Source organism: Myotis myotis, unplaced genomic scaffold (assembly GCF_014108235.1).
Source record: "Myotis myotis isolate mMyoMyo1 unplaced genomic scaffold, mMyoMyo1.p scaffold_m19_p_60, whole genome shotgun sequence".
NCBI classification, from domain to species: Eukaryota; Metazoa; Chordata; class Mammalia; order Chiroptera; family Vespertilionidae; genus Myotis; species Myotis myotis.
Genome location: NW_023416369.1, coordinates 59,660 through 203,838, shown reverse-complemented (window position 1 = coordinate 203,838; position 144,179 = coordinate 59,660). Strand labels below are relative to the sequence as shown.

The 144,179-nt window shown below is 43.8% G+C and overlaps 3 protein-coding genes across 10 annotated transcripts; 2 read left to right on the top strand and 1 right to left on the bottom strand.

Annotated features, from left to right (window-relative positions):
• Positions 1–20,913: 20,913 nt before the first annotated feature.
• On the top strand, positions 20,914–29,557 carry SERPINA6 (serpin family A member 6). Its single transcript, XM_036315760.1, has 5 exons — positions 20,914–21,017; positions 22,753–23,379; positions 25,170–25,440; positions 28,798–28,945; positions 29,076–29,557. The coding sequence occupies exons 2-5, from the start codon at positions 22,770–22,772 to the stop codon at positions 29,259–29,261; spliced, it is 1,215 nt and encodes a 404-aa protein (XP_036171653.1). The 5' UTR covers positions 20,914–21,017; positions 22,753–22,769; the 3' UTR covers positions 29,262–29,557.
• A 5,101-nt stretch (positions 29,558–34,658) lies between these two features.
• On the top strand, positions 34,659–48,660 carry SERPINA10 (serpin family A member 10). 4 transcript variants are annotated; one of them, XM_036315772.1, is made up of 6 exons: positions 34,659–34,806; positions 36,998–37,702; positions 38,680–38,953; positions 40,258–40,408; positions 42,134–42,376; positions 48,178–48,289. In XM_036315772.1, exons 1-5 carry the CDS (start codon positions 34,674–34,676, stop codon positions 42,323–42,325), a joined length of 1,455 nt encoding a protein of 484 aa, XP_036171665.1. In that variant the 5' UTR covers positions 34,659–34,673; the 3' UTR covers positions 42,326–42,376; positions 48,178–48,289. The 4 variants fall into 4 exon arrangements, with proteins under 4 accessions (XP_036171665.1, XP_036171663.1, XP_036171666.1 ...); XM_036315770.1 differs by having other exon boundaries at positions 48,175–48,286; XM_036315774.1 differs by having other exon boundaries at positions 34,737–34,868; positions 48,175–48,286.
• On the bottom strand, positions 44,884–132,616 carry PPP4R4 (protein phosphatase 4 regulatory subunit 4). Of its 5 annotated transcripts, XM_036315765.1 has the most exons (25): positions 132,332–132,616; positions 130,989–131,062; positions 105,967–106,069; positions 90,400–90,547; positions 89,321–89,394; positions 87,098–87,204; positions 85,964–86,071; positions 82,332–82,453; positions 78,762–78,884; positions 77,324–77,493; positions 76,506–76,625; positions 75,663–75,740; positions 74,603–74,686; positions 73,847–74,029; positions 65,756–65,861; positions 63,682–63,829; positions 59,721–59,865; positions 55,715–55,756; positions 55,553–55,627; positions 52,542–52,608; positions 51,804–51,887; positions 51,422–51,515; positions 50,864–50,934; positions 49,503–49,650; positions 44,884–47,065 (listed from the first exon to the last, which is right to left on the bottom strand). In XM_036315765.1, the coding sequence occupies exons 1-25, from the start codon at positions 132,446–132,448 to the stop codon at positions 47,041–47,043; spliced, it is 2,616 nt and encodes an 871-aa protein (XP_036171658.1). In that variant the 5' UTR covers positions 132,449–132,616; the 3' UTR covers positions 44,884–47,040. The 5 variants fall into 5 exon arrangements, with proteins under 5 accessions (XP_036171658.1, XP_036171660.1, XP_036171659.1 ...); XM_036315767.1 differs by lacking the exon at positions 51,804–51,887; XM_036315766.1 differs by lacking the exon at positions 55,553–55,627.
• Between the last annotated feature and the right edge of the window lie 11,563 nt (positions 132,617–144,179).

Here is a 144,179-nt window from a genome sequence, read left to right as displayed (position 1 = left end):
CAAAAGATGGAAACAACCCATATGGCCATCAACAGGTGAATGAATAAACAAGATTTGGTATATGCATAAAATAAAATATTATTCAGCCTTAAATAGGAAATATATTCTGAGGCATGCTACAGCATGGATGAATTTTGAGGACATTATACTAAATGAAATAAGCCAGTCACAGAAGGAAATGAGATACTGAGAGTACTCAGAATGATAGCAAGCGCAAGAAAACAGAATGGTGAGTATCAAAGGCTTGGGGAGAAACGGGAGGTGATGTTTAATGGGCCTATATAGGGGTTCTGTTTTGCAAGATGAAAATTGTTCTGGGGGTTGGTTACACAACAATGTGAATGTACACTTAAAAATGGTTAAGATAGGAGTCACATCAAGCATCATGGCGGTATGAGAAGGCCCCCTTTTTAAAATATATTTTTATTCATTTCAGAGAGGAAGGAAGAGGGAGAGAGATAGAAACATCAATGATGAGAGGGAATCATTGATCAGCTGCCTCCTGCACACCTCCCAATGGGGATTGAGCCCACAACCCGGGCATGTGCCCTGACCAGGGATCGAACCTTGACCTCCTGATTCACAGGTCAATGCTCAACCACTGAGCCATGCTGGCCAGGCAAGAAGGCCCCTGTTTACCTCCCCTTAATATATAATTAGTCATCCATCTATAACCAAACAGGGGTTTCTCTGCTCAACACACTAGCATGTCTGAGATGCCCACACGTTGGTGCATCTGAATGTGTTGCCTATGGACCCATAGACATGTTTCCCCACAGACCCAGCTAACACAGCAAGAGCAGCGGGCAGTGTGCAGCCCCACACTACAGCGAGACAGAGGGTAAGAGGGGCAGGAGCAGTGCCCAAGGGTCCAGCTCCCTCCACCAAATGCTGTGGAGCCAGTAGCAGCAGCAGAGATGCTTCTACAAAGTCCCAGCTACAGCGCAGCAGTGCCAGCAGCCATGGGGAACCAGGTAGCAGTGCCGCAAGCTCACAGGCACACTTGGGAGGGAGTGAGCAAAAAAGAGAAAAATCATGAACTCACCACTGGTGTGGTGACTGCGGGGGGGGGGGGGGGTAAACAGTAATGGACAAGCCCTGACTTGGGTGGTGAACGCACAGCACAGTGTAGAGATGGCGTGCTGTGGAATTGTGCACCTGAAACCTGTATAATTTTGTTAACCAGTGTCACCGAATAAATTCAATAAAAAGGAAAAAAATAAACCAAAAAAAAAAAAAAGTTAATGAGAAAGAAAGAATTCTTAAGGCAGCCAGGGAAAAAAGACAATAACTTGCAAAGAAAATCCCATCAAATTATCATCAGATTTCTCAGCAGAAACCCTACAGGCTAGGAGGGCATGGAATGATATATTCAAAATATTGAAAGATAGAAATCACCAGCCAACAATGATATACTCAGCAGAGTTATCCTTCAGATATGAAGACAAAATAAAGGCTTTGCCAGACAAGGAAAGGCTGGGGGAATTGACCACAAGACCTGCATTAGAAGAAATGTCGAAAGGAGGTCTTCGAACTAACATAAAAAGACAAAAGCATATAAAAATCTGAGTGAGGTGACAGACAGACAGAAGCAGAAAATTGCAACTCTACTTCAGAATAGGGTGCTAAACACTTAATTATAACATAAAGATATAAAGAGGGAAAAGTATTAAAAACTAGCGCTACTGCAATGATGGGTCAACATTCACAAATCAATTGACATCATATACCACACTAACAAAATGAAGGATAAAGGTAATGTGATTATCATAATAGATACAGAAAAATATTCGACCAGATACAACATCCATTTATGACTTTTTAAATTTCAATAAAGCGCCTATAAAAGTTCCCAGAAGAAAAATGGGCAAAGGACTTAAGCAGAAAGACTACAAAAAAAAAAAAAAATAGGAATGGCCAATGGAAACATGCAAGAATTCTAAATGCTATCTATAATTTAAAAACACAAAGTAACAGAATGCCATTTTCCTCCCGTTAGACTGGCATAAATGCACAAGGTTGACAATGCTCACTGCTGATGAGCATGTGAGTAAACAGATGTTTTCATACAACATAGTAAAAATCAAAATACAAAAGTGTGTATGGTTTCTTCTGTGAACACACACATTTATTTAGCTAACAACTATTTACTGAGTATCTACTATGTGCCAAGCACAGGTTGTGCAACTGTGAACAAAAAGACACAAGCCTGCCCACAGGAGCTCAATGGGGGGTCAAGCAATTGACCAGGTTAAGTCAATACTATGCATAGAATAGGGGAAGGTGATGAGTCCTATTGCAAAAAATCCTATATAATAAAAGCATAATGTGCAAATTGACCTACTGGCGGAATGACCAGTCGGCAGGGGGCGGGCTGGTGAGCAGGTGGCGCCAGGCCAGCCAAGGCGCATGCCAGCGGGTGGAGGGAGGGAACAGCGATGGGGGGGCCAGCACTGTCCCCTGATGGGCCCATCCAGTTGCCTCCCACAGAGGGAGGCTGGGCAGCAATGGTGGAGTGATGAGGGCGGCACCGTCCCCTGACCCCCTGTCCTCGCCTCCTGTAGACAGGGGCTGGGTGGGGGCAGTGACAGAGTGATGGGGGTAACACCGTCCCCTGACCGCCCGTCTGGTCACCTCCCATAGAGGGAGGCTGGGCGGCAGCGGTGGAGTGATGGGGGCAGTGCTGTCCCCTGATCAGCCGGCCTGGTCGCCTCCCGCAGAGCAAGGCCAGACTGCAGCTTAGTCGTCAGTAGGACATCCCCTGAGGACTCTCGGACTGTGAGAGGGCGCAGGCCAGGCTGAGGGACACCCCCCCAGTGCATGAATTTTTGTGCACTGGGACTCTAGTAATAATAATAACAATACAGGGACAGGGGGTGGGGAGTGCTGGGGTCTGAGACACCCTTGGAGTGGTCAGGGGAGGCCTCACGGAGATCGCAGCACCGAACCTGAGGCAGGTGAGAGAGTGAGCTGTGTGGGAATCTGGGAGAAGAGCAGCCAGGCAGAGAATAGGCTGCGCAAAGACCCTGGGGTGGGAATGTGTCTGGCATGTTTCAGGGAAGCGAAGCGAGGGGGCAGTGTGCCAGGGCATGGAGAGTGTGAGTGAGAGAGGACCAATAGCAGGGGCCAGAGATGCGACTGCAGTGTCTGCTTCGGGAGGGTGGACTGCTACATTGAACACCTGTGGGAGTGGCTTTTGTCTGAGTGACCTGGAGCCCAAAGAGGGTTTTCAGCAGAGCATGGGGCAAATTACATTTTGACAAAATCCCATAAAGATATGGGTGGCACAACCATAAACCATTTTGCTTTCACTAGAGTTTTCTACATTTAATAAGTATTAACCATTTATGCCGTAAGCGACCATAGATGCAACCGGCAGACCTTTTTTAATTCAAAATATTGTGGCAGTTAACTGGTTACGTATTACTTTAAGGTTAAAATGGAAGGGGATGCTGGGAGGTCCGGAAAGGTAGGGAGGGCAAGTGGGTGCTCAGGGAGGCAGCTCTGTCGTGGCCAGAGAAGCAGGGGCCATCCTGAAGGCAGGTGTCCCCCTGGCATTTCCCTGGGGTGTTCATTTGTGTTGTGGGGGGAAGTCTCCTTAGTGAAATGAGTTTGGGAAACTCTGGGTAAATCTTTACTGCAGGACATCTCAGCCCCTAGCAAATATCACTATCCAAGTGGGAGCAACAATGCAGAGTTTCCCAAACTTATCTGAGCAGGGAGCTATTTTTTTTAATCACCTGTAGGGTCCCATGGAACACACTTTGCAAAATGCTGCTGTGGGTGAGAAGGCTCTGCCGTGTCGTGCCGAGAGCAGATGGCAGGTAGTTAGCCCTCTCGGCCATGGCCAGGGAACTGGTTGGTGAGGCATGATGAGGACGCCGAGAGCTTCCCCTCCCTCGCACACACCTGTCGCGCCTTCTGGGCTCACACGCCCAGGTGCTCAGAGACGGTGATTCAGATGCGGGTTGCCTTGCCCTCTGCAACTTGATGGCATCGCTGAAAGTCTGCTCATACAGCAGAGTGATGGACATTCCTGGTTCCGAGTGGCAGCACCGCCTGCTGCTGCCGGAGCCCCAGCCCACCAGCCTCCTCCCTGGGCATGACGTGGAGGGCAGCTGAGGTACAAGAGGCCGTGTGGACAGCCTGTCAGACAGCGGGGAGGTGGCGGCCGTGGTTACACAAGCCATCACCTTGGGCCTGTTAATATTAACTCAACCTCCAGCGCGGGGAACATCAGCAGCCTCCCAGTCGCCGCCCTGATACATATTATTGTGCTCCCGTTGCTGCCTAGATCTCCATGCCTCTCAGCTGGCCTTCAAGTGTGATCTCGCCTAGTCCCTCCTAACCACGCAGCTCTCATTCCCTGTGGCCACATGTGGGGGAACGTCTCTCCCATGGGACAGGATGACTGAGCAGGAGCCGGGGAATGGTCAGCCAGGGGACTGCAGAATCGCCACCTGGAGCCATTTCAATAGCTGTGCCACCAGGGCTGCTGCTCAGAAGATATTTCTTCCCAGTGGGCATTCCCTGGATTGCTGTCTACCTTTTTGATGCCTAGTCACTGCTCACATGAAATGAGCTTATGAAGAACTAGACTCAGTCAGCCAACCATTGTCTCATTCAACCCTCTTGTACTGAGTGACTCATTCATTCATTCAATCATCTCATGCTAAGTGCCAGCCATGTCCAGTCCTGGGCCACACACTGTGCACCGTGTAAGTTTCATGTAAGCTCTGCAAACAATTATGAATTATAAACAGCTTTGTAAAAGGTGGCAAGAGCTTGGCAGAAACTTTCTTTTCCTGCTGCCGCTTCAGAGCATTGTCTTTTGGGACAATGGGGACAGTGGTGCAGGCTGTGGCTGCACATGGATGCCTTGTAGAGGTCACATGGTCTGAAATCCAGCCCATGCTGAGCCTGCCCTCGGGTGCACCCTGGTATATGCCAACATCCATCTAGTAAAGGAGGTGCTCTTTTTATTTGGAACAAACATGCTACTACTCCAGAGGGTATGTGGGGAAACGAGCATAATGCAATGTTGGCACAATCTATATGGTCATTTAAGGCATTCACTTTTTAAAAAAATCCTTCTACTTTGCATTGATTATTTTAAATATATATTTTTATTGATTTCAGAGAAGGGAGAGGGAGAGAGATAGAAACATCAATGATGAGAGAGAATCACTGATCAGCAGCCTCCTGCATGCGCCCCACTGGGGATCGAACCCACAACGAACCATGGCCTCCAGGTTCATAGGTCAATGCTCAACCATTGAGCCACCCCAGCCAGGCTACTTCGCACTGTTTTAAACTGTCAGAATAAAACGTGTGGGGGGGGAGGGGGTGCCATTCCTCATGAAGTTATGCACGGGCCAGAGAGATGCTGCTTTGGGTTGAACTGGGCCTCACCCTTGCCAGATGTATGTTAAAGTTCTAACCCTCAGCACCTTACAGTAGGAGGTGGAGTCTTTATAGAGGTAATCAACTTAAATGAGGCCTTTAGGACTGGTCTTAACCCACTGGGACTGGTGTCCTAGTAAGAAGGGAAATTTGGGCACAGAGACATGAGCATCAAGGGAAGATGGCGTGAAGAGGCAGTGAGGATACCCTGTGAGCACGAAGATGAGCAAGGAGAGGGGCTGGAGCAGATCCTTCCTTCAGAGCGCTCAGGAGGGACTGACCTTGCCAGCAGCCGATTTCAGGTGGACAGCCTCTAGAACTGGGGGGAAATATCTCAGTGTGTGTGGCACTTAGCTACGGCACGCCTGGCAAACAAACACCAGTGCCTTGCCCTAGTCTGTGTAGAGGGAGGCACCCTGGCTAGCAGCACCTGATCGCCTCCTCGAGCTCCCAGGGTGGGCCCTAATGTAAGGAGAGCTTGGGGCAGTGGCTTAGTAGAGGGACGCCCTACTGCAGGGGTTGGAGAGCTGGGAATGGCCAGGGCTCATGTTTGCCGTGGGAAGAAGTGAGTGATAATGAGGGAAGTCATTGCCCATTGGGATGTAGACCAGCTACTGTCCAATAATGACCATATAGGCAAAGAGCTTAGCCACCATTGACTTGTGACACCCAGTGCTATTCCACAAATAAAGGCACAACGAAAGGTTTAAAAACCCACAGGAACCCAAGCAAACAGGCATGGCGGAGAGTGGTTGGAGACTGGGTTCTCCCTTGGCACTAACCACTCCTGAGCTGTATTGCCTTGGGGGAGCCACATAAACTCAACCTTCCCATTCACAGCGCCACAGGGTGCTGGGAGTATTAAATAAGGTATTACAAGCCATGCTCTAAGCCCATAGTAGGTGCTTAAGAAATAGGGGGAGAGGATCCAGAGACAGGATTGAGAGAACCTCACGAGGACTTACAAACAGGCTCAAAGGCTTGTTTATTCAATAAACAAACAGCTGCAGGTGAAGGCCAGCAGGACTGGGAGGTCAAAAATCAATCCTTGGCTGATATCAAGAGTTTATCCTCATTAGGCACGGTGAGAACTGGCTATGATTTCTTGTCGTTCAGAGAAAATACGCAGTGGAACAGAAAGAACACTTGCTCCTAAGGCAAGAGAGTCTCATTCTCACTTGGCCTCGGGCTGTGTGACCATTGGGAAGTAAGTCCCTGTGGCCTCTCGGAACCTCTGCTTTCTCATCTATAACGTGAGGGTGTGGTCTAGACTACAAGCAGGAAACATGCGGCAAGTGCAGCTCCTGCTCTCACACCCACAGACAGACATCACCCATCAACATGGCCCTATTTTCATCATCCTGTAGACACGGCCTCAGAATCCTCAAGGTGATCCTCCAGGAACCACCTGCACAGATCCAGGCACCGTGTGCTGTGCTGTCCAGATGGCCTCTAAAATGCCTTCCAGTTCCTGTTTTCTGAGCCTGGTTCCTTTCTTGGCCAGATAAGACTTCATTTTGCATCTTTCAAGACTGTCATTATTATTTGGGAGATTGTACCGCCCGGGGTCTTGCATCTGCCGTTGTCCTACTTCTCCCCATCTTCTTTCAGACCAGATGTCCCACATCCTCACCAGGTCCTGAATTTGGGTAATTCCAGTGTTTTAAGTAAGCTGGCTTCCACTGCTCAGCCCAAGAGAGTCATGGTTAGAAGTAAGGTACCCTCACACAGAGAGATGGGAGTCTCAGATGCCTTCTCAGTTTTCCAGGCAGTCCTATCAATTATTTACAATTGATGGGTCAGAAAAAAAATGGTCACTGGCCATTTTATCCCTAAAAAAGTATGTTCAAAGAAACTCCAGAGCAGTGGTTCTCAACCTGTGGGTCGCGACCCTTTCACAGGGGTCGCCTAAGACCATCGGAAAACACATATATAATTACATATTGTTTTTGTGATTAATCACTATGCTTTAATTATGTTCAATTTGTAACAATGAAATTGGGGGTCACCACAACATGAGGAACTGTATTAAAGGGTCGCAGCATTAGGAAGGTTGAGAACCACTGCTCTAGGGCAAATTGAGAAAAAACTAGGTGTGTGTGTGTGTGTGTGTGTGTGTATTTATAGATAATGGCTTCAAACCAGTGCCGTGTAAATAGCTTTAATACTCAAGACTAAACCTTCAAACCACCCTTCCACCTCTCCTTTCGCCTCTGCGGCAACCTGAGAATGTGCCCATTCTCTAGAAGTTACCTGTTATAGTAGGATGTACATATGGGTATCACAGCTCTTCATGCCAAGCCTGCCTCAATCTCTACAAACTGTTTGTTTTTCAACAAGTTACTCAATCTTTCCTGGAATTATCTGCAAAATAGGACCAACGCCTCCTCACAGGGGCATTTTAGCACATAGCACATATTATTACTCAGAAGACATTCAGCAAATAAATAAAATTGGCTTTTATTCTTGTATGTTTTGTGATCATTATTAGCACTATTTCTATATTGATCTTTCAGCCCTTGGGCTTTTGCACAGAGAAGTGCGATACTGCTCAGGCCCGGGAGAATGCCAACGGGTACAGCGCTAATGAACGAGCTGGAAGCACGGCGGGAGCCCAGGGACGCAGAGCCCGCCTGGAGCACTACTCAGAGGCTGCTTGGCCTGCACATCCTCTTCCCTCTAGTGGCTGCCCACATTCCGCCCATCCTTCAGGACCCAGCTCACGTCCACTGAGCATTCAAGCCTCTTACTCTGTCTGGGGGGGAAGCTTAACCTTACTTAATTCTAGATGATTTCTATTTGCTCAGCATAACCTTGTCACCTCAAGGGTCTTTCAGTCAATTCAGGTTTGCCCAGTCCAGAGTTTCATACAGAAGAAATAGGCGCCCATAGTCTCAGGTGAGACATGCCACTAATGGCAGCCATAGGATTACTCTAAATCAGCGGTCACCAGCGGGTGGTCCACAGACCACTGGTGGTCTCTGAGGTCCGAAAGGTTGGTGACCACTGCTCTAAACCCTCCCTCAATGCATACTCAGGGTTAAGTATATAGCAAGTACTTCAAAAATTGATAGATGGGAGGGAGGATAGATGCATGGATAGATGGATAGATGCTGAATGGATGGACAAATGGACAGACAGGTGGGAGGATGGGTGAGAAGATAGATGAATGGATGGATGGATAGATGAATGGATGGAGAGGTAGATGGGAAGATTGGTGGGTGGATGGATAGGTAGTGGCTACATGGATGGATGGAGAGAGAGAGAGAGAGAGAGAGAGAGAGAGAGAGAGAGAGAGATGGGAGGACTGGTGGGTGGGTGGATAGGTTGTGGTTGCATGGATTGGATGGATGGAATGATGGATGGGTGGATGGATAGGTGGGTGGAGAGGTGGATGGGAGGATTGGTAGATGGATAGATAGATGGATGGGGGGGGTGGATAAGTGGATGGATGGGTGGGTGGGAAAACACTTTTCCTACAGAGTGTGGCATCTGTCCTTCCTCCTCAGCCTTTCTGACAGTATAGTGAGGCCACGCTCTATGGCCAGGACCCTTCAGCAGTTCCTGTTCCTCTAGATCCCCATGCACTAGTAAGCACTGCACACCATGTACCCAAAAGATGTGGGTGCAGTGGGATGAGGGCTAGAACATTTGCCTGAGGAGGAGCCCTGATCTTCCCACGTGTTTCTGCATCTCTGGCCACCAGAGTCAGCTGTTGATGTTGGCTACCCTCTTTACTCCTCAGCCAGGACAGCTGACCTTGGGTAAGCCACATTACCTCCCTGGTTTGGTTGTGAGGATTACAGAGAGTGTGACTATGAGTCCTCTCAACGGTTCAAAGGATGGTGCTTTTATGAAGAGACGATGTGGAAAGTTGTGGGAATGCCGGAGTCCAACCCCAGCAGGTCCAGGGGTCCCCAAAGGTGTAGACGGAGTCGGCGAAGAAGGAAGGACACGGAGACAGTGTTCAGTTGATCAGCAGCCTAGCCAGGATCTCCAGCCAGGATCTCCAGCCAAGTTCTGGTCTGGATCTCCAGAGAGGTTCTGCTGTTTATTGTTTTGTTACATCCGTATTTATACCAGTTGATTTTAATCCTGTCAATTTCTATTACAAAGGTTAGGGCGTTTCTTATCTCCATTCCAGGGAGTAAAGATTATGTAGCTTAAGCATGATTGTTTGTAGTGATTAACTACCCGCCTGGCACTTAGTTAAGGAGTTTCATCCCCTCCCTGACTTCAGGGAAAAATTCCTACCTGGGGAAACAACCTTTCTAGGAGAGGCATCCCCTCCCTGACTTCAGGGAAAAATTCCTACCTGGGGAAACAACCTTTCTCAGAGAGGTGACCTTGGTTAAAACACACAGCGCTAAGGGGAGCAAACATATTAAGAACAGTATGCTATATACACCAGGTCCCTTGAAACATATGCTGTGCAGATGTTTCTATCCTGCAGCGACTGTGTCAAGCAGCAAGGATGGACCGGCTTCCGGCATGGGAAGGATTAGAGGAAAACCCAGGAGGGTGTCTGGTGAGACACCCAGTGGGTAGCAAAGCCAGGGGCTCTCACCTGCCCAAGAGAGTCCTTAATTCTAGGGAGCAGTTGCTCTGTACTTGGGCCCTTTCATGCTCCCACTGTCTTAAGTAAATACTTCATATCTTCACTTCTCATCACACCTCCAGCACCTCCTGCCCCAATCACTCTCAGCTGGTCACCTTATTTCCTTTTTCATCTGCCCACGGCCTGCCGCTGGGCTCATGTCCCACCTTCCCTGAGGTCACCCCTCCACCTAGGCATTGGTTGTGTTTTATCTTACCCACTCAAGGACCTCACACAGGCAATCCTGCCCTGTCTCATCCATCACAAATCTTCCCTACCTTCTAGGCTTTTCTACCAGGATGCAGACATGCTCTTATGTCTGCTATCTTACAATGGATGGATGGATGTTTGGGGGGCTTTTTCAGGCTGACAACTTGTGAATTCATAGGCCACACCGGGACCAAAGGGTGCAATCATATCACCCCTCTACACCTGGACCCAACACTGCCATGGACGCGCTGGGCCCCAGAATCAGCCCTGGGGGATTCCTCAGGATTGAGCCCATTACCTCTTCTCTGACACAGGACAAGGCAGGGAAGGAATGAATGAAGATGGAGGCAGGCGAGCTCTGTGTAAGGGCTTTAACTTAGGTATCTAGGCTCAAATTCTCATTCCTCTACTCAGCAGGGTGACTTAGGTGGGTCATCTAGCTGCTCTGTGCCACAAGTTCCCAGTCTGCCAGGTGGGAAAAGCAACAGTCATCAGCATTTTCAGCACCTACTAGGCCAGTGATGGCGAACCTTTTGAGCTCAGCGTGTCAGCATTTTGAAAAACCCTAACTTAACTCTGGTGCCATGTCACATATAGAAATTTTTTGATATTTGCAACCAGAGTAAAACAAAGATTTATATTTTTGAGATTTATTTTATATATTTAAATGCCATTTAACAAAGAAAAATCAACCAAAAAAATGAGTTCGTGTGTCACCTCTAACACGCGTGTCATAGGTTCGCCATCACTGTACTAGGCTCTGCTCTCTGCTCTCTCCACATATTTCCTCACTTAATCTTCACACAACCTAGAGATTCCCAGAACTAGGCCCTCCATTTCTCAGCTGAGGCACAGGGAGTTTGCCTAACGCTGCTCAATATGGCTCAGCTAAGGTCTGGATTCGAATCCAGAGTCCATGCTCTTGACGGCTACACTATCCTAGATGCTAATAATACCTCTAGCATATGGCTCTTGTGAGGATCAATTAGGTTAATACACTCAAAACGCCAGAGCTGGCACCCGGCGAGGGGTCGGGAAACACCAGCCACTGGCCTCTCTGGGGGCAGCCCAGGGCTCAGCACTGTGAACCAGAGCAGCAGGAACTGGCAAGTGGGAAGTGAGAGGAAGATAAATGGCGCGAGCCAGCCCAAGTGGAACAAACTGATGGTCTCTCTGGGCTGTGTTACTATCTGTGCAGGAGGAGGACAGCCCAGAGGCAGCACAGACCTGCTCCATCTAGGAATGTAGGAACGGCCAGAGGCTGAGTTTATAGGTAGAACCAGTGGTCCCAGCAATGCTGGCCTGCACAGTCACAAGGAAGGGACCCAGGTGTTTCTCCTGACCCCCGACAGCCAAAAGGCAGGCTGCAGGACCACCGACAGCCACCTCAGGCCCAGCCTCTGCAGCCCGAGATTTAGCCCAACCTACCCATGCCACCCACCCCTACGCTGGCCATGAGTACTGGTTGGCATCCTTCTTGGCCAACACGGTGCATGATTCCTCAGTTAAACACCTGGCCAAAGGTCAGCAAAGGCCAGCCAAGACTCCTCCCTTGGCAACTCTGATCACGGCAGGTTCTGGCTTGACGTGACCTGCCCATGCTAGACAAGACCCGCACCCTGTCTTCCCAGGGCCCAGATTTCAGAGGGTGCTGCCTTAGCCACACAAGCTGAGGAGGTGAGGGGACCCTGAGCCACACTCCCAGGCCCAGCTTCTGTGAGTGGCAGAGTTGGAATAAAGGAACCCAGAACAAGACCTCTGTAATAGATTTCAGACAAGGTGGTTGTCTTAGAGAGCTGGGGCCAGAAGCTCCTCCAGGATTTGAGGTGAACCCTGAAAGACTATAAGACATTCTCAAGTGAGGCCCAGATGCAGCAGTGACTGTCCCAGAGGGGACAACTGAACTGGCCTCCTACTAAGCAGGGAGCAGGTCCCACTCACCTGGAGGTTGCTAGGTTCTGGTGGACACAGACCAGTGGTTAAGGAAACACACAATAAAAGAATGAACATCTGACCCAAAAGGGCTTCTGAGCCCTGACCCATGTGGCTCAGTTGGCTGAGTATTGTTTCATGCACCAAAGGGTCATGGGTTCAAGTCCTCGTCAGGGCACATATCTAGGTTGTGGTTTGATCCTGGTATAGGGTGTGGTCAAGGCACATACGGGAGGCAACGGATCATGTTTCTCTCTCTCTCTCCCTCTCCCTCTGCTTTCCTCTCTCTCTAAATATTAATTTTTTAAAATTATCTTTTAAAATAGCTTTTGAAAAATGGTATTTTCTTTTTAAAAAATTACTTTTCTATCTTAAGAGGCTAAGAGGTTGATGATTAAAGAAAAGATATTTTTGGCCTGGCTGGTGTGGCTCAGTGGTTGAGCATTGACCTATGAAGCAGGAGGTCATGGTTTGATTCCCAGTCAGGGCACATACCAGGGTTGCAGGCTCAATCCCCAGTAGGGAACATGCAGGTGGCAGCTAATCCATGACTTTCTCTCATCATTGATGTTTCCATCTCTCCCTCTCTGTTGTCTCTGAAAAATACATACTAGTGTCCTGGTGCACGGATTCATGCACATTGAAAGGAAATTAATTAGAAGAAATATTTTAATATTGCTATTCACCCTTTCTCTATAATAGAAGTGTCAACCAAATTCATGATAGACAATGACAGATTGAAACACATGCATGCAATTGGCGCCAGCAACAGTTTTATATGTATCGCACATGCGTGAGTCAACTTAGCCTTTATATATATATAAATATATATATATATATATACACATATATACACACACACATATGTATATATATAAACTTGCTTAATTAGACCTGCTTTCTGATTTAGCTAAACTTTTTCCAGCCCAGTGAAACACCCCAACTTCTCTTTCAGGTAATTGTCAGCAACACAATAGTAAATATCAACATGAAGCAGATTATTACTGTAAATCATGTAGGGAGAACAAAGGGTAAAATATTTACCTGCAGCAGTGTTTGACTATATTCTGCACAGTGAGAAAACCTGGTCATTTTCAAGATCCACCACTTCTTACTTCTTTTCAGTCGGGTCAAGTTTCTAAGCCAATGGTTCTCAACCTTGGCTGCACATTAGAATCACCTGGGAATCTTTTTAAAATCCTGATTTCTGGGCCTCATCCTCTGGAAATTCTGTTTCTTTGTTATGGGGGTGAGGCCACAACATTAGTAACAAAGAAACAGAATTTCCGGAGGATGTGGCCCAGAAATCAGGATTTTAAAAAGATTCCCAGGTGATTCTAATGTGCAGCCAAGGTTGAGAACCACTGTTCTAAGCTTTCTAAATCTCCGTTTTCCGGCTAATGAAAAGAAAATAGGATTCCACCGAGTCTCCTATCTACCTACGCCAGGACTTCTGTGAGGTTCAAATGAGATGAGGCATGTGAAAACACTTCACAAACATTTGGTTAGAGTGTAAAATGTTTGCACCTGGCTATATAGCAAGTCGTGTTCCTGGGCTGAAGAAACTCCAAGGAGGCTAGTCGCTAGGGAGAGGAAGCCGGGTGTTGCTATGTGACGTCATTACCTGGCACCCACAGAGACCATTTCTGGGTTGGGCTGGGCTGTGGGCCGCATTTTGCACTATGGGGTCTTGGCAGTGTTGGCTGCAACTTGGTGGGGTGTCACTCCAGGATGGTGGCAGGACCTGTGTTCCACTTGGGGAAGCCGAGTGTTGGTTTGTCAGCACCAGTTCCACGGTACTATTTATTTTTAAACTAGAGGCCTGGTACATGAATTTGTGCATGGGTGGGGTCCCTCAGCCTGGACAATCAAGGCTATCTCGCCAGTCCCTATTGGGACTCATCAGGGAAGCTCGGCTTGGGGGAGGGACCATCCACAGGAGGTTGGCTGGCCACAGGAGTTGGCTGTGGGAGCACACCAACCACCAGGGGGCAGCTCCTGCATTGAGTGTCTGCCCCCTGATGGTCAGTGCACATCACAGCTGTCGTCCAGTCATCTGGTTGTAACAGTAGCTTAGGCTTTTATATATATAGATGGCCAGTGCACATCGTAGGTACCGGTCAGACGGACACTTAGCCTTTTATATATAGAGACTAGTGGCCCGGTGCACGAAATTCGTGCACGGGGGAGGGTGTGTTCCTCAGCCTGGCCTGCACCCTCTCCAATTTGGGACCCCTCGAAAAATGTCCTGCCAGTTTACAGGGATTGGGCCTAAACCAGTAGTCGGACATCCCTCTCGTAATCCGGGACTGCTCTGCCCACACTGCAGCCACCGCTACTGCCTCAGCCACTGCCTGCCCAAGATCCATGGCTGTGGGGAGAGGGCCCGCGCCCACGCCCCTCAGAGAATCAGCTGGGAGGGAGTGCTGTATGCTGGCAGTGGGGCCAAGGACCGGTCCCTGGACCCCGCCAAGTGGGCCCAGCTGCAGAGGAGCCTGGATAAGAAGCTGGGCAAGCTAAGCAGCCAGAGGAGGAGCAAAAGGAGGGAGAAGGAGATGTGAGCCGGCCCTCACACCCTCCGGCCTTGTCTTTGCAAATGCAAGTAGGGGAAAGCGGCTGTCCCTGGTGCTTTCTGTGCCTTATAGCTGCTCCGGTGATGTGACCAGGGCTGCATGAGCAAGCCAGGGGCCTCTGGGAGGGGATGGGTCCTCGGGCCCAGCATGCCATGCCTTGCGCTGGGGTGGGGTCGGGCTGCAGTGGCTGTTCTCTGGACCTTCTGGGGAGAGCCGCCGCAGGTCTCAGTTTTGCTGGCACCAGGGCCCCCTGGGGCTCTCCGAGGTCCCTCGCCAACTGCCTTAAGAGAACCTTTAAGAGAGGTTCCGGGAGTCCGGGGTTGCTGCCTGGCCTGCAACCCGGCCCTCCCGCCCTCCAATCGCCATGGCAATGAGGAACGCAGGCCCTCCCACCCTTCAATTGCCATGGTGGGGGTCCGGGGTTGATGCCTGGCCTGCGTTCTGGCCCTCCCGCCCTCCAATCGCCATGGCAGGTCCGGGGTTGCTGCCCGGCCTGCGCCCCGCCCTCCCGCCCTTTGATTGCCATGGTGGGGGTCTGGGGTTGCGGCCTGGCCTGCGCCCCGCCCTCCCGCCCTTCAATTGCCATGGTGGGGGTCCAGGGTTGCTGCCTGGACTGAGCCCCGCCCTCTTGCCCTTAGATTGCCATGGTAAGGGTCCGCGGCTGCTGCCTGGCCTGCACTCCGGCCCTCCTGCCCTCCGATCACCATGGCGGGGGTCCAGGGTTGCTGCCTGGCCTGCAACATGGCCCTCCAGCCCTCCGATCACCATGGCGATGGAGAAACGCAGGCCCTCCCGCCCTTCAATTGCCATGGTGGGGGTCGGGGGTTGCTGCCTGGCCTGCGCCCAGCCCTCCCGCCCTCTGATTGCCATGGCGGGGGTCCGCGGTTGCCGCCTGGCCTGCGCTCCGGCCCTCCTGCCCTCCAATTGCCATGGCGATCAGGGCCGCAGGCCAGCCGGCAACCCCAGCTTTCCCATAGCGATCACCCGCTGGGGGGTGGGGAAAGGCAGCCATTGCTCACCCCCCAACTCTTGCCTGCCGCCTGGGTTGCCGATCACCATTCTTCAGTCCTTCCCCTTTCACCTCTCCTCATTGCGATATGCAAATTAACCGCCATCTTTGTTGGCGGTTACCGCTATCTTGGCTGTCAGTTAATTTGCATATCTCGCTGATTAGCCAATGGGAAGGGTAGCGGTCGTACACCAATTACCATGTTTCTGTTTTATTAGATAGGATGTGTATATGCTATGTGTGTATGTTAAGTGTATGTATATTTTAAAGAAATATTTGAGAATAAATTTTTCTTTACCCTTAAATATGTGTATATTTCCTATGAATTTGAAATATTAGTTTTCAGTAGTGACCAACTTCAGGAAATTTAGCACTGTTACAATACTTTTATCTAACATGCCATCCATATTCCAATTTTGTCACTTTTCCCAATAAAGATCATCATAGCACATGTGTCTTCCAGTCCAGGATCTACACACTGCATTGAGTACGCATTCAAGGATGACTCACTGGTCTTTCAGGGGTCACCCCAAATCCTGAGAGGAGCTTCTTGTCACAGACACCCAAGAATCACCACCTCCTCCTCTTAAATAATACCTCTTTAGTCTCCTGAAAGAGGGAACATATTTTGTCTTTTATGATGCTGCCATTTTGAAAGAACACAATCCCTGTTATCACTAAAAGATGTCAACATACATATGAAAAAGGAGAAATCTGGCCCCTACTTCATACACAAAAATCAAATCCAGATGGTTTGCAGATCTAAATGTGAAAACTAAAGCAATAAAAGCTTCTAAAAAATAAGAAAGCATGTTTCACAACCTGGGAGTAGGTGGGTATCCTATCTAATAAAAGAGAAACATGGTAATTAGCATACAACCACTACCCTTCCCACTGGCTAATCAGGGTGATATGCAAATTAACTGCCAGCCAGGATGGCGGCTGGAAGCCAGGCAGCTGATGCGAACAGGGAGGCTTGCTTGCTTCAGTGACAGAGGAAGCCAAGCTTCCCCGCCTGCCTTGCCGGCCTCTCAGCTGCACTCTAAGCAACATTGTAACAAATATAGAAGCTAAACAAAACCCCAGGCTTCAGCCAGCAGGACCGCAACATTGTTTCAAATACATAAGGTAAACAAAGGCCAGAAACCTGCTTTCAGCAGCAGAGGTCTCATAGCTGGAGCCAAGCCTCAGAGCTAAAGCTGGCCCAGAATTTTAAAAAAAGGAAAAAAGGACAGGTTGGGAGCTTCAGTCACCCGCCAGCTTGAAAATGGCCCTTAGCCCCTCACCCAGGCTGGCCAGGCACCCCAGTGGGGACCGCCACCCTGAAGGGGGTGTGACCAGATGCAAACAGCCATCATCCCCTCACCCAGGCTGGCCAGGCACCCAAGCGGGACCCCCACCCTGATCCAGGACACCCTTCAGGGCAAACCAGCCGGCCCCCACCCGTGCACCAGGCTTCTATCCTATATAGTAAAAGGGTAATATGCCTCCCAGCACCAGGATCAGCGGAGCAGGGGGCAGCGCCCAAACCCCCTGATTGCCCTGCGGCTCTGTGTGTGCCAGTGGGCGGGGCCACAACCCCCTGATCAGCCCTGCTCTGTGCATGACAGGGGGTGGCGCCGCAACCTCCCTATCGACCCTGCCTTGAGTGTGACAGGGGGTGGCACCACAACCTCCCGATCCGCCCTGCTCTGTGCATAACAGGGGGCAGCGCCCCAACTCCCCAATCGGCCCTGCCTTGAGCCCGACCAGGGGCTGCACCTAGGGATTGGGCCTGCCCTCTGCCACCCAGGAGCAGGCCTAAGCCAGCAGATTGTTATCTCCCAAGGGGTCCCAGACTGCGAGAGGGCACAGGCCGGGCTGAGGGACCCTCCCTCCCCCCCAAGTGCACAAATTTTTGTGCACTGGGCCTCTAGTCTTAAAATAAACATAAGCAGCACTAACTGTAGAAGGGTAAATGAAAGAATTGGACTCCACTGAAATCATGAACTATATTTACCCAAAGATTCCATAAAGAAAGGAAAAGCCAAGTCACGAACTTAGAAAAACATATATATATGGCATTTCACCCAGCCCATAGGAAAAAGATAACTTGACAGGTTATCTTACATAAACAGGCACTTCTCAAAAGATAATATCCTTGGCTAAGGAGGAGAAACTATATTATTTTTTTACCCAGAAAGCCCTGTCTCTTAATATTCAAAAATGTAGTAGCTTAAAATAACCACTAATTATACTCTTGGGCTCTGTGAATAGGAATTTAGATACGACACAGTAGGAATGATTTGTCTCAGTTCTAGGATGTCTATGAACTCAACTGCAGGTTTTTACTGTTTGTAGTAAAAGGTTGCAACCACCATAATATCAAAAGGAGGATAAAGGTACTTTAAAAACAATTGGAGAAAATTCAGACTTTTCAACACAAAGAAATAAAAGGCACAAAAGGGAAAAGAAGATACAGAAAGGAAAATATGGAATAAGGTAGTACGACAATCCTAATACAACAATAATTAAAATAAATGTAACTAGGGTAAATTTATCAATAAAAGGACAGACCCTCTTTTCTTGGATAATAAAAATAAACCCACCAAAATGTTGTATACATAAGATACTCTTAAAACAAGAAGGCACAGGCAGTTCGGAAATAAAAGAATGGGCTATATCAGGCAAGAGTGAACCAAAATCAAGTTAAGAAAGCAATCTTATTGGGTTAAGTGTAATTTACGACCAAAATGTGTCAATGAAAGGAAGAGAAAAATAAACAATAGAGCAACAGGATATAATTATCAAAAGGACATATACTTTCCTTGTCTCAAAGTATGTCAATCAACAACTTACAGAGATAAATGAATGAACAACTGTGATTGAAGATTTTAATGTTCACTAGTAAGCAACTGAATAGCCCAAGTAAATACAGTCAACATAGATTTAAAGAGTTAAATAAAATAATAAGCTCAAGCTATTATACATATACATGTATTCACATATACCCATATCAAAAGATAGTACCTATTTTAAAAAAAATAAGGCATTTACAAAAATAGACCACATATGATTGAAAATAAAGCAACAAGTCCAAAATGTTCAATATCACATAGATGTTATTCTTTGGCCAAAATGAAATAAAAGTAACAAAAAGTAACCTAAAATTCTAAATAAACTAAATGACATATCACTAAATTACCCTTGGGTAGAATTAAAACAATAAAGGCAATTCAGAAATACTTTGAAAAAATTACAATGGGAATAGCATTAAAAAATTGTAGGACACAGCTAACTCAGTATTTAGGTTAAAAAATTTTTTTTTTTTTTAATCAATCCTCACCTGAAAACATGCTTAGAGAGGGAAGGGGAGAGGAAAAGAGAGAGAGAGAGAGAGAGAAAGAAACATCAATTGGTTGCCTACCATAAGTGTGCCCTGACCTGGAATCAAACAGGTAACCTTTCCATGCACAGGATGATGCTCAACCAACTAAGCCACTCAAGCTGAGCAAAAACTTTTAACTTGAAATACACTTATATAAAGACTGAAATGTTAAAAAGAAAGCAGAGCATTTACCTCAAGAAAATATGGGGGTTGGCGGGGGGGGGGGGGGGACAACAGAAGGAAACCCAGAGAATTTTAAAGTAAAAAAATAAACACAGAAATCAATGCAGATTAAAAAACAACAACAATAAGCATTAACAAAACTAAAAGCTGGTCCTTTGAAAAGATTAATTAGCTAGACAAATCTTCCTAAATAGATTCATCAAGGAAAAAAAGAGGAAATATGCAAATAAAATACAGAAACAAAAATTTTTAAAAATAATTATTGACATGAGATTTAAAAATAATAAATTCCTAGATATAAATTCCAAAAATGGCTTAAGGAGTAAAAAACTCGGAAAGACCAGTAAGTGTTAATAACACTGAACCCCGTCAGAGCTCTAGCGCCAGCTACAGGCCAACTTTCTTCTTTCCTCATGGAAACAGCTCCCCTGAGCCCTGGAGGGAACAGTAAATGACACTGTCAGCCTAGGAGAGGGCCCTGGACCCAGCCTGGACTTTCCCAATTTCCTACTTTGCACACTGGGATCAGTCTGGGGGGGGGGGGGGGCAAATAATGCTCAAAGTCCTTTTTGTGGACTGATGTGAACAATGAGGAAAAGTGAGTCTCTTTCCTTCTGGTATCAAATAAGTAGTTAGAACCCAGTAACCGGGAGCTGCAGTGGCCACCTTGGCCCCCACCATAAAGAAACTAAAGCAGGAAAGCACAGATAAGACAGAATTTCAAAAGAGAGACAGAGAGCCCTGGCCAGGTTGCTCAGTTGGTTGGGCATCATCCTGTGCACCAAAAGGTTGCTGGTTCATTTGATTCCAGGTCAGGGCACATGCCCCTGTTGCAGGCTTGATCCCCAGTGTGGGGTGTGCAGGAGGCAGCCGATCAATAATTCTCTCTCATCATTGATCTTTCTCTCTCCCTCTCCCTTCCTCTCTGAAATCAATAAAAATATTTTTTTTAAGTGAGAGAGACAGATCTGATGACAACTTGGGACTCCTGGATCCAGCCAGGCCTGAAGCCCTCTCCACCTTTTAGAACTCTCATTCAAAAGACTCAATAGTCTTTTCTTTTCTTTGACGAAGTTTGAGTTTGGTCTCTGTCACTATAATCAAAAAATAAATGATGAATTAAAAGGTGGGGAAGACGGAAGGTGCTAGATTTTTAGAGTCCTGAATTTGAATCTCAAGGACAGCTCACATAATCTCCAAGTGCCTCCGTTTTCTCATCTAAAAAAAAGTGATAATACTATCCACTCATAGGGTCTTGGTGGAGATTGGGATGGTCCAGGGAAGAAACTGGCTGCTTTTATTCCATCTGAGGTCCCCTTGAAGGCAGGACCACGCCAGACTCATCCCCAGCCTGAGCTCAGCAAGTCTTTCTTGACAGGTGTTAGTGCCATCATGCCAATGAAGGGCGCCTATGGCTTCTACGCCAGCTGCCACTGGGCAACCACAAACACTGACGCAACACCAGCCACATTTTGATATTTAAAAATAAAACATCAAAGAAGTGAACTTAAAGTTAATCTAGGGTGTTGCTGTGTTACTCAAAATTCCTGGAAAGGCTCCTATTGGTCAATGACTGAGGGGAGGGGACCACCAGTGATGAAGGCCACTGGCCCTCTAACCATTAACCAGCCAGGAAGCTGGCAAACAGGATTTAGCAGCAACTGTCCCTCTGGCTTACTGTACACACCTGAGGACCCAGGACGCAGGACACAGCCAGCAGCTGCAACCTGGACTCTGCAGACGGTGAGTAACAGCTGAGGACACTCCATCCTTTGCTCCTGCCAGACCTCAGAACATAGGACTGCAACTTGCTTATTTGATTTTTTAAATTAGGACATGAACAGCCAACAGGGATAGGAGGCAGCCCAGGAGAGGGCGTCCTGAATTCTGTGTCTGCCCATCGGAGGTTTGGTTTCCCCTAGCCTCCAGCTTTGTGGGGTTGACACTGAGCCAAGACCTATTCCCATCTGTCTCACAACTGATGCTCCTAAGCCAAACAGCATAAGAGCCCAGAGACCAGTCTGAGAGCTGGCATGGCAGCGTCTGGGGGGACACAGGGTCAGGAGGAGAGGGTGCCCGTCTGGCATAGCACAAACTGTGCATTCTACAGAGTTGCACACACCCCCTGGCTTGGTGACCTGGGGCAAGGATACTGCAGATAAAACAGCACTATCTGCTTTCACACCACGTGAGGAGGCCCCAGGGCTGTAGCTGGCCCCCAGGGGCGTTTGTGAAAGCCAAGGATGCCGTGGGTGCCCACTATGTGGGCCACTTCAGAAATGAGGAACAAGGACATACTTGAAATGAATCATGAATAACACTGACACTGCATTTTCAGAGCTTTTTCACTCATCATTCTGTTATCTATAGAGAAAAGCAGAATGGCTGATCACAGGCTCTGCAGTCAGAACACACAGCTTAGAATTTCAGCTCTAACTCCCTGGGCCTCAGTTTTCTTATCTGTACAATGGACCCAGGATGACCCCTCAAGTGAGGTCACATAAGAAAACACTAACAGCTGTGACTATATTCACAACCATCTTGTAGCATCTTAATCCCCATCTGGGAGGAGTAACACAAGAGACAGCAGGAAGAGAAGGAAGCAAGCCCACCTAACTCGAGGCTACACACTGCAGAGGGCCTTTGCCCAAGAGGGGCTCAAAGACAGGTTCAGAGTGGCCGGAGCTAAAGCAAAGATCTCATTGCAGTGTGATGAGGACAGTGACAGAGAGAAGCACAGGGGAAGGGTTTCCTGGAGGAGGTGACCTGGGACCTGAGGGAGTGAGCCAGACTAGGCAGGGTGAGGCTGCACCTACAGAGTGGAGCCATGTCGGGCAAGAATGGGACGGCGCCCAGGCCAAAGCCAGCTCCACAGACACTGGGAGCTGCAAGGACCTTCCCTGCCCTGGCCCCTGCAGAGCAGTGAGTCTGGTGCATGCTGGGGGAAAACCCCTGGGAGAGCCAGCCATCGGGCTGTGGCTGAGACTTCCAGGGGCCACATCTGAGGCTGGGAGCAGGGCTGGCTGTCACCAGTGACGAGGTCATGAGGCCCCCATGGGACACCTTGGTGAAGACCCACCCTGCCTGGAGCCCTGGAGAAGGCCATCAGCTTGTTAATTAAAGGACACTATCAAAAGAGCAAAAAGGCGCCCACAGAATGGGAGAAAGTACTTACAAGTCACATATCCAATGAAGAGTTAACATCCAGAATACATAAAGAACTCCTAAAACTCAGTACAAAATACAAAAAAAACAACCAACTCAATTCAGAAAATGGGCTAAGAACTTGATAAATCATAGGAGGTATAATTTATACTTTCAGCCGAGACAACTGAGGCCCAGAGTCCTCCTGACCGGCCCCCAGTCACACAAAGTAGAAGAACAAACTGGGGCTTGAATGGGTCTCCTGCCTACTGTCCCACCAGCCCCAGTGCCCGGGAGTCCCCACATCATCTAATGAGCATTTCTCACTTTGCAGGCCCAGCATCCTGAACAATGCTGCCCGCCCTGTACACCTGTCTCCTCTGGCTGTCTACCAGTGGCCTCTGGACTGCTCAGGCTAAGGACTCTGATGCTGACGTGAGCGTAAGGAGCCAGCACCGGGACCTGGCTCCAAACAATGTTGACTTTGCCTTTGGCCTGTACAAGCACCTGGTGGCCTCAACCCCCGGCAGGAATGTCTTCATCTCCCCGGTGGGCATCTCCACGGCCTTGGCTATGCTGTCCCTGGGGGCCCGTGGCCACACGAGGGCCCAGCTTCTCCAGGGCCTGGGCTTCAACCTCACCGACACGTCCGAGGCCAAGATCCATCAGGGTTTCCGGCACCTCCATCGCCTCCTCAGGGAGTCAGACACCACCTTGGAAATAACCATGGGCAATGCCTTGTTCCTCAATCAGAGCCTGGAGCTGCTAGAGTCCTTTTCCGCAGACACCAAGCATTACTATGAGTTGGACACCGTGGTGACAGACCTTCGGGACTGGGCCAGAGCCCACAAGCAAATCAATGAGCACATCAAGAACAAGACACAAGGGAAAATTGTGGACTTGTTCTCCGAGCTGGACAGCCCAGCCATGCTCATCCTGGTCAACTACATCTTCTTCAAAGGTACCCCACCCACCCCATTGATGGCACCTCACCTGCTATTGCCAAGGCCAGTAACAGCTATCAATATTCAGGTGCACTCGTGGGCAAGGCCTTTTGTTTTACAAAGCACATGCACGTCTGTGAGTCTCCATCTTCACCATAACCCTACTAGGAAGATGGAATTACATAACCTTACAAAAAGGTCAAAACGACAACCAGAAGAGTTGAGTGACTTGCCCAAGCTTTCATAGGCTGGTCTGAGGCCCAAACATGTAACCGTGAACAGTCTGGCTACCTCAGCCTATAAACATTGGCTAAGATCTGGCTGTGAATCAGGCCCTGGGCCAGGGACTGGAAACAGCAGCCTAGAACCAGACAGACCTCCGGAGCTCTCGGATTGCACCTGAGCTGTCGTGTATACATTTCCCAGGTGCTCATAGCCAGCCAAACTTCAGTTCCTCCTCACCCATTTGGAACAGCTTTTCCAACATCCCTTTTCATAAAAATCACCAGGGAGGCTTGTTAACATTATAGATTCCAAATCCCACACCTGACCTCCTAAAGCAAGACCTCCACAAGGAAGTCCTAGAATTTGTATTTTTAACCCTCCTCTAATCATTTTAATGATCAGAAAATTTGGGGACATATTGTCCTTGAGAATAAAATCTATTTATTTTATTTATTTATTTATTTATTTTTTGGTGCCCTTGACCAGAATCAAACCTGGGACCCTTCAGTCTGCAGGCCGATGCTCCATCCACTGAGCCAAACTAGTCAGGGCGAGAATAAAATCTAAACTCCTTAGTTCTCAACCCCCATCCGCCCTCAGGGAATTGAACAATGTCTGGAGATATTTGTGGTTGTCACAACTAGGGGTGGGGTAGGATGTACTCCTGGCATCTATTGGAAGGGCGTCTATTGGAAGAGCCCAGGGGTGCTGCTAAACACCCTAAAATGCACAAGACAGTCCCACAATGATATCTGCCCCAAATGGCTATAGTCCAGTGATGGCGAACCTATGACACGCGTGTTAGAGGTGACACTTCATTTTTTTGGTTGATTTTTCTTTGTTAAATGGCATTTAAATATATAAAATAAATATCATAAATATAAATCTTTTTCTACTATGGTTGCAAATATCAAAAAATTTCTATATGTGTCACAGCACCAGAGTTAAGTTAGGGTTTTTCAAAATGCTGACACGCCGAGCTCAGAAGGTTCGCCATCACTGCTATAGTCCCAAGGTTGAGGAACCCTGGCCTAACACCATCTGCTTCTTTGCCACTCCAGCCTCATGTCAACATTTTCCCTACACACACACACACACACACAATGTCTGACCATACTAAATTCCTTTCATATGCTGGAGTATGACTGTCCCTGTAGAAGCCTCTATGAGTTTTCTATTGCTGCTGCAACAAATTACTGCAAATATGGCTTAAAAGAATGCAATTTATTATATTACAATTCTGAAGGTCAGAAGTCCAAAATGAGTCATACTGGGATACAGTCAAGGTGTTAGTAAGGCATGTTCCTTCTGGAGGCCTTGTTCACACCTCTCTTCCATTTTTAGGGGCCAATCTCAGAAACGGAGCTAAGCCTCAATCCATTCAAGAGTGGAAGATGGAACAGGCCTTAAACCTCTGGGGATTTCCCATTTATCAGGAAACTCTAGGGGACTGGCGGGGACCTTCCAGGGTGAGGGAAGCTGCTGTGTAACTTGCGTAATGGTTACCCCTGGCGCTCAGCTGCCACCACGCTCCTGCTCTTACAGGCCTATCTCCTGACCTCCCTCTCCCTCTTTTTCCCAGGCACGTGGGCACACCCCTTCGACCTGGCAAGCACAAAAGAGGAGAACTTCTATGTGAATGAGACGACCCTGGTAAAGGTACCCATGATGTTCCAGTCGAACAAGATCAAGTACCTCAATGACCCACTGCTCCCCTGCCAGCTGGTGCAGCTGGAATACCTGGGCAACGGCACCGTCTTCCTCATCCTTCCAGACAAGGGGCAGATCGACGTGGTCATCAAGGCACTGAGCCGGGATACCATGCAGAGGTGGTCCGATTCCCTGACCAGTGGGTAAGCCCTCCAGCTGGCTGTGTGAACTTCTGAAGTGGATCTGTCCCCAGAAAGTGGGGTGGGTGGAAAAGGGGTGCACCTGGGTGCCCCTAGTGCCCCGGACGCACCCTCCAGGGCTCACTGTTTTCCTGTCTGCTGGGTTCCCAGAGGCCATGAGGTTCTCTGACCTCAGGTCACCTTCATACATCTGTCCATTGACACTGAGATACTTTGGGGCATTCCACAAAGGGAGGTGCCTGGGAGGTTAACAGCCACCCTCTGTGTTATCATATGTTTGCATCATTTTTTTAAACTGAGTGCACCAGCCTCCCACTTACCCATTTTATAACCTTGCTTCCCTAAAAACAAGTAAAGCTAGAGATGCCTGAGAGACTACAGTTAGACATGTAATGAAAATGGCCACAGTATCCACCACGGAAGCAACACAAAGCCCATGAATGATTCTTAAGTCACTCAGGGATCTAACTCTTCTTCAATCAATCAGTCAATAAGTAAAAATCAGGACATACAGTAGGTAATAATTGAATAAGGAGAAAGAGAGTGAGTGTCCATGCTGATGGGTTGGTGGTCAGGAGAACCAGCCAATGAATCTCAGGCCCAAGAAAGGGGTGGGCTCAGAGTGCATATTCAGGGAGGCTGGCTGAGCATGTGAGCAATGAATGAAGGAAGGAACGAACAAATGAATTAATTTTCCCCCAGGCACTTCTGAGCTAGAGGACAATCACAGTTATGGTCAAGCATGTGCCCAGCCCCAATCCTCACCTTGGAGGAGGCAGATGTTTTTGAACATGATCCTCACTCTTAGGAAATCTGAGTTCTGTCTGTACACAAGCAAACACCAACCAACAAGGGACCCGTAGTGGGTGGGGTGGTGCAGACTCCAAGGGCAGAGGGCATGCAGGGAAGGGAGCAGCACTTGGATCTGGAGTAGCTCAGGAAGGTTCATGGAGCAGGTATCATTCCTTTCATTCCCTCAGTCACTCACTTATTCACCTAACAGTCATAAATGGAAGCACTACTGTGTACCACGCACTAGGCTAAGCAGAAGGGATAGAACGGTGAGTAAGACACAGTGCAAACCTCAAAGACATGCACTCCAAAGCAGAAAACAGATTCTGGTGGGATTTACAGTGGACAGTGACGGAAGCTCTGCCCAAGGGAGAGAGGGAAGGTGATCTGTGCAATGCCGGGGGGTGGGAGAGGGAGGGGGAGGTCTCTGACTGGACCCAGGGCCCTGGGGAAGGAGATGCAGAGCAGACTGCTTTGGCTTTGAACTGTGTATTAAGGCTAGGTAAAAGTTCAACCAGCAGGAAGTGGCCCCTAGAGCATGAGTAGAAGAGGGAATGGCACCAAGTCAAGGAGGCTGTGCCCAGGGCCCCAGCCAAGCTGGGCAACAGCAGCAAAGAATAAGAACAGTTCAACTCAGATGAACTTAGCAATCCAAGACTTTGGAGGTACAGAATCTAGCAAGAAGCTCTTCTACTTTTTTACATACTAGAGGCCCGATGCACGAAATTTGTGCAAGGGACTCGGGCCCGCCACCATGGAAGGTCTTCCGGAAGTATGTCCGAAAGGCCATCCGGTCTAATTAACATATTATGCTTTTATTATTATAGATGTAGGTTTGGGGCTTTATGCTCCTAAGTTGTGTTTACTTTGAATGATCCCCTCCACTGTCCGCTGCTAGGGCTCCTGGAAAGGTTATCCAGTCCCAGGAATGGACATGGAGGTGCCTGGGAGTTTGACCTCACTCCTGAAGGGACTCGGGGTCTACTCAGGTCTGGGATTCAGAGAGGCCCCCTATGGCTACATGGGGGACACAGAAGGCATTCTTATAGAGTCCTGAAACCAAACATACCTGCCCGGAGTGTGTGAGGTTGTGTGTGAGGGGGCGGGGGGGGGGGTAGTATGTGGAGTTGGGGTATGTTCATGTGAGCCTGTGTTTGGGTGATGGTAGATAGGGACCCATTTGCCAGCTCTTCACCATTTCAACTGTCGCATCCCCACCTCCATTCATTTACAATGCCACCAGGTGCTAATGACACACCCTGATTCTAACGAATTCTGGACCCTAATGTGTTGCAAATGAGATCGATAATCTTTCTCTTTACACCAAAAGTAATCTCTTCACTAAACTACTTTAAATTACCATTAATCAATAACACATGCCACTTTCTTCTAAACCCTTATTAAAATAAAGATCAAGGTGAAGTTTTGCGCCTTTAGCCCTCATATGTGACTGGGCATGAACAATTCTCTACTCCATCCAAACGGAGCCTGCTCAGTCCCAGAAGACAGACCCTCCGGTTCCTCACACCCGTGCTTTTGTGACCCTTTCCCCACCTACCCTCCCAGCATCACCTCAACGCTCCCCAGTCTCCCCAGCGCACCGAGCCCCCACCTTCAGGTCCAGCTTGCACCCACCTCCCGTGGAAGCCTCCACCCCACTCAGAACTCGCACACTCTTTCCTCCCTGTCCCCTTGTCCTGCTGTCAAAGCAGATTGGTTTGGCTTTGAACTGTGTATTGAGTCTCACTTACCCCAGCTGCACTGTGTCACACGGGCAGCTCTCCAGTGGCGAGGAGATGGGGCCCGGAGGTGGCTGGTCCTGGTGCTTCCCTGGTGTCACTGGGGGAACCTCGGCCTCTCTGGACTCTCAGTCTCAGTCTGGACACTGACGGCAGCGTGAGCGCATGCGAACTGGTCGAGGTCCAGGAGGTAAAGAAGGTCCGCCAGCCTGGCATCGGTCCAGCCCCCTCACTTTCCGCTGCTATTTCCCAGTCCCGAGGAGAGCTTCCACATCCCTCACCGCGATGCCTCCTCATCGCCTGGAGGGATGCTCCAGTGCTCAGGGCTGCTGGCAGCCACGGTCCGGGACTCCCAGGGCTGCTGGCTCAGTGCACAGAGGTGCTGCCTCCCCGCCTGCAGTGGAGCCCATGTCGTTTCGCTGATGCCCCTCAGACTCAGGGTTTCAGGAACCTTCTCACTCTCTGGAGAACAGGACAAGGAAGAAATATTTAAAAGAAATTAATACCTTAGTAGGTGAAAATGTTTAGCATCCCATGCCCAACATGATTCCACCTAACTTTCTAGAAACCCCACTGGCTTTATCCAATGAGAAGTGCTGGCCAAATCTCGCAATTCTTACAGAATCAACCTCAGAGCAGAAGGGCCAGGGCACAGAGAGGGCTCTGTGCCTTAGTGGCACAGCTGTGGCCAGGACCCCATCCCTGTCCCTGCCCCTTTCCCCAAAGAACCTGTCCAGCTGAGAGGCAGGGTCTGGAGGGATCACAGGAAGTCTAGCTGGCCAAGCCCAGCCCTGGGAAAATTCAACCCCGTCTGCTTACCCCCGAGCAGCCCGGTGGACCTGTACATCCCGAAGGTCTCCATCTCGGGAGCCCAAGACCTTGGGGACCTCCTGGAGGACATGGGCATTGCAGACCTGCTCACCAACCAAGAAAATTTCTCAGGCATCACTCAAAAAGCCCAGCTGAAGGTGTCAAAGGTAAGTGTCTCTAGAGCCTTCCTCCCCCCTCAAAAAAAAAATGCACAAATAATAATCAGCAGCATGGAGCCCACTCCTGAATAGGCCCACAGCCCCAGGCTGAGAGCCCCAGCCTTGTCCATCCCCACAGGTGATCCACAAGGCCACGCTGCAACTCGATGAGAAGGGGGTGGAGGAAGCTGCCCCCACCGGAGTCACCGGAAACGAGGCGTCCGAGCCTCTCACCATTCACTTCAACCGGCCCTTCATCATCATGATCTTTGACCACTTCACGTGGAGCAGCCTCTTCCTGGTCAAGGTTGTGAATCCTACCTAAGCGTCCACCTTCCCCAGAGCCACCACAGAAAGGACATGTGAGGACGGAGGGGCCAGTCCTCTCCAGGTTCTCCTCTGTAAAACGGGCATTGTGACTGACAACAGGGTATTGAAGGAGAAAGGTGGGTCATTGATAGAACCTGAATCATAGCCGAATAGTGTGGTCATGTGATTTTGTTTTTTGATCCTTGAACTATGGTTCAGTAATCATATGCGGCAGCTGGGGGAAGGGTATATGGAAGCACTATTACTTTTGGAAATTGTGTAAGTTTGAAATTCTTTCTAAATAAAAACTTTAAAAAGAAATAGTGTAAGCCAAAACACAACAGGAAGACACTTTCAAAGTGCTAGGGGGGCAATGTCATTATCTTTCAAAAAGAAAAAACAAGTCTTCAAAAATGAAGGCAAAGTATTTTTTTAAGATAAACGAATGCTGAGAAAGTTTATCAGCTTCACTAAAGAAATATTTTAAGTAGTTTTTAGGCAGAAAAAAAGATGACTCAAGATGGAAACCTGGACCTATACGAAAGAATGAAGAACACTGGAAAGGGCAAATACTTATGTAGATAAAACAAAACATCTTAAAAACATCTTTAAAGTATAATTACTGCTTAACGCAGAGAAAGTTATCAATGAATGTGTTGCTTCTCACCTCCTAATCTTCCCTTCATTGCTGCTCTGCAAAAATGAATCTGGGCCTTTTAAATATTTTTGCATTGCCTACTGGGCATGATGCTAAACTTTGCCAGTAGAGGGCTGATAGAGTGACATTGAGGAAGAGAGACCTTATCAAAGGGTATTCAATGAGATAAAAGAACTGAACTGACTGAATGACGAACAGATGGACATATAAATAGATGTAATAGATATGATAGATAAATAGATAAAAGATAAATAGACAACAGCTAAACAGATGGATGGATAGGGCATATATCTTGAAAAATAAGAATTGAAGTGTATTTCCTTAAATATACTACTCATCCCATATATACCTGGACCTGAATCCTAAAGCCATTGTATTACTTAGTAAGAAAACATAAGAAGTATTCCCACTAAGGTCAAGAGTAAGACAAGGCCGCCAGTTACATCTACTACCATTTTGCATTGTCCTGGAGGTTAGACTGTGTAATTAGAAAGAGAAAGCAAAGCTGCAGATGGCTTTTAATATACTTGCTTAGCCCTAGCACAACAATGATTAAACAAACTCAAACAATGAAAAAATTCAGCTTAATATAAGGAAAAGGAATTCACATGCAAAAAGAGACCTTCATACACACAAGTAACAACCAGTTAAGACATGTACTGGAAGAGAAAACCCAACAGCAACCAAAAAGATAAACATCCTATATAATAAAATGCTAATTAGACCAAACAGCAGAACAGCCATCCAGACAACCTTCCGGACGAGCCGGGGCTGCAAGGACCGAGCCCCTTGCACAAATTTCGTGCATTGGGCCTCTAGTTAGAAATAAACAAGATGGGCACAATCTATGTTCAGAAAATGATAAAATACTTCTTAAAGACGCAATCAAATGAACAAAATAGATCCAGGGACACAGAAGCATGGAACAGATTATCGAACCTTAGAGGGAAGGTGGGGGGAGTGTGGGTGGGTTGGAAGAGATCAACCAAAGAACTTGTATACACATATGCATAAGCCATGGACCCAGACAAAGGGTGGTGAAGGCCTGGGGTGAGGGGTGGGGGTGGGCTAGAAGAGGTCAATGGGTGGGGAGGAGAATTGGACATATGTAATACTTTCAACAGTAAAGATTTTTTTAAAGATGCAAAAATATACTTGGACAAATGGAAAGAAGTTTCTTCTTGAATAAGATGCCTCAGCATCATCCAGGTGTCAGTTTTCCCCAAGTTAATTTGATCACTTAATGGTATTCCAATAAAAACACTAACAAATTTTTTCTGGAGAGAGACAAGATGATACCAAAGTTCATATAAAAAAAATAAACATGCAAGAATAGCCAGGAAAACACTGAAAAGGAAAAGATATGGAAGACAGGGAGCAGGTGAAATGGAAATTTAATATTTGACCCAGAGGACTTTTAAGTAAATGGCATTGGAACAACTGAATAGCCATTTGGGAGAGGGAAAGGATAACATTAGGCTCATTCCTCACTCCATATTCAAGAATAAACTAAGAATCAGAGATCTAAATAGAAGTAAAAAAAAAAACCCACAATACAAGTACTGAAAGAAAACACCACCATTTTCTCTATACATTAGGTGTAGGAAAAGGTTTTCTAACCATGCCTCAAAGTCCAGATGAAACTGAAGAAAGAACTGACCAACTGGACTAAGTAAAGAATATTTGTTAATTGCATGCCCAACAATTCATAAGCAAAGTCAGCGGAAATGGAAACTTGAAAGAAATATTTGCAATATATGTCACTGGTAGAGCGACAAACCCTAATCCATGGTGCTTAAACATATGAACATATGTCCAACTTCGCTTAAAATAAAAAATGCAAATTAAAACTATACTGAGATACCACTTCCTATCTACCAGCAGGCAAACATTTGAAAACTTCACAACACACCCTTCGGGTTGCGTGGGAGCGGTCATTCTCATACCTGACAGTGGAAATGCAAAAATGGCCGCGAGGAAAGGCATTGGCAACAGAGACTCTACTCGTTCCCTGAGACTGATGTTGCCGATTACCACTAACTAGGTGGTTTTAAATTATTTTTCTTTTTTTTATCTTAATACATTTTCTTTTTAATTTCAGAGAGGAAGGGAGAGAGAGAAACATCAATGATGAGAGAGAATCATGGACCAGCTGCCTCCTGGGTGCTCCCTACGGGGATCGAGCAGCAACCCAGGCACCTGCCCTGACTTCCTGGTTCACAGGTCGGCGCTCCGCCACGGAGCCACGCTGGCTGCCCACAAACTAGGAGAAATAAATTCTTGCACAGTTTGGGGGGGCTAAGGTCAGAGGTCAAGGTGTCTCAGGGCTCGCTCCTTCTGGAGGCTGGGAGTGAATCCATTCGAGTCTCCCAGCTGGGTGGCCGCCAGCAGTCCGTGGGGCGCAGGGCTTGGAATAACACACGCCCACCCCTGCGCGTCGGTCTTCAAGTGGCCTGGTCTTCTCGGTCTGCGCCCCCAATCTCCCTCTGCCTTTCTTTCCCAAGGAATGAGGCGCACCCCAAACCCAGAGCCATCCTCTCTCCAGATCCTCGCCTTACTTACATCTGAAAAGACCCCTTTTCTTTCTTTTTTTTTTTAATGTTTTTATTGATTTTTTGAGAGAGAGGAAGGGAGAGGGAGAGAGAGAAACATGGATGAGAGTCATCCATCTGCTGCCTCCTGCACGCCCCCTACTGGGCATTGGTTCCACACACACCCCCCACCCCCCACCCCCCACCCTCCCCCCGCCCGGCGGACCGAGAGGCCAACCCACGCCTTGTCTAAATAATGTCGCATTCACAGGACCAGGAGTTGGGACTTGGGCCTATCTTGGGGGGGAGGGGGGGTGTCTACTCTTGAACCAAACAAATATAACAAAATTACAGGTATATTATTTTTTGACCCAGAAATCCCACTGTTAGGAATGTGGCCTAAAGACACACCTCCAACTCCTTTGAAGAGTAATCTGCTCGGTGTCCTTGAACAAGCGAAGGGCCCTCTCTGAGCATCCGTTTCTCTACCCTCCAGGGAGCGCTTCTCAGTTCCCTCCCGAGGAACCTTCGGCCTGCGGCCTCCTGGGCGGGCAGACTGCAGGGAACCCCGCGCTCCCCCAGGCCACGGAGGGCGGCTTCTCAGGGCAGCCCGGGAAGTGATGGACTTGCTGGGCCATCAGCTGGGCGAGCGGCGCTGGCCACAGAGCAGGCCGGTCCGCAGCCCTGGCAGGCGTCACTGGAGCTTGGTGAGGCCAAGAGCCCGACATTTGGCCCAGGCGTGCATGTGTGCGTGCGTGCGTGCACTGCGTAAGCGTGCGTGCCTGCGTTACTGCGTGCGTGGGTGGGCGTGCGTGCACGTGGGCGGGGCGGGGTGTGCGTGCGTGCGTGCGTGCCTGCGTGTACTGTGTGCGTGGGCGTGCGTGTGGGCGGGCGCGGGGTGTGCGTGCGTGCGTGCGTGCGTGTCTGCGTTACTGCATGCGTGGGTGGGCGTGCGTGCACGTGGGCGGGCGCGGGGTGTGCGTGCATGTGTGGTCGGGCAGGCGTGGGACATGGTGCGTGCGTGAGTGTGCATGTACGCGCATGTGTGCGTGCGTTGCCAGGGTTTGAGAAGCCCGCTCCTTCCCACCTGCCGAGCTTCCGCCATCGGACCGACGTGGAGCCGACTGGCTGCGGTCCGCCCACTTTTTCCTGAGGCCGATCGTGCCAGCAACGCCTTGGCTGCTTTTCAGATTTGCTCTATTAGCCCCGCCCTCGCCGTGTGAGGTGTGAGGTGTGAGGTGTGAGGTGAGGTGGCAGGTGGCCCTCGCCTCCCCGAGGAGTCCCAGGGAGGACGGAGCTGTGTCCCAGGTCACCCCGGTCACCAGAGGCCTTCCTGCCAGCGCTTTCCTGGTCTCTCGACAGGTGCGTGTGATGCGCCGCAATCGGGAGCAACTGGACATCAGGGCGCCTGGGCCCGCAGTCCCCTCGGTGACAGTCCAAATCCGGGGCCTGGGCTGGCCCGGAGGTTCATTCTGGCACTAAAATTATACCACAAATGCCACCCAGGAGCCCTTCCGACCAGGTACCCGGCGGTGCGGGCAGGACTCGTTAAGCCTCCGCCTGGGGTGGGGATTCCGGCTGCAGCGCTGGATGGGTAACCGTGCGCGACACAGATGGCCCCGCCGGACGGCATCCCCACGCCTTCCAGGGGAGCGATGCCAGAGCATTTACCCGTTCAAAGAAACATTGTTTCCTTATACTTCACTCTTATTTCCCCTCCATATTATAGCAGTATTTCGCTTTTTTAAAAGATCTGTGGATACGCTCTAGTAACTATTAAATTTCACTTCAGGGTAGTGAAGGGCACATGAAGTATTTATATTGTACAAAGGAGGGTCGATGGGGCTTTTTGTCTTAAAAGGCCTCCCCCAGCCTTGACGTTGGACACTTGAGGACTCCGGGCCCTTGAGTCTGGCCAAGTAGTGAGTTGACCTTGAGTTGACCTTGCGTTGCTCATAGCAGGGCACCTGCCTGTCTCTCCCGCTGAACCCAAAGTTCCTTGGAGGTTGGGGGAGCAGGTCTTCATCGTCTCTGCCCCGCCCCCCACACGTGCCAGCCGGGTTGGGGACTCAGGAGGCGTGGGCGCCTGACAACACCATCCCCTGGGGTTGCGAAACAGAAGCTCCCCTGGAGGGATTTCCACACTCAGGGTGGGAGGGGCAGCGGGCGGATGTGGGAAGCCTCTCTCCGTGTTTCCAGAAACGCCAGCCTCTCCCGCAGGCCAGGCCGTTAATCAGTAATGGCCCCTCGGGGGCGCACTTTGGAACAGCAAATATTTGCTGCAGGCTCTCAGCTGCCCGCTGCCCGCTCCCCAACCTCTGCCTTCGCCCTGAACGAAGGACCTTCCCAGGCACCCGGGGGCACCCAGACTGGTAAGAGGCAGCAGATTAAAGGGAGACCTTCGCAGTCCAACCAGCGAGGCGTGGGCTCTAAGGTGAGGGGGGAGGCTGGGCAGCGCCGAGCCCTCACTCGTGGGCCGGAGAGGCAGCGGTGGGGTGAGAGGCTGCTGTGGACACAGGGGCTAGGGGATGAGGCTTTAAGTCCACAGTTTGTGTCAGCCGCACTCACTGTTCAAACCACACTCAGCATCCTGCTCTCTTCTCCCTGCCCCCCCCCCCCCCCCCCCCAGCGAACCCCCCACCTCAGGGCTGGGTGAGTGCTGCTCACCTGCTTCGGGGCTGGGAAGTGGTGAGTGAGCTGTTTCTTCCCACTCGGGTTCTCTAGGGTGATGCGTCCTCGGCGTGCTTGGGGGGCGCCCTGCGCACAGATTCTGACCTGTTCAGTAGGTGAGCGTGACCTTAGGGCAGGGGTCCTCAAACTTTTTAAACAGGGGGCCAGTTCACTGTCCCTCAGACCGTGGGAGGGCCGGACTATAGTTTAAAAAAAAACTATGAACAAAGTCCTATGCACACTGCACATATCTTATTTTGAAGTAAAAAAACAAAACGGGAACAAATACAATATTTGTATTTGCATGTGGCCCGCGGGCCGGAGTTTGAGGACCCCTGGTGTAGCTTATCAAGTATGCAATACTGCCCGGTGTAAAACCGTATACATCCTTAATTAAAAAATACTTTATTGCTAAAAAATGCTAACCGCCGGCTGAGCCTTCAGCGAGTCGAGCTCTTTTGGCTGTGGAGGGGGGCTGGCCCTAATGCTGAAAGCGCAGCAACATGAGGCAGGCCTCCTACCGAAGCATGGCCAGGTCCGTTTGGACGCTGCAGGAGGTGCTTACCCAGCATTTGCGACTGGGAGCTCCTGAACTCGGCCTTGATGTTTAGAATTGCAGAGTTGCCTAAACCCTGACATTTAGGAAACACGGCAGGTGTGTTCCACTGGGTGAGGTAGTGACTTCCGGCACATTCTGCTGGGCCGTTTAACATAAGAGCAGTGCACTGGGTCCTGGGCCAGTGTCACTTAGTGCCAGGCACAGACGAGGACACAGCACCTGCGTGAGGGAGAGGCGGCTGGGAAACTCCATCGTGTCACACGGGGCCTGTTCAGAGTGAGGGTCTCCACTGCTGGGACTCCTGTGAGGCCTGCAGCCTCCCCTGCCCGATGCCCACTGGGCTGACTGGCTGCCCTCCCAGCCCCTCCTGGGGCATCTCGGTGACCTGCCCAGCCAGCCTCTGGGTCACAGACCTGGACACCAGGAGCTGAGTGTGGAGACTGTCGGGCCCACAGCCCAGCCCTGGGGTGTTTACGCAGACGGGAAAAGTCGGGGTGCTCAGGAGCCAGGCTCTGCGCCCGGAGGCCAGGGAGCCTGGAGAGGTGCTCGGGCTGGCCGGCTCGTGGTGAGGAGCATGGGGTTTGGAGACCCACTGCCAGGGCCAGAGGACTGACTCCACGTGGGGCTGAGGGCGAGGACGCACTTCACAGTCTCTGTGAGGGTTAGAGGAGGTCAGCCCAGGCCTCACTCAGGACAAGCTGGCTCACGTCTGTCGGGGGCCTCCAGGTACAGTGGCGGAAGGGAGAGCTGGCAGGAGCTGGGAACTGGGCACCAGGGCTGTCAGAGGAGCGCGGGGGGCAGAATTCTCACCACCGAGTCAGGCAGACAGTACTTGCCCTTTCCTGGCCCTGATGGCTACTCCGACCCTCTGCATCCCCAGCCAAGCAGGCCCCAGACCCAGGGCGCCAAGACCCAGCTTGATGGGCTGCTGTTGGCCCAGCGATCAGGGGCAACGAGTGAAGCCGACCAATAAAGCTCTGTGTACCTCCTGACCCGCCCTGCTCTGACCCCGCCCAGGCAGGCCGTGGTCCAGACCACATCCTCTCCCATCCACTGCTTCATGAGAAGTGGGATGAGTGGGAAAGAGGGGAGGCCAGGAGCTGCGGCGGGCTAGGGCCCAGAGGGGGGTTGGTTCTGTAACAGAATCCCCTCCTCGGGTGGACCTCAGCCACCCTTCTTCCTCCGGGTCTCCCTGAGGGGACTCGGCTGCATGAGCCAGAGGTAAGCCCCTGCCCACCCCTCAGAGGGAGGAAGTGGGTCACTGGAGGATGGACCACAACACAGGGACGAGGGGCGGCATCAGGCATGATCACCAACCTGCTCCCTTCTCCCAGGAAGCCCCGCTGCTGAAGAGCAGCACTCGCTCGGCCTCCACGCTGACCGGATGGCGGCGGTACTGCGCCTCCTGCTCCCCTGCCTCCTGGCCCGGGTGTGGCTGGTGCCCGGCACGGCCCAGGCGAGGCCACAGACCCCTGCTGTCCAGAATGAGACTTCCCAGGAAGTGCAGGCCCCAGAGGAGGAGGAAGAGGAGCCCTGGCTGATGGCCAGTGGGCACCAGCTCTCTGAACAGACCTCCAACTTGGGGTTCAGCCTGCTACGCAAGATCTCCATGAGGCATGAAGGCAACGTGGTCTTCTCCCCGCTCGGCCTGTCCTTGGCCATGGCGGCCCTGATGCTGGGGGCCACGGGGCAGACCAGAGCCCAGCTGGAGGGCGTGCTCAGCCAGACGGGGCCCGGGGACCTGCCCGCCTTGTTTCGGCGGCTCAGACAGCACCTCTCCCGCAACCAGGAGCTGGGCCTCACCCAGGGGAGTCTGGCCTTCGTCCAGGAAGACTTTGACGTCAAAGGGCCCTTCCTCAATTTGTCCAAGAGGTATTTCGATACCGAGTGTGTGACTGTGAATTTCCACAATGCCTCGCAGGCCAGAAAGCTCATGAATCATTACATGAACCGGGAGACGCAGGGGAGAATCCCCACGCTCTTCGATGAGGTCAATCCCGACACCAAGGTCATCCTCGTGGACTACGTCTTGCTCAAAGGTATTTGGAGAATGTTCTGTGAGGCCGGGTCTCACAGGCAAACCGAAATAGGCGTGGGCCGTGTGATGTCCCGGCACAGGCCGGGCGTGCTCCCCCATGGCCCTGCCGGTGGCCCACGTGCTGCGGTCCCTAGTTCCCAAGCACCTCTACGCAGTTCTCCACGCCTCTAAGGTTCTGACGCTGACCCTTCCGGGCAAGTGATCTGTGAGATGTGGGTTACATCTTTGCTCCTTCACTCGCTCCTTTTGTGAACTGGGGCAAGTGACAATGTTTCCTGTCCTCAGACTCTTAATATAGAAAATGGGGACCCTCCCACCTACTGTGCAGATGAGAGTGAGGCTCAGAGAGGTGAGCCTGGGCAAGGTCACATGAGGCCAGACTCAGCGAGGGGGTCCTGACACTCACGCCAGACCCTGTCCGTCCTGCCCTCTAACGGGCAGGGGGCTGTGTGGCCGCCGCTGCAGCAGGAAGCTGACACTAGGGCCTCGCCAAGCCCAGGAGAATGTGCTTCCCGCCGCCAGGCACTGTGCCGGACAGTCTGTGTGTAGAGGGCCACGCTCTGCACGCTGCTGGCCTCTCTGGCTCGGGTGGCTGTGTCATCAAGGGTCCCCTTCTCGCAGGACCTGAGCAGCCATGCGTGGGGAGGTCCTCACTTCTGTCCCAGGGCCCCTGCCCGCACGTGGCTGCACAGACTAAGGGCCAGCAGAGGACAGGGCAGGACAGGTGCACTTCCTCACGCTGTGTGTCCCCAACGGGCCACAGGTGGATCCGGGTTCTGCCAGCCGGGAAAGAGGCTAGGACAGGCGGCCTCTGGGGAGTTCGTTTTGCTGCCTGAGCTGTGGTCAGAACACACCTCCCGGGCCCACCCTGCCCAGTTGGGGCAGAGAGGGCTGGGCAGCGCTGCCCTCTGTGACTTAAACAAGAATGCTACCCCGAAGGGGTGGTTTCCACACCGAGTTCTTTTCTTACTTGTCCAGGGAAGTGGTTGACCCCCTTTGACCCAGTCTTCACCAAGGCAGACACTTTCCACCTGAACAAGTACAAGACGGTTAAGGTGCCCATGATGTACAGTGCGGGCAACTTCGCCTCCACCTTTGACGAGAGACTCCGTTGCCACGTCCTCCAGCTGCCCTACCGAGGGAACGCCAGCATGCTGGTGGTGCTCATGGAGAAGATGAGCGACCACCTGGCCCTGGAGGACTACCTGAGCACAGACCTGGTGGACACGTGGCTGAGGAACATGAGGACCAGGTACGCCAGGCCCCTGCCCTAGACCAGCTCGGTCTCTGCGAGCACTCGCCACAATTCCGGGGCTCAGTGTCCGTCTCCCCCGTGGCCGATGGGCTCCCTGCTTCCCTCTGTCCTGGCATCTCTCACGGCGCCTGGCTCATTTATCCGCTCGGCCAGGCACTGCCACACATGCACAATGGAGCCCTCGTGGAGCTCACATCCCAGTGCAGGGAGATGAGGGAGTCGCAGTGCAGGGAGCGAGGGGGCACCAGGGTGCAGGCGCCCCCAGGAAGGCCTGGAGAAGGTGGTGGCGGAAGTGAAGCAGGACCCTGTGGGTGTCTTGGGGGAGGGAAGTGCTACAGGCAGAGACAGTCTGGGATGGGAGAGTGCCTGGTGGGTTTGAGGAACAGCAAGGCAGCAGGGAGGAGAGGAGGTCTGATAACCAGGGCCCAGGCCCCCAGGGCCATATATCACAGGCCCCAGAAAAGACGGGCTTTTCCTCAGGGACATGGGAAGCCCCAGGGGATCTGAGCAGAGGAGCACCAGGGTCTGACTCGTGTTTGAAAGAGCCACACAGCCATGTGGAGTAAAGACACTGGGGGGAGAGGGAAGGAGACCCGTCAGGAGGTCGCTGAAACCACCCCATCAGGATGCTGCCCTGGGCTGTGGGGCGAGTGCAGCAACGCTCTGAGTGACCTAGGAAACTGGTACTGCTGTTTGGGGCTACACCTCATAAATTAAGAAATTGAGACTTCTTTAAAAAGATGAATCTAGTGTCAATTATTTGTTTTCATGCTTCTTATTTTTGAGCCACAGAACTCATCTTTTTAAACACAAATTTCAGAGAAATCCAGTGCATACAAAACAGAATATCAGCATGTCTGCCTCGGGGGGTTGGGGGGGACCCCCTTCACTCCCTCCTGCTGTCCATCCCGACTCCTAAGACTCTGGAACACCTCCGGCTGCAGACTGTGGCTGCAGCGCCAGCCTGGGGCCTGCAGGATTGCTGCAAGCAAAGAACTGCTGCAAGGAGTTCCTTGCTTTGGGCTGTTTTTAAGACATAGGGAAAGGGATGCAAAATGCAGTGTCCTTTGCTAATGAGACCGTGAGTCACTGGCTGGGAGATAAACCCGTTGGGTGAAGCTGAAGTTACATATCTAATGAGCCAGAGCAGTTTCCCCCGAGCCAGAGCATCACAAAAGAATGGCACGAGCTCTGTCCAGTGAGCGCCCCATTAATGGGAATGATCCTGGAGAGAGTGACCTTTGTAGCCTGCAGCCTATGGCTCTGTCTCCGTTTCCCTGTTACATCTGCTTGTACCACAGACACATGGAAGTTTTCTTCCCGAAGTTCAAGTTGGATCAGAAGTATGAGATGCATGAGCTGCTTAAGCAGATGAGAGTCACGAGAATCTTCTCACCCTGGGCCAACCTGGGCGAGCTGTCGGCCATGGCGAGAAACCTGAAAGTGTCTCAGGTAAGCCAGTCTCTCGTGCGGACCCCAACCCCGAGGATGAAGTCGGACCAAAACCAACACGTTTTTGCAGATGATTTTAATGTTGATAAAATTCCAAGTTGTAGTAGAAGCTTAGATTTAAATTCCGAGGGCTTGAAATAGCACCCGAGTTGGATGTTTTAAGAATTTTGAGCTACTTTATTAAAACATTAATTTCTCTTATGGAGAGCTCTCCCCCTCCTCTCACAAGCACTCAAGAAGTGTACCCCTGACAAGGAACTCATTCATGGGTTCATTTAAAATGTCATGAAGTCACACCACTCTCAAGGTGAAAGAAACCCCCAGAAGCTACCTGCCCAACTTCCCACCCTTGTTGGAACCCCCTCTGTAATATCCCTACACATTATCCTCCAGTTTTCCTGCCCTCTTTCCTTCCTTCTTCCCTCCCTTTCTTCTCCTCCCTCCCTCTCTTCTTTGTAATGCTTCCAGTGACAGGGAAGCAACACTTTGAAAAGCAACTCAATCCACAAATGGTCAAAATTGTAATTGTTTTGTTTTCATATATATGGCTTTGGGGTGTTTTTTCCCTATACCCCCACTAACTCATACTCTTGGGCCCTTGTTCTGCCTCTAAAGATTAGTCACCTCCCACAAGGAATCCCATCAGCTCATCTGCTGTCTCAGTGGGAACCTGCTGGTTTCAAGGGGAGCCAGGCCTGTTACCTGTGGTCGGAGCAGCCCAGGACATTGCAGGGAGCTGCCTACCACTCCTGGCCGCTCACTGACGCCAACAGTAACCCCCTCATTATTACGACTGAGAAAATGTTCTGACATTTCCAAGCGGCAGCTATATCTTCCCCTGCTCCTCCTTAGCTGAGGGGTTTGACTACTATTTTCCCATTTTCTCCTTCCAAGGGAGATTTAAAATGGCAGCCCCCTGAGCAGGATTCAGCAGGGTGAGCAGGCCTACAGCCAGGCCTTCGTCTCGGGAGATGAGAGGAATAAACAGGACAGCCCCGCAGACCAGCACCTGTAAGGCTTTCTGCTGCAGACACGGCATGGTGACACCGTGTGCTCTTTATAGTTTAAGTGGCAAACCACTAACTGTCCTCCCTCTGTTTGCTCCTGGAGGAGAACTTCCACTCCAGGACATTAGGGAACCCCCAGGAGCTACTACACTGATGCTTCCTCTATCTCTTATAATAATTAGGTTCGTCCATCACCCGCTTAACATGAGGTGCCTGGACAAAAGGGCCTCCCAGCCAGGACAGGTGGCCTGAGTACAGGCAACCAGAGTCCAGGAAGTCCTCAGGGACCCCAGCACTTGCCCAGGACTCAGAGCCGCACCAGGTGCTGGGAAGCTGCCACAGACTAGCCACACCCCTCACCCGGCTGGCCCGCCAGAGGGAAGGCCAGAGTGTTCGGGGCTCCAGGCAGCGTGAGCACCTTCCCGAGGAGCACCAGCTGTGCCCAAGGATCAGCAGCACAGAGGCCGCGCTGATCTGACACATGCGTGCAGGGGTCGGCCAGTGTTTCCCATGTGGGGTCCTGGTGTCTCCTGGTATTTGAGCTTCTAAGGCAAGTCCCTGGGCAACCTCAGATGCCTCCCCTCAGCACAGAGGAGCCCCATCCCACTCATTCCCAGGAGCATGGCCCTGTAGGTAGGACCACAGCAAAAGCTGTCGAGGGGCTCAGTTCCCTCCTGACTGCCACCCACACGGTCTTCCACATGACTTCCTTTTCCAGGTTCTACAAAGAGCAGTGATTGAGGTGGATGAAAAAGGAACCGAGGCAGTGGCAGGAACCCTGTCGGAAATTGTAGCTTATTCCATGCCTCCCATCATCAAAGTGAACCGGCCGTTTCATTTCCTGATCTATGAAGAAACCTGGAGGGTGCCCCTATTTCTGGGCAGGGTGGTAAACCCCGCCCTCCTGTGATTGACGACAAGCACGAGGACGCGGTGCCCAGCGGATGCCGGCCTGCCTGAGGTACGGGCACCCGCGCAGGCACTGGTGCTGGGTGGCAGGAAGGATGGCTCCTGTCTGCTGCTGTTTGAGCCACTCTTAGAGAAATCCGAGTGTTCAAGTCAAACTTATTTTCAGGTGAGGTTTGCACAACCCGTTCGGTATGTGCAGCTGCGACTAAGAGCCTTTGCTGCTGACCAAAGCGAGCTTGGTGGAATGCCTTTGCCCTCCTGTTACTCACATACCTGGACACTCTCCAGATGAGCCTTTGGGAGGAAGACACAGACACATTCTCCATGAGTCACGTGCTTCACTCTCTACTTCCCTCTGGTGCAAAATAAGCATTTTCTTGTCATCTGCTGTAGAACCATTTCTTGCTGACTAAAATTAGAAAAACAGCCCAGCCCTGTGGCTCAATGGTTGAATATCAACCTATGAACCAGGAGGTCATGGTTTGATTCCCGGTCAGGGCACATGCCCGGGTTGCGGGCTCATCCCCAGTAAGGGTATGCAGGAGGCAGCCAGTCAGTGATTCTCTCTCATTGTTGATGTTTCTATCCCTCTCCCTTCCTCTCTGAAATCAATACAAATATATTAACCTGTCCTGACCCCAGCGTCTGATCAGTGCGGCCATTTCCTCCAGGCAGGTGAGAGATGCAGCACATCACTTGGCAGAGGCATTCGCTGAGCCGCAGACCACCCCGTTCAATACCTTCATTTTACAAAGGACGGGGATGGGGAACCAGACACAGGTCACATTATGACTTTCAAGGGCCCCAGGCACTCTTGGGTCTTTCTGACATAAAAAAATAGATATGCATATTAAAAATTTGATTTTATGACGGCATTGGTATAATAATGAATACATTATGCACTGTTTGTCTTTATACCAATGCAGGTAAAGTATGTAACTTGCTGATTGCAAAAAGTAAAACATTCATGAGCCCCAAAAGGTATCCTGGGCCTTAGGCACTGTGCTTACTGCACCTAATGGATGTGTCGCAGGACGTGGCAGAGAAAAGCAAATGCTTGCCACGGTTACCCAGTGGCCCCACGCCTATTTCTCTTTTCCTTCTTTCCACCTAAACCGCCCGGTGAGGTCCAGCGGGACAGGCCGCGTGGGCTCGCTGCTCAGTCAGCCGCTGCGCTTAAACGAAGAGAAGCCTGGCCCGCGCCGAGGCTAACAGGAAAACAGCAAATCCCCGACGCTCTTAAGCGGTCACTTTCTGTTACAGAGACAAGAAAGTATTTTAGGAGTAAATTCTGAGACTCGTGACGAGGGCTAACTCATCTTGGAGTGTCAACTGTGTTAATTAAATGCCTAATTGGATTTCTATCTGTTTGCTATCGATTTTATACCTAAAATTAATTTTTTGATTAGTCATCTTAACTATTAATTTAAATCAGAGTATTGTGTGTCATATTAATGTGAACACGTAGTAATATTAGGCTACAGTTTGAAGATTGACTTTTCATCATTCTAAAATCTGGACATGGATTCACTGTGTACTCCTTCCAAGGGCACCACGTGACAGTTGGTAAGGGCAGGGCAATTCCAGGGCCTAGAAAGAGAGACACAAAATAGAGGACCAACTCCACCTGGCCTTCCTCAGTGACCTGTTAGTATTCAGTTAACCAGGTTTATTTGTGGGAAGATACTAGAAAGAGACATAAAAGAGGGGTCAATCAAATTACCTGCTTTTAGAGATGAAGCTTGGGGGGGAGCCTATGAAAACATAATATTCTCTAACAGAAATAATGGCCAAAGCCAGTCATGGACAGGCTCGCTGCTACTGAAGGGCTCCTGTAACGCGCAGAGCAGACGCCCTCGCCTCCCCACGAGCACTGCAAACGAAGCGGCGTCACGACTGTCACTGCACGTGGCTCTCTGAGGCAGACCAGTGAGAAGTGCAGCCAATGACACAAAAAATTCAAGTTTTCAACTGAGGGGAGAACCTGAACATTACAACAATGTTAAGTGTCAGGTTTCTAACACTGCTCCTACAGACGCCAACATACCCACAGTCTCTCTCTCACACAGGCTACAATAATGAGAACAGAGTACTGAATTAATCTCATTCGTTTATCTTCGCTGTGAACTCCTCCTCAAGCTGAATTGCCTATTCATTTCAGTTCAAATATTTCATGTTTGCCTACTAACCACAAGGCAGAATTGAGCTGTCCCTTCCAGAGGAAGGGGTCTGAGCTCAGGAAGTCAAATAATGGAAATGATTTTCAGATGCGTATGAGGTTGTGGAAGAATATGTATATGCCCCTTATTCTACCGCTATGAAGTAAAATCCATTTAAGCCCTGTCTCCATTTCTGTCAGTAAAATTGAGCTCTCCAGGTCTGTTTTTGTTTGCAGTGCTGACCTGTGAAATTCCAGAACAGCGATTCTCAACCTGTGGGTCGTGACCCCTTTGGCGGTCGAACGACCCTTTCACAGGGGTCGCCTAAGACCATCCTGCATATCAGATATTTACATGACGATTCATAACAGTAACAACAGGACAGTGATGAAGTAGCCACGAAAATAATGTTATGGTTGGGTCACCACATGAGGAACTGTATTTAAAGGGCCAGAAGGTTGAGAACCACTGTGCTAGAACCTGTCCTTAAAATGCAAGTTTCGATAATTAACAAACAGCTGACGGTGATGTCCCTCCTTCTCTGCAGTTAGGTGGAGGAGATCTTTCTTTCCCACAGCTAGTTTGAAGGAACTGTCTGATAAGTTGCTACGCCAAGGACTTTTACAAGAGTATCAGTCTCGTTTCGGTGTGAATCTATGTGTGGATGGTCGTAACTGTCAGCAATTTGTGTTTTACTCTGATTTTATATATCTGGTTTTAGAAATATATATAATTTTAAAAAATATGTCAACACTTTTAGAAATGATCATGTTCTAAAAAAGGAAAGGAAACTTCTGACATAATTTTGATTGACTGTGTGACTTGATTGCTCAGTGCCTTGCAGTGAGACTGCACTGACCTCTATACACCCCTGGATTGTAGGAGCTGTAGTGACTTTTCTCTATAGAGTCGCTCTCTTCTTCTCTCACACGCGTAAAGGAAATAAAGGTTCCTAACTCTGCTAAATGTATTAGTGAACAAACAAACTGGAATTCTCCATTTTATTTAAAGTGACAGAGTCCATGCTGATTATGAATCACAGTGCTGGGGAACTGCTGTCACTCTGATGTCCCACTCACGCACCACAAACTCTCCCAGATCACAGTGTGTTAAAGTGCATGTCAGTGATGCTGGTCGGAGACATCATTAAAATAGTTCAATGAAATCCATAAGGGAAGTACTAAATTAGCCACATGGTCAAGCTTCTCGAACCTACTCAATTTTTAAATACTGACAAATGGGTTGAACAATTCCATTAACCTATCCTTAAATGAAAGACATTAAGGATCATAAAAATAGCCAACAAGAGCCAATTGTAAGGAAAGATGGAGAGAAACTGAGTGAAAGTTTCACACGAGTAGCTGTTCCTGAGTCACTTACAGTTGAGGTCAGCGTGCTTCTGTTACTCATCACTTAAAAGTGAACTGTCTTACTCTTTCATTAGAGAATAAAAATTGCAAAAAAGTATTTAAAACTTTTTTCACAAACACAGGCATCTCATTAACCTATGCTTTATTTTAAGTAAATTCACTATTCATTATTTCACATTATAAAAAGTAACCACACACGCATATGCATTCACAAATTAGATCATCTTTATCATACATCAATATATTTTAAAAAACAAAGATTTTCTAATATCAGTATAGTTATATGCTGATTGCATTTTGTAATAGAGAAGCTGACAATAGCTTCATACAGTATATCTCAAGATCTGACATTTTAAAGTTAATAATCATACATGTTCTACAGGCAAACTGTGATGGAAATATTAGCATTAGTATAAATAAAGGCTGTTGACATAGCATAAGCATGATAGCTCAGAGTAACAGCTGATTCAAACTAGATTCATCATTTTTAATTAAGGACAAATACAATCTAAAATGTAAACAAAGTATAAAATAAAATTTTCTAGGAAATAAAGGAAATCATGAATCTATTATTTTTAAGGTAATTGTGGCTAAAAGTTATGAGAAATCTTTGTGGAATTTCCATTGCCAAATTTAAGTTTCAGAATATCCGGGTACACCACATGGTCACCACAATCAGACTGATAACATAGTGGACTGCTGTTTGTACCCTTTTCAGTGTGGTTGTTGGGCTTGGAGATTCGTGAGAAACAATGTCTTCCTAATTGACTCCCAGGCCCCTCCAAAATGATTCTCTAGCAGGGCATTTGCAGTGGATGTGGGCTTTCATACAGGTTTAAATGCTAAAGCTCTAGAACAAGTAAACAGATGGTTTCCTGCACAAATAGATTCAGCCGTGTCTCTTCTGCAGCAGTTGTTAAAGCACATACTAAAGTTGTTTTTCATTACACTTCACTGTAACATTGGAATTCTGCAACCACATTATTATTTAAGAAATATATATATTATGCCTCCTACGGAATCTAATTTCAAATATGGGGCTTTTAGCAACATCAGCTGCCCTAATGTATCTCTTTCCATTAATTTAAAAAAAAAAAATAGGAGCCCCAGCCATTGCTTTAGCTTTTGTCCATCAATCACATTATCTCCAGGTGTCTTTGTTTTGCCTCCTTCATCAAGCAGATGATTTAAGGATTGGATTTTCTGGATTTTCTTTGTCAAAAAGGATGAGAAAAAGAGAGGGGGGAGGAAAAGAAAGAGGACGGGGAGAGAAGATAGAAGGAGGGAAAGGTGAGGGAGGAAGAAAGGAAAGGGAAAGAGAGAAGAAAGGAGAAAACAAAACATGAAAAATTGTATCCATATAATGCTTTAAAAGTAAATAAATATAGATAGAATCTACTATGAGAATTCTGAGTTAGTGAAAAATAAATTGCATATTAGCTATTACTTGGAATTACCTTTAATTACCAAATCCTGTATGCCCCTAAAATAGCATTCAATTCAGTTCATACAACTTTCCTTACATTTTTTTTCATATAACCATAACAGAAATTCAGCTTAAATACTAGTATATCAATTATCTGGCTTTAAAAGATTTAAGATACAATGCATTCCCATACATCCTTTAAGACATCTATATTCCTAACTACCAGACTGTGTCATCTGTGTGATACTAAAAAGTTGGAGAAGGTATTGTATAAAATTTTGTTGAGCAGGAAAAACAGATATTAATATATTGTGAAATTATTTCCTAGGCTTATTTTAAGTATAAAGGATATGTTCCATTGGGACATAACATGGTGCGGAACTATAGGTAATACTTCACAGAAGCATAAGGAAACATAACCACATGGACCCTGGTCCGGTTATGGGCAGTGTGCATTCGTGAGAAAGTCCAAATGAGCAGCGCATTAGCTGGAGGTACGGTTATGGACTCGTAGATCCAGTCACACGTTAAAAAAGCAGCTGTGATACCAATATTCCTCCTCCCTCAGAACATTCAGAGCAGGAGAAACAAACGATGTGATTTGTTAGCAGAGTGTTTGTTTCTAGATTCATTTTTTTAAACAATTACATATATAATTGATTATATAATTAATGTAATTATACTTTATATATTGAGCAGGAGAAAATTCAGTCTATGAATAGGAAAAACATGCTCAACAATGAAAGAACAGATAAAAAAAAAAGTAATCTGAAATAAAGGAGAGTTGATATAAAGTTTCAGTGGTCTTTACTTTTTTAAAAATGCCTGTGGCATTTAGAAAAATAAGTTGAGAAGAGAATGAATTATATGCTGATGTAATTGTGTTCTTCACTAGAAGAATTCTGGGCGATCTTTGAGAGGAAGAAGGTCAAGAGTGATCGAGCGGACGGATCACAGGAGGCCAGAAAAGGAAGGCACCGTGGCAGGTAAACCAGAGGCAACCCTGTCATTTTACCGACGAGACATGAGGCCCAGAGCACTGAGCGGAACGTCCACAGCTGCTTAGCGGCCCTGGAGCGGGCACAGGCTCCAGCTCCGTGCTCTCTGCAGACATGACCCTCTTCTGGCTCAGTCCTCATGACTTTTAAATGGATCAACCACAGTATAATCATTAGAGCAACTGTTCCAAAGAGCATTCTCTGTAAATAAAACTATCCTCTATATTAACGTTACTAATTTGTAATCTCAATATCATTTTTTTCTGTTTCCTATTACTTTTTTCTATGATACATGATCCTACTCTTTCCTTGAGCTCCTTTCCATAAATTTGAATGAATCTTACATACACCTATATTTATATATACCGGTGGGCAATTAGAAATTTAGAGTAAGTGACAATATAGTTCAGTTCCTAAAAGCATGGAGTTCCCAATAAAAGATGGATGTCAGAAACTTTATTAGAATATTCATGAATTCAGTGACATATGTCTAAAAGGACATCTGGATGCTATTTAAATTCTGATTTAATCAGAAGATTCGGGTGTCCTGTAGGAAAGAGTAAACCTGTGAGTAGAGTTGGGGCAGCCTGGACGAATCACATCCACGTGACATGACCTGTCTGTCATCAGGATGGTTCTTATGGGGCAACCCTCTTCCACGTTTAAACTAACAGAAACAAAGGCTTCAGTGATTCACACAGACATTAACAGCACATAAAAGTAACCCTGGGGGAAAGGAGGAGACAGGCCTTTATAACCTCAATGTTAAGGACAAGTACAGTGGACAGGACTCTCCTACATGCTGACCCACACTCTGGACTCCATGCTGCAGGCAGATTGCTTAAGTAGCAGCAGGGCCCATCTTTCTGAGCTCTGGGCCATGAAACACTGTCCGCTTACACTAGCCATTCAAAGGGATGCAATTACACCAGTGTCTTCTTGAATAAAGTCCCTGAAGGCAAACATTTCACAGAAAATTTTTAAAATCTCAGATATTAGTGGGAGCCATTTAAAGTCTCTTGTTGATTTCCTTACGTTGCCGTGTCTTTGCCATAGACAGATCATTTTATATAAAGTATCAACATAACAGAGGCACGTGTGCTAAGAATCCCTTTTAATTTAGAACATTTCCTTGTTACAGTTTCTGTTCTTTGGAAATTGGGAAGGAAAGTGCACTGAGAAAAAGGAGGATGACACACTTAGCAGTACATCGCTGATTACTTACAAGGTGGCCTTACGTGGTGGCAGATCTTTACCTCCACTGCTCTTTGGATCAACTGAGTTACCTGTCCCACGGGAGGTGCTGGGGAGGGGAGTGTTAGGAGAAAAGGACGGAGGAAGACTAGTGGCATTACGAGTCCGGAATGAGTCATCTGAAAGGAACACATGCATAGTCAGACATATTCCATTTACTAAGATGGGAACCTAGGAGAAGAAAGCTTACTGGTAGTGGACATTTTTTCTTTTAAAATCAATTTATTAGAGTACAGTTTATATATAATAAGCTGCATCACTACCAAATGTTTCTTCCTGCCCCCTGTAATCGCTCCCTCTGTTCCCCACTCCCTCTGCCTCCTGTCATTAGGGATTTGTTTGCAGTTTCTGAATTTTATATAAATGGAATCAGATGTGTGTCCTTTTTGTGTCTAGCCCCTCTCACTCAGCATAATTATGTTGGGGTTCATCCATGTTGTTACGTATATCGATTCTTCATTCCTTTTTATAGCTGACTGGTATTCCATTGTATGGATATGTCAAAGTTTGCTTATCCATTCTCCTATTGCTAGACATTTGGATTCCCCCCAGTTTTGACTATGATGAATAAAGCTGCTTTAAACCATCATGTACCATGTACAAATCTGTGTGGAGATGTAGGTGTTGATTTCTCTTCAGTCAAAGCCTAGGAGTGGAATTGCTGGGTCACACAGGAAGGTGTTGTCCGAAGGAACTGCACCCTCTGGCTGCCCCCAGCAGTGTCTGAGCGGCTGGAGCGCTGCCCACGTCCCCGCGCACTCGACACTGTGAGCTCTTCGCTGAGAGGAGCTCTCACTGTGCGCAGTCTTGGTGGGACACAGCCACCCATTCATGTGCCATCTATGGCTACTTTTACCCACAAGGGCACAGTTGAGTCCTCGTGACAGAAACCAGTTTGCCTCTTATGCCTAACTATTGACTCTCTGGCCTCCTAACAGAAAAAGTTTTCTGACCCCTGGTATAAAGTTTCAAAGATATACTATTGCAAATGTTTAGCTGTATATTATCTATAGGAAAGCCCTAGTGTTTTAACTAAGTTAATTACTACAAAAAATTTTACTCTCTGCCTCCAGCGGGTCCTCAGACCGTGGCAAAACCTATCCTATCATTTTGTCCTGTTTCTCTTTTAAAAGAACTCTTAAGTCTTGATACAGTGAGAACAAAATAGTATAGTCAAGTATTTTCTCAATTGCTAGAAAAAAAAATTCATAGGTATTTGATAAAGATACAAACTTAGAAAAAACACTGTATCTAGAAATAAAAAAATTATCTAAGGAAAATCATATTTCATTGAATTTAGCAATGCTTTGAGGAGCTCAGATTTCTGCTTACCAGTTAGTGAAATCATAGAAGTCTTTGCTAACCCTGAGGCAGAAGGTGTATATGCTGCTGTAGAAGTTTTACTGGAAAAGAACATAATTACGTTTCAAATGCAAGAACATGTTTATTTCAATCCCATTCATCCAGCGTTTGGTCTTTTTAAATCTTCTTTTTTTAAATGCTTTCCCCTATTTCCTATGAAGCATGCTTGTTACTTCTATTTCTCATTTATTCTTTCTATTTCATGCCTCACAATAATTATGTGCCCTTGACCGGGAATTGAACCCTCAACTCTTCAGTGCGTAGACTGATGCTAACCACTGAACTAACTGGCCAGGGCAAGGCATTATATATTGTCATGGCTGTAGTCTTCCCAGAATACCAGTACATATTTTTATGCAAATTGGTAGACTACTATTTTTTTTAACAGTCTTTACAGAAGAAAAAAAATTATTTACCTATAGAAAACTCAAAATTAGTGCTAATTTTTATAGTAATATAAATATTTCACATATAATAAGATGTGACTATAAAATAAAAATTCAAACATGAAGAACTGACAGATCATACCTAGCACACTTGTCTAAGTTGCCATATTTTGCATGAAAAGCTTGATTATTAATAGACTGGCTTCGAATCAATTTGGATTTCTTGATTTCCTTGCCTAGAGTAACAAGCAGAAGAAAAAAGTAATTGTTCACTTCACCTTTAGATGCTCCACGCCCGTTCCCTCTCCCACTCCCACCGTTCTCAGTAAACACAGATGGGCTAGCTTCCTTTCCTTCCTTTGAGCTATTGAGCTATCTTTATCCCAACTGTCCAATAAGAACTACCAACACAAACACTGAAAGGAAAACGGTGCTTTAGCACAATGTATCTCATCTAAGAGAGTGACTGGCCCTATAATTACTGTTTATAAAAGGAACAGGAGGCATAAGAGGCTGTCTCTTACTTGCTGATGGGGTGCTGGAAGAGGGCCCAGGAACAGCAATGGGGATGCTCTTGGGCAGAGCTGTTGGTGTCTTGATGTCTCTGCCTAAAATAAACTCTGCTTTGAGTGCTGTCATGCCCTCTGGGTTCTTATTAATCTCCACAAACATAAAGACAACACAGAAAAAATGAAACACTATCCCTTGCTAAGCAGCATTCTTTCCCACATAGTCTTACTCTGCATATTTACACATTTCGATCTTAGTTATTCAGTGATTAATTTCACATTCTTTTTTTTTTTTTAATATATTTTATTGATTTTTTACAGAGAGGAAGTGAGAGAGATAGAGAGTTAGAAACATCGATGAGAGAGGAACATCGATCAGCTGCCTCCTGCACATCTCCTACTGGGGATGTGCCCGCAACCCAGGTACATGCCCTTGACCGGAATCGAACCTGGGACCTTTCAGTCCGCAGGCCGACACTCTATCCACTGAGCCAAACCGGTTTCGGCTAATTTCACATTCTTATTGCTGCTATCACTTTCCTTTGAAGGATCTGAAGCTCCACACTGATCCCCATCACTTATTCATGTATTCTTAACATCCATACAACATTAAGCAGCCAGTTTTTTAAAACTACTTTTAAAATTAAAAGCAATTTTCCAAATAAAATTAGTAACTCAACATGGTCTTTCAGAATGCCAGGATGAAACATTAATCGTGTGATTTAGTGATGAAGACATAAGAAAACAACTTACGTTTCTTTTCAAAGGTTTTTTCATTCACGGGCCTCCCCTCTTGTTGCTTCTCTTTCTCTAATTGTTCCTATTATTAAAATAGTATGTGAGCATTAAAGGTAAGCACAGATCTAGAAAATGTTCTAATGAGAAATTACTCTAAGTTCCAGACATACAAATACTGTTTATAAAAATTCCTTTAAAAAGTAATTTTTTTCCCAAATTAGTGTCTCCAGTTTCTTTCAGATTTGTGTTTTGTGTGTTTTCTTACCTCTCCAGAATTGTGCTTTTGGGGACTTGTTAAGCTAAAACAAGGAGTTTAGTGACATTATGGGAATGAGCCTTTATTTTCTAAGATGTATTTACTGATTCTCATTAGCAAAATATTTGTTACTATTAGTCATTTCCATTTCTTATTGGTAGATAGCAAAATAGTGCTTTTTGGGTTTTTTTCAAATATGTTTTTATTTATTTTAGAGAGAGGAGAAGGGAGAGTGATAGAGAGATAGAAACATCAATTGGCTGGCTGCCTCCTGCACACCCCAAGCCCACAACTCAGGCATGTGCCCTGACTGGGAATCGAACCAGTGACTTCGTGGTTCATGGGCTGATGCTCAACCACTGAGCCACCGGGCAAAGCAAAATGTTTTTCTTTAAAAAGACTGAGAAGAAAGGAAATGGTCTTTGGGACATGTTAAAAGATGTCTTATTGAAGTATAATATACATAGAGAAAGTACACAAATTATAAGAGTACAGCTCAATAAATTTTCCCAAAATGAACATACCTATATAGCCATAGCAACTCACAGATCAAGATATAAAACATTACCAAAACTCGCGTCCCTTATCCCAATAGAATAAGTAGGCAAGAAAATCAACAAGCATGTCAAGTTCTGAACAAACTATATATATAGAACACCACACTCAACAACTGGAGAACACACATTCTTTTCCTGTGCACCTGTGAAATAATGAAAAAGGTAAGAAAAGAGACAAGATAAAAATGTCCACACAGCCCTGGCTGGTGTGGCTTCGTGTTTGGAAAGTCCAGCACACACCGAAGGGTTGTGGGTTCAATTCCTGGTCAAGGGCACATACCTGGGTTGCAGGTTCAATACCCGGCCTCATTCAGGGCATGTGAGGGAGGCAACCAAGCAATGTGTCTTTCTCACATCATATCTGTCTGTCTGTGTCTGTCTGTCTCTCTGTCTCTCTGTCTCTCTCTCCTCCATCCCTTTCTCGCCTCTCTCCCCTCTCTCCCTCCCTCCCTTCCACTGTTTAAAAATTAATGGAAAAAAAAATCCACGGTTGAGGATTAACAACAACAAAAAAATCTCCATATAGAATTGGACTGCATGAAAAGAACCAAATGAAAATTCTAAAACTGAAAATAAAAATATAAAACTGAAAAATAAAATATCATTGAGTTATCTGCCAACAGTAGTGTTATCTATGTTCTCTATCTTTTCCTCTATTATCTTGATCATAGTAATCATAGTTATCCTGAAGTCCTTGTCTGCTAACTCCAGTATCAGGATCATCTATGGGTCTTTTTCTATTGCCTGATTTTTCTCTTAGGCATAAATGATTCAGTCCTAAAAAATATTAGAGCTCTCTTAGTCTTAATCCTGAACTAGAAAGTGAAATTAAAAATTTTAATTCCATTTATAATGATACCAAAAACATAATATACTTAGAAATAAATCTAACAAAAGACTTCCTTGAATGCTACACTTAACACTATGAGACAGTCCTCAAACTTTTTAAACAGGGGGCCAGTTCACTGTCCCTCAGACCGTTGGAGGGCCGGACTATAGTTTAAAAAAAAACTATGAACAAATTCCTATGCACACTGCACATATCTTATTTTGAAGTAAAAAAACAAAACGGAACAAATACAATATTTGTATTTGCATGTGGCCCGCGGGCCGGGCCGTAGTTTGAGGACCCCTGCTATGAGAAAAAGTAAAGGAGGCTAGGGATTGGGGACGGTGGGGGGGGAGGGGCGGGGAGGTCAATGGGGGAAAAGGCGACATTTATAATACTATATGTAATACTTTAAACAATAAAATAAAACTTATAAAAAGTAAAGGAGGCTAAATAAATGGAGGGGTAGACATAGTACATGAATTAGGAAGACTCATGTTAAGATGGCCATTCTCCAAATTGATCTGTAGATCAATCCTAACATAATCCTCACAAAAATTCTAGCAGGCTTTTTATAGAAATGAACGAACTGATCCTAAACTTCATATAAAAATAAATTATGATGCTGGAAAAAGCATGACAAAAAATCACATACATATTATTAAATTTATATAAATTCTTGTTGCAAACTAATTTGTAGTGACAGAAACTAGAGTAATGCTTTCCGGAGTCTGGAGTAAAAGATATGAATCATAAAGGGCCATGCAGAAACCTTTAAGGGAATGAAAATGTTTGGTGCTTTGATTGTGGTGATGGTTTCATAGATATGCCCATGTTAAAATTCCTCAAATCGTACACCTAAAATATATGCAGTTAATTGTATGTCAATAATACTTAAATAAAATAGTTTTTAAAGCCTTTCAAATATCATTTTCCTTATAGTTCATAAAATAACAGATATCAAAAGATCAGGACTCTTGCCCTGGCTGGTTTTCTCAGTGGTTAGAGCATCAGCCCACAGACCAAAGGGCTGTGGGTTCAACTTCCAGTCAAGGGCACATACCTCAGTTGTGGTTGCAGGTTCCCTGGCCCCGGTAGGGGCAAATGCCAGAGGCAACTAATTAATGTGTCTCTCTCATGTTGATGTTTCTCTCTTTCTCCCCTCCTCCCTTACTTCCACTCTCTCTCTCTAGTAATCAATGGAAAAAATATCCTCCAGTGAGGATAAAAAAAAAAAAAAAAAAAAAGATCAGGACTTTTTAGTGATTTAGGAAGAAAAAGAGTAGTGTAAAATTGAAAGAAATTATTTAATAGGTTTAATAACAAAGCATATTTAATATTGGTCAGAAAAAAATACGTGTGTGTGCATGTGAAAATAACATACCATTTCCAAAAGAAGCAGTTCCTCTCTTTCTTTCTCTTGATCCAACAAATCTTTCTCATAAAACTTGTTCTGAAACTAAGTTTAAGTTTAAAATGAAACTGTGGAACATTAATGATGAGTGTATGTCAACTTTTAAGAATAAAAGCAAGAGAGTGTACTTACAGCATCCATAGACATTTCCATTCTGTCCAACTCTAACACAGTCTGTAAAGAAAGTTTTTAAAATATTCAACAGTAATAAAATCAACCATCATTTCACAAAAAGACTCTTTCCAGAGGGAGTTTCAAATAGGAGACTTCTACACGATGTATAAGGTTAAGTTAGAAACCTTTTGAAGTTCTTCCCAATTCTACATTGTATTTTTTATTTTCCATCAATCTCTATATTTGTAATGCCAGGCTCTATTTAAACTTTTAAAGTTTTTTACTTTAAGGAGAGCAAGTCTACGCCTGGCCGGTGTGGTTCAGTGGTTGAGTGCCGACCTATAAACCAGGAGGTCACAGTTCAATTCCTGGTCAGGGCAGATGCCGGGGTTTCAGGATCGATTCCCCAGTGTGGGGTGTGTAGGAGGCAGCCAATCAACGATTCTCTCTCATCATTGATGTTTCTATCTCTCCTTCTCCCTCTCCCTTCCTCTCTGAAATCAATAAAAATATTTTTTTGAAAAAATAAAAGAAGAGCAAGTCTAGAGGAATATTTTAAATACTAAACATATGCAATTTAACTAATTTCTAATAATTCTCAGTGCCACTCTTCTGAATTTTCAGAAATACAGTATAATTTCTGAACTTTATAAAAACCTTTTAGCTAAATATATATGAAGTAATCTATCCTTTGGCTTAAAATTCTTAATTCCTTTCCTTCCCACATAAACTTTTTGTCAATATGACACTCTAACCAATAGAAAAGACTTTATTTTGAAAGCATTCTCTCAATGTAATATTTGTCTTTCAGAATATATTAGTCTGACACCAACTATTTCAATCTAACAATGATCCATCTACCCCACGGCTCTGTCTCTGACAGAGTAGAGTACTTCTCTCTAGTGGCCAAAATAAAGTACATCTACACTTTCATAAGCCAATGCTATTCATTGCAAAGATATATTTAAAATTTTATTTTTATGCTGAAATTTATAAAACTTTGAAAATTTATCCCATGAAATATCTTTTAAATAAAGTTATTTCCCATTTTAAAAAACTGACAAGAGTCAGCTATTCCATGTTTATCCGGAAGCTTTGTGTAGCTTCTCTCAAAGGTTCCCATACCAACACCTCAGTATGATAACATTGTACTACAGAATTTTGATGGGAAAGATTGAGTTCATACTCAAAATAAGAGAAGTATTCCAGAATAATCCATTGATTTAATTATATCATTTCTGTACCTATTTATGGGGTTAATTTATATTATCTTAAGCTAACAGATTCTTTCAGAAAAGTAGCTAACCCTCTCATGTACTATTTTGGCATGTTAACTTCATTGCCTAAACTTCTGTAATTAAATAGCAAGGTCAGAAATATCTGATAGAAACAAGTGTAAGTGTGTGTGTGTTTAAATTTAGATGCATGTCCAGGTGCTGGCTATTTCTGGATATTTCAGTTGATGAAGAGGAATTCACATCTCAGTAAAATAAAATTATACTAATTAATACAAAGTTATCAAGTCACTTCATTAAAAAGTTCCTCATGTGACACTGGAAATTATTTCTAGGGAAAAAAAATCACAGACAAAGAATTCTTCTTTTTCTCAAATCAATGCCATTATTTAAGATATTAATAAATTAATTTCTCTCACTACAAATAAATTCTCAAAAACTATGTGTCCTGAAGTTCACATTCAGATTCATAAAAGCAACCACTGTTTTGTTGTTGTTAATCCTCACCCGAGGCTATTTTTCCATTGATTTTTTAGAGCAAGAGGAAGGAAAGGGAGAGACAGAGAAACATTGATTCGACAGACACATGGATTGACTGAGGTATGTGCCCTTGACCAGAATTGAACCCATGACCCTTCAGTCCTGGGCCGAAGCTCTATCCAGAACCAAACCAGCTAGGGCAAAAACTAATCACTTTAATTTGACTTAATCTTATAAAAACACTAGAGGCCTGGTACACGGATTCGTGCACTGGTGGGGTCCCTTGGCCTGGCCTGTGGGGACTGGACTGAAACCAGCTCTCTGACATCCCCCGAGAGGTCCCGGATTGTGATAGGGTGCAGGCCATGCCAAAGGACCCTACCGGTGCACGATTGGGACTGGGGAGGGACCACAGGAGGGCTCCAGGACATGGGGTCCCGAATGGCCGGACCCCAGCAGCAAGCTAACCTACCGGCTGGAGCATCTGCCCCCTGATGGTCAGTGTGTGTCATAGCGACTGGTCAAATGGTTGAGCAAAAGGTCAGACACTTAACATATTAGGCTTTTATTATATAGGATTAGCATTAGTTATATATCAAGCATGTAGAGTTCTTGAAGACTAAAGTATTTTAACCCCTAGAGTGACAGGGAGCACGATCGCGCTCCTCCTGCAGTGTCACTATTAGATGCTAGTAGTTCACTCTTTATTGACAGATGGCACCTAAGTGCAGATTACTTATGATGCCGAATGTTTGTAGTGATTTTTGAATATGTAACTTCATTTACTTGCAATTCATAATTTTTTTCCTAAACTGCTGTAAAATCAGCAAAATGCCTTGGCAATTTTAGCATAGTTCCTAGGATATTGGTTGGCATTCAAAGGGTTAAGGTTTGACTTCACAAATCAAAATTCTGTTTTAGTGTTCCAACATTCCCAAACAATCCCTATAATAAGATCACATACTAAAACAAAACAAAAACCATAAGACACAATGTTACTTTATTGAAAAAAGGATGCTCTTGGGAGTAAGAGATCTATACTCTAGTCCTATTTCTGTCCCTTACTAATATGATCTTAAGCAGACACTTAATATCTCTAGGTCTAGACCTTCTGTAAAGTCACACACACTGAATTACTGCACAGGGCCCCTTCATGGCTAAATGTCTATCAAATGTGCCTCTTCCATTTTACCAACAAAGCTTTCCCAGATTATAATTGCTTGTAAATAAAGGCTGGTGAATGAGGTATTCATTAAACAGCATTTATTGAGCACCAAAAATGTGCCAAGCTCTCTCCTGTGGAGCTTATATTACTAAAGGGTGTCCCAAAATTCATGCAAGAAGTAATTTTGATAGAAAACACAGGTTTATAATTAAAAATTGTAAATTTTTTATTAATTCATAAAGTATACAGTATAAGGTTATGTATGGAATAGCATACATAAAAACTGGATTATCATGTCGCGATAGCGAGCACCATTAACTGTTATTGACTGAGCAACCGCATTTTCGAAGAATGGTTCGATGATGCCTCCAGCCCAAAATCCGCACCAAACAGTGACACGTTGTGGATGCATTTGTTTCTCAACAATCACTCGTGGATTTTCTGAACCCCAAATGCGACAATTTTGTCGATTAACCAAGCCATCAAGATGAAAATGAGCCTCATCAAAATTCAGCCACAATTATGCAAAACGGTCATGGAAAATGTCACCAAAAGAGTGCGTATGTGCCAGCAAAGCCGTGGAGGCCATTTACCCGATATGCTATTCCATACATAATCTTATACTGTATACTTTATAAATCAATACAAAATTTACAATTTTTAATTATAAGCCTGTGTTTTCTATCAAAATTACTTCTTGCGTGAATTCTGGGACACCCTTTACTAATAATATCTAATGAGTGCCGACTTTCATATCCAATTGTAGCACACATCAACCAAATCAGTTTCTAATTCTTAGTACACTAGCAAGGATATAAAGATTTTAACATAGTGCCATCCCATCAAGCTAAAACAGTGAAGATATAATTAAGGTGATCCTTTTTTTTAATAGATTATTGATTTTAAAAGTGAGAGAAAGGGAGAGGGAGAAACAGTGATGTGAGATCACAACATCCATCAGTGCCCCCTACACACCCCCTACCAGGATTTGAGCCCACCCTGGGTACGTGCCCTGACCGGGAATCAAACTGACAACCTGTTGGTACACGGGACAATGCCCAGCTCACTGAGCCACACCAGCCAGGGCTAATAAAGACTGTCTTAATGCAAGAAATACAAATGTTGTGGCCAGCATGAGACTTACTCTTTTTACAATAGCCAGAACATCTTTATCTTTTTCTTGACATAGAAGTTTTCTCACGCACATTTCTAGCTGTTGAAGTAGATGTTTATCTTCAGGGATCTTCAGAGTAGATTTCACTTTGGGCAACAAGTAGCAAAGTTTCATTCTATAATAAATTAAATACTATTTACTTGTGTGTAAATTTATAACTTAAATTTAATAACTGTACAATAATAGTGACATAAAACTGAAAGAAAAACCCAAGTTGTAGGTAGCCTAAGCGTTTCTTTATTATGCAACAAATGCTCATGGAGTGCCTAGAATGAGTCGAGCGTTCATTATTCTAGGTGCTGCGACACAATGGTGAATAAGAGCAGCAAATCCTGTGGTGTCATGGAGCTTACATGCTAGCATGAGGGGAGGGAGGGAGGATGAACAAAGTGCGTTAGAGAGTGGTAGGTGCTGTAGAGAAAAATTACATGGGATAGAAGACAGGGGAGAACCAGAGGAGGGAAGTTACAATTTTAAAACAGGTGGTCAGAGAGGATTTCAGTAAAGGTTTCACTGAAAAGATGACATTTAAGCAAAGACCTAAAAAAATAAATCAATGAGGGCATTAGTCACATGAATACCTGAACATTACAGGCAGTAGCTGCAGTAAGAGAAAATGTCCTGTAGGGGGAGCTTGCCAAGGTGCTGTCTCAAATTAACAAATTGGCCCAAATTGGCAAATTGGATGAGAGGACAGAATGGGGCAAAGATGAGATTAGCAGATCTTTGAGCAGCAGTAGGAGGCCAGCTCATCCAGGGCCTTGCAGGCCACTGTTCTGAGACTGGCTTTTAAGTGCAATGAGAAGCCAGGGAAGGTTTGAGCAGAGGAGTTAAATTGTCTGACTTAGGGGTTTTGTTTGTTTGTTATATTTTTGATTTCAGAGAGGGAGAGGTAGAGAGAGACAGAAACATCAATGAAAGAGAATCATGGACTGGCTGTCTCCTGCACATCCCCCACTGGGGATCAAGCCCGCAACCCAGGCACACGCCCCCGACTGGAATCGAACCCAGGACCCCTCAGTCCACAGGTCGACACTCTATCCACTGAGCCAAACCAACCACGGCTGATTGAGGTTTTGAAAGTATCATCTGGCTATTGTGCTGAGTTAGACTGCAGATGGCCAAGGACAGGAGAAAGGAAACCACAGGGGAGGCCCTTTCAGCAATTCAAATAAGAACGACGTGCCTGAACCAGATGATGGCAGTCAGGTGGTGAGAAGTGTTGGGTTCTGAATACATTGCGCAAGCAGCAGGATGTGCTGAGGGCTTGGCAGTGGAATGACAGAAAGGAGTGAAGGTTTTGACCTGAGCTATTGAAAGATGACATGGTTATTTACTGGGATGGAGAAGACCTCAGGAGCAAGATGAGGGTTTACTTTGAGACACATTAAGTCAGAGGTGCCTATTAGATACTTAGTGGACATGTTAAGTGGCAGTTGATTCAGTAAGTCTTCTGTTCAGGGCAGGTGTCCATGTTGGAGAGACAGTCAGGAATCTTCAGCATATGGATGATTTGCAAGCCAGGGTGCAGCCTGAGTAGACGAGATAAAAGGGTAATGTCTAGGGCACAGTCGGTCTAGATCAGGCCGATAAGGAAGCCACGAGCAGACTGAAGAGCGCCAAGAGGTGAGAGGACATGCAGGAAAGTGCAGAAAAGCTGGGAGCAGGCAGCTCAGAGGAAGCTCTGCTTGGCTGGGCTCAAGCTCTGTGGCTGGACTTAGAGAGGGATGCTAGGCAGCTGTCTGTTCTATGGCTGCTGTTTTCATTTAGTCAGCTGAGTGCTCTCCAGACATTATTTTTATTTCTGTGCCGAGCCTGGTGACAGCTAAGTCCCATGCCTAGAGATTTTAGGGTGCTTTGTCAGCTGAACCCTCAGGTAAGGATTCTTCTCATACAACAAAATTTGTTCTTTATTCAACCAAAAAGAGTCACGCTCCTCCTCTAGAGTTTCCAGCTCTGTCGACAGCCATCTCATTCAGCGCTCACCAGGCATGCTGTTAGGTCTTGTGATGCATTCTCCAATAAGGGGTCTCAGTCCCCCAAAGAGATTTTTTCTCCCTTCTCATAGCTCAGGAGAAGGCTTCTTTGAATACCAATAATATTTTACCAGCCTTGATAATGACTCAGTGAATTTAAATTTTAAACACTCACTTAATGGTAAAAATAAAATACAGTATATACACACTTCATTCTTTATAACCCAAGTCAGGTCTAGAAAACATTTATTCAGCAGAAGTTATACAAACTACAGTAATGATTTATCTCTATGAGAATCCTGGGCCCATGATATTATGAAGACTTTGAGATTAGGGACAACACCTTTCTGGTAAACCAAACTCTTTATGTACATTATCTCTGCTGTATTCCTCAGAACACCCTATGAAGTAGGTACTAAGGAAATGGATGCACAGGGAGGTTTTGTAACTTGCCCAAAGACACACAGCCAGTACAGGGCTGGGTATCAGCTTAGGCAGTGGCTCCAGAAACTCTCCTCCTATCCTGCATGACCCTACCACCCTTGCCTGTGATGGCTCCTATTCTATCTGCAATCTCTATAGCACTGGGCAAAGGCTTTTGTACCCAAAGCCAGTTAGTACAAGGTGGTGCTGGACCCATTTGAGGGGCTGGCAGCCACCTAGGCAGGAAGTGGGAACCAAGACTTCCTGCTATTCAGTGAGCTCTTACCCACAAATATCATCACCATTCATAGAGCAATATTCAATTAATCTGCACTTGGCTTTTGCATTGGCAGGTTGCTTTCCCTTAGCGCCAATGCTATATGATTAGTCCCATTGCCCAGAGAGAGATGATTCCATTTCCCTTCAAATAATTTTTGTCAACTTCTTGGTGATAGTTCATCTCATTGAAAGCCACTTTTCTAGAATCACAACTTCAATTTTCAAAATGTTAATAATATGGTCAGATCCATTACTTCTTTAGCAAGAGCTAAATTCTAAAGAATTATCAACAGTTCTTTAAATTTACTCTAAGGAAACCGTGCCTCTCACATAGCAGAAAGGAGATGCACAAACTACTGAAGCCGATGCAACAGTGCTTTCTGTGAGTTCTCACACACAAATGCAAAACGAAGCCAATCTCTGGAGATGTTCCCCTAAACAATGATCTCAAAACTCTCAGGGTGAACTTTTCAACATCCTTGGCAATTCTTCTTGTATATTTTCTTTCAACAGCAACCCCATGTTTATTGCCTTGACAATTCTTCCTGTTAGTTTTATAATATTGCCTACAATTCACGCGAGTTCATTATAAAAGATGCACATGTCACACAGCACGTGGGTAGCATGTGAAAACCCAGCAGGGAGTTCAGGAGTCCTTCTATTCAGGGAAATCTTGGCCACCTGACTTTGTGTCTCTCCCCTCCAGACCTGAGGTCCTCAAGTTCAGAACAGAGACATGGCGCAGAAAACACAGATATCTAATGGCTGACGGGCTACAGTTCTCTTCAACTCATTATGCACTGTACAAATAACTGGAAGAGTATGCGTGTATGAAATGCCACTGGACTATTCACTTAAAAATGGTAAAAATGGTAAATTTTATGTTACGTATTTTACCACAATTAAAAGAAAGAAATAATATGCTTATTTTGGGAGGGGGAAAAGAGGCAAAATATATCTATTACTTTTTTCAATTTCCAAGCAAGCCATTTCCAGTCCTATTCCCTCTAATCAAACAGTTAACCAACTGCAAATAATATCTATTGGGTTTCAAAAATGCAAGACAGCTGAACATTGGAAAGGCAAGAAAAAGACTTCACAGCAGCCCTACCCCTGTTCACTAAGAATTCCAAAGCTAATACAAATTCTCTACTTGAATTTTTAATTGACTAAAACAACATTTTGCATATATTCATTATAGTAGATATATTAAAATACATTTTTCAAATATTTTCTTGGATTGATAACCATACCTCACATTTGCTACTGGATCATGTGTCAGTTCAATAGCAGGTAGAAAGAAATATTTACAGAAAAATGATTTGGAAAAGAGCTCTATAATAAATTCACAGGTATCCAAAAATCGAAGTCTATTCCAATAACTTTTTCCTTGGCCCAGTTCTAAAAACAAAACCAAAAAATTAACATAAGTTTAATCTTTCCTACATGAAAATACATGACAGAATCAGACACAAAATCCATGGCACGTTTCTTTAAACCCACAATTTATTTAGCAAATGCAAGAGATAAGAGAGAAAAAATCATATTATATACCCCAGGTTTGTAGACCCCCCCAAGTTAATAATACCTCAAAAAACAGAAAAAAATCTATTAAACATTGCATTCGATCCCATGAGCATTTAGTAAATATTGAATGACTACATCTACTATTTTTGATCACGCACTATGTGCTAAGTGCTTTAAACATATTATCTCCTTCAATCCTGGAAAACAATCCAATGGGATAAGCACATAATTATCCCTCCTAAAAGATAAAGATACTGAGGTTCAAAGACATTACAGTCGCAGAGCAGGTTAAGTGCAGAGCTAGAATTCAAACGCAGATATGTATAACTTCAAAACCTTCCAGCAACCAAATTAACTGTTTTCCTCCTTGTTTCCTTAAAAATGCTTTGAAGTGAATAGTCATATGTAATTACAATATTATTAAGTTACAGAATTAAAATAATTTGGATCAAATTAAAAGAATAATTTTCTCCCTTATTATATAAATGTTCAAAGGCAACATTTTTAATATTTAAAACCAAAATAGAATCTTCTTTTAAAATAAAAAATTTTAGCCCTGGCCAGGTAGCTCATGGGTGAGAGCATGGTGCCCATATACCAAGGCTGTGGGTTTGACCCCCTAGTCAGGGCACATATAAGAATCAACCAATAAATATGTAAATAAGTGGGATAACAAATTTATGTTTCTCTTTTCTCCTCTCTCGCTCTAAAGTCAATCAATAAAAATAAATCAATAAAACATTTTAAATGTAAGGTCCTACCCAATGAAAAATAAAAATGTAATTAAAATAGACTAAAAAATGAAACATTAAAGTGTACTAAGCATAACTTCATAAATGAAATTTTATGTACTCTAACGTTTTGAAAAGCGGCAATCTATATACTTAAAATGGTAAACTCCAATAACCAGAAAATCTCTTTACCTGCCTATACTGGACAACAGTTTAATAAAAGCTAAAAACATGATTATCAAAGCAAGTATACAATAATTAACAAATTCGCTAAGTAGATACAGATGTAGGCCACTATTTTTAGAATTAACACTTCCACTAAAGCAGTGGTTCTCAACCTTCCTAATGCCGCGACCCTTTAATACAGTTCCTCATGTTGTGGTGACCCCCAATTTCATTGTTACAAATTGAACATCATTAAAACATAGTGATTAATCACAAAAACAATATGTAATTATATATGTGTTTTCCGATGGTCTTAGGCGACCCCTGCGAAAGGGTCATTCGACCCCCAAAGGGGTCGCGACCCACAGGTTGAGAACCGCTGCACTAAAGGTTTTTGTCTTGATTTTGGCCCTTAGCAAATTAAAATAAATTTACATTTGTTAATTGACTTCATTTTTAACACATTATAAGCCACCTAGACTCACAGATTCACATTTATTCAACTCTATTCAAAAAAAACAAACCTCACTGTTAATATTGAAAACAGAAAGATAAATGCTTAGATACATGGATATTCTTTTTATATTTTAGTTTCAAATTATTTTTCATTAGGGGAGAAACTAGGCTTTCAACAAAAGTATACATATTTTAAGTTCTTGACTGCAGAAATTCACACACAAAAAAAGGCCCAGAATAATTATTACTTTCATTCATCACAGCTCTGATCCTGTCATATAAATTTCTAAAACAAACTAAAAATTACTTGTAAGACTCAAACACAAACACTCTAGGTATTACCAACATCAGCCTAACTACTCATGGCAAAATGATACATAAGTCAGAGATAATTAAGACCAACTACTTTGTTTACCTTTTTTCAAAATAATAGACAATGATTACTCACGTTCAATTAATTTTTGAATGACCTCAAGTCTCTGTTCTTGTTTACGATTATAACGTAGAAAAATGCATAAAGTTCTCGAAGCTGCCTTTTGGACAGGTAAGACTTTCTTAAAGAAAAAAGAAAGACAATTAAACTAGTCTATTAGTATATATTCTGAATAAGTTGGCCCCACAAATCAATTTTAAGTTATTGAGTAAAAGAGCAGTGTAATCTGCTTCTCAAATCACTGTACTCATATCCCTCTGATGTGTCTTCATAATTTAATGTTAATATCATTCAGGCAAATCAACTAATACATCACATTACAAAGTTAATTTAATTTGGCACGATCATTTCCATATCATCCAGATTTTATTCATATTTAACTGTCATTTTCTTGCCACTTCATCATAAGTGACAATCTCCCCAAATACATTCTCTTAGTCATTCCCTGAACCTGACACTCGTTTATTCAACAAACTTTAGCTAGAACATTCCCTGCCTCAGGTACATCACTAAAAATGTGCCACTTCTAAAATATAAATTTGGAGATTCCCATGATCAGGTATGTTCTTCAATCCTTCTGGCTCACTTCTGGCTCTTCAACCTCCATGCCATTGATTGAGATCCCTGGTCCATGACACAGATAAAACTTAGAATCCAAAGGTCACCATGTCACTCTTACAGGGTACTAAACGCTGTTGTCCTTTGAATTTGTCACACCACTGGGAACAACCTCAATTCTAAATGAATTCAACCATCCACCTATATCAGGTTCGGGTTCAAGATACTTGTTAGAGAAAAATTTCTCAACCAGATATAAAGGGTGGGGCAAAAGTAGTTTTACAGTTGTTCATATGGAAAAATAATACAATAATTAATACATAATAATACAAGAATAAACTCTGTTTTGCATACTCACAACTGTAAACCTACTTTTACCCCACCCTGTATTGTGTCCAGTATAAGTTCATGTTCACCATCTTGGCTTACATATCCTATATAATAGAAGGCTAATATGCACATTGTCCCCATCGATCAGGGGGCAAGGCAGCCAGCCAACCGCCTGTGGTCTCCCCCAGGCCGGCCCAGCCCAGTCGGCCCCAATCGTGGCAGGCCAGCTGGACCTCACCCTTGCACTTGCACGAATTCATGAACTAGGCCTCTAGTAAGCATTATAATATTCAATTTTTGAAGATTCAGATTATTATAATGGGGAGCTTTGAAATTCAAGTAGGATAAAGCTTTACATTGCTGAGAGAATATTGCCTGCTATCTCATCTCATCTATATATATAAAAGCCTAAGTGACCGGCCAGCCACTATGACATGCAATGACCATCAGGGGGCAGACGGTCAATGCACAGGCATGGAAACATGGAACAGACTGATGAATCTCAGAGGGAAGGGAGGAAGAGGGGTAGAGAGGGAAGAGATTAATAAAAGATCTTACATGCATCCTAGAGGCCTGGTGCACGGATTCATGCACCAATGGGGTCCCTCGACCTGGCCTGCAGGGACTGGGCTGAAACCAGCTCTCTGACATCCCCTGAGGGATCCCAGAATGCAAGAGGGCGCAGGCCAGGCTGAGGGAACCCAACGGGGTACCAATCTGTGCACCAGGCCTCTAGGATTTTATAAAACTCTTTCCATTATATGACAGTACTATTCTGTGTGGTGTTTTTAATATATTGAATGTAAAAAGGAAATGTTCACTACAAATTAGAACAGTAAATTTAAGAAGTACACATAAACAGAAATATCACAAAATTTGAAAACAAAATTTAGATACATGAACTAAGTAAAAGCATGTTATTCTTTTCTTTCATTTTGTGTATACAATAGAATTTCAAATGAATATTTACTACTTACATGAAAATACAGATATTTTGTACTTTACAGTATCCTATATAATGAGCTAATATGCAAACAGACATCACGCCCTCACGCCTTAATGGCTCAGACACTCAACACTGGGGAGAGGAATGGGGATCAGCCAGGGACAAATGAGCTCGCGAGAGAGGAATGGGGACCAGCCAGACACAAATGAGCTCACGAGAGAGGAATGGGGACCAGCCAGACACAAATGAGCTCATGAGAGGAATGGAGACCAGCCGGGCTGCGGGCCAGGAGAGGGACAAGCTGCCCGCCCTGCGGTCCCAGGCACCAGTGGCTGTGCCTGCAGCCCGGGAGAGGGACAATCTGCATGCTCCATGGTCCCTGTGGTCCTGGGCGCCAGCAGCTGCACCTGTGGCCCGGGAGAGAGAAAAGCCGCCCGCCCTGTGGTCCTGGGAACCAGCGCCTGCAGCTGCAGCCCGAGTGAGGGACAAGTGGCCTGGGAGAGGAAGCCGCCTACCCCACAGTCCCGGGCACCAGCACCTGCAGCCTGGGAGAGGGACAAGCTGCACACCCCATGGTCCTGGGTTCAGCGGCTGCACCTGTGCCTGCGGCCTGGGAGAGGGACAATCCATACACCCCACAGTCCCCATGGTCCCAGGTGCCAGTGGCTGCACCTGCGGCCCGGAGAGGGACAAGCCGCCCGCCCCATGGTCCTGGGCACCAGCAGCTGTGCTTGCAGCCTGGGAGAAGGACAAGCTGCCGCCCCACAGTCCCAGGAGCCAGCGCCTGTGGTTGTGGCCCAGGCAAAGCCGCCTGCCCACGGTCCCCTGTGGCTGCAGCCAGCCCAGGCGAAGCCGACCCGAGTCCCAGGTGCCTGCAACCGGCTGAAGGATGGAATCCTGGGTCCTGGGTGCGAGGTGAGGCAGAGGCAGTTAGGGGCATCAGACTGGTAGGGGAGCAGTTAGGAGAGATCAGACAGGCAGGCAGAGGGGTTAGGTTCGATCAGGCAGGCAGACAGGCAGGCGAGTGGTTAGGAGCCAACAGTCCCAAATTGCAAGAGGCAGTTGGACATCCCCCGAGGGGTCCCGATTGGAGAGGGTGCAGGCTGGGCTGAGGGACCTCCCTCCCCTGTGCATGAATTTCGTGCTCTGGGCCTCTAGTACATTATAAAAGGTTAAAAAAAAAAAAAGAGGCAAATTATCTTTGGAGCCAGAATTTAAAGGTAAATGCAATCATATCAAAAGCACATAAAAGGCAGCTTGAAGATGTTGGGACAATTTGAGCACACAAAGAATGGCTGTAGCTGATTAAAACATTATTTAATATAAAAATGAGTCTAAATAAGAGACAAAACCAAAAATAAAATTCCTTTGTCACCACTGCAAGTGGCTTCTGCCCCAAATGCTAGCTCTGCAAATCAATGGAGGGAAAGAATAAGAATGCATCCTGTCTTTACATTTCCACTAGGAAACGTATTTCAGGTGATCAGATAGCCCAAGTGGATAGAGAAGAGCATCTCTTCACAGAAGAATATCATTAAAAGTGTAGAAGAAATGATAGAATTTTTAAAAATCACTCTTTTGCAAGTTCTAATGAAATAATTGATTCAGGTTAAGAATTATCAATAGAGGAAAATAAAGATGGCACAACCACTTCAAAAATACAACTAAAAGACAAAACAGACATCATCCAGAACGACAGGAAGGCTGGCTGAGTGGAAATTCTACAACTAGAAGGAAAGAGAAAAGCACACTGAGACTCAGAGGAGGTGTGGAAGTAAAGTGCAGAGGTATGGAGGCGCACGTGGAAAGGGCTGGCAACTGAGGACATGGTTGTCTTTTTCAATCGGAAGGGAGTCTCAAGCTCCCAACTGCTCTGAACTCCAGTTCCGGGTGAGTCTCTGCGGACCCAGACTCATACGGGGAGAAACTGGACTGCCTGGCATCGGTCGGAACTCAAGGGCGGCTTTCTCTCAGAGGTGCTTATGGTGATTACTGGGACACTGAGACGAGGAGCCTCTTAGGGTAAGACTGAGGAGCAGCCACGCTGTTTGCTCCACCCTGTTGATTCCCTGAGACCCTGCCCCACCCAAGCTGTGTGCAGAGGCTTTTGTATATGAAAGGCCTGGCCCTCTGCAATCTGAAAATTACCTAACAAACTGCAGCTGGGCCAGAGAGACCCAGAACTTCCAAAAGAAGGCCCAAGGCCCCACAGCAGCTTGCATCGCTTCACAGCTGGGCCTCATCTGGGCATCTCCAAATCCCAAACAAAGAAGAGGAATCTGCAGATCTCTCCGTAGCTCCTGCCTGATAGCCTCAGGCAGAGGCTAAATTAGCACCTCCTTAGAGATCCAAGAGCCAGTGTACCCAGTGGTCAGAGTGGGACCATCCAGATTACAACTCCTCAGATCCATAAGGGACACACACAGGGGGCAGACTCAGTGAGCACCAAAGCCCCACTGAAGCAAGTCTTGCCCCAGAAGGGTGTCTCCAGCACAGAAGTTCTCCCACCACAGACACAGCTGATTCTCATAGCCAATTGGCCTGGAGGTCAATTCCCCCCAGTGATACCAACTACAATCAAGGCTTAACTACAACAAGACTGTGCACAAAGCCCACAAAGGGGTGCACCAAGAGTGTCCACCTCAGGTAATTGGGGAGGCTGAGCCACTGGGCCCTGTAGGACACCTAGCACAGAAAGCCACTCTATCAACACAGGAAAGCAGCCAAAATGCAGAGACAAAGAAACAGGTCACAAATGACAGAAATGGAGGAAAGCAAACTAATGGATATAGAGTTCAAAACCACACTTATAAGGTTTTTCAAGAATTTTCTAGAAACCACCGATAAATGTAGTGAGACCCTCAAGAAATCTAGTGAGACCCTCGAGGTTATGATAAAGGACCAACTAGAAATTAAGCATACACTGACTGAAATAAAGAATATTATACAGAGTTCCAACAGCAGACCAGAGGATAACAAGAATCAAGTCAAAGATTTGAAATACGAAGAAGCAAGAAACACCCAACCGGAAAAACAAAAAGAATCCAAAAATATGAAGATAGTGTAAGGAGCCTCTGGGACAACTTCAAGCATACCAACATCCGAATTATGGGGGTGCCAGAAGAAGAGAGAGAGCAAGATATTGAAACCTATTTGAAGAAATAATGACAGAAAACTTCCCCTACCTGGTGAAAGAAATAGACTTACAAGTCCAGGAAGCGCAGAGAACCACAAACAAAAGGAATCCAAAGAGAACCACACCAAGACACATCATAATTAAAATGCCAAGAGCAAAACACAAAGAGAGAATCTTAAAAGCAGCAAGAGAAAAACAGTCAGTTACCTACAAGGGAGTACCCATACGACTGTCAGCTGATTTCTCAACAGAAACTATGCAGGGCAGAAGGGAGTGGCAAGAAATACTCAAAGTGATGAATACCAAGAACCTAGAACCAAGATTACTTTACCCAGCAAAGCTATCATTCAGAATTGAAGGTCAGATAAAGAGCTTCACAGATAAGAAAAAGCTAAAGGAGTTCATCACCACTAAACCAGTATTATATGAAATGCTGAAAGGTATCCTTTAAGAAGAGGAAGAAGAAGAAAAAGGTAAAGGTACAAATTATGAACAACAAATACACATCTATCAACAAGTGAATCTAAAAATCAAGTGAATAAATAATCTGATGAACAGAATGAACTGGTGAATATAATAGAATCAGGGACATAGAAAGGGAGTGGACTGACTATTCTTGGGGGTGGGGGTGGGGCAGGAAGTGGTGTGGGAGGTGCGGGAAGTGACTGGGCAAAAATTGTATAGCTATGGATGAGGACAGTGGGGGTGGGGGTAAGGGCAGAGGGTGGGGTGGGAACCGGGTGGAGGGGAGCTATGGGGGGAAAAAAGAGGAACAACTGTAATAATCTGAACAATAAAGATTTAATTTTTAAAAAAATAATTATCAATGGATGCAAAAACTAATGGGTAAAAGGCTGATGGGAAATTGGGTGTCAGCTTCAGATTACAATGCCAATCACAGGGAGAAAGCATAATTTTGAAGTGGACTAACAGAACTGTTATCACCTGCACAGCCACCCTTAAGTCACGTATAGGGACAACCATCCAGATACAATGCAATATAAGTATACAGTAGCACTTATGAAATATTTAGGTTAAGCCAAAAATGCTTAACCTAAAACTCAGCAAGCCCTTACATCTACCTTCCAGTTTACAAGAAACATGAAAATAGATGAACAAATTAACCCTATGAAAAAGCAATCTAACAAACACAGAATTGAAATATTCCACAAGACAACTAAGTCTTCCCAAATTCAACATCATGAACAAATAGGGAATGGTGGGCGGGGGGGGGGGGGGGGGGTGGGGGGAGGATCTGCTCTGGATTAAGAGATGTAACAACCAGAGGCAATAGCTAGACCTTCATTAGATCCTCCACATCCACATGCTCACTCATTAGTGCTCAGGCCTCTGCACGAGGCACTCTTGATCAGAGAGCTTTTTCCTGCCATTATGTCCACAACAGCAGGCTGCCGCCCTCCTCACTCTTCCTGAAGCTTGCTCTGTAGTTCCTTATTGTACTTTCATCCTTGGCATGCTATATATGCGTGTGCTTGCTTATTGCCTGTCTCCAATAAAATGTAAGGTTCCACAAGAATAGGTCCTTTGTCTCTTCGATTCACTATTGTATTCCTAGCATCCAGAACAGTGTTAAATAAATGAATATTATTATGACCATTAGATGTAAAAGTAAATGTACATTTTTCTTTTCTCCAGAGAATACTGAAACAGAAGGAATGTCTTCTCTGGTCCTGAAAAGTGTGCGGTAATAATCATGTATCTCTTTTTATGTGTGGAATTACCCTCCTTGTAAAAGAAAACAATAAAACAAATCTCTGAGGCTTAAAAGTATTTTGTTCACACTCTATGGTTATAAATCACTTCTCTTTCCTAGTAAGAGAAGCTAAAAATATGGAATAATTATGTAGTCTCAGTTTTCTAAATACAAACATGCCTACTGAGTAATTAAATTGAAATAATAAGACCAAACTTCATAGCACTTTTCAGTACGTGCAGGTATATTTACTTATTTTATCATCTATCACTCTCCTCACCACCCCCTCCTTAGAACACAAGCTCCATTAGAGCAGGACTCTGTCTGTCTTGGTCACTCCTGTATCCCCAACTCTTAGTGCCCGAGCCAGAGCAGGCACTCAGAAAAGTGAAATAGTCAGTTTTGCTAAATTTCATGTGAAGTCCAATGTGGTGCACGCATGCCCTGTCTTCTGACAAGGACATTATTGTTATCAAATCACCTCTCGCGGCTGTTCCATCTACAATGTGCCTGCATCCTCCACGCTTTGCTTCGATACATGAAATAAACTTGTAGAAGTGTTAGTTCATGAAACATATGCCTCGAATTTTTTAACTTAACTAGTAAATGATATCAACGTCATTTTTTTTTCATCTTTGAAGCCAAAGCTAATTTGGATTTTTGAGATGGCTGCTAGATTTCATTCTCTCCCTTTCACTGAGAACAATAAGAATCTAAAGTACTTTTTAACAGTTTCTAAGATGTATGCATTACATGGAAATTCTTATACTTCAGAAGATGGTAGTAGGATGTCATCTAAACTGGCCAGTGAACTGCGGGTTAAATAATCCCCGCTGGAATTCTTGTGAAAAAGGCAGACAACTTAGTCAATGGGGAAGTTTATGTACAATTCTCCCCACTTTCTCTCACTACCCCTCCACCCCCCGCTTCTGATTCAAATTTTAAAGTTATCCCTGGAAGGGCACCCATGTTTTCGTATAAGCTTTGCCTGCTGCATGGCCACTCTTCAGGGACTATTTTTACAACGTAACCAGACTAATGTTAAGGGGACTGAGGGAGCCTTGGCAAAATGGCAGGGTTAAGCAGGCCCTGAGGCCGCCACACACAAAAGGTGCTCGTCAGAGCAGAAGGGGCACTGGCAGTGGAGGCCGCCCGCTCCCTCAGCCTTCCCTTGAGACAGACTGCATCCAGGCTGACATGAGTCTATTTACCCTCTCCCTGGCGGCATGCAAACAGGGTAAGTGAAGGCGCTGCCTGCTCACTCCTCTCCCGGTGGCAGAAGATGAGCAAGGGAGACCAGTGGAGAAGCAACTGGGAAGAGACCTTCCTTCTGGCAGAATGGAATGAACTGGGTGCTGCACTGTCTCAAGAATGTAAAAAACTTGCCAGGAATCCCAAAGAAGATAAAGGGGTGGGGCTCACATTTGTCATCATGATTGTGAACATTCTTTGTAAGAAACGATAATAAATCTGGTCACTTGATATGATGTGTGGCAGACAGGCATATTTCTGCAGCAGCTTCTCATGGGTTCTCCATTTTAAAGAGGCTGCAGCTCGCTGTTCAGCAGCCGTGAGTGCTGGAATCAAGTCAGGCAGGGATGGCAACTGAAACGGAAAACACCAAAAGAACCAGCGATAAATAAATCAACTGCAGGATTCCGTCAGATGGGTCAGCTAACAACACACTGCTGAAGGCAGTTCATTTCAGAACATCGGAGGCATCTCAGTTGTCACAGGGAGATAATAATCCGATTAAATCAAATACTTAAAAAATATCCAAAAATAAAACTTATTAGTTGCTGGAAACAAAATTTTGAAATAGAGACTGGGACTCTCACAACCCTTCTAATTAAAGTTTATTCTATTTCACTGTCAGCCAACTTTGACTTTCTAAATTCCTACTCCTTTGTCCTTACAAGTTGTTATTTCTGGAATAATAATGTGAATAAAAAGTGAAAATATGAATGTAAACTCCAAGGACTATAAATAAAGCCATGGTAGTGTACGAACTGTAGAGGAAATTCAAGCTGCTCAGACTCCAACAGGCATTTACTGAGCACCTACTGTGTCAAGCACTACTTAAATGTTTCCCACACAGCCTTTCACTGACTCCTCACAGCTCTGTAGAGAGAAATAGTACTTCACAGCATTCAGAAACTTTTTGACATAGGGGATTACCTTATTTTCTTGAATACTGCTTTCTCCACCCGTAGACATAAGTTCCAGGATTTCCGGAAGATGATCTATAAGAGCATCTAGTACCTTTTAATAGAGATAATGATTATTCTTCTGGCAATTACAATGTTTTTCTAATCTTAGATTAGTTAACTCCACATGTCAATTCCTACACGGAAACAGTGCTATTTACCAAACAACATTTTGGGGGGTTCTATTTTCTTACTTTCCTTACCTCTTCTTGCGGGAGGGTCTTAGAGACATAATCAACTGCCTTGATCAAACTCCCTTCACTATCACACTATCAAACTATACTGACCTATGCTGCCTCTTAATATGTTTAAACAGTCTAGATCTGAGACAGCTACACATCAATCTGCTCAAACACCTCTGAAAAGCACCCCCAGTGACGTGGAGTTGCACTGTAGCAAGCTAGTATCATTTAGGTGGATAGAATATATTAACTACTGCATCAAAATTAAGTATTTCAAAGCCTTCACAAGTATACTGCCCAAGTAATGCTGAGAGAAAAAGATATAAAAAGTGATATAACATAGGGTTACAGTTGTGTAAAATAAAAATCTTTATATAGAAAAAAATGAAAAAATTTAACAAAATACTAATAGTGACTGGAACTAAAGGTACTCACTCTTTTAAAAGTTTGTCTACTTTTTGGCATTTCCAAAATTTTCCTGCACAAACCAATATATATGTATATAGAGGGCGTCCCCAAAAAATGTATACACACTTTGAATAATTATTAATTCCAATGGATTAAATCTGAAAAGAAAGAAACATGAATTGAGCTATCAGCTTTTAGTAGCGTATACATTTTGGGGGGAACACTATATATATATATAATTATTTTAACTAAATATATTTTAAAACCTAATTTTTATAAAAGACCTTCCCAACTTTCAGTCTCTGATACAATGGTACATGGACTCCAAGCTTCTGGGGCTGGTCAACTGAAAGGCCATGCAATTCCCAAGAAGTAGGGGGAAGGCATTGATGTATTCAGACTTAACATAAAACAAGTAAAACTCAAAAAGTAAGAAATTACCTCCAGTGATTCGTCTTGTAATAATGTTATTAGTTCTTTGTGTATTAAATATACTCCAGAATTCAGAAGTTTAGACACCTAAAATGTAGCAATAAAGTCTCTCAGATTTGACTCTACTAGACATATAAAGGTTGTAATAACAATTCTTAAAATTACATCCCTGTTAGGTACTTCTAAAATGAGACTAGGTTAAAACATAAATATAACATTAGATTTCTAGAAAAATTAGTTGCATACATGACTAGCTTTATAGTCTGCTAGAACATGCTGCAGTGTGCGAACGTATGAGGGTGAGAAATGAACCTATGGATGGAAGTGCAGGAAACTGAGTGTATCAGTCATAACTTTGCTATCACAAGCACCAGTGAGCCCAGGGTGCCTCCCTGCACAGTGGGAAGCCTCAGAGCAGCCATCAGGTCCACCAGGGCATCTCGGGTTTATGGGCATCCATCCCGGCTCAGAGCTTCTGAGAGAGGCAATTGCTACTGCAGGCCCACAACACAGGTAGGGACAGTGCCTAAGCGAGCAAAAATAAAGGCTTTTCTATCAGAGACTTCAGTCAGCATGCAAGGAGTTGGGACAGTCTAGCCTAAAGTAAGCACTCATATAAATATATTGAATGAATGGATTAATAAATGATAAAAATATAATATTTTTGTAAACGAATTTACATTCTAAGAAGATAATTGAGAAAATTTTTAAAAAGATTTAGGACTAGACTGTGAAAAAAATATAGAGCTTATATTTTCTAATACTACTATAAATAGAAGTGTACAAAATACCAAATAATCATCTAGTTAATAGGTAGAATTAATAACAAATGTATCACTTCTTCAGACTTACTTCATAAAAGCAAATGGCAATAGTGTATCTGACGGGTACCTCAGGGTCATGACAAAGGCAAAAGAATGTAGAATAGAGTTCCAATTGGAAATTTTTAGGGTCAACAAAAACAATCATGGCCTGGTGGAGGTGGAAGGAGAGAAAAGCATGCATCAATACATAATATTCATTTCACTTACATTGAAATCATGTCCTATGAATCATAACTTACTTAGAAATCATATTTGAAAGATCCAAATGTATGCATATAATTCTAATCCTATATAATAAAAGCCTAATATGCAAATTATCCCCGCATTGGGAGGTCTACTGGGAGTTTGACCACTTGCTATGATGTGTGCTGACCACCAGGGAGCGGCGTGGAACATGGCAGGCGTCTGCGATGCGGCACTGTCAGTGGGCAGTGCTGGCAGTGGGCGTCACTGGAGGCGCTGCCAGCCCTGATGGGCCCCAACAAGAGCTGGACACGGTGGGATGGTAGAGCAGGTGAGGGGGCAGTGCCAGGCCAAGTCAGGGTGCCAGGCAGGGCTGTGGGGCTGTGAGGCTGGGGGTGCGAGCTGGGCCTCAGCTCGTGCCCCCAACCTTGCAGCTCACCCTGAAGGACCCCACCTGTGCACAAATTCATGCACTGGGCCTCTAGTTTATACATAGAAGTCAATGTAAATTACACCAACATTTACTAGGTACCTACTATATATATACCAGGTACAATGCTAAACAGCAGGTGTCAAATATGGCAATATTTTTAATGCTATCTATTCACATAATTTTAAGTAATAATCAAAATGTTTAATCAACACAAATATATAATTTATTACCGGAAGGTTATAAGCACAGTTCTTCCGTACTGAAGTATATTTCTTCTCCTGCTCTAAGATTTGGGGTGGAATCTGGTTTTCATTGTGTCCATTTTCTTGCTGCAAACCTAATGTACAAAGTTTCTTATAAAACTCCAAAAATCTCAAGTGTTGATCTGGAGTAAAAATTCCTAGAGAAATGTAAAACATTTGTTCAATGTTTTAATTAAAAATTAAAAAGATAAAAGCAAAGTACAATAAAAATTAGAACCAAATATTTAAATAAATGGTTAGAGATCATAAATAACAGCAACAAGGAGGAAAAAGTAACTGTTATTAAGAAATCTAAAGGGTCTACTGTTTCACCTTATATTGATTTTAATAATATTTTAATTTCAATAGCATAAACTATGCAATACAAGAATTATGCCTGCATTAATTCATTAATTTCTGCAGCATATGTCACACTGCAGACCTAACAAGTCACTATAATAATAATAGTGTGGCCATTATTGCTACTTACTTATGGTAAATATTCTAAATTGCCTGCTGAAAAGACATGTATATGTGTCTACAGAGGAGCTTGAAAATTGAATCTGAAAGATAGCAAAATAAGCTCAAAATATTTTTTTTTCAAAATATTTTTATCGCCCTAACTGGTTTGGCTCAATGGATAAGAGCGTCAGCCTGCGGACTCAAGGGTCCCAGGTTTGATTCTGATCAAGGACATGTACCTTGGTTGTGGGCACATCCCCAGTGGGGAGTGTGCAGGAGGCAGATGATCGATGTTTCTCTCTCATCGATGTTTCTAACTCTATATCCCTCTCCCTTCCTCTCTGAAAAAAAATCAATAAAATAGATTTTTTAAAAATATTTTTATCAATAAACTGGTTCCACATTCATTAACTATGTTAGGGAGCTAGAAACTCAATATGAATTCCAATATATTTTTCAACTACCCATTGAAAGCCTACAATCCACATAAAATGTTTTACTATGCTAGATGGTTATAACTTAATGATTACATTATTATAGTAAGCTAAGAACTGACTAATATATTCAAAGTGCCAAGAGTTATGGGTGTTATTCTACTTTCTAAGCTGAAAGTCTCATATTATACATTTATTATTCAACAGATGATTAATAAGGGTATAGCTATGTAACAATAGTTAATATGCCTGAGCTTTTTTTATCAGATACAAACTAACACATAAAATATTCAGAAATTTAAAAGGCTACTCCTACTTCACTCTGTCACTGTTCTATCAAATCAGTTCTATTAGTAAAAAATGTTATTTCTAAATGTGTTCTAAATTATGCTACCAAAATTCTAAGATCTCTTAAGAGTTTACACACTTAAAGGGTAAATTTTACAACTGGATGGCTGAAGTTTAGTGACAAAGGTAGAAGAAAAAGGAAAAATTATCTATAACCTTGAAATTCTTAGGATACATCATACCGTATAGTCCATGGCATAGTTTTCCTAAATGGAAAGATAAGGAAATAAGAATTGATTCATCTGCTTTGAAAGACTTTTCACAAAATGATTTCACTAAGGGAAGTATAGTTTGACTTCTATCATCTGGAAAACAAACCGAAATAAAACATACTTTAGATCCATTGCTCATACTGCACATTTGGAAACTAATACATATACATAAGTTCCAGAAAAAAATATTACTATGCTAGTCACACAGCAGTAAAAAATATCTGAAAATAATGAAGATGGCAGTGTATAGTGAAGAAAGGGTCAGAGGAGAGTTGAAATTATCAAAAACTTTAATGCCAGGCTGAGGGAGTTACACTTTATATGGTGGACCTTAGGGAATCCTTTATAATAAAAGGCTAATATGCAAATCGACTGAATAGCGGAACGACCAGTCACTATGACGCACACTGACCACCAGGGGGCAGACTCTCAATGCAGGAGCTGCCCACTGATGGTCAGTGCCCTCCCACAGGGGAGCACCGCTCAGCCAGAAGCTGGACTCACGGCTGGCAAGTGCAGCAGCAGTGGCAGGAGCCTCTCCCACCTCTGTGGCAGTGCTAAGGATGTCCGACTGATGGCTTAGGCCCGCTCCCGTGAGCCTAAGCCAGCGGTTCTCAACCTATGGGTCGCGACCCCTTTGGGGGTCGAACGACCCTTTCATAGGGGTCGCTTAAGACCATCGGAAAACACATATATAATTACATATTGTTTTTGTGATTAATCACTATGCTTTAATTATATTCAATTTGTAACAATGAAATTGGGGGTCACCACAACATGAGGAACTGTATTAAAGGGTCACGGCATTAGGAAGGTTGAGAACCACTGGCCTAAGCCATCAATTAGACATCCCCGAAGGGCTCCTGGACTGCAAGAGGGCACAGGCCAGGCTGAGGGACCCCGCTTCCCGAGTGCATGAATCTCATACACCGGGCCTCTACTAACATATAAAGTGATTACAAATTTAAAAGCTAAGATGATTGCGGTTTTGAGCCTGAATAATTAAAAGAATTCTAATATCACTAATACCAATACATGAGAACCAGGCACAGAAAACCTTTCTGACTCTCTCTTGCATCCATCTCATGACTTTCTGCAGCTTTTTGATTGAAATTAAGTTAGCTTATAGTATGTTCTGTACAGTGAATTTCTTCACTATTATTTCTTAGATAAGTCTTCTTTAAAATGCTGATTGATTTATTGAGTATGCCTGCTTAAGTCAAAAGTTTCTGATATATTAGTAATACTTAAGTCTTGATTCTAAATACTCTGAATTTCTCAGTTCTCTTAAACTTTCAGAAATAAATTACTATTTTATTAGGGGTTGGTCGGACGATATTAAGTAAAGTGCTATAACAGGCTTATTAGTATTATTGTTATTACTGTTACTAGAGGCCCGGTGCATGAATTCATGCAGCAGTGGGGTCCCTTGGCCTGGACTGCGGGATCAGGCCAAAACCAGCTCTCTGATATCCCCTGAGGGGTCCTGGATTGCGAGAGGGTGCAGGTCAGGCTGAGTGACCCCACGGGTGCACAATCAGGGCTGGGGAGGGACTCGGGAGGTTGGCCAGCTGGGAAGGGCCAATGGGAGGGCTCCAGGGCATATCCGGCCTGTCTCGCTCAGTCCCGATTGGCCAGACCCCAGAAGCAAGCTGCGTACTGGTCAAAGCTTCTACCCCCAGGTGGTCAATGCACATCATAGTGACTGGTCGACCAGTCAACTATCTGCCTCCTGGTGGTCAGTGCACATCATAGTGAGCAGTTGAGCGGCCTTAGCATATCATTAGCATTACGCTTTGATTGGATGAACAGCCGACCAGACAACTGGACACTTAGCATATTAGGCTTTTATTATATAGGATTATAAACACATTTCAGTATCACCTATACTGTTTTAACTAAATGACATTCTTTAAACAAGCATTTATTTAATTTCTTACAGAAAAAAACATATTAAGTAACAAGATGAAAGATAAATGACCTCTGAACTTGAGAAAATGAGAGCAGTGAAGAAGCTAAAAAAAAGTATCATAGGACAGTGTGATCATAGTTTGCATAGTTGGTATAATGCAGGGGTCTGTTAACCTTTTTGGTAAACTTTCTAGCCTTTGCAGTTTATCTACGAAAACTACTCAACTCCGTCACTGTAGCACAAAATCAGCTACAGAGAACACATAAGCAGGAGGGCATGGCTATGCTCCAATAAACCTCATTTATAAAGCCAGGTGATGACGGGAGTTGGCCTATAGGCCATAATTTGCCAACCCCCTGGTATAAGGGATTTGGAAAGATGTTAGAGGGGAAAATATATTAGAACTGGGCACCGGAGCAAGAGAAGTAGGCTAGGAGGGAGAAAAAACAGGTACAGAAAGAGCATGTGGAAAGGCTAAAGGTCTGAAAGAATTTGGTGTGCCAAGTGAGGAAATAAAGCCACGAATATAAGTTAGGCCCAAACTGCCAATCACCAAGTGTGGGCCAGAGAAGGGGAAGAGATCAAAGATGATACCAATTTGCTAGTTTGGTTGCCTGGGGGTGCCCCATTATTAGGACAAGGAGATTCATTTTTTCAGTCATTCAATGTGCAGTGCAGTTTGTATGTCTCTGGCTCATCATACAGCCTAAATATTATTCTAAAACATTCATACATAATTATTGTCCACATTGCAATAATCTTTAAGAGACTCACAAATTCAGGTAAGCCCGGCCAGCGTGGCTCAGTTGAGCATTGAGCCATGAACCAGAAGGACATGCTCAGGCTGTGGGCTCAATCTCCAGTGCAGAGTGTGCAGGAGGCAGCCGGTCAGTGGTCCTCTCTCTTCATTGATGTTTCTATCTCTCTCTCCCTCTCCCCATCTCTGAAATCAACTTTTAAAAAAATTTTGTAAAATTTTGTTAATCCAAGTCAATGTAATCCTATAATTATGCAATAGAGTTTTATAGCAGAGTACTTGATATTTACCCCTGCAAATTTCATCCTACCAGAATGGTTAATGTTTACTGATAAAGTCCAGCATTAGTCAAGAGTCTAGTCATACACTCAGGAAGGAAGCTCATTGTCTTTGTGATTTAATTTGCACAACACTAAGAAATACCTCCTTCCCCATGCCCATGTTAATGCCCCATTCCAGATTTCTTCTCGTGTAGGGCCATGAGATTTCTAGCATTAAAATATTAAGGAGGAAACTAATTTAAATATTGCTTTAATCAAGGTCTTTCTTGATTAAAGGGTCAATTAGCTGAGCAGGTTAAACGCTAATGACCAAGCCAAATTTCTAGTCCTACACACAAGTCAGTTAAATGTTGACAAGAGAAAAGGGAGGTATGGAACATGCAGCAACAGTGGGCGCCATGAGGGTAAGAAAGAGGGGCAGCAGAGAGAAACGACCACAGAAAGAGAGACAGGAAGAGAGTTTAACGTTCAACATGAAACGTAACGTGAGAAAATCTGTCCTGCACCCACCTTTACTCCTTATCAGTGCTACAAAACCTAGGGGGAAACACTGCTTCCAGAAGCAAAGGTGTGTCCACATGAAGATTTACCTGTATCAAATATGTCAAGCAGATTGACCAAAGTTTCAAATGCTGCAAGCCTCACACTGCAGCCTTCATCCCTGGAGAGTTCTATTAATTCAGGGAGCACCACACTTTTTGTAAGGTCTGTCCTGCACAGTAAGCAACGGAAGAAAAGAAATCAAATCAATAAATTTATAGCAAGAACTTACTAAAAACAAGTCACGGGGCTAGATGTTACAGGAAACTGGGAAAAATCATAAGACATGGCTCATGCTCTCTAGAAACTTGCAGGCTGGTTGGGAAAGCTTGATATAACTAAATATTAATATTAACTGCAAAATTATTTAAATCGGGGTATATGCAGGAGGCAACCAATCAATATGTCTCTCTCACACTGATGTTTCGCTGTCTCTCCCCTTCCTTTCCACTCTCTCTAAAAATCAATGAAAAAATATCCATGAATGAGGATTAACAAAAACAAAAAAAGAAAGAAAGAAAGAAATGCTAGTACTATTCTGCTGTCTTGGCCAACCATAAAATGCAGGATCTTCTTCATCAGTATTTAATCTGGAGCAGACAGCTAACCATCAGATCACAACAGATCATAGCCAGCACTGCGGTAGATTGGACCACACAGCCTGACCCTAGAATTCCTGGTTGGCCATGTGGACAAGCTCACCTATTTATTTCATTCATCTCGTTATCCCTGACCCTGTATCTTATTCCCTTCTGAGCTCTTGGAGGGTTAGATTGTAACGACTAGCACCTAAGCTAATAAAACTGGACTTCTACAAAAATAACAGGATCAGGCTGTCCTCAGACTTCTGTTCCATATACTTAAATAACAGAAGAGTTTTTAGTAAAAAGGATTATAATCAAGAATTCTGCCCAAGCCAGGGTGGGATTTACATGTGAAGGCAAGAGAAAAATACTCTCATAAATAAACTACCTTGTGCAATATACAACCCACACCTACTTCCTGAAAAAAATTACTCCAGTTTGCTAAGAGGAAGTAAAGCAGGGAAATGGTTGCATCCTATATGTATAGGTCTACCATGATGCCTTATTTCCCTCGACTTTTAGAATGTGACAGATGGGCAAAGAAAATGACCATCTACTTCAAAATACAAGTAGCTCCTAACCAAATATTCAACTCATTGTTTAACGCCATTAGCTGTCAGAGAATGAATGAACACACATGAGCAACTGCCTTAAGTAAGCACTGGATTACATATGGGTGAGGTAACAATAAAAGAAGGTATAATCCTGTCTTCCAGGTGCTTCAAGTTTAGAAGGAAATATAGTCACATAGACAGACAGTTATTGAATAATATCTTTGCAAAATGATAGTGAAATACTACGTCTGCCAATGAAATTGGAAAAGTTCATGATAAACCTGAATTATTGGTAAAGTTGCATGTACTACTGGAAGAAACATAAACTCAATCTTTTTTTTTTTTTTAAATATATTTTATTGATTTTTTACAAAGAGAAAGGGAGAGAGATAGAGAGCCAGAAACATCGATGAGAGAGAAACATCGATCAGCTGCCTCCTGCACATCTCCTACTGGGGATGTGCCCGCAACCCAGGTACATGCCCTTGACCGGAATCGAACCTGGGACCTTTCAGTCCGCAGGCCGACGCTCTATCCACTGAGCCAAACCGGTTTCGGCAAACTCAATCTTTTTGAGTTCTACAATATACATTAAAAATTTGCTTATCTTTTACCTGTTTTATTCCAATTTTAGAGAGTCTAAGGAATTAGTTGTTTATATTAAAACTAGTGGCCTGGTGCACAAAATTCGTGCACAGGGGAGGGGGGTCCCCTCAGCCCAGCCTGTACCCTCTCCAATTGGGGGCCCCTTGGGGGATGTCCGACCATAATCTGGGACCACTGGCTTCTAACCACTCACCTGCCTGCCTGCCTGATCGCCCCTAACTGCCCTTCCCTGCTGGCCTGATCTCGCCCCTAACTGCCCTCCCCTGCCAGCCTGATCTTGCCCCCAACTGCCCTCTCATGCCGGCCTGATCGCCCCTAACGAACTGCCTCTGCCTTGGCCCCCACCACATGGCTTTGTCCGGAAGGAAGTCAGACATCCGGAAGATGGCTGGTCAACCTGGTCTAATTAGCATATTACCTTTTTATTAGTATAGATAGATTATATAGGATAGGATTGCTTAAATGGGGGAGCCTTTTTCATCAGGAGGAGATGCTCTTGGCAGACAAAAACACATAATCCCTATATCTGGACTGATAGCCAGCCATATGCACTATACTGACAAAGTGGTCATTAAAAAATTGAACCGCTTTCTTACACCTTACACCAAACAGCTGTTTCCCATAAAACCCCTCCTCAGCCACCACCTTAGGTTCTGCCTTCGCAGGTCACCCAGATTAGGTTCTGATTGGTCAGTTTCTATGCCAGTCAGCATCAAAAGCTCTGCCTCCTAGGCAGCTATTGGTTCCTGGCACTTCACCCAGATTTGGTTCTGATTGGTTGGTTTCTATACCAGTCAGCATCAAAAGCTCTGCCTCCTAGACAGCCATTGGCTCCTGGCACTTCACCCAGATTTGGTTCTGATTGATCGGTTTCTCCAGGCCTATTTCTGGGCCTGATCAAAGAGGCGGGGCTGATCAGCAGTCCCCCCTACCCCCGGGGAGACCCAGAGAGAAATAGGCACGGCTGCTGGTGAACCCGAAGAGAAAGAGAAAGGCAATGGCTGATCAACAGCTGCCATAGAGGCTGCAGATCAGACCCTGCCTCTCTCTCTGCAAGCCTCTCTCCAGGCCTGATCCGCAGGCCCCTTGGCAGTCAGTGCTGGGTCACTGAACCGCACTGGCTACAGTCAGTGCTGGGTTGCCGTGGTGACCCAGCACTGACTTCCGGTGTTCAGTTGTGCCTTGGTTGTTGCAGACGTTATGGATCCTGGCTCTTTATATATATAGATGTATGAGATAATAATAGAAGTAAACACTTAGCTAATGTTTACAAGGTGTCAGGCACTACTCTAAGCACTTTAGATAAGCTAGGTAGATTCTTTCTAGTTTTACTTTTATAAATTAATCTTTAAACAATAATCCTAAATTAATTTTCAGAACACAAATCTGAACACACAATGACCTGCCCAATTTTAACAGTGGCAAAATACCAGGTGACAAAAAGATAGAATATAAAAAACAACAGTGTGTTCTCCTAACAGGTTTAAATACTGGTTAAAGAACACAGATCTAGGCAAGACAATTAATTATGGCTGCAATGGTCCAGAGCCAACCTAGACTTAGAAGACCTATCACCAAAAGTTGCTTCTGAGATTAAAATTAGGGAAATGATTTTTCATAAATACAACTGCACACATAGTTTATATTAGAACATTTTCCCTTCCTAGATTTAGGCGTTTGGAATGATAACTAAGTAACTTAAGGTGAGAAGGAAAGAGATTAACATTAATTGAATGCCTACCCACATTGCTAAGCATTTTCACTTTTATTTCTTTTAATCCAGACACATCAGGAGGTACTTGTTGTTATAATCATTCTTAAAGATAATATAAAGTTTAGCCTTTCATTAACATGCTTCCATAGAAAACAGAACAAGGATACGTATGCTTGACTATCCAGAAATAAGAATATGACATAAGAAATTGAAAGTATACTTACCCAATGCCCTGAGCTATATTTTCTAATTGCCGACACATGCAAGATCGAACTTCATATTCTACATCTTGACAGAGTGATTTTACCAAGGGAAGTATTTCTCTTTTAATGCTTAGAGGAGAAGAAAGAAACATGTAAACGGGTGAGTGTTTTGGAATAATTAATATTTTCAAACAATTATCATCAAAATCTTAGCTTAATAATAACAAATATACTTTAATATAAAGCTTTACAGTTTCCAATGTATTTTTACATAAGTGATTACATTTGGATGTTATCAGTAACTGTAAATTATGTATATGACTGTTTTTAAAATAATGGTTAATTTTGGATTGGCAGTTAAACATTTAGCTAAGATAAAAAAGGCTGCAGGCAAATAGAATATCTGATTCTACCAAACCATCAACCAAAATGTTCTGCAATTTTATATTTTAACTTTTGTCATAATTACACTCCATTCCATCTTTCCATTTGGGATTTATCATTTGGGTAGAAAGTAGCATACAAATTATAAACCTATAAAACCTCAACTAAGATGCATTGTTCAAAATAATGAATTTGTAACATAATAATAATGGAAGAAAGCAGAAAGCCTGTTCTTATGTCATGTTTATCAATTTTTGAAGTCTATACAATAATGCCATTTTATCCTCAAAACTACACTAAGTATGTGACAGGGTAGATTAAGATGAAAAATAGAAGAAACATTAACCTTATTTTTTAAATATATTTTTATTGATTTCATAAAGGAAAGGAGAGGGTGAGATAGAAACATCAATGATGAGAGAGAATCATTGATCAGCTGCCTCCTGCACGTCCCCTACTGAGGATTGAGCCCAAAACCCAGGCATGTGCCCTGACCAGGAATTGAACCATGACCTCCTGGTTCATAGGTCCACGCTCAACCACTAAGCCACACCAGCAGGGCAAAAGTTAACCTTATTGATTTTGAAAAGAGATGAGATCAAAAAGAAATGCATCTGAACAAGTAGACTTCTAAGAATTCTATAAAGTTAAAACAGCTAAATTTGTATGCAATATGGAGTAATACAAATCTATTGTTAGTCACACAGTTATTATTCATTTTTAATCAATTTAATTTTATAAAGTAGACAAAAAGTTAATATGAATACTCACGTATGGGCATCAAATTTGTTGGTCAATTTTCCTAAAATTTTACAACTAACTAAACGAGACTGGACGGTTTGGGAAAGTTGTGCCTTGGAAACAAGTGGATTCAAAATCTGAAGAGAAAGATTGAGAGAACAAATTCACAAAGTTTTATATATTCTTGACACTAATGTCAACTATTTTCTTCAAAGAATAGTTTTATGTTCTCAATGTTTTTAAAGAATCTGAATTATAATTTGAAATGCAGAAATTATGGATATTCATAACCTAGATCACCTTGTTTGTCTTCTGGGATATATATATATAAATATTTATTATAAATAAATAAATATATAAATATATAAATAAATATATAAATACATATGATAAAGATGGTGATAAATTAAGTAACTAAAAACAATTATGCACAAAGAAGATTGCATTAAAGCTTATGGTGAATTCTGCAATGGTCTGTAAGCACCTAAAGTATAATTGGGAAATATATTCAAAAGAAAAAAAGCAAATTATTAGCCATCTACCCTTAAATAAATTTTCATATTTATTCTGAAGTAATCCAAAACATAAATTATAGGTTCAAATAGATTCTATTAAGTAATTCTGTCATTTGAATACAACACCCAAGTCTACTTGACAGTGTACATGTATATGTATATGTATATGTACATGTACATGTATATGTATATGTTGGGCACTCAAAAAATCAACAGCAAGATAGATTGTGAAGAACTATCACAATCAGATCCTGACTCTGGTCCCAGCTCTTTAACTTGTCCAAGTCAGCGTACTATTTCTCATCTACTTAAAATGGAAATCAGAATATGTCATATGCAAATTCCTCCAAGTTCTAAAATTCTATGACTCTAATAAACTGACTTTATTCCTCTCAACAAAGTAGCCAGAATTACTGAGCACATAATGATAAATATAACTTAAAAGTGAAACATTTCAAATAAAGTAAAACACATATTTAAAATATTTAAAATCACGTTAAATAACAGATGGCATTCTAGAGTAAAAACTGCATTCTACCACATTCCACTCTTCAAAAAATATATAAATAATACACATCAACATTACATTGAACATTTAAATAGGTGTCATCATCTAGATTTTTGGCATCAAGCATACAAGCATCCTTATAAATGGGTAAATCTTCCCATTTTCAAGCAAGTGTTTTGTCCTCCGAGAAAGGACAATAAATTGTGTGAGGGCAAAGGATGAAGACACTTCATAAAGCCCAGAGAGGACATTTTACTGACAGATTACTGGGTTTTTTCAACAATGACATATTTGAAAAGAAAAACATATAGGGATAATGTTCTCAGGATGAAAAACCTTTCATTACAGAAAAAAATTCCTTTCTAATTTTCGTACTCTCTCATCTTACTTTACTAAAGCTTTCAGAGAAGGATGTACTGAACAATATCGAAAATTAAAAAGCAAATAACAAACTGGTAACAATACTGGCAATAAACATAACAAAGGACTGGCAACTTTGATAGATAAACAGCACATACAAATAGTAATTAATGATACTCTTCGACAATTCCAAACGAATAATTAAAAGTGACATAATATATGAGAAATATATAAAATAGACTAATTTTTAAAATTCTGATTAAAATGTAATGCCATTTTTGGCCCATCAAGTTAAACTGCAACACTATTGCTGATAAAAGTCCAGGGAGACAGGCATTTTCACATGCTGCTAGTTAAGATGCTGAAGAATATTAATGCTCTCTGACCCAGTAATTTCACTTTTTTGAAAGCTATAGTTAAATCATCTGAAAAACAGGAAAAGCTCTATAGAAATGTTCATTACTGCCTTATTTTGATAATAAAATACTGAAACCAGGGTTAAATGTCTAACAAGTAAGTAAAATATTTTGTACATACTGCCAAATGAGTTTAAAATAACATAGGAAAATAATGGTAAGTGAAAACCAAACTAATGCTAAATGATCATTAATATGGCCAACAACCATACTAGTACATAAGGGGGAAATCTGCAATGAAAATATATCAGAATGTTAAAAGTGGCTAAGTACAGAATCATGATTTTTCTCCTTACTAATTTCTGTATTACTCAAATTTTCTATAATTACCATGCTTTGCTTTCAGAGTGGGAAATAACTTTATTCTTTCTTTTAAATGCCATTTCTATAAAAAGAAAAACTGTGGAGTGACTTAGTATTTACTCCCCCACACACACCAAAAGAAAAGAGTTACCTCATGCCTTAGGGTTTCTTTGGGCAACACTTCTATCACAGACAGAAGAGTTTCCAGCCATGCATTGCTGACACCTGATTGACACAGATAAAACATGGAAATTTAATCTCACAAGTCTAGTTTCAACTCAGCCATTATTTGCTACAATATTACTTAATGATAAAATGGAATAATAATTACTACCATTGTAAGAAGTTTCTCTATTTTTATTTTAGAAAACAAACATTTATATCTTTAAAAATAATATTGGGGAGCCCTATCTGATTTGGTGGTTCAGTGGAGCAGCCGTGGGCAAACTACGGCCCGCGGGCCAGATCCGGCCCGTTTGAAATGAATAAAACAAAAAAAAAAAAAAAGACCGTACCCTTTTATGTAATGATGTTTACTTTGAATTTATATTAGTTCACACAAACACTCCATCCGTGCTTTTGTTCCAGCCCTCCGGTCCAGTTTAAGAACCCATTGTGGCCCTCGAGTCAAAAAGTTTGCCCACCCCTGGGATAGAGTGTCAGCCTGTGGACTGAAGGGTACCAGGTTCAATCCCAGTTAAGGGCACATGCCCAGGTTGTGGGCTCAGTCCCCAGTGGGGGGCATGCAGGAGGCAGCCAATGAATGATTCTCTCTCCTCACTGATGTTTCTATCTCCCTCTCCCTTCCTCTCTGAAATCAATAAAAATATATTTTAAAAATAATAATACTGGGGAGCTATCTTTACCCCAAATTGTGCATTTTTGCTGTACAGTTATATTATAAACACAAATGCTGTAAACCTTCAAAAACTCTAAGAAGAAAGTGTAAATCGTAAGATGAACTAATGGGTCTTCAGCTTTCAAGGATACTGAACTTCGTGGGTTTTGTAAGGAAACAGCCAGGGCTATTTTTAGTCACACTAATGACCAACTCTTGGACAGCATGACCCCACTCGTTGTCCTCATGAGACTAACAAGATTCCAAGATCATCATGACCACATGAGTTTAAAATAACATAGGAAAATAATGCTAAGTGAAAGCCAAACTAATGCTAAATGATCATTTAGAGCAATAAATAACTAACGAAAGAAGCGTGCCAGGCTCCTGACCTGCATCCCTGTGCTCCAGATGCAGTAGAATGATTTGGAGGAAGGAGTGGGCATACGTATGAATTGACACTGATTCTTCGTGTAGAATGGTCAAAAATGATACTGCAGCTGTTAACTGCATTTCCACACCTGCAACATGCAGGACTTCCTGTAAAATCAGAAAGAGTTTGCTATTATATAGGTGAGAGAGCATAAACTGTAAGTTTTAAAAATCCAAGGTCATAAAAACAAACATAGTCACATTCCACAAATAACTGTATATGACTTCCAAGAATATGTATGGCCCGGCCAGCATGGCTCAGTGGTTGAGCTCAACCTATGAACCAGGAGGTCACAACTGGATTCCCATTCGAGGATGTGGCCGGGCTGCGGGCTCAATCCCCAGTGTGGGGTGTGCAGATTGCAGCTAATCAGTGATTCTCTCTCATCATTGATGTTTCTCCCTTTCTCTCCCTCTCCCTTCCTCTCTGAAATCAATAAAAATATATATGCTTGCTTTATTTAAGAAAGCTATACTAATCTACTCCTGATCACTTAAGTCATTAGACCACATAAAGTTTAAATGCCTTAGGAACTGATAAAATAAACATTCCATTGCTTTACAGATGAAAATTATAGAAGTACATAAACCTTTAAATAGTAAAATAGGCATTTTTGATAGATTTCAACTTCTATTTTGCTATCTGTATTGTACAGTTTGCCATCATTTCTAGAACAATAATATCAAAGCTCAGACAATCACATGTGTTTTTATTACTTGAACTTCTGGTTCAAAAAATAAACATACATTTGACTCTAAAAAAAGAAATGCATTTAAGATTTGAAAATGCATTTTCCCCTTTAAAGAACTGACAGGAACATAAATTATCATAAAGTAAACTGCTATTAAAAGAAAAAATGTTTATATATAAGAATGTTTTTTAAAAATTATATTCATTGCCATCTCCATTCACCATTTTTTAAAAATCCTAAATATACATGCAAAGTTAAAGCCTACGTGAGAATATTAGTTTTCAACACATGGAAAAGTTAAAAAAAACAAACGTTCACATAAACCTTTTCAAATATATTATTTATACTTTAGATAAGAGAGAGTGTGGGTATGTGATGTACTTTGTTTAACCAATTATGGCAATTATAAAACTGAGTAACTATTTTATAACTAGCATAGTAAAGTTAGTAGAACAATGTGGAACTTGCAGCCACAAAACAAGGTTTCAGATCTGTAAGCCTAAGAAACTTCATATTTCTGCACCATTTCCTAATATATAAAATGTGAATTATAATACTGTCTTCTTAGAGATTTAAACAGAACTTTTATGAATTACCAACTTGTGTAAATTGAGCATTAAATAATGGCCACTGTACATCCAACTATCCCCTCTCTACAACTAGGCTATCTAGTAGGAATCTCATCTTGGCCACACCTGAACTGATCTCTTCCCAGCACCTTCTTCTCCAACTTTCATCTCAGTAAACAGTAAATGACAACTTAGCCCTTCCAGTTGTCAGCCCAAAAATTCTGAGGTCATCCTTAACACATCTTAGACCCTCACGCACCAAATCACATGACCAATCAATCCTGATCCAGAATCTGACCATTTATCACCTCCACCATTACCACCTGATCCAGGCTACCATCATTTCCACCCTGAATTACTCCAATAATCTGTTAACTAGTCCCTGATTCCATCACTGCCCCCAGAGAGAGTCTTGTAAGTCAGATCATGTCGCTTCTCTGTTCAAAACTCCCCAATGGCTTCACAGCCCGCTCAGAGGAAAAGGCAGTCCCTGCAGTGACGTACAGATTTGCTCCCAATGCCCCCTTTGTCCAGACTTGCTCATGGTTGGCTCCTGACCTCGTTCAAGCCTGTTTAAATATCACCTTTTCAATGAGCCCTATTTTAACCTGAAAGCCACTGCCGTGCCCCAGTTCTCACCACCCCTTTTACAGGTGTTTTATCTCCATCATCCAACAGTCATTTGTGGATGGCCTATCTCCCACATCTAGAACATAAGCTTATGACTGCCAGGCTTTTTGTCTGTTTTGTTCACTGCCGTAGCCCCAGGTCCTAGCACACAGCAGGCATTTGCTATAATGGCTGGATGACTGAATATCTCTTCCCCTTTCACCTAAGCTTTTTGCTGTTGATGCCCTCCCCTTCACACACATTATCCACATCTCCTAAAAAGTAGCTTCAAGAGATTTTGAGGTGAGTCCTAAAGATTAGGGATTGGTAGAATTAGACACAAGGCAAAACCAAAATGGATCGCACAGAAATGCATTCTTACTATCATGTCACTAGGAGGTGTTCCTGCCATGGTCTACCCCAGCATCTTTGTGGCCATGATTTAGACCGTGTACCTAGACTCCTTGGTTCAGCCTGGTGGGACCACTGCCAGTCATTGTGCTAGAAGACGTTCTACAGCATGTCATTCTCCAGCAGAAGAAACAAACTCCGAATCCTCAAGCATCTTGCTGAAGGCCAGCGAGCTAGGAACTGGCAACTCTAACCCTTGTGAGCATGATGCCAAATCTAAGCGCTGAATTCTTCCTCACAGGCTCTGCATTTCCACTCACCACTGAGTGAGGCATGGATGGCTTAAGTCGATCTTAAGCCTTCCCCAGGCGGTGTGGGGGCTCTGGCAGTGTCACTCTGGCCTATGTTTATGAGGTACGGTAATTCCCAGAAGGCCTATCAAACATCAGGGCGGCTATTTATTTATTTATTTATTTATTCATCTCCAGAGGATATTTTTTCCCATTGATTTTTAGGGAGAGTGGAAGAGAGAGTGAAAGACAGAGGAAACAATCAATGTGAGAAAAACAAATTGATTGGTTGCCTCCTGCACAAGCCCTGACCAGGGCCAGGCCGATGAGGAGACTGCAACCAAGGTCCATGCCCTTGACCGGAATGAAACCTGGGACCCCTGGGTCCGCAGGCCGACGCTCTATCCACTGAGCCAAACTGGCTAGGGCTCAGGTGACTGATTTTTATTTTGTTTTGTTTTGCTTTAAACTTTTGTATCGCACGCACAAACATTATTTTACGAATCTTTTCAACCAACAGGCAATTGTGGATCTTAACAGTTCTTGGCTGAAAGAAAAAGAGAAGAAACCATATGGCAGAAGCAGAAGCAGCAATTGGTCTCTAAAATCGGCCTCCCGTATCTCCTTGCTTTACTGTTTCCTAAACAAACATAACTCCACACTAACAACCTGGATTTGGAAAACGTTTTCAAAAGATTCTATGTGGCCAGGATGCATCACTCACAGGTCTCAGAAGGCACAGCTTTTATTGAGAAACATAAAGTACTTTGCGAAGAAAGATTAAAAGTAACGGTGGGGGCCACAGTGTACATTCCGGTTCACATGTGTCTGCTGCTTTAAGTTCCAAGAGATGTAATTTTGCACCCTCTTAAAAAGGCATTAGAGTCCTGGGTTTGTACATATGCAAACGTTTTGCAAAAGAGGACATGAGAAGCTCTCCAACTTCTTATCTTCCTACTGCGTTACTCAGTCTTGAACCCCGCAGCAACATGTGCCCCAACTATTTTGCATTTAATTTTCAAAAAAATCCTCAAGTCTTATCAGGATTTGGGTTTTCTCTTGTGCTGGCTTCAACATCTGGGACTGTCCACTGTTAAGAAACCAGCACAGACTAAGAGACTGTATCACTGCTAAAAGCCCATTGACTTCCACACGTCTTTCTGAAACATAGCACAGTAAGAGTCAGATACTTACCCATCAGTATTCTCCTCCACAGTCACACCTCTGGACAAACAGTGAGATCCACACTCTCTGGGTAAATAAGTGTGCATCCTCATGGGCCTTGGAAGACACTGAAAAGTAAATTCCTCTATTGCTTAAGTGCATGCCTCAGTGCCAGTTACCCTTCCTCCTAATGCTACTGTGTGGCTGGCATTCCAACTTGAATCCTCAAAAATGAAATGAGACCATTTATAAATGAGTTAATGATACATTTTCAAATGTCAAAAGCTATTCTGATTCAAGGAAGGGAAGTATACTAGCCACTTCTGTGTTGAATTGCTTCTTTAGCAGTATGAATGGTGGAAGCAAGCATTTTATAAGGTGATGTAATGCAGTCCTTGCAGAGAGGAAAATGCTCTGTCTCCAATAAACCCGCGTTATATGCATCAAGAAGAGATTTCTCTTTATAATACACAACACACAGAAGCAATAAATAAATCACTGGCTTATTTCAAAAAGAACAAGTATTTTAGATGCACACATTTGGAAGCTAAATTAACTGGTAATCACATGGTGCTGGTTAAAAGTAAAGGAGCCCTAAAATTATAAAGAATCTTTGTATATGAAATAACATCATTGATTATTTTGAAATTAAATAACAGGGATTTAAATATTAAGATATTGAAGATCAAGGACATAGAAAATATTTGAGGATCATAAATGTGGGAATTTTTAGTAGCAATAACAGTGAACAACACTTTTCATTATATAAAATGATAGTATTAATGAAAGACTTTAAAACTGAGTTAAATATGAATAATTGGAACATGCCAACTCTAAGACACCTTTAACAATTAACTACGATAGCTCATTCTTTTCCTTGTCACTAACTGCCATGTTCCCCACTAAAAAAGGTGGGGGGGAATCTAGTCAACATTAATGAAAATCAAACTCAGAGAGAAAATAAAGTGGAGACAGTAAACAGGAATAAAGGGGCCATGTTTACTCTTCTATAAATCTGTATTTCAGTGACTCGCAAGGTTCATGAGGAGGTACAATTAGGAATATTCCAAAGATCTCTTTCCATTAAGGAAATACCAATACCAGTAACAACTATCAGATGACTGTGTAAATGTGTAATGAAGTATCCGCCGTGCAAAATCATGACAACGCCAAACAAACACATTTCAAAACAATGACTTTGAAACTGAACTTCTAGCTAGACTACTCTGTCAAGTCATTTTTACATATAATAAAGTAGAATCATGTAATTTCATAATTTTAGCTTAAAATGTAAACAGTAATTTAAAATGCTGCAAGTAAAAGATGTGCATATCAAAGAAATGTCTATTTACTGGATATAATAGACATAAGTAACTATTTCAAATGATCCATTATAGCTATATTTAATTAGTTAAAGTTGTTTTAGAAAAAATTATAAGCTGTTTTCTGGGGTGGGGAGCATTATAAAGTATGGCAAATTTCTATAAGCAAGTGAAAACAGGGCTTTCTTTGCAGTCATTCAATGATAATTTTCCCTCCTATCCTAATCTTTCTCTAATAAAAATCTAATTCTGATAATATAATTTTAACTTCATTTATAGCTATGTTAAGTACCAGCACTAAACTAAGTGCTCTGGGAAATTGGATAAAGGTCAAAGTCAAAGGCTTGCTTCCCTACGTTTGCGGGATTCCTGTTGCTTATACATATTTAAATATTCAACAAATATTTATTTAGTTACATTCAAGGCACTGTGCTAGGTGCTGGAGACTTAGCACAAGCAGGACTAGCAATGTATCTGTTAATACTGTAATTACAACAGTGACAAGAGCTAAGGATGAGAAGTACAAGATGGCATAAGAATCTCTAATGAGTGGCCTGACCTCTTCTGAGGATCATAGAGAAGTAATAAAAAGAGAAAAGAGAGAAACAACTAGACAAAAGTAGGAATCAAGAGGTAGGAATGCAAGAAGAGTAAGAAAGAAAGAGTGCACAGCCCGGAGAAGTAAGGAGCACGGTAGCACATTCAGGAACCGAAAGGAGGTCAGTGTGCCAGGAGCACAGTCCGAGGAGGGGCTGAGGCCAGTGAAACAGACGGACACAAACTGCAGGGCCTTAGGTGGGTTAAGCAAAAGAATATTCAAATATTCCATTTTAAATGCTCTGAAATGTCATGCCTGTTATAAAAATAAATAAAAAGAGTCAGGAAGTAGTGAGGGAGGGGGGATGGGAGGGAGGAGTGGGCAAGGATCCCTTGAGAAGCTATTGCATTTACGTGAGCAAACCCTCAGAGTAGCTTGGACTAGGGTGGAGGCAGTGGTTGGGGAGAGGTGGATGGGTTCAGGAAATATTTAAGATATAAAATAAACAAGATTGTATATGTGGGTAGTGAAGGAAGAGATGGCATCTAGGATGACTCCCAACATCCTTGCTTGAAAACCAGATGAGCGACAGTGCTCCCCATGAGGAGAGTGGAGGAAGCAGGTTAGGACAAGGGTCACTGGAGGAAGCCCAGGGGGCCAGGGGAAATCCCAGGAGCTCCATTTGGACTTGTTAACTGTGAGATGCCTTTGAGGCATCCAAATAGAGATTTAAAACAGGGAATTGTATTTACAGATCTGACCCTCTGAAAAGGTCTGACATAAATAAGAGAATTTTTATTCAATAGATAGAATTTATATGGATGATACGTAAAGCCTTGGGTGTGAATGAGAGTGCCTTCAGAGAAAACATGGGTAGAAAATGGAGATCTGCTACTGTGAACATACTTTCACCCCAGCGGAATAAGAGCGCTGAAGAACTCAAAATTTAAATAAAAAGATGCATTAGAAGTGTTCGGCCGAATATTTAATTCTAAGTTTTGGACTATTCCTAACACATCATTAGAAAACAATTGGGGGGAAACCAAGATGGCGGCATAGGTAAACACCGGAAATTGCGGCCTCGCACAACCACTTCAAAAAAACAACTAAAAGACAAAACGGACTTCATCCAGAACCACAGGAAGGCTGGCTGAGTGGAAATTCTACAACTAGAAGGAAAGAGAAAAGCACACTGAGACTCAGAGGAGGTGTGGAAGTAAAGTGCAGAGGTACGGAGGCTCACAGGGAAAGGGCTGGCAACTGAGGACATGGTTGTCTTTTTCAATCAGGAGGGAGTCTGAAGCTCCCAACTGCTCTGAACTCCAGTTCCGGGTGAGTCTCTGGGAATCCAGACTCATACGGGGAGAAACTGGACTGCCTGGCATCGGTCAGAACTCGAGGGCAGCTTTCTCTCAGAGGTGCTTGCGGAGATTACCGGGACACTGAGAAGAGGAGCCTCTTAGGGTAGGACTGAGGAGCAGCCATAGCTGTTTGCTCCGCCCTGTTGATCCCCTGAGACCCTGCCCCACCCAAGCTGTGAGCAGAGGCTTTTGCATATGAAAGGCCTGGCCCTTTGAAATCTGAAAATTATCTAACAAACTGCAGCTGGGTCAGAGAGACCCAGAACTTCCAAAAGAAGGCCCAAGGCCCCACAGCAGCTTGCATTGCTTCACAGATGGGCCTCATCTGGGCACCTCCAAACCCCCCAAAAAGAAGAGGAATCTGCAGATCTCTCCATAGCTCCTGCCTGATAGCCTCAGGCAGAGGCTAAATTAGCACCTCCTTAGAGATCCAAGTGCCAGTGTACCCAGTGGTCAGAGTGGGACCATCCAGATTACAACTCCTCAGATCCATAAGGGACACACTCAGGGGGCAGACTCAGTGAGCACCAAAGCCCCACTAAAGCAAGTCTTGCCCCAGAAGGGTGTCTCCAGCACAGAAGTTCTCCCACCACAGACACAAATGATTCTCACAGCCAACTGGCCTGGAGGTCAATTCCTCCCAGTGATACCAACTACAATCAAGGCTTAACTACAACAAGACTGTGCACAAAGCCCACAAAGGGGTGCACCAAGAGTGTCCACCTCAGGTAATTGGGGAGGCTGAGCCACTGGGCCCTGTAGGACACCTAGCACAGAAAGCCACTCTATCAACACAGGAAAGCAGCCAAAATGCAGAGACAAAGAAACAGGTCACAAATGACAGAAATGGAGGAAAGCAAACTAATGGATATAGAGTTCAAAACCACACTTATAAGGTTTTTCAAGAATTTTCTAGAAACCACCGATAAATGTAGTGAGACCCTCAAGAAATCTAGTGAGACCCTCGAGGTTATGATAAAGGACCAACTAGAAATTAAGCATACACTGACTGAAACAAAGAATATTATACAGAGTTCCAACAGCAGACCAGAGGATAACAAGAATCAAGTCAAAGATTTGAAATACGAAGAAGCAAGAAACACCCAACCGGAAAAACAAAAAGAAAAAAGAATCCAAAAATATGAAGATAGTGTAAGGAGCCTCTGGGACAACTTCAAGCATACCAACATCCGAATTATGGGGGTGCCAGAAGAAGAGAGAGAGCAAGATATTGAAACCTATTTGAAGAAATAATAACAGAAAACTTCCCCTACCTGGTGAAAGAAATAGACTTACAAGTCCAGGAAGCGCAGAGAACCACAAACAAAAGGAATCCAAAGAGAACCACACCAAGACACATCATAATTAAAATGCCAAGAGCAAAACACAAAGAGAGAATCTTAAAAGCAGCAAGAGAAAGACAGTCAGTTACCTACAAGGGCGTACCCATACGACAGTCAGCTGATTTCTCAACAGAAACTATGCAGGCCAGAAGGGAGTGGCAAGAAATACTCAAAGTGATGAATACCAAGAACCTAGAACCAAGATTACTTTACCCAGCAAAGCTATCATTCAGAATTGAAGGTCAGATAAAGAGCTTCACAGATAAGAAAAAGCTAAAGGAGTTCATCACCACTAAACCAGTATTATATGAAATGCTGAAAGGTATCCTTTAAGTAGAGGAAGGAGAAGAAAAAGGTAAAGGTACAAATTATGAACAACAAATACACACCTATCAACAAGTGAATCTAAAAATCAAGTGAATAAATAATCTGATGAACAGAATAAACGTGAATATAATAGAATCAGGGGCATAGAAAGGGAATGGACTGACTATTTAGGGGGGGGGGAGGGAATGTGGGGGGTTCGGGAAGAGACTGGACAAAAATCGTGCACCTATGGATGAGGACAGTGGGGGGTGGGGTAAGGGCTGAGGGTGGGGTGGGAACCGGGTGGAGAGGAGCTACAGGGGGAAAAAAGAGGAACAACTGTAATAATCTGAACAATAAAGATTTAATTAAAAAAAAAAGAAAATCTGCAGGTTAAGGATGATGACAGGATATGGGGGAGGGGTGCAGGTGTACGTACAGAAACATTTTGGGTTAATATTGTTTTAATAGTAAATCAAGAAGAAAAAATAAAAAGGAAAAGGAACTTCTTTCAGTAATGGCAGAGCAGGTAATTCTGATCAGTTCTCCTGATGAGGATAATATAAAAAGCTTGAAAAAATATACAAATCAGCTGCATAAAGGCATCTGGAAATGAATAAGGTTACTCATCCAAAATTTAAAAATTACCTAACTTAGATTACCCATTACTAGCAAGATGGCCCATTACTAGAAAGATTGTCCATTACTAGCAAAATCGCCCATTACTAGAAAGATGGCCCATTACTAGCAAGATGGCCCATTGCTAGCAAGATTGCCCGTCTAACAAATAATAGAATTCTATATATCAAAATATATAGATTGATATGGGAACTGGTATCTTAGCAATATTGAGTTATCTGATCGAGTAATTTGGGGACTGTTTTTTTCCTCTGGGACCATCTGCTGATTCTAGAAAAGGCTCCTTAGTGGCCAAAAGCTTAACTGCCTTTTTTAACAGCCTCTAAGAAGCGCTGGTAAGACCCTGGGATAGGATAAGGGCAATCCATCAGCAAACTGACCTTTGCAGGGAGAACAGCCCAGCTTCAAATCATCCGACACCTAAAATGGGTTAAGTGAGACTTTATTGCTAGTGAAGTTAAGCAGCTGCCAGAAGATAAAATATTCCTTTCTACAGGAAAATATCACCCTGGGCCTCAAACTATTTCCACAAATAATGTATTGAATTCAAGATCAAGCACACAGTCAATACTATCCAGGCACATGAAGAGATAATATGAATCAGAACCAGCAGAAGCAACAGAAAACAGAAGTGCACCCACAGGAGCTCCAGATATTGGTGTATCTGATGCACACCTGGTTCAAAGATACAATTGAAAAATTCAACAGAAAATTCTAAGACATAAAAGAAAGGATGTGGCAGATTTTTTAAAGAGCTAAACAAAAATTCTAGACCAGAAAACTAATAATCAAAATCAATAATCAGAATGAATCACAAAGAGAAAATGACAAAAAATAAAAAGGTAAAAGACATAGAGATACTATGGAAAGGTCTAATATGTAAGAAATTTGAGACCTAGAGAGATAGCAGAGAGGTGATTAGGCAGAAGCAACATTTAAAAACATCTGCAAAGACTTTTTTAGCACAGATATTCTAGACTGCGTAGAGATTTATTTGCATTTATCTAATGACTAAGCATGCTGAACATCTTTTCTTATGCTGATTGGCCATCCAAAAATCGTCTTTGGTGAAGTATCTGTTCAAATTTTTGCTTGTTTTTAAAAATTGGGTTGTTTTCTTATTATTGAGTTTGAGAGTTCTTTATGTATTTTGAACACATGTTCTTATCAGATATATGATTTATAAATATTTCCTCCCATTCTGTCACTTGTCTTTTCATTCTCTTAACAGTGTCTTCTGAAGAGTAGAAGCTTTAAGTTTCATGAGCCCAAATTTATCAAAATTTTCTTCTATGGATGATGCTTTTCATGTCAAATATAAAACCAACTTTGCCTAATCCAAAGTCACAAAGATTTTTCTCTACAAGTTTTTATCATTTTGGTTTTCAATTCTTAGGTCCATAATCTATTTTGAGTTCATTTTTGTATGTGGTACAAGGTATAGACTTTTTCCCAATTGACCCAGCACCATTTGTTGAAAAAACTGTCCTCGGTACATGGACAGGCCTTTGCACCTGTGTTAAAATCAACTGGCAATGCACATGTAGAGGGCTTTTTTTCTCTATATATGTCCCATTGATTTGTCTCTATACCAATATCACATGGTCTTCATTGCTGTAGCTGTATACAATGTCTCAAAATCAGGTAGTAAAAGTCCTCCAACTTTGTTTCTCTTTTTCAAAATTATTTTGGCTATTCTTGGTCCTTTGTATTTTCATATGAATTTTAGAATTAGCTTGTAATTTCCTACCAAAAAAAAAAAAAACTAACCTACTGGAATTTTTATTATTTTGCATTAAATATATAGATTGATATGGGAAGAACTGGTATCTTAGCAATATTGAGTTATCTGATCCACAAGCATGGTGTCTCTTTCCATTTACTTAGCCTCATGTTATTTCTCTCAGCAATGTTCTATAGTTTTCAGTATACAGATCTCGCATGTCATTTTTCAGATTAATCTCTAAGTATCACATACTTTAGCACTATTGGGATAGGTTAAGAGAAAGTTCAGTTTCCAATTGCTTGTTTTCGTGATTTGTATATTGATCTTGTATCCTGAAACATTTCTATATTCAGCAAATGCTAGTATTTTTCTTTTGTAGATTCCATCATAAATGATAATGTTATATGACCAAAAAAAACCACACACGACTGTTTTTCTTCTTTCTCTGCGATGTGGATCCCTTTCATTTCTTTTTGCTGATTTATCGCACTGTTTAGAATGTCTAGTAGTGTCGAACAAACACGGTAAGAGCCCACACGCTTGACTTGTTCCTGATCCAACCACCATCAAATATGAAGGCCAGTTCTATAGTTTCCTAATGCTCCCATTCCAATCTACTTTACACACAATTAAAATGATCACTGTAAAATGTGAATGGGCAAGTCACTGCTCTGCTTAAAGCCTTCCTGATTTTCCACTGTCCTGAGAAAGAACAACTCTTGCATGCTCTGTCACCATCACTCTAACGCAGCTGTGGGCAAACTACGGCCCGCCCGTTTGAAATGAATAAAACTAAAAAAAAAAAAAAAAAGTCCGTACCCTTTTATGTAATGATGTTTACTTTGAATTTATATTAGTTCACACAAACACTCCATCCATGCTTTTGTTCCAGCCCTCCGGTGCAGTTTAAGAACCATTGTGGCCCTCGAGTCAAAAAGTTTGCCCACCCCTGCTCTACCGTCTTTTGAAGTCACACCCGACCCAGAGCACTGGGTTCCAACCAAACATGCCTCTTTCAATTCCCCCAAGCTCTTTCATCCTAGGGGCTATGTACTGCTCTCTCAGCCGGGATCACTCATTCCTGACTCTTCAAATGTCTGCTTCCTCCTAGCTCTTCAGTTTTAAGGGCTCCTCAACAAGGCTTTCTTTGACCTCCCAATGCACAGTAAGTTCCCCCTGTCACTCCCTCCTGATATTTACACTCACCTACTTATTTTATGTGTGTTTCCCCTTTATGAACTGTAACCTCCTTGACAGCTAGTTGTCTATTTTATTCACCTCTATGTTCTCAGTGCTCAGAACAAGTGCCAGCACATGGAAGGCACTCAGTAGATATTTCCGTATGAATCAAAATGCCAGTATCATTAAACACTCGCTTCTATTACAAGATTGCTTTTTTATAAGATTAACTAAGAAATTAGCCCTGGCTGGTTTTGCTCAGTGGATAGGGCGTGAGCCTCTGGACTGAAGGGTCCCAGGTTCGATTCTGGTCAAGGGCACATGCCCAGGTTGCGGGCTCAATCCCCAGTGTGGGGTGTGCAGGAGGCAGCCAATCAATGATCCTCTCTCATCATTGATGTTTCTATCTCTCTCTCCTTCTCCCTTCCTCTCTGAAATCAATAAAAATATATATTTTTTTAAATAGAAATTATGCCCATGGCAAAAGTGAAAAAAGTGGCACCGCGTAATTTTTTTTTGGTCATTTTACCACTTGAAAGTAATGACTCCCAGAAGTAAGGCAGAATTGAAGACGGTGCTTACTATAAGTACAAATACTTCTTAACAATATCTTAATACAATGATTTAAAAATGAGTTGCACATAACATAGGTTTTATAATTTGACATGAGGTTTTTAAAAGTTTAGCTGCCTACATTATATAGCAAACCCTCTTTAACAGTCATTATTATTGCCCCATAAAGTCTTATCCAGTTGCTTAACTCTTCAGCATTTTTAGATATAGTCAGAATCACACAATTAAATACTCTCCTATGCCTATTCTTCAATTGTTTTCCATATAGTTTTTAGGCCTACTTGATATAGAATCTAATCTGGGACTGAATTCCATCTTTTTGTATTTTTTAGTACAGAGCAAGATAAATGAGAATCCTAAATAAAGGACTGCATGTTGATTAACTCAAGAAATAAATGAAATTATTTCATCAAATATTTTCTTAGTACATATTCATTAGTATACATTTTCTTTATAGTATCCATTTATTCAGTTTTTATAATATGGATTAATTTTTATTACTTTAAAAAGTTATTAAAGTCATCTTTATAGCTCAGTTATATAGTTTCAGCAGACACATTTGATTCTTTGTGTAAATATACTCTATAGATGAGTATATAATATTCTTTACATATTCCCATAAAATTAATATTGGGGGAGTTATTTAATTAACTTTATTGTAACCTCATTAGCAAAATGATTTTTTCAAAATAATTTAGAACCCTCAAGGTCACTACTCTCTATCCTTCATTTTTTATTTTTACTTCATGAAACTTTGGACATTCAATACCCTCTGTGGACCAGATTTAGCCTGCTCAACACAGTATGTGTATAGAATGCTCAATATATTTAGCTTTAAATCTAATTCATGTAATATAGAATAACTTTATTCTTAAGAGAGAGAGAGAAACATTAGTGTGAGAAATAGCAATCATTTTCCTCCCATACGGACATTAAACCTGCAGCCTAGGTATGTGCCCTGACCAGGAATCAAACCCTAAACCTTTTGGTGTATGGGACAACACTCCAACCTACCAAGCCACCCAGCCGGGGCTAGAATAACTCTTAGTCAAGAGGACCTAACTACCTGTTCCTTCTAATGTTGTTTAATCGGCACTTCTAGGTGTTAAGCTAACAAGCACAGGTCAGTTAATATCACTGAAGTTGAATGTAAAATTAAACTTAAACTGTGTAGACTTAATTCCATTTAAATTATAGCATGACTCCGGGAAAATAGATATGAAAAGGCTTGATTCACTTTTGAATCACATGCAATGCTAAAATAAACATAATAAACACCTCAATTCATCATTGTAACAACTAAAAAAAAAAAAACAACCACCTCATTCTGCCAGGATAGAAGGGTAGGTATCTTGTAAAAATAACATGGTACATCCCTACATCTAATTTAAATCATAGTAATTGGAACCATGCTATATATGTCTATATATGCCTAAAAATAAAACACAAGGGTACACTAATAATTACAGTATTTTAAACACATATAAATTAATTTAAAAGTTAGGGAAAAGTTACAACCAAACAGAAAGCCAAAGAAAAGTATACAAAACTATTAGCAAACATAATCCCCATTAGTATGTAACCTCCCTGACACCATTATAGGTAAGCTCCCTAAGGACACATACATTGTTGTCTGTTTTGTTCATTCAAGTTCTTAAGACCAGCACTTTGCACATAGGTACAAATGAATAATAAATCTTATATTTTTAACAATATATATTAACTAGAGGCCTGGTGCACAAATTCAGCACCATGGGGTCCCTGGGCCTGGCCTGTGGGATCAGGCCGAAACCAGCTCGCCGACATCCCCCAAGGGGTCCTGGATTGCAAGAGGGCGCAGGCCAGGCTGAGGGGCCCCATCGGTGCACAATCGGGGCTGGGGAGAGATGAGGGAGGTTGGCCAGTGGGAAGGGACCATGGGAGGGCTCCAGGGCATGTCCAGCCAGTCTCACTCAGTCCCGATCAGCCGGACCCCAGCAGCATGCTAACCTACTGACTGGAGCGTCTGCCCCCTGGTGGTCAGTGTGCTTGTCATAGCAAGCAGTTGAGTGGCCTTAGCATATCATTAACATATTACACTTTGATTGGTTGAATGACCGACCCGTTGACCAAACACTTAGCCTATTAGGCTTTTATTATATAGGATAACCCATAAATAACTAAATAGAGGAAAGAATATTCTAATAGATCAAATATTTTTTGTTTATAGCAGGAAAACTAATTCTGAAGAATTTAGGAAGCAATAAAATGAATATAAAACTAAAATTGTGATGGTCCAATTCAATCTTTATTTGATGATTCTTTAGAAGTCACACCACAGGGTCATTATTAAGAATATCAGTGAAATTATATATTATCAATGTTGTTGAATACTATTAATATAAATTTAACTTAACAGAATACCAAATAATATAGATTCACCAAGTAACATATATGCATATACGAATAGCCCACAGACACAAATAATAATGTGGGAAGAAGGGGGCAAAGGAAGTGGGTGGAGGGGGGCAAAGGGAAGAAAAATGGAGGACATCTGTAATACTATCAATAATAAATAAAAAATTTTTAAAAGATAGCTATGATTTTGTAAAACTAAAATTTTTCTGAGATACTGAAAAGCTAACTTTATTAAAATGTCTCTACTCAGAAAATGACTAAAGAAATCTTTATTTCAACTAAGACCTGGATTTCTCCATTTCCATCAACTAATTCCCCTAAATATTTTCATCACAATACAAAACGTGCATCATAATCCTCCCTCCACTCAATGATTAAGGCACAAAAGATCAGCCACCAAAAGCTCCGAAGTTTTCTCCTGACAATGAAAAAAATGGCAAATTCAAAACTCATTTCGCACCAACTTACTCTAACTTTTGGCAAGACTCTCCGAAGTGTCTCAGCAGGATTCTGTCGCATCAAAAACGGGAGATTTGCAATCACACTTGTTCCCTGGATATCTTGACCAGCACTTACAGAGAAAAGACAAATTTACAATTTGTAATTGTAAGCTGAATACCTAGTTTATGACTATAAAAAGCAGATTAATTTGAAAAATGGCTGCTTTTAATGACAAACACTAAGACTTTGACAAAGTTTTAAATTTCAAACACCATTACTTAAATACAAAAATAAAACCAGGACAGAAATTTCATTAAGTAAATCTTATAACATGTGCATGAAAATATTAAGCTCATGCTAAAAACAAGATTAACTTTTAAGTTTAAAAGGTTTTAAGACTATTATTAAATACTTTAAAATTCTACCTCATTTTTTTTCGTATGACCTACCAATTTGCTGTACTGTCTAAAAAATATAAATGGAAAGTTTTCATCATGGTAAAATATTAATAATCACTACAACAGGAATAGCAACAAAACCAACTACACAGAATCATACAACTTCCTTCTGTTATAATGAAGTTACCTGTGGCCAGCCTAGACTAACTCTGTGAGTTGCCAGAACTTCTTAAAGAAATACTCAACATTCTTAAAGGTCAGTGGGGTATATTTATACAGTATCTTTTTGACATATTATTCATTAGGTCACTAAAGTTTTATCAAAATAATCTCAGTGATGCTCTAGTGGTCTAAATACTTTAGAAAAGGTGTTCAGATTCATCTGAAAAACCAGTTCCATACAAAAAATTCTTTGATTTTAAAACATAAACTCTAAGATTTCTAAGTACCTGACATACTAGTATATATATATATATATATAAAAGATGCTAGTAAATGTGGCACTGCTATTCTGATGCCAATTTACATGCTAATTGCTGATGCCATATTTATTTATCTTAATTAAAATTATTTTAACTTAGCTCTTCAAGTGGAACTATTTGTTATTATATGTATGTTAAGATCTTAATATGGTTTTTAAGGTATTATATTTGTTTGCTTCAGTTTTATAAGTTCTGTTAATAAGAAACAGGTTCTGCAGAGCTGCAGAGCTATGAAGAAAGGCATTTGCCCTGTTGTAGTAAGGCAGGCTACGAACCACCAGTCAGCACAATATTCCACTGCTGTCACCTCTCCCTAAGTCAGTGATGGCGAACCTATGACACGTGTGTCAGAAGTGACACGCGAACTCATTTTTTTGGTTGATTTTTCTTTGTTAAATGGCATTTAAATATATGAAATAAATATCAAAAATATAAATCTTTGTTTTACTATGGTTGCAAATATCAAAAAATTTCTATATGTGACACAGCACCAGAGTTAAGTTAGGGTTTTTCAAAATGCTGACACACCGAGCTCAAAGGTTCGCCATCACTGCCCTAAGTGAATACTTTAAAAGACAAAAGTCAAGAAGGAATGGGACTGAAATAAGGGACGCATGCCAAGATGGGAAGATGGTCTAAAAAAGGAAATTAAAGTTGCATATAAAATTACTAGTTGTAGTAGGTTGAATGGTGCCCTTCCCACCCCATAAAATATGTCTCTGCCCTAAGCCTTCATTCCATGATGTCATCTTCACTTGAAAAAGGACCTTGAGCCCTAACCGGTTTGGCTCAGTGGATAGAGCATCAGCCTGCGGACTGAAGGGTCCCAGGTTCGATTCCGGTCAAGGGCTTGTGCCTTGGTTGCGGCACATCCCCAGTAAGGGGTGTGCAGGAGGCAGCTGATCAATGTTTCTCTCTCATCGATGTTTCTAACTCTATCCCTCTCCCTTCCTCTCTGCAAAAAATCAATAAAATATATCTTTTTTAAGAAAAGAGAAAAAAGGACCTTGAGATGAAGAGACCATTCTGGTTACCCAGGAAGACTATAAACCCAGTACCAGGCATCAAAAGAGACACTCAGAGGAGAAGACACAGAAAAGAAGGCAGTGTGCCCACAGAGCAGAGACTGCAGTGATGCAGCCACAGGTCGGGGATGCTGACAACCCACAGAAGCTGGCAGAGGCAAGGACAGCCTCTCCCTAGAGCCCTGCTGACAACTGGGTTTTGACTCAGTGACACTAATTTCAGAATCATGGCTTCCAGAATGTGAAAGAATAAATGTCTTTGTTTTAAGCCATCTAGTTTATGGTAATGTATTATAGTAGCTGCAGAAAACAAATCCACTGCTAAAGAACAGAGAGAGAGAGAGAGAGAGAGAGAGAGAGAGAGAGAGAGAGAGAGAGAGAGAGTGGTAATGTTTCATATGACAGTTTCTGGCCTAGAGTAGAGGATCAGTAAATGTCTCTTAAAAAGATGAATAAGCTCTGGCCCGGGGGGCTCAGTTAGTTGGAGCGTTTCCTGTTCACCAAAAGGCGGCATGCTCCCGGTCAGGCCACATACCAGGTTGTGGGTTTGATCCTCAGTCAGGCTGCGTGCATGAGGCAGCCAATCTCTCAATCTCTCTCTCTCTCTGTCTCTCTATTCCTCTCTAAAAATCAACTCAATAATTTTTTTTAAAGGATGAATAAATGGATGACTCACTGGGTGAAGTTCCCACCTCTGCATAACATTCTTGAAATGACAAAATTATACAAATGGAGAAGACAGTGGTTTCCAGGGTTTAGAGATGGATGTGGAAAAAGATCCTATCTAATAAGGAGGGAATATGCTAATTGACTGCCCAGCCCTCAAAGATGGCGGCACCCACAGCCAATAAGGAGGGAGTATGCTAACTGGCTGCCCAGCCTTCCAAGATGGCGGCGCCCACAGCCAATAAGGAGGGAGTATGCTAACTGACTGCCCAGCCCTCAAAGATGGAGGCGCCCACAGCCAATAAGGAGGGAGTATGCTAACTGACTGCCCAGCCCTCAAAGATGGAGGCACCCACAGCCAATAAGGAGGGAGTATGCTAACTGACTGCCCAGCCCTCCAAGATGGCGGCGCCCACAGCCAATAAGGAGGGAGTATGCTAACTGGCTGCCCAGCCCTCAAAGATGGCGGCGCCCACAGCCAATAAGGAGGGAGTATGCTAACTGGCTGCCCAGCCCTCCAAGATGGCGGCGCCCACAGCCAATAAGGAGGGAGTATGCTAACTGAATGCCCAGCCCTCCAAGATGGCGGCGCCCACAGCCAACAAGGAGGGAGTATGCTAACTGACTGCCCAGCCCTCAAAGATGGTGGCGCCCACAGCCAATAAGGAGGGAGTATGCTGACTGCCCTGCCCTCAAAGATGGCGGCGCCCACAGCCAATAAGGAGGGAGTATGCTAACTGACTGCCCAGCCCTCCAAGATGGCGGCGCCCACAGCCAATAAGGAGGGAGTATGCTAACTGACTGCCCAGCCCTCCAAGATGGCGGCGCCCACAGCCAATAAGGAGGGAGTATGCTAACTGACTGCCCAGCCCTCCAAGATGGTGGCGCCCACAGCCAATAAGGAGGGAGTATGCTAATTGCTGCCCAGCCCTCAAAGAATGCAGCGCCCACAGCCAGTCAGGAGGGAATATGCTAATTGACTGCCCAGCCCTCAAAGATGGCGGTGCCCACAGCCAATAAGGAGAGAATATGCTAATTGGCTGCCCTGTCCTCCAAGATGGCGGCACCCACAGCCAATAAGGAGGGAATATGCTAATTGCTGCCCAGCCCTCAAAGAATGCGGCGCCCACAGCCAATAAGGAGGGAATATGCTAATTCACTGTTCTGCCCTCAAAGATGGCGGCACCCACAGCCAATAAGGAGGGAATATGCTAATTGACTGCCCTGTCCTCAAAGATGGCGGCACCCACAGCCAATGAGAGAATATGCTAATTGGCTGCCCCGTCCTCAAAGATGGCGGCACCCACAGCCAATAAGGAGGGAATATGCTAATTGACTGCCCTGTCCTCAAAGATGGCGGCACCCACAGCCAATGAGAGAATATGCTAATTGGCTGCCCCGTCCTCAAAGATGGCGGCACCCACAGCCAATAAGGAGGGAATATGCTAATTGACTGCCCAGCCCTCAAAGATGGCGGCGCCCACAGCCACAAGATGGCGGCTTCCTGTCCTCTCAGCCCCACCGTGGCAGCAGATGTGTGGCAAGGCCAGGCCCGTTCGTTCCGCACACCTGCCTCCAGAGTCCCCTTGTTCCCTCAGCCCCACAGCCACCTAGGGCCAGCCCGAGGCTCAGGTAACCAGGTCCGGCCGAGGCTTGCGCTGCCGGCAGTGGCAGCAGCAGAGGTGTAATGGGGTGTTGCCTCCCGCCCCTGAGGGCTCCTGGACTGTGAGAGGGGGCAGGCCGGGCTGAGGGACCCCCTCCAATGCATGAATTTTCAGCCACCGGACCTCTAGTGTGACTATAATAGTGTAACCTGCATAATGAAAATCTTAACTGTCTTAATTGTATCAATGTCAATATACTGGCTGTAATATTGTACTTTAGTTTTTCAAAATTTTTCTGTAAGGGGAAACAGGTTAAAGAGAAAATTGGCATCTGTATTATTTTTTACAACTGTATGTGACTCTACAATTATCTCAAAATAGAGTTTAATTTTTAAAAAATCAATGTGACAGACTTTTAAAAAAACACATATGAACATCTCAACAAACACAGAAGTCTGACAAATCCAACATTCACTCATGATTTAAAACTATCAGCAAACTAGAAGTAGAAAGGAACTTCTTCAACCAGATAAAGGGCATCTATGAAAAACTTAGAGCTAACATCATACTTAACAGTGAAAGAATGAGTGCTTCCTCCCTAATCATGAATAGGACAAGGATGTTCACATTTCCGCTCATATTCAACACTGTGTTGGAGGCTTGAGCAAGTGCAATAGGTAATAAAAAGAAATAAGAAGCTTATGGATTGAAAAGGAAGAAATTAAGCTGTAAAGTACAAGATAGCCAGTACAACTAATAAGTGAGTCTAGCAGTGTGGCAGGATATAAGATCAAATAGGATTTGAGAAAGTGATATATAACACAGGTAAAGAAGGTCCAATATACTTTTAATATAAGCCCCTAAAAAAGAAAACCTAAGCAAAGGAAGCTTTTTTTTTAATTGTTTTATTGCTTAAAGTATTACAAAGAGTATTACATATGTCTCCTTTTTTTCCCCGCCCTTGACAATCCCCTGGCCTCCCCTACCCCCCAGTGTCTTATGTCCATTGGTTATGCTTGTATGCATGCATACAAGTCCTTCGGTTGATCTCTTACCCTCCCCTCCTGCTCCCCAACCCTCCCCGGCCTTCCCGCTGTAGTTTGACAGTCTGTTCGAGGCTGCTCTGCCTCTGTATCTATTTTTGTTCATAAGTTTATAATGGTCTTTATTATCCATAAATGAGTGAGATCATGTGGTATTTTTCCTTCATTGACGCAAAGGAAGCTTTTAAAAAATGTTATTAAAAACCCTTTCTTGAAATAAAAAAAAGTAGATTCAAAAGCGCACACCATATACCTTAGAAAATCAATCCAACAGAACTGACATATATTATTGGACTTTAAAGGAAAAGAAAAATCCTTTGGGCATCCAAGCAAAATGAGGAAGCTACTTGTAATAGAAACAAAATCAGACTGTCATTAAACTTTACTAACAATAATAAGATATTAGAAAAGCAACTAACAACTGATAAGTGACAATGCTTACCATAAACAGAACTTGAAAAAATAAAAGAAATGAATCTAAATTGCAATCACCATAATCTCTATCAACAAATACAATCTCGCCGAAACCGGTTTGGCTCAGTGGACAGAGCGTCGGCCTGTGGACTGAAAGGTCCCGGGTTCGATTTCGGTCAAGGGCATGTACCTGGGTTGCGGGCACATCCCCAGGAGATGTGCAGGAGGCAGCTGATCGATGTTTCTCTCTCATCGATGTTTCTAACTCTCTATCTCTCTCCCTTCCTCTCTGTAAAAAAATCAATAAAATATATTTAAAACAAAACAAAACAAAAAAACCCAAATACAATCTAGGCCGAAACCGGTTTGGCTCAATGGGTAGAGCATCGGCCTGCGGACTGAAAGGTCCCGGGTTCGATTCCGGTCAAGGACATGTACCTGGGTTGCGGGCACATCCCCAGTAGGAGATGTGCAGGAGGCAGCTGATCGATGTTTCTCTCTCGTCGATGTTTCTAACTCTCTATTTCTCTCTCCCTTCCTCTCTGTAAAAAAATCAATAAAAAATATATTTAAAAAAACAAATACAGTCTAGGAAGATCCAAGATGGCAGCAGAGTAGGTGGAAATTACATTCACTGCCTCCCAGAACAACACTGGAATTAAATTATAGAACATTCAACCTCAATAACCAACTGAAGACTAGTTGAACAGAAGTCTTATAACCAAGGATTTACAAAAGGCACATCAAGACTGGTAGCAAAGGCAGAGATGTAAAAAGCTTTTCTTTAAAATTGCAGAAGACCCATCTGACGTCAACTACATGCATTCACTACTTCGGTTTGTTCTGGCAACAGGGCTCCTCTTCATAATGATGATGTTAAAAGTGATATGGCAAAATCTAGCTATCGGAGGTGGAACAGCACAGTCGACATATTAGTAAATGCACACTAGAGGAAAGCGTGAGGAGGAGCTGGGGACAGGGTTGTTTATCAGAAAAAAGAGTACACTTGGCTGTACATTAAAGTAGGGCACCAAGCGTGCAAGATATCCCTGGTATGCACCCGGTCATTTCTTGGGTGTTGTGTACCTGCTGTTATCTCCTGCTGACTTTGGTCCCAATCAGTATAAATAAACCAAGTATGTGTGAATCTATGCCACCAACCATTGAATGGAAGAAACCCCAAAACAATCAGTATTGGTTTAAGTCAACAGTATAAAATTCATGTTATTGCTATTTGATATGGTACATGTAATTTTAAAGTAAATGTTTAATCAATATTTTATTTATATAGTATGTTATTTTATTTTTTACTAGAGGCCCGATGCACAAAATTCATGCAAGAGTAGGCCTTCACAGCCACCGCGGCTGCCTGGACCCCTCCCTCGCAGCTGCAGCAGCTTCCTTGATCCCGTGGCTGCAGCCCTGGCTTTGTCCGGAAGGTCATCTGGAAGGATGTCCAGTCTAATTAGCATATTATGCTTTTATGATTATAGACTAGAGGCCCAGTGCACGAAATTCATGCTGGGAGGGGGAGTCCTCAGCTCAGTCTGCACCCTCTCGCAATCTGGGACTGCTGTCTCCTAACCACTTGCCTGCCTGCCTCATTGCCCCTAACCACTCGCCTGCCTGCCTAATCACCCCTAACCCCTCTGACTGCCTGCCTGATTGCCCCTAACCCCTCTGCCTGCCTGCCTGCCTGATCACCCCTAACCCTTCTGCCTGCCTGCCTGATTGCCCCTAACCACTTGCCTGACTGCTTGATCACCCCTAACAACCTCTGCCTGCCTGCCTGATTGCCCCTAACTGCTCGCCTGCTTGACTGATCACCCCTAACTGCTCGTCTGCCTGCCTGATCACCCCTAACAGCCTTTACCTCAGCCCCCACCACCATGGCTTCATCTGGAAGGACATCCAGAAGGTTGTTTGGCTGTCCAGGCTAATTAGCATATTATGCTTTCATTATTATAGATTTTTATAAAATACGCTTCTTAGACTTCAAAACCTACAACTTTCAACTGAAAGGCACTAGAAACAAGCATCCTGGCTACACCCTGAGCTGCTCCTTTTTGCCCTGATTCTGCTTTCTTTGGGTCATGTTCCTTTTCTAAGATATATACTCAGAAACAAAAAAACACAAGCCCACTCAGCAAGCCATTCCTCTAAAACTAAAAATAACTGGGGTAAGCACCTAATCTGTGCACTAGTGACCAAAAAGGCAAGAGGAAGGGGAAAAAAAGACTAGTTAGATAAACGAATTTAGGACAGCTATCTTTTAAATTCTAAATTAATGTCACTAATTATTTTATTCCCATTGGGAGAGGCGCCTATTTTAAAGAGCCATTTATAGTAATATCTTAAATCAAAAAAAAAAAAAAGTCAACTCACTCAAGCATTTTTTATGATAATAAAAAATTTTGTAGTCTTCATTGTCATCCCAGCTCCTGCCACTGTCATGGTAACTTCATCAGTGATGGGAATGACTAACAGCTACTTTTTGACCCCCTCTAATCAAACACTGTTTCATCCAAATTTTACATTCTCCGATGCTTAGCACAGGATCTAGCACACAGAAAATGTTCCATAAATATTTGATTTAAATTCAATTTGTTTCCACATCAACAACCATTTTCAAAAGTTGGATCAATCATTACCTGGAAATGTTCCATTTCTAGAATCTTAAACTCTGATCTTATTTGCTGCCCATAAACTCTTATCTATTTTTCCATTGCTAAATGCACTTGTTATTCTTATCACATTCCTAATCCCTCAATTCCTTCTGATTCTCTAGTTTCTAATACTCCTCCTCGTTTTTACTTTCTTACTTGCCAGCCTGAACCTCCCTATTACTTCAATTACAGTCCCTACTAATGACCTTGTTTCTTCAATTCTCCTAAAAATAAAAATAGTATCAAATATACTATTTCTAGGCATAATGCTAATAAGCACCTTACTTGCAGTCATCTTTTTAGATTCTCACAATAATTTTATGAGATAGATTAAATATTATTAGCTCCATTTTATAGATGAGCAAATTAGGGCTTGAAGAGATGAAGGTACTTGCCCAAAGTTACGCACGCAGCCTGTACAACTCCAAAACCTATGCACAAACCATTACACACACTGCCTCTCTTCCAACCTATGCACGCAGCCAATACCAAATCCATCCATCTGCTTTTTCTATCCCACTCCTGATCCTAAGCTATGTAGCACTACTAGAGGAAAATGTATAACTACATTGCTTAATGCTTTTAAAAACATAATTTTTTTAAGAAAGCTGGTTCTCAATGATGCTGGAAGTAAACAAAATAATAACAAATTTGTGAGAAATCAAGAAAAGGACCAGAAATTCTTGGTATATCATATTGCCTAATGAATTTTCAGAAATATTATTTTGGGTCTCTAAAAATGTGGCTATCTGTGCTAGTCTATGAAACCCATGTCCTTCCCCACAAAAAAGAATAAGCTGTACGTTAGAACAGATCTAGATACTGACAATATTGTCTTTCTCTATTCTTGTATGTACCTTGCTTCAACCTTCTAGGACAGTGGTTCTCAACCTTCCTAATGCCGCGACCCTTTAATACAGTTCCTCATGTTGTGGTGACCCCCAATTTCATTGTTACAAATTGAACATAATTAAAGCATAGTGATTAATCACAAAAACAATATGTAATTATATATGTAATCATTCGACCCCCAAAGGGGTCGCAACCCACAGGTTGAGAACCGCTGTGCTAGGAGCTCAAAATCTAAGGAGAAAAACAGATTTGCACGTAAGAATCCTAACTATAGAGGAAAAAGTCCTTCTCTTTTCCTAGCCAGACAACCTTCATGCTTTATTTAATCCTAAACCAGTAAGAAAAGGGAGAGGGGGAGGAGCATATACTACCCAGAAATGACACCATAGCATCATCACTATTAGAGAAATTAACATGAGAATTCTAGCTCTGCTACTGTTTGACTCTGTGCAGGATCTGAAATGATTATATATGCTGAGCCTGCGATCCCAATCCGAGCAGCTCTCATTTCAAAATCCAAAATATAGCACATAAGTAGCTGACACTGCTTGAATTTAAACAATGAAGCAGATGCCACACAGGCCTTGCTTTGAGTTTGCAATGAAAACTAAACTTTAAATAGTTGATATTTAATTATTTCTGTACTCAAAGTAAATTATTAAATAGTTTGTTTTCATGATAGAACAAAATTAAGTGATTAGCTTAGAGAATTAAACTTCTAAGAAAGACAAAACTTTCTTTTAAGACAAAGATGACTCAAGAATATAAAGCAGAGGATACTGATATCAATCAATAACGTAATTTTTCAAATGTGGCACATTTTCATTACTACAAGATTAAATCCTTACTAATGTTAAATCTTCAAAATACCACCTCAAATGTTTACAGTTAGAGAACCATTCAACTCTGCTTGTAGTCATCATACTTAGAATCAGAGAGTACCAAAATATATTGTTTCGTAGCACCAAAGAAAGAATAAAAAAACATTAAGATTTAAGTATCACTCTGTGCCAAACAAGGCACTTCATACACATTTTCAAATTCATCTTGATAATATACATATACAATATATTTCTATCCTTACTTGACAGTTGAAGAAACAATCCCAGAAAAAGAAAGTGATTTACCCGAAGTCATTCAACTACTAACGATGAGACAGGATTCCAGCCCGTGATTTCTAAATTCCTGACCGAGCACCACCGTACCACCTAGGATCGTAGTCCTGTCATAAGAAGTGGCTGAGCTGTCAGCCTAAAAATGTCTCTACGTTGATAATTTTTCTAAGAGAAAAATTTGCACATCAATTACTTAGTAATATTCACGTTAAAATAAATTCCTTTACGAATAACTTCCACCACATATCTTTTACTCTCCCAATGTCATGTTCATTGAGAAGAAGAGGCAAACACCTCTCTTCACTAAAGCAGTGTCACCAGCTATACAAAGGGCGTTTCCCTTTGAATGGCTCTTCAATTTCCTATATCAAGAATTGAGCTCATTCCCCGCCCCCTCTTTTTACCAACAGAGATAGAAACAGCCATCTGATTCTCCGGGTACACAACTTAGAATTACATTACCCTTTCCTTCCTCCCTCACACTCCACAGCAAATCTCACAACAGTGTACATGGTGAACATTATCCTTGCTTCTTCTGGAGTGGAATGAACTTGTTAAGCGGCAGACACACCTGTTGAATCAGTAAATCTTCCCTTATTTTTTTTTTAATTTGGAATTTTTCCATATTCTATTTCAATATTAAGATTACATGTGTTAACTTCCATGTTTTTAATTTATTATACATAGGAGGATCATTATTAATACTTAGTATCAATTATACATTATTAGCACATATACACAACCACGTGTGTTTATATTTAGGTCACAATTTAAAATGTATTCCTTACTGTGAGTCATGGGAAAAAAAATTTTGAAAATCATTGTCCTACAGTATTTTGCAGAGTAAAAGGAAATATTACTAAGGCCTGCCCTAAATATATGACCTATAGTAGGAATATTGAAAGGCATGTAAATTATGAGTTCAGGAATAACTATACAAATTTAAAAGGTTTCTGGAAACATTGTTACCTCTCCCATTATTTTTTTTAATTGGACTTTCTATTTCCCCATTAACAAGTGTCAGAAAACATCATTTTAAAAATACTTTTAAAAAATATATAAATATAGAACATAGCAAGGGAAAGGGTTAGCTAAGAAGACTGGGTTGCATAGCAGCTAACCCAGCAAGCGAGGAGCCAGGAGAGAGAATAGAATAAGTAACTGGCAGCTGCATAAAAGAGATAAAATGAGGCCAAGTCCCTGGAACCCACAGGAAGAAAGGATGATAAATAGCTATGATAGGAAGTGGATGAGACCCAAGTAGTTAAGCTATAGAGGACAGGTGGGCTGAGATGTTCAATAATTCAGGGAGTATATATTCAGGACCTGCTGTTTGTCAGGCACTGGTTCTGGACTCTCCAATACAATCTAATAATGCTTTATGCCTCGCCATAGAATTTGTCAGACAACAAATTACATATTGGGCACTGAACTAAGCCCTGAGCAGGGATATGGTGGTACATATAGACATGACCTTACCTTAGGAGGGTTTCACGTCAGAAGAGACACATATTGAACAACAAAAATCAACTAAGGCCCTGGCCAGGTAACTTAGAGTATCTTCCCGATGCGCCAAGGTTGTTGGTTTGATCCCTGGCCACGGCACATACAAGAATCAACCAATGAATGCATAAATAAGTGGAACACCAAATCAATGTCTGTCTGTCTGTCTGTCTGTCTGTCTGTCTCTCTCTCTCTCTCTCTCTCTGCCTTCCTATCTCTCTTAAATTAAAAAAAAATTAAGGTTTATTACATCATCCTAAGTGTGCAAATACCTATAAAGGAACAGTACGTAGCACTATCAAGAACATCACCTACTTTGGAGGTGAAGGGAGGGCTTCTCTGAAGAGTTGAGATCTGAAAAATCAGTAGGATCAGTGAGAACAAAGTGTAGAAGGAACAGTGTGTTCAAGCATCCCATGCTAGATGGGATTTATCCAATCATTTCACAAAGGATAACTGAACTCTTACGAATTGCCAGTCACTGTGCTCTGAAAGTAGGAAGAAAATAATAGAGAGAAAGCACTCTGTTTCTGTGTATCTGAATTAGAACAGAAAGGAAGAAGTGGCTCTTTGCAGCAATAAAATCAATAGGACTTGATACAAAAATAAGTTCTGAAAGAAGAAAGAACCGTATAAAAGCGTTCCCAGCCTTCCCTCCAGTGTCGTTTAAAAGGGTGGTCAGGCCCAGCCACAGCGGCTCCGTTGGTGGGAGAGCCGCCCTGTGCACTGGCGGGTGCTAGTCGCATTCCCAGTCAGGGCACATGCCTGGGTTTCAGGTTCCATCCCCGTTTGGGGAAAGTACAGAAGGCAACCCACCTATGTTTCTCCCTCACTGCAATGTTCCTCTCTCTCTCTCTCTCTCTCTCTCTCTCTCTCTCTCTCTCTCTCTCTCTCAGAATATCCTCAAGTGAGGATTAAAAAATTAATTAATTAAAGGATGTTCAGGCTTCAATAACAAGTGAAGACATATTTAGATTTAAAATTATGAATTCCATTTCAGGCACACTAAGTTTGAAGAGCCAGTGAGATATGCTGAGAGAGGCATCATGCTGACGCCACCCAGAAGCAGTCCTGGCCCAGAGGTGGGGAGAAAAGCCCACAGCTCCAGCTGCAGACATGGGAATTAAGCCGCGGAGACAACACTGACATCTAGCAGTGGAAAATCTGACTCAGAAGCAGAGTCCCTAACAATGTACAGTGGCTCCTCACTGTTCATGACTGATATTGTAACTGAGTCACTGAATCAGAAGAAATATAATACAAACAAATCAATTATAAAATCTAAATGTTCATCAGTCAAGCAAAAATCAATCTTGTAAAAGCTGTGTGGAATGTTGATTCCTTTTCTCTAATGCTAAGGATAGGCTATAATGGAATGTTGGAGTTAAAGAGGGCCTTAGAAATATAATTCACCTCCTCACATTGTGGCAATGAAGAAACCAACATCTAGAGATTATGGAAGTTGCTCAAGGTCAACCAGCTAGTTCTTGTCAGAGTTAGGACACTATCCTCACAAAGCAAAAATCTAATTAAAAAAACACAAAACAATAAAAAAGAACCTATTGATCCTATAAAATGGCTCATGGCTTCCTAAATAACAATTAATTTAAAATAAGTTCAAACATATATTTTCTTCATTAAGAGAAAGAAATGAAGTCAAGTTTCTCCATGATGTTCCTTACAAGAACTATTTTAGACATCTATATCATTTCCTTTTGTAATATATGAATTACCAATCTTCTAGTTGTCCTGAAAAACAAAATAGCCTGAGGAAAAATAATGCTTAATTATACTGTATATAACTCAATGAGTAAATATTGATACATAAGTAACTAGTGTAAATTAACTCATATGAGCATATAATTATATATATTATATGAAAATTTAGGTAAGATATATATGTATTTTTTTAAGTACCTCTTTTTTTATTTTATTGATTTCAGAGAGGAAGGGAGAGGAGGGAAAGATAGAAACATCAATGATGAGAGAGAACCATTGATTGGCTGTCTCCTGCACGCCCCCTACTAGGGATTGAGCCCACAACCCAGGCATGTGCCCTTGACCGGAATCGAACCTGGGACCCTTCTGTCTGCAGGCCAACACTCTATCAACTGAGCCAAACCAGCTAGGGCTTATACAAATATTTTAACATGTTGTCCACAAGACTAGGTCCATGTGCTATTTATTTATGTGAGAATCATGAAGAATAACAAACCATTCTATTCTTATTTATACACTAATCACCTGCACAAGCCAGAAAGGAAATGTTTATCATGCAAAATATTGAACATTAATATTTTTTTAGAAAATACTAGTCCAAAGAACCACAGCTGATAGTATACCCTGAGTGTTTTTGTGGGGGTTTTAACTAGAGATAAGTAAATCTTTTTGAAGGCATCAAGAAATGAATGCACTAACCCACCAGAGTCAAGTTGATAACTGGGGTGAGTAGGGAGGTAAGTGTAGAGTCACAGGTGCAAGGAAGAATCCTAACAGCATGACGAGTACATCTCTCTCACTTCACAGACAATACAGAGAAGCTGAATGATGTTACCACGGTCACACAGCTTTTAGTGGCTGTGCTCCATGTTTCTTAGCAACAAATTTTTTTTAAAAAAACATGTTATATAGCTCTCACTGACTAATAAGAATATGAAATTAGTCTACAGACTGGTTATAATATATGTTCCTTAATAATAGACTAGAGCTGAAAAAATAAAATATGTGCTATCTTAGAAAAGTAAGAAATATTTTCCTGAATAAAAATAAGGAGGCACATCTACTTGCCCACTAGTGAACCAAAAGAAATTAGTGTTTTCCAGTGAAAACACCAGAATGTTGACCCTCCAGCAGGTTTCTGCCAATCAAAAATTTGAAAACCGTTTTGACTAAACAAGTGTGGGGGTTTTTAATGTTTACATCAGAAAACTTACAGAAACCCTGTGAATTATTCTATTTTGTAAAAGAAGGACACAATCTGTTTAAATATCAGAGATATGAGGAACAGGAAAAATTGAGGATACTCCCAGGTTGTTAAGCTGTGACATTAAGTAGATGGTGGTGCCCTTTTATGAGAGATAAGCAGGCAACCCACACTGAGTAAAGATCTGAAAGAAATAACATTAAAAGCAGAAGGAACAATATGTCTATAAGCCCTGAGATAGATGTGTACTTGGTATGCTTAATGAACAGCAAGGATGGCTGGAATATACACCAAGAGAAGAAGGTAATAGTAAGAAATGAAATCAGAGCTGCAATAAGGAAGAAGGAGGAAGTCACAGAAATCAGGCAAAGCACATTCTCAAACCTTAATGGAACTAAGATCAGTAACAAAAATCTGGAAAATTCCCAAATATTTGGAAATTAAAACATTTCTAAATGACTCATAAGTCAAAGAAGTCTCTAGATAAATTTTTAAATGTTTTTCAATTAAATGATAATGAAGGTTTAACATGTCAAAATTTGTGAGATGCAGCTAAAGCAGTACCTAGAGGGAAATTTACAGCATTATAATGTATAAATTAGAAGAGAAGAAAGATCTAAAATCAATAACCTAAGCTTCTACATTAAAAAAACTAGAGAAAAGAAAATTAAATGCAAGGTAAGCAAAGAAAGAAAATAATACATGTTAAAACAAAAATCATTAGAGAAATATAATGAAGCCAAAAGCTGGTTCTTTGACTAGATCAATAAATCTGAAACTCTTCACTATCCAAGGAGTTTCTGCTGTTCAGGGATGTCTACTAGCACCTCCTTAGTGGATGAAATAAGAAACTGGGGTTCAACATCTTTTCTTTTCTTAGAATTGAGAATAGCCTACTAAAGCAACATGGAAACTTAATTTCTATTGGGCCCAACTCATTATGTCATACTAGAGGCCCGGCACACGAAATTCCTGCGTGGGTATGGTTCCTAGGCCTGGCCTGCGATCAGGGCCATCTTCCCCAGCTGCCCGCAGCTGGCCCTGCCCCCCTGCCACCACCCACCCCCGGTTCCTCATTCACCATCAGGCAATCGGAGCCTGCTGGCTGGGGGGAAGAACTGAGAAGTCGGCCATTCCTACCTGCTTGCCAGCCCCACCCCCGCCACGGGTCGCCCTCTGTGTGTGGGGCGACCGGCGGGGTAGGGGCCTTGGTCTGGCACCACCCGTGTCCCCCGCCACCTATCCCCAGCTCCTTATTCACCATCAGGCAATTGGAGCCTGCTGGTCCGAGAAAGGGATCAAGAGGTGGTCAGTGCACCACATAGTGACTGGTCGAGCAGTCTGGTTGTTCTGCTGTTAGGGTCAATTTGCATATTACCCTTTTATTACATAGGATGGAGGGAAGAGAAGGAAACAGTGCCTGAAATACTTAAGTGACTTGAATGTAATCACAGAGACAGATGCCAGGTCCCCTAGTTTTTACAATAGCAAAGTTCTATTGCACAATATAGCCATATTGGGGGCGAGGGGTGGACCTCAACCCTTACCTTACACCAGTGGTTGGAAAACTGCAGCTAGTGAGCCACAAGTGGCTCTTTGGCCCCTTGAGTGTGGCTCTTCCACAAAATACCACGTGCGGGCGCGCATGTACAGTGCGATTGAAACTTCGTGGCTCATGCACAGAAGTCGGTATTTTGTGGAAGAGCCACACTCAAGGGGCCAAAGAGCCGCATGTGGCTTGTGAACTGCAGTTTGCCGACCACTGGTTTAACTAAGACTTAAAACTTTAAGTAAAGTTTATTAAGTTAATTTTAGGGAACGTTGTGCAGTGAAAGAAGATGTAGTGTCGAGGATTGAGAAAGGTATGTTGAGATGGTTTGGACATATAGAGAGGATGAACGAAAGGAGATAGACAAAACAAGTATACAAGACGAGTGTGGATGGGAGAGTTGGAAGGGGTCGACCTCAGCGAATGTACCTCAATCAGACAGAGGACGTTTTTAGCAAAGGCCAGCTTAGGAGTACCCTAATTAAGTTAATAACAATGTACCTACCTATATAGTTTAAAAAATTTGGCTCTCAAAAGAAATTTCAATCGTTGTACTGTTGATATTTGGCTCTGTTGACTAATGAGTTTGCCGACCACTGCCTTACACTATACACAAAATTTAACTGGAAATGAATTACAGACCTAAAATTTAGAGCTAAGACTTAAAACTTCTAAAAGAAAACAGGGACAAAAATCTTAATGACCTAGGTTTTGGCAAAAAAATTCTGAAATATAACAAAGAACATACTAACTATAAAGAAAAAAATACAATAAATTAGACCTCACCAAAATTTGACTACAGCAAAGCAAAAAAACCCTTTGCTCTTTAAAATATGGTCTTATAAAAATAAAAGGCAAGCTACAGACTAGGAGAAAATATTCGCAAAGCCAATATCCAACAAATGGGCAAACTATTTCACCAAAAAAGCTATATGGCTGGCTCATAAACACACGTAAAGATGCTCAACATCCATTGGTCATCTGGAAAGTTCAGTTACAAATACAATGAAACACCAGTACACTAGACCACTAGAAATACCATTAGAATGGCTTAAAAAGACTGATCATACCAAGTATCAGCGAGTATATGGAACAACTGTCTCTCACAAGCGGTTGGTGAAAATGTAAAACTGTACAATCAATTAGGAAACAATTTAGCAGTTCCTTAAAAATATAAACATATACTTACTATATGACCCAGACATTGCACTCCTTGATGTTTACCAGAGAGGGATGGAAAGCACATGTCCACACAAAGATTTATGCATGTATGTTTAAGGTCTGTAATAGCCAAAAACTGGAAATTATCCAAATGTCTATTAAATGATCAATGAATATGCAAAACATATTATATCCTTAAAATGGAATAATTATCAACAATAAAAGCAATAAATTATTGATACATGCAGCATCATGAATGAACTTCAAAATAATTACATTGAGTAACGAAGCCAGACAACTCTGGCTGGTTTGGCTTAGTGGATAGAGTGTTGGCCTGCGGACTGAAGAGTCCCAGGTTTGATTCCGGTTAAGGCCAGGGTTGCAGGCTCGATTGTCCAGTAGGGGGCATGCAGGAGGCAATTAATGATTCTCTGTCATCACTGATGTCTCCATCTCTCTCTCCCTGTCCCTTCCTCTCTGAAATAAAAATAAAAATAAAAAATAATTGTTTAGAAAAATAAAAGCCAGACAAAAGAGGAACTATTGTATGGTTCACTTCTATAATATTCTAGAAATTGTAAACTAATCTATAGTGACAGAAAGCAAGTCAGTGGTTGCCTGAAGTGAGGGAAATGATCAGAAAAAGGGGAGAGAATATTCTAAAAGGACACATAGTTACTTTTGGGGGTGATGTATATGTTCATTATCTTAATTGTTATGATGGCTTTATGGGTATATACATATGTCAAAATTCATCAAATTGTACAGTTTAAATATGTGCAGTGTATTGGGTATCAATTATACCTAAATAAAACTGTAAAAAACAATAAATATATGTATATATACACACACATATACACTCACCATATGACCTAGCATTCTATTCTTAGACATTTATCCAAGAGATACGAACACATATATCTACATTCTAGAACTGGAAAAACCAATCTATAATGACAAAAAGCAAATCATATTAATTGCCTTGGATCAAGATGGAGGAGTTACTGCAAAGGGGCACCATCTGGAGAGAAAACTTTATAACTACATGAAGTTTCTTGACGGAAATTTTTCTATACATCCCAAGTAAAATGTGTTCTGAATTGCAAGTAGAAGATTTAGAAAACCGGTAACAATTACCCTTTACTGAACACAACTCTGCTCCAAGCATTGTGCCCTCCCCATACATTGCCTCTAGCCTTCCTAACAATCCTATAATGTAAGTGCTATTATTCCCAGTTTAGATTAGGAGGCTTGAACTCAGAGAAAAGAAGAAACCAAGGTCTCTCCATCAGTAAATGAGCACACGTCGGGCCCCAGGAATCAATCTGCAAGTGTCTTAACATCCAGTACTCCTCACACAGCGCACTGCCTTCTCAGTGCCAACACACTTCAATTGGGGATGACTTCTACTCGACTGAAATTTAAGAGAAAGACATTTGTTTCCTTAAACAAGTACTTCCTTGGACATAAGTATCTACTGGTATAATGCCATTCATTTTCCTAGGAGATGCATAACAAATAATAAGTACTCAATACATTGATGATTTATCCTAAAGTAACTATTAGTTGAGTTACAAATATTTCTCATTATTAATATCTCTGATTTGGATGGAAAATTACACTATATAAATTAAAAAAAGAGAGAAATCACATTATATAACAGATTTGCCTTTATTTCTGACATGATTACCACATACCAAAGGATAAAGCCGAAAATGGTGACTGTGAAAAACTAAGTCCGAACACCTTCTTCATGCCTCCCATTGATTTAATGGTTGAATACCCTTTATGTGACCCTAATTCTAAGTTATGATTTTTACCACTTGATACAGTCAGCATCTTAACTTTTATTTCCAGATTTGGCTGCAGAACTCCCACTCTGTGGTATCACTAGGGGGCGTATTTTAATTTTTTTATTTATTTTATTTTTTATTTTTTTTTTATGGGAAGAGGGCCCTAGCTGGTTTGGGTCAGTAGTTAGAGTGTTGGCCTGAGGACTAAAGGATCCTGGGTTGATTCCAGTCATGAGCACATACCTCTGTTGCAGGTGCTATCCCCGCTCTGGTTGGGTCCCGTGTGGGAGGCAACCAATGTGTCTCTCTCACATCAATGTTTCTCTCTCGTTCTGTCTCTCTCCTCCTCCCTTCCACTCTCTCTAAAAATCAATGGAAAAATATCCTCTGGTGAGGATTAAAAAAAAAAAGAGAGAGAGAGAGAGAGAGAGAGAAGAGAGAGAAAAAGGAAAAAGTTCTGAAGATGCACTTTTATCCTGTCTGTCCCTGGAAGGTAAAGTGCAAAATGTTTTAAAATTAACAGGGCAGGGGATTTTAGCTTGTTTGGCTCAGTGGATAGAGCCAGGACTGAAGGGTCTCAGGTTTGATTCCAGTCAAGGGCACATGCCCAGGTTGCAGGCTGGATCCCCAGTAGGGGGCGTGCAGAAGGCAGCCCATCAATGATTCTCTCTCACCATTGATGTTTCTATCTCTCTCCCTCTGCCTTCCTCTCTGAAATCAATAAAAATGTATTTAAAAAATTAAAAAATTAAATTAAATAAAAAATAAAATTAACAGTGCAAAGTGAAAAATAGTTTAAAAGTGACATATGACTGTAAAAGTAAGCAACATCAATGTTAGATTTAGTAGATACATTAACCAATCAACATATTTAATGCATAATGTAAACAGCAAATATTGCTTAAGGTCTTTTGGTAAAAAACAAAAAAAATTATAAATCTGTAATACAAGCTGACCTTAATTATAACTCAGTTTAAAATGCTTAATTATAATTTGTGAAGATTCTGGTTTCTGATAAAATACTACTAGCAAAGAAAGTTAGATATTTATCATAAACTTCAGCTGGTATACTTCACTTGTCTGTTACTTTATTAAATTATTGGAAGGTAAAATTAATACTGTTATCCTCTTTTAAAGTTTGACCTTTCCCTTGAGCATCTAAGTAGCAAGGAAAGGTGATAGAGGGAATGAACGTTAACTAGGTACCTGTTCTGTGGCAGGGGCTCTAAACGTAGTGCAACAACTGGAGGGAACAGAAATTACTATTTCCATTTACAGATGAGAAAGCAAGGGCTTAACAATCATGATAACTTGGCCATAGTCACACAGATAGTACATGGTACAACCTGCCTGATTCTATTGCATATGATACCAAAAAATCAGAAGTGGCTTAACCCACCTGACATTTTGGTTATCCTACCTAATAAAGAGGGAATATGCTAATTGACCATCACACTCTCACAAGATGGTAGTGCCCACAGCCAATAAAGCGGGAATATACTAATTGACTGTCACCCCCTCACAAGATGGCGGCACCCACTGCCACAAGATGGCGGCACCCAGTTCTCTCAGCCCCTCCTCATCCAGCCAGAGTCCCCCAGTCCCCTCAACCCCACTGAGGGGCGCAGCAGACACCGTGCGCCTCATCCAGCTGGAGTCTCCCAGTCCCCTCAGCCCCACAGGGGAAGGCAGTTGGGGGCGATCAGGCCAGCAGGGGAGGGCAGTTGGAGGCAATCAGGCTGGCAGTGGAGGGCAGTTGGAGGCGATTGGGCAGGCAGGGGAGGGCAGCTGGGGACAATCATGCCAGCCGGGGAGCAGTTAGGCGTCAATCAGGCTGGCAGAGGAGCGGTTATGGGGCTATCAGGCTGGCAGGCAGAGTGGTTAGGGGCAATCAGGCAGGCAGGCAAGAGGTTAGGAGCCAGCAGTCCCAGATTGGAGAGGGTGAAGGCTGGGCTGAGGACACCCCCCACCCGTGCACGAATTTTGTGCACTGGGCCTCTAGTCTTCAAATAAACAACTACACTTTATTCTACTTAGAAGTATGTATTTACATTGCAGCAAAGTACAATAAAGAACCAAAATATCAACACCATAAAATATAGCTCGTCCTCCATGAGCTTGCAATGTAAACACACACACACACACACACACACACACACGTTAAGAAATACAAAGTGTAATTAATTTCAGGATGGAGCCACTAATGATATGGGAACTCAGAGAAGCCTGGGATCCAGGTGGTTTCAGCAGTCAAGAAAGGCCTTTCCTAAGGTGCAAGATTACATCTGGATCCTGGGGATGGAAAATGCTGGGTAGGTAGAATGAAAGGGTATCCCAGGATGGGTAAAAGCAGAGGTAAGGATGAAAACAATATGTCTAAGTAACAGTGAAGAAGCCAGTTTGACTGCTTCAAAGGACTGAAAGGAAACAACCCACGTATCCACCAACTGATGAATGAATAAACAAAATGTGATCTATCCACATGATATAATACTATCATCAATAAAAAATAAAGTTCTGATACATGCTACAACAGGAAGAAACTTGAAAACATGCTAAGTAAAATAAGTCCATCACAGAAGGCCACATCTATATATATAAAAGCCTAAGCGACTGGCCGACTGGCCAGTAGCCATGATGTGCACTAACTACCAGGGGGCAGACACTCAATGCAGGAGCTGCTGAGCGACAGCAACTTTGCAGAGTGCCCTCTCACACTCCAGGACCTGCCAGTTTTGGCCAATCCCCGCAGGCCAGGCTGAAGGACCCCACCAGTGCATGAGTCCATGCACCAGGCCTCTAGTATTGTATAATTTAACTTACATGAAAGGTTCAGAATAAGTAGTGGTTCCCAAAGGCTGGGAAGGTTGGGAAGCAGTGGAGAGGAACTGCTAATAGGTACAGGGTTTCTTACTGGGTGATGAAAATGTGCTAAAATTGATTGTGGTGATGGTTACACTATTCTGAATAAACTAAAAATCACTGAACCCTATACTTCAAATGGGTGAACTGTATTGTATATGAATTACATCTCAATTATTCCATTAAAACAAAATGAGGGTTCAATAGGATACCACATTACACAGCTAAGATGGAGTCACTTATGCTACGTTTAAGAGTATGCGATTTATCTGGTATGCAAGATTTACCTAATGAAAGCAGAGCATACACACTTAAAGATTCTTCTCTAGCAAAATAATTCACATGTTTTAAGTACATTCCTAAAATATATGCCAAAATCTCAAAGGAGAGAGAGAACAGGGAAAAGATGTTGCAGTATGATTTTGACTAATCCACAAGCTGTGACTATTAGGAAAGTTGTTTTGCTTCAGTGCTAAATGCCACAGATGGGTATATCAGCATCATATTTATGCAAAACTGCAAATTTGTCTGTGTCAAATCTTTAAGTACCATAATGTTCTAAACTTAATTGTGAAAATAGCATTAATAATTGATCTGCCACACTTTAGGGTAAGATAAAAAACAGTGTGATTTGTTTTTCATTGGATGACAGTGCTCTGTATATAATGCTTTTTTAAATATTAGATTCAATTTAAGTGTTATGAGAATCTCTACTAATGTAAAGCATTTCCTACTGATGTTTACTCACTTAACTCTAAATTCTAATTTAATATAATACTCCAAAATAGTCTTAATATACAAAATAATGGAGCTAAAAAGATAAATCTGACATTCAAAAGCAGAGAGCAAAAAAGAACGTCTGGATACTAAAGATCCAATACAAAGGAAAAGGAAAAGCACTCAAAAATAACCCTGAAAACCAGAGAGAGAAAAACAGAACTCAGTATTAGGTTCTACAGGATTGGGGAGTACAAACATTTTTTTAAAGGAATAAAATACATTTAAAATAGAAGGCTCAGTACATGAGATCAGATGAGGCTTTAACAGAGGCAACCTTCCCGCAAATCCCAGGCATGAAAGAACCTTTCAGGCTGCCTTGGCCTAAAGGTGAAACCCCAGGAGGTGGTGAGATGTGAAGAATACAAAGGAAGAACTCAGCTGGATAGCCAGGCACAACCAAACTACTGTTTGCCTTCTCAGCCACCTTGCAAACCTCCTTCAAGGTAGATGACCCCTAAGAAACTAAGAGAGATGTATCAGATCTCTTTTTAAATTCTCCTGTTGAAGAATGAGAGGACCCAGCTGTCTCTATCAGGGCTTTGTAAGTTCCAGCACTAGAGGAAACTTATGTTCAGGCCTTGAGAAATACAGACAACTCAGAAGACCTGGTTCAGTGACAAACAATAAGAAAACAAATAAGCCATCCTAAAAAAGAAGCCTTGTCAGTGATATCTAGAATAAGGTATCTGCTGTCACAAGTAAGTAGAACAAGACTCTCCATTTCCTCATTGTAAGCCAGCGTTTATACAAAGAAAAGAATTCAGGCGGAATAAGACCTTATTTCAAATCATGAACTGCAGTATGTTAAAAATAAACTTATCCAAACTTTTTCCAATTGTCTACCTACTCCAATAAAAATAAATAAATAAATAAATAAAAATAAATTTAAAAACTGTGGGAAAAGACAAGTGCTTGCCATGTTGGACATGTTCATGTACTAACATGTTCATGTTCATGGAATAATGTACTTCAAATATAACAATATCAAAATAGGTTAAATGTTGGAGTATTCTCTATGTAAACACCAAAACACATATTGTTAATGTTTACATAAATAAAAGTTTTCTTTTAAATAAACAGGTAGAGTTGATGACAGCATGCTACCAAAGACCACCATCAACAGAAGGTCCAAGATCCAGAAACATTTTAAAGTGATAGAATTACTGGAGAGGATGCTCTAAATTGTAAACATGCTAAAATTTCGACTAAACTAAGAACAGAAACCCAAGGTGCCACTAATAGACTACAGGATATTTTTTATAATGGGTGCCATGGAGAGGGATTTATTTTTATATGATCCTTCGATGAATAACATGGGACTAGAAACATAATCTATACACAAGAAAGGACAAGCAACTTGCCAGCACCTGAAACTGGAAAAGTAGATCAAACCTAAGGAAACAAGGATGACAAAATATCCCAGAGATAGATAACACCAGTTTTCCAAATCGGATTCTGAAAAACTAAAGTGAAAACTAATTTACTGAAAGGGGAAAAAAAAAACAACCCGTTGCACTAATTAAAGAAAAGTTTTAAGACAAAGTACACAAAGTACTTTAGAAAAATTTCTGTTCCCTAAGTATAGATATGTTCATTAATGTTGGCCACATTTGCTTTTAAGAAGCTAAAATCACAATTTTTAAAATAGTTGAGAGAAATCTTGTAAATATTTACAATAAACATCTGCCTTAAGCAATTCTGTAGAGCTTGTGAGATGCCACTTAAATGAGAGTAGATGCAATTAAATTTTAAAATCCCTCAAGTATTATTATGAAGCTCACATAGCAAAAGTAATATGAACAACTACCATATTTGCAGATTTTTTTTATATAGTAAATAGTATAGAAGGTTCACACTCTACAAGTAACTTAAATTAATCCCTGGATATTCTTGAGTCTCATCTAAACTTATTGGATGCTATGTGAGAACCACTAAAGCTGGAAAATAAAAAAAGAATGAGATCAACTCAAACCATTAGTTCTGTTCCTCCTCCAAGCAGTATTCTTTAAGTCAGGTATCTTATTTGATTTCAGTTCGCAAATGTATAAGACCACAGCTAAGTCTTGATCTAGGTGGGAGTAAGAGCTAAGGCATAATTATGCCAAAGGACTGCGCTCCAGCGGTGCCGTGAATCGGAACACGACCGCAGCGGGGCATTTCCGAAAGCGTGGTCCACCCGGGCAAGAGCGGCGCCTCGGGGACTTCGGGAGTACCTGAGCAGATAAACAGCCCTTTCGATGTCCCCGAGGTCCTCGTCAACCGTCAGTCTTTCTATTTCTTCTGGGGTCTGTCAAGCGCAAAACACAAGTCATGGACACAGCGAGCATCAGCCTTGGCCCGCCGCCACCCCGCCCCCCTCCAGGGGCCCTAGGTAGCTGCTGCGCGGAAGGGAAAAGTTTCTCAACGAGCCTTTTCCCTGAAAACGAATCAAGCATCTGAGGGAACTGTCTCCAATTGTTGGGTTTGGCTGGAGGAGGTTTGGGTTTGGTTTTTGTGTTTTGGGGCGTTTGTTGTGTTTAACTCTTCTAGCGTTTAGATTGAAGCTTGAGAATCAGCTGGTGGCTTCAGACGAGTGCTGAAATCCATTTTATATGCATATTTAAATGTATACACACTTTTTATCTCTAATATCCCAAGGCTGTTTCTCCAGCATTTTCCACCCCAGGAGATGCTAAAAGGGGTGATGGATGAAGACTGCAGCCGAGTGGGAATGAAAAGACGAAATCTGGAGCTGGGGGGGGGGGGGGCGGTAAAACCTGAAGCTGGAAGGAAATCAAAGGCTGGAGATGCTGAGGAAGGAGGGCGTGGGCGTGGGAGTGGGCGCTGCGGAGGGCCGGGGGCCGGGGCCGGGTTTGCCGGCTGTGAGGGCTGGACCTCCGCGAGGCTGGGAGGACGATGACTCTGCGGGTGGGGGAGCCGCTGGGGGTGCGGGGCGCCAGTGCGGGGTGACTCCCTCAAGACGGGTGGGGGGCAGGTCCGAGGAGGGCCGTGGCGGGCTGGGGGGGGGGGGGACTTAGGGTGACTCAGGGTGGAGGCAAAGGGTCGGGGGGCTATGAAGATGGGGTGAGGGCGGCCGGGATGCCTTGGGGAAGGGTGGGACCGGGGGCGCCTCCGGACGGGTGGGGCCAGGATGGCGGCGGTGTGGACTGAGGAGGGGGCCGAGGGGCGCCGGGGGAGGACCCGGGATAAGCCGAGGGGCGCCGGGGGAGGACCCGGGATAAGCCGAGGGGCGGCGGGGCCGACGCCGGGCGGACCCGAAGACGGGGCTCGGCGGCCGTTCTGCGGGCGGGTTGGGGAAGGCGCCAGGGGGGCCGAGGGCGTCCGGGAGCCGGGGACTGGCCCGGCCCGGGTCCGAGGAGAGAGCCAGGGCCCGGCCCTCGAGGCTGGGGGTCAGGCTGGGAGAACCAACCGGGCTGCGTCGAAGAAGGGGCCCCGGAAGGGCCGGTTTAGGGTGACACGGCGAGCGGAGGAGGCTGAGGGGCCGCCGCAGGGACGGGCCGGGGTCGGGGCCGGGCCGGGCGCCCAGCGGGCAGCTCCTCCTCCCCGGGGCGCGCACCTTGAGGCTCCGGCGGACCGGCCTCTCGATGATGGTGAGCTCCTGCAGGTCCTCCGTGTAGCCGAACAGACTGTTCTGACTGAAATCCATCGCGGCGGCGGACGGCGGCGGATGCATGGACCGCCGGGCCCCCTCGCCGCCCGGGCCGGAGCGGCCCCCGGATGCCGGACGCGCGCAGCCCCGCGGACGCCCGCCAGCAGGACTTTCTCCCGCTCTCGGCCGCGGGAACCTGGCGGGCGACGAGCGGCGAGCCGGCAGCGAGAGAGGGAGCGCGGCCGCCGAGGGGGCGGGGCGGGCCGGGCAGGCGAGAGGGCGGGGCTAGGCGCATGGGCGGGGCTTGGCGCACGGGCGGGGGAGGGGCAGGCAGGCGAGGGGCGGGGCTAGGCGCGCGGGCGGGGGAGGGCAGGCAGGCGAGGGGGCGGGGCGGGCAGGCTAGAGGGCGGGGCGAGATGCGCGGGCGCGCGAGGGGGCGGGGCCAGGTTGGGGAACGTGCCACAGCGCCCGCCTCACTCCCGCCCCTTCCCCCGGCTTTGCGGCCCTCGCGACCCCTTTACGCCCACCCCTCTCGGCTTCCAGCTCCCAACCGAGCGCGTCCCACCCCACGGCGCGTGCGCAGAGCCTTCCACTTGCCGCAACCGGTGAGGGCGGGTTGCGGGCGGGCTGGGGGCGGGCGACGGGCGGAGAGGCTGAACCAATGAGAGGGAAGCAAAGGAGAGGGGGTGGGAAGTAGGCGGGGTCTCGTTTAATGGGCTGGACAGTAACTTCCAAGGCTCCTGGGACGACCCATGCCCGCAGGCTGGCTTTGGACCCCGAGACCAGCCCAGCTCAGCGCTAGCCTTGGGGGAGGGGTGTGTCCCCCAAATAAGCCAGGGCACCGCGACTTGTGTGGGGATGATGGGGAAGGGGGCGTATGGGAGTGAGGTCCTGGAGGGGCTCGCATTTGGGAAAGGGCAGCGGTCAGGAAAGGACTCTTGGAGGGGAAGCACTTAAAGTGAATCTTAAACGATCGATAAGACTTTCCCAAAAGAAAGAAATAATAAGAGTAAAAGCCATTGCGGATCGAAGCCTGGGCGTGTTTGGGTTGTGGGACCTGCAGTCGGAGTAGACCTTGGCGAGCCGGGAAGCTGAGCCTGGCAGGTGGGTGGGGAGAGGCAGGTCCATTATGCCAGAGGCCTGCCCTGGGCAGCTACCATGCGTCCTCGCTTTTGATTCTTTTCGGAATAGAAAACGATGACGGGGCGACTGGGCGACTGTTTGGACGTCAGGAACCAGTTATGTTGATGAAACTCATCAACTCCTAACGATCAGCAAGGCCCCTTTCTGTCTTCTTTTTAACTTTGTTGTTTTCCACTCGTTCCCTCCTCACACGCCCGCCCATTTCTCTACCTCCCATGTGCATCCTCTTTCCTATGTTTAGGTACCAGTACAAGTGTATGTCCTGAAAAGTTTTTGTTTGCGTATCTATTTTTAATATACACGAATGGTCTTGTGCCAAGAACTCACTCTGTTTCTTGTTTTTCCCTCAGCATAATGCTTTAGAGGTCCATCCCTGCGGCTGCACAGATCATTATATAGCATTAATTCCTACCACCAATGGCATTGGATTTGGGCATCTAACACATTTTACTTATCAGCCCCTCAAATAATGGACAGTTATGTTGCCAGCAGTTCCTTGTTAACCACAGACAATGCCAGGATGGGATGCGTCCCTTACGGACCACAAGGAAAATGGAACTGCTGGGTCATGGCGTCTACAAGGGCTAGTTTCACTCTGCACCTCTCTCTCCAGAATGACTGTCGCTTGGCCCTCCCACCAGTGGCACATGCAGGTAGGAAGCTTCCTGTTTCCCTACTGTGTACAGTAACATTTGGTATTGTCTGACGTCCTAATTGACATCAATCTGATATTGGTAGAGTAATATCACAATGTAATTTCCATTTGTATTTCTTTGATGATCCGTGATGTTAATTATTTTTCCATAGATACTTAAGAATCATTGAGATTTTTTTCCTTCTGTGAAGTAGCTATTGACATTCTTTGCCTCTTTTTCTGCTAGATTTCCTATTTTTTTCTGAACGAATTGAAGGAGTTCTGCCCACGGACACAGACAATAGTGTGGTGAAGGCCTGGGAGGGGCAGGTGGGAGGTGGAAGGAGTCAATGGGAAAAGACAACAAAGGGGACATCTGTAATACTTTCAACAATAAAGATATTTTTTAAAGAATTGAAGAAGTTCTTAAATGTTCTAAATATGAATCCCTTGTCAGGTTTGGACATTGCAAATATCCCCCAACCTTCCATGCATCCTGTTAGCTTGGTTTTTGCTATCTTACAGAATAGGGGAAACCCTTAATTTTGGAGCGGCCAAATGCATCAGATTTTAGCTTTGCAAAGTGTGCTTTGGGGTCTTGTTTAACATCTTTTCTACGCACAGTCACAAAATATTCTCCTATTTAACTTCACACCATTAACTCTCACAGTTAGGTCTGAATTCATCCCAAGTAGGAATGCAATATTATTTTCACCAAGGAGCCAGTTTTCCCAGCAATGCCCGCCAAGCAATCCATCTCTTTCCCACCGATGTGTGATGGTGTCTGGATTAGATGCCATATCTCCACAGACACCTGTGTCTGTTTCTGAGTTCTTGTTGCTCTTCTGTTGACCTAGTCCTGTTCTTGCACCAGGGCTGCGCTGATCTTACTGCTATAGCTGTGCGACAGGCACCCTAATACCTGGTACAGTGGGTCCTCCCACTCTTTGCTCTTTTTCTTTTCCCAGTATTGCCTCTGAAGTTCAAAGCAAAAAAACAGTGAGTGGTTACCCCAAATCTGAAATTCAGGTTTTCCTGATCCTTCTTCCACTGAGCAGGGAGGAGGAGCAGAAAGTGGTATATCCTGACGGGATCAGAGAAGAGGCAAAGGGGGTGGGTTCTTTAGCAAATACCTTGCAGCCTCCCTTTTCTGTCAATTTCTGAAATTCTCCTCTCCCCCTTGATTTGTAACTGGTACCAAATAATATTTGCAGACTTCACCCTGTTTCAGCTAAGAAGTATTTTCTCATATTTGGATTTTGTAACAGCATCATCTGAGGTCCGATGGCATTCTTAATGATGAGTGATTGAATCACCAAGACGTAGCTTTCATGTTGGCTGTTCCAAGGCTGCAGGCGGATGAAGGAGAATGTTCCACTGATGGCTGGAATCTGTGACTGCTACAGCCACCACCTGGGGTGAAGATAGCCCACCTCGCCTATAGCCCACCCTCACCTATAACCCACCTCGCCTGAGGCCACCTCGCCTATAGCCCACCCTCGCCTGGCTGCCAGGAAACCCGATTCCCAGTCCTGACTCTGCCAGGAACACGCAGTGGAACAGCTCCTGGCGCCTGTGTTCCTTATCTGAACTGCTTTCTTGGGACTTGGCTCACTGTGCCCTAGAAGCAGCCCTGCGACGTGCGGCAGACATGCGCGACCATCCAAGTTGACAGGTAAAGAACCTGTGCTCTGAGAGGTGGTGTGACATGGGCTGCAGCACACAGTTAAGGAAACCTTCTTTAGTAGGAAAACTAAATGTATTGGCTCGTTCAACAAGAGCGTGGTTACTAAGCACGTGGACTTTGGCGCCTAACTACCTGAGTTTGAATCCTGGTTCTGCTACTTCCTACTGTGGGCAAGGAAGGTACGCACCACTCGGTCCCTCCCTTCACTCATCTCTGAGGAATAAAAGCAGTACTTACTTAGCACAAAGTCTTGTTGTAAGAACTAAATGAGAGAACAGATGTATGCAATGCTTAGAGAAATTCCTGGCACAAAATAAGCACTCCGTATTTGCTATTTTTATTACCACTAGACCAGTGTCGTCCCCCTCCCCCCTCTGCCCCATACCCAGCTTCAGAAAAGATTTCATAAACTGTGCTGAATCAACTGATTGTTGTGAGAGGCAGAATAATCCTCTCCCAAAGATGTGCACATCCTGACCTGACCGGTTTGGCTCAGTGGATAGAGCGTTGGCCTGCGGACTCAAGGGTCCCAGGTTTGATTCCGGTCAAGGGCATGTACCTTTGTTGGGGACACAACCCTGGTGGGGAGTGTGCAGGAGGCAGCTGATCGATGTTTCTCTCTTCTATCCCTCTCCCTTCCTCTCTGTAAAAAAATCAATAAAATATTTTTTTTAAAAAAAAAGATGTGCACATCCTAATCCCCCATCCTGTGACCATGGTAACAGATATGGCGAAAGGGCCTTTGGAGACATGACTAGTTGAAACATCTTGAGGGTGGAGATTTTCTCTTGGATGATCCAGGTAAGCCAGGTAATCACAGGGTCCTCAGAAGTGAAAGAGGAAGGCTGGAGTCAGGGCCTGTGATGTGAGGCAACAGAAACGTGACTGGCCATGGCTGGTGGTGAAGACGGGAGGGCACCACAGCGGGCAGCCTCTAAAAGCTGGAAAAGGAAAAACCAAACGCTCAGCTCCCCTAGAGCCTCCGGATGGAAGTGCAGCCCGCTGACACCTTGCAGTCCGGCCAGGGAGACCAGCTCTGACCTCCAGGACCAGCCGTGGGCAAACTACGGCCCGCGGGCCGGATTCTGCCCGTTTGAAATGAATAAAACTAAAAAAAAAAAAAGACCGTACCCTTTTATGTAATGATGTTTACTTTGAATTTATATTAGTTCACACAAACACTCCATCCATGCTTTTGTTCCGGCCCTCCGGTCCAGTTTAAGAACCCATTGTGGCCCTCGAGTCAAAACGTTTGCCCACCCCTGTCCAGGACCCAGAGAATATATTTGTGTTGTTTCTAGTCACTAGGCCAAACTGCAGCCCCTTGAGTGTGGCTCTTCCACAAAATACCACATACGGGCGTGCACGTACAGTGAGATTGAAACTTCGTGGCCACACTCAAGGGTCCAAAGAGCCGCATGTGGCTCGCGAGCCGCAGTTTGCCGACCAACACTGCACTAGGCTGATGGTCACCTGTTACAGCAGCAATAGGAAGTGAATATCATTGTCTGTGTGAGAAAGATAGTTCAATTAGCCTTCTCCCTCAGACCACACACCAAAGTCAGTTTCAGGTGAATAAAAAGCCTAAACATGAAAGATAAGTCTTCCAAACTTTTGAAAGAAAACAGGAGAATTGTTTTATGATATCAGACAGCATAGGGAGTGTTTTCTTTTTTCTTTTTTTATTGATTTCAGAGAGGAAGGGAGAGGGAGAGAGAGATAGAAACATCAATGAGGAGAGAGAATCATGGATTGCCTGCCTCCTGCACGCCCCACACTGGGATCGAGCCCACAACCCAGGCGTGTGCACTGACTGGTAATTGAACCGTGACTTTCTGCTTCATAGGTGGATGCTCTACCACTGAGCCACGCCAGCCAAACAGGAGTGTTTTCATAAACAAAACCAAAAGCGCATGCTATAAAATAAAAGACTGATAAATCTAACTACCTTAAAGTTAAGAAGCTTATATTCACCAAAAGACACCACAAAGACAGTGACAAGACACACTATAGAGTGAGAAAAGATATTTGCAACAAATTAATCAAAGAACGATCGCTGTCCAGAATCAAGAATCCAACAAATCAGTAAGAAGACAACATAGAAAAATGGGCAGGGCACATAAACAACCGGATTACCGAAGAGGAGTCACCAATAACCTCTGAAAAGAAGCTCAACCTCATTAATCACCAGGGAAAAGTAAGTGCACACACCCACCCACATAGGCAAAAGAGTGACAGTAGAGAGACCAGGTGGGAAATGACAGCAGCTTGGACTGGAGTCGTTATGATAGAGATGGAGCCATGTGAACAGATTTGAGATATTTTGGAGGAACTGGGGGGGGGGGGCGGTGTTGGGGAGAGGATAAAGGTCAGGGAGGCAGGGGCATTAAGGATGATGTCTGTGATTTTGGCATCACCCACCCAGCACTCTTTCTGTGCTCTCTTTCATGTCTGCGTAGATGGCAGCTGGGGACAGTCGCCCCAGAGCTCCACCTGCAGCCCCAAGCGGACTTCCCAACGTCTGCCCCATGTCAGTGGTTGCTCCCTGGAGCTCCCTTCTCCTCGGCTTGAGTCTGGACAACTAGATGAGGTTCCTAGTGGACCACGTCTGTTGGAAACTGCTCAGCACCTGACCCAGGGTTAGCATGTTAGTAGGGCTCTGTTGATGTTGACCGAGAAAATGGAAAGAGAAAGAGGGTAGAGACAGGAAGGATAGAACAGAAAGCACTGAACTGCATAGTAGAAGATCTCCTATCCCCAGGGTCCAAGCCACGATGAATTCACAGCTGGATTCACCGAGCCTCTGCTTCAGACTGACCCTGTTAACCCAAAAGTCAGACCTAGTCACCTTAGGCCAGCCGTGGGCAAACTATGGCCCGCGGGCAGGATCCAGCCCGTTTGAAATGAATAAAACTAAAAAAAGAAAGACCGTACCCTTTTATGTAATGATGTTTACTTTGAATTTATATGAGTTCACACAAACACTCCATCCATGCTTTTGTTCCGGCCCTCCGGTCCAGTTTAAGAACCCATCGTGGCCCTCGAGTCAAAACGTTTGCCCACCCCTGCCTTAGGCTCTAAACCAGGGCTTCTCGCCTTGTTTCTTGTTGGGGAGGAGGAGAGACCTTGCATTGTAGGATGTTTAGCAGCAGCCTGGCCTCTACCCACTACTCATCTCACGCAGAGAACGTCTTCCCACATCCGCCCTGACTTCCTCTCTCCCCATTCTCCCCCTCGCCCGCTCTGCTGTCCTCATGCGCGCTGGCCTCCTTGCTCTCACGCACACACTGGCCGTCTGAGCCCAGTCAGAGCCTTGGGCCCACTGTTCCCTCTGCTCGGAATGCTCTTCCGTGGGGCTTTCAGAGAACCCGCCCCATTGTGTCCTTCAGGGTGTGAGTCAAATGGCACCTTCTGGGTGAGGCCAGCCCAGGACGCCTTTTACGAAAGTAAAATCCTACTGAATGAATTTGCTAAACTCTCCTTAACAGAATACCGCAGCCTGGGTGGCTTAAACAACAGAAATTCACCGTCTCACGGTTTTGGGAGCTGGAAGTCGAAGATGAAGATGCCAGCCGGGTCGGTTTCTCCTCAGGCTTGTGATGCCGCCTCCTTCCCGCTATGTCCTCCGTGGTTTCTCCTCTGTGTGTGTCTGGGTTTCCTCTTCTTTTTTTTTTTAATATATTTTTATTGATTAAGATATTACATATGTGTCCTTGTCCCCACGTTACCCTCTACCCCCCCCCCCCGCTCATGCCCTCACCCTCCCCCCCGCCCTGTTGTCCGTGTCCATTGGTTAGGCCTATATGCCTGCATGTAAGTCCTTTGGTTGATCTTTCCCCCTTACCCCCACACTTCCCTACCCTCCCTCCAAAGCCCGACAGTCCAATCAATGCCTCTCCATCTCTGGATCAGTCCTTGTTCATCAGTTTATGTTGTTCATTATATTCCACAAATGAGTGAGATCATGTGGTATTTATCCGCTCTCCAGTTCCATCCATGCTGTGGCAAATGGTAAGAGTTCCTTTTTCTTCTTCCTCTTCTTAAAGAATACCTTTCAGCATTTCATATAATGCTGGTTTGGTGGTGATGAACTCCTTTAGCTTTTTCTTATCCGTGAAGGTCTTTCTCTGACCTTCTATTCTGAATGATAGCTTTGCTGGATAAAGTAATCTTGGTTGCAGGTTCATGCTATTCATCATTTTGAATATTTCTTGCCACTCCCTTCTGGCCTGCATGGTTTCTGTTGAGAAATCAGCTGACAGTCGTATGGGTACTCCCTTGTAGGTAACTGACTGTCTTTCTCTTGCTGCTTTTAAGATTCTCTCTTTGTCTTTTGCTCTTGGCATTTTAATTATGATGTGTCTTGGTGTGGTCCTCTTTGGATTCCTTTTGTTTGGGGTTCTCTGCACTTCCTGGACTTGGAAGTCTATTTCTTTCACCAGGTGGGGGAAGTTTTCTGTCATTATTTCTTCAAATAGGTTTTCAATATCTTGCCCTCTCTCTTCTTCTGGTACCCCTATAATTCTGATGTTGGTACGCTTGAAGTTGTCCCAGAGGCTCCTTACACTATCTTCATATTTTTGGAATCTCTTTTCTTTTTTCTTTTTCAGTTGGGTATTTTTTGTTTCTTTGTATTTCATATCTTTGACTTGATTTTTGGGATCCTCTTGTCTGCTGTTGGATCTCCGTAAATTATTCTTTATTTCAGTCAGTGTATGCTTAATTTCTAGTTGGTCCTTTTTCATGTCCTCCATGGTCTCACTATACTTATTGAGGGACTCATTAAATTTATCGGCGGTTTCCATAAAATTCTTGAAAAACCTTATAAACGTGGCCTTGAACTCTATATCCAGTCGTTTGCTTTCCTCCATTTCTGCCATTTGTGACCTGTTTCTTTGTCTCCGCATTTTGGCTGCTTCCCTGTGTTGATAGAGTGGCTTTGTGTGCTAGGTGTCCTGTAGGGCCCAGTGGCTCAGCCTCCCCAGTTACCTGAGGTGGACACTCTTGGTGCACCCCCTCGTGGGCTTTGTGCACAGTCTTGTTGTAGCTATGCCTTGGTTGTTGTAGGATCACTGGGAGGAATTGACCTCCAGGGCAATTGGCAGCGAGAATCAGCTGCCCTGATGATGCTCAGCTGTGTAGCAATGCAAGCCGCTGTGGGGCCTGGGCCTTCTCTTGGAAGCTCTGAGTCTATCTGGCCCGGCTGCGGTTAGGTAATTACAGGTTGCAAATGGCCGGGGCATTCATATGCAAAAGCCTCTGCCGAAGCCTGGGCGGGGCGGGGTCTCAAGAAATCAAAGGGCGGAGAAAGCAGCTATGGCGGAGCCTCAGCCCCGCCCTTAGGAGTCGCGAGTCCCAGTGTCCCGGCAACGGCTGCAAGCACCTCTGAGGGAAAGCCGCTCTCAAGCTCGCCCGCTGCCAGACAGTCCAGTATCTCCCCGTATGAGCCCTGGGTCCCCAGAGACTTCCCGGAACCAGATTTCAGAGCCGTCGGGAGCTTGTGTCTCCCTCCGGATTCAAAAAGACAGCCTAGTCCTCAGGTGCCAGACCCTTTCCACGCGTGCGAGCCCCCGTACCTCTGCACGCCACCTCCGCAGCTCCTCCCGCTCGCAGTGTGCTTTTCTTTCCTTCTAGTTGTAGAATTTACACTCAGCCAGCCCTCCTGTAGTTCTGGATGATGTCCACCTTGTGTTTTTGATGCATTTATCGATTGTTGTGGGAAGCAGAAATTTCCCGGTGTTTATCTATGCCGCCATCTTAGTTTCTCCTGGGTTTCCTCTTCTTATGAGGACCCCAGTCATATCGGGGTAGGGCCGACCCGAATAGCCTCACTTTAACTCACTTCTTTCATGGCTGTCTCTGAACGCAGTCACATTCTGAGGTATTCAGATGAATTTTCGGGGACACAATTCACTCATACCACCCACCATCACCACCACCGGCACTTTTTTAAAATATATTTTTATTGATTTACTAGAGAGGAAGGGAGGTGGTGGGGGGGGGGAGAAATATCAATGATGAGAGAGAATAATTGATTGGCTGCCTCCTGCATACTCCCACACTGGGGATGGAGCCTGCAACCGGGCATGTGCTCTGACCAGGAATCGAACCATGACCTCCTGGTTCATAAGTGGATGTTCAACCACTGAGCCACATGGGCTGGGCTGAATATTTTACTTATCCACCTCATTTACAGTCTTTTTCTCCTCTAATTCCCCACTCAAATGTTGTGTTTCATGAAGGCCAGGGTTTTGTCCATTTGAGTCACCACTATATTCCCAACGACTAAAATAATGCCTGTACATACATGGCAGGTGCTCGTTAATTATTCGTTAAAGTAATGAATAGGCATAGCTTCCCCACTAACTAGCTGTAAACTTGGGAACCACTAAATCTCTTTGGGCCTCAGCTGCTCTGTCAAACGAGGGAACCCGGCGAGGTAACGTGGAAGCGGAACTCTGCTCTATTGGACTCTAGATGCTGACTCGGCCCAGATTCTCTAGAAAACAATCTGGGGCAAAGCTTCAGTGCTAACCCTTCCTTCCAGGTGTGACCCAGGCAGCCAGAGAGCAGGCAGGCGGGCAGGATGGGCAGCAAATCCACACGCACCAGCACAGGCACCGGCTGCCACGCCATCCCCACCCCTGACCCCCATTCACACAGAGGCCCAGCCCGGTGCCCGGGACGCCTCCAGACAGCAGGCAGGCTGCGCAGACGCCAGGCAGAACTCTCCTCTGTGGGAAGGAGGCCAGGAAGGCTCCTCCGGCCACGGTCAAAGTTGGCCCCTTGGGGAGTTAACCGCCTGCACTTGGTCTCCGGAGAAGCCAGATCCAGCCCAGAGGAGGGTGAGCAAGTCAGTGGCTCAGAGCCTGGGAGGCAGGTGGGACCCAGAGCATCTGACAGCCTAGGCTGTGTCCAGGACTGAGGAGGGGGCGGTGGGGGTGAGGGCAGCCCTAGGTGAGGAAGGAGAGGCCACAGTGTCTGGACAGGGGTCAGGAGAGAGCAGGTGGGAAGCGATGGGCTCCAGCGCTGGGGAAGGAGCTCGGCCCAGCACCGGGGCCTGCCCTGCTGGATGGGATTGGTTTTCTGAAGTCCTGACGGGGACTCCGTGGCCCACAGCCTGGCCTGGTACAACTGTTCTGATGGGGCCGGGAGGAGGGCACCCAGCCTCCTTGCCTGTGCTGAGGGGGCACCGCCTTACGGTGGGGGGGGGGGGGTGTGTCGGGGGGGGGGGGGGGCTTGGGCTGGCAGCCTCAGCCCCTCTTCTGATGTCACTTTGCAAACTTCCTCAACTCCAGCCGCCCCCTCAGCGCCTCGGAGGGACAAAGGACTTCACTGCCAAGGCCCCTCCTCCGGACGGGGAGGGCACCCCCTGTGCCCCACCTGGAGGGCAGATTCCACCCCCAGGGGTGCTGATACGCACCCAGCAGATTGCACCTTTGTCTCCTGGGAGGCAGTGGGCGAGGGAAGGGGGTGTCTGCAGAACCGTGGGGGGGCGAGGGGCCCAGCGAGGAGGAGGGTCTGCCTGTCTCCTGCCTGTGCAGAGGCAGCGGCAGCGGGAGGCTGATTACAGGGCTGGGTCCCTGAGGCCACGGGTGTGGGTGCAAGGAGCTGGGCATACATTTGCCTGTCGAGGTGGGGGTGATGGTTACCCTGGTGACCGGGCTGGGAAGTGGGTTGGCCTTGCAGGCAAATGTGCTGGAAAGACATAGAATAAGCCCTGGTTAAAGCTTCCGTCTCCCTTTCCCCGTTTTCTTTTCCCCGGAGCTCAGGTTCCATGGAGCCTGCCATCACACAGGAAGGGCAGCTCGCAGTGGCTGGCATGGCACCCCGTCTGGTGGCCTGTGCACACCCTCTCCTCACCTCCTGGTCCTCCCAGCCCTGGGGCCTGGGCAGCTCACCTCCCCGCTCTGGGCCTCACTCCGACCAGGCACTCCAAGGTGCCTTCATGTTCTGATTCCCAGGTGCCACCCCCAGGGCTCACTCAGCAGGTCTGGAGCTGCACTGGGAATCTGCATCCCAGTCACCCGCCTCCGCACCCCCAGGTCCCCGGCCACTGCGGCTCAGAGCCCCTGCCGCTCGGCATGGAGAGCACAGGCACGGGAGTCAGGCGCACCTGGGTTCTCGCCTCGACTCTGCTGTCTCCTCGGGCAGTTGACGCAGCCCATGGAGCCTAGGTTTCCTCCCCTCTGTTATGGGGCAGGAGGACTGCCAGCCACAGGGCGTTGTCGGGAGAATCAGCTGAGACAGTGGTAACGCCAGGAAGCGATGAGGGTCCAATAAGTGCTATGCTTTTAGCTCATTTTTCTACCTGAATCTGTAGGGTCTCTACTGTCTGCCCCCTTCCCAGC

Coding starts and splice junctions, on each gene's coding strand:
- SERPINA6 (XM_036315760.1), top strand. CDS start 22,770: ATGCTGCCCGCCCTGTACACCTGTCTCCTCTGGCTGTCTACCAGTGGC. Junction 25,441..28,797: donor TCCGATTCCCTGACCAGTGG/GTAAGCCCTCCA, acceptor ACCCCCGAGCAG/CCCGGTGGACCTGTACATCC. Junction 28,946..29,075: donor CCCAGCTGAAGGTGTCAAAG/GTAAGTGTCTCT, acceptor CCATCCCCACAG/GTGATCCACAAGGCCACGCT.
- SERPINA10 (XM_036315772.1), top strand. CDS start 34,674: ATGGCCCCTCGGGGGCGCACTTTGGAACAGCAAATATTTGCTGCAGGC. Junction 34,807..36,997: donor ACCCGGGGGCACCCAGACTG/GTAAGAGGCAGC, acceptor CCCTTCTCCCAG/GAAGCCCCGCTGCTGAAGAG. Junction 40,409..42,133: donor GAAACCTGAAAGTGTCTCAG/GTAAGCCAGTCT, acceptor TTCCTTTTCCAG/GTTCTACAAAGAGCAGTGAT.
- PPP4R4 (XM_036315765.1), bottom strand. CDS start 132,448: ATGCATCCGCCGCCGTCCGCCGCCGCGATGGATTTCAGTCAGAACAGT. Junction 89,395..90,399: donor TCTGGAGCACAGGGATGCAG/GTCAGGAGCCTG, acceptor TGTGTCAATCAG/GTGTCAGCAATGCATGGCTG. Junction 55,757..59,720: donor TTCTGGCTATTGTAAAAAGA/GTAAGTCTCATG, acceptor CTTTCTTTACAG/ACTGTGTTAGAGTTGGACAG.